At 42.8% G+C, this 133,829-nt stretch overlaps 1 protein-coding gene across 1 annotated transcript; it reads left to right on the forward strand.

The window, feature by feature from the left end:
- Nucleotides 1–32,853: 32,853 nt before the first annotated feature.
- Nucleotides 32,854–104,143, forward strand: LOC126154371 (circadian clock-controlled protein daywake-like). Its single transcript, XM_049916132.1, has 6 exons — nucleotides 32,854–33,025; nucleotides 41,184–41,276; nucleotides 53,784–53,931; nucleotides 75,915–76,048; nucleotides 84,205–84,354; nucleotides 103,842–104,143. Exons 1-6 carry the CDS (start codon nucleotides 32,854–32,856, stop codon nucleotides 103,991–103,993), a joined length of 849 nt encoding a protein of 282 aa, XP_049772089.1. The 3' UTR covers nucleotides 103,994–104,143.
- The last annotated feature ends 29,686 nt before the right edge of the window (nucleotides 104,144–133,829 follow it).

Consider the following 133,829-nt stretch of genomic DNA (forward strand, 5'->3'; position numbering starts at 1 on the left):
ATGAAAATTCACAACATTTTTTTGCAATTTTTTATTTATGTATTCAAAAATATACGGTTTTTTGGAAAAAGGCTGTGTTAAATTATGCAGAAGCTACTGTGTAACATTTACTGAAAGTTTGAAACAAATATGTTTGGAAGATCCTTAGAAAACATGTAATTAATATGAGAAAATAAAAGTTTTGGGAATCGAGCGACAAAGATTGGATTAACTTTTTAGTGCATTCCAGGTCCATAGGATGGATTATCTTCATCCTCTGCAAACTCCTCCTCCAGCTTCCTCTTGTTCCTCCTCCTGTTTACTCTTGCTTGTATTTCTAGACTCTTTACAGCCCTGTCTGCAGCCCGAAGGCGTTCCTTGTCTAAAGCAAGCATCGCTCGTACCATGTTAGAACCTATCTTCATTCCCATATTTCTAAATACCTTGCACCTTACAATGTTGCCATCATTGAAAGTCGCAACAGCAACTTTACCTTTACTCATTATTATACTTCAACAAGACAGAGACTCAACGAATATTTTCGAGATAACGACAGAGTAAATAAACATGAAACAATCGACAATCACACCAGCGATATATATTGAACCATCACAGGTTAGCCACAACACATACTTTATCTCACATCACTAAAATGTACCTGATGAACACGGACGTTAATAATAACACCATTTGACAGCAGTTTAACAGCGCCACAGTGGGTCACGCCCCTGTAGAACACATTTCAAAAAAAATTTAAAAATAGTTGTAGTGTTCGGAATTGAATAAATTATATATCTATTAAAAGGTAATAGTCTGCAGATTCAGAAAACGCAAAAAAGTAAAAATTGAACTTTTCATGATTTTGAGCCTTTCCGGAGCCCCTTAAGTAAATAAGACCAGACATATGACTACTTATCAGAAGATTCACAAAGAAATACGATCCTGGCCGGATGTCGCCAAGTGTAACCTCCCCACAATAATCATAATAAAAATGAAAATGAACCATGAACCAAGTGTAACCTCCCCACGGGAATACTAATTAAATGAATTTTTAATTATTGTAACCTCTGAACAAAATTGGCTTCCATTTATAATCTCTGTGCAGAAATGCATTCACATTTAATGTTCCCACAAAATTCTTTTCTCATTTAATGTTAATTCCGAAACAGAAAATTTCCTAAACCCAAAAATAATAAAAACAGGAAAATTCAGTAACCTGGTAAATTTACCTAAAAAATTTTCGGCGCAGCTCCGTGCAATGCTGGCCTATGCTTTGTGACTCGTGAAAGGAATTATTTATTCATAGGATAAAATCTTTAAATTGAAATGAATGCTTTTTTTTTTAAATAAATGGTTCAAATGGCTCTGAGCACTATGCGACTTAACTTCTGAGGTCATCAGTTGCCTAGAACTTAGAACTAATTAACCCTAACTAACCTAAGGACATCACACACATCCATGCCCGAGGCAGGACTCGAACCTGCGACCGTAGCGGACACGCGGTTCCAGACTGTAGCGCCTTTAACCGCACGGCCACATCGGCCGGCCAACTTTTTTTTTAAAAAAAAATTAGTTTATATTATAAAAATTATTATTGGGGCATTTTTTGAAAGAAATTGGATGACAGTTAACATACATTACTAGATATGCGCAAGGCTGCTTGTTTACCTTCTACAATAATACCCATCCTCCAGAGTCCCGACCAGAGCAGACTGCCGACACGCGCAGACTACTGCCAACTCACGCAGACTACTGTCGACTAATGCAGACTACTAACAACTAACTACATACTACTCTCTGGTCAGAGACTCTCCTAAGTCTTGCCTGTTGCAGGCAGCGCATACATCGCATACCTCTTAATCCTTTTAAAATTCCTCCAAAATCTTCTCCATCAATGAAGAACAAGAAAGTATTATAAATGTGTTTTCATCTCGACGATAAAGTATTCCAAATAATTTCTCCGAGATTCACAAATAATAAATATCTTTCACTGAAACTCAGGTTCTCGCTACTGTGGCCCAAATAAGAATGTTCCACCCTCGCATAGCTGACTTATTAACAAGTCAGCCACAGATCAAAGTAACTACAAAGTCAAGGATCTTATTCACTATTCCTACAGTGCGCTCATTCCTCTTTGTCCCGTTATATTTAAGGTGAATTATTTACAACAGCAGAAAATTTATGAGAACCTTACAGTATTCCTTAATAAATATATTTAAATTACAGATAAATCTATTCAATGATCTCACTGTTAACTGCAATATATTTGACATCAACGAAGACTAATATCATCAGAAAATTGATAGAGCTCAGATGGTGAGTACAGAAATGAGGTTCATTCGTAGGTTAGTTACAGAGAGTATTAAAGAAGCAAACTACGAGGTCTTCAATCAGTCATTCATGAAGCAGGTCAATGAAGAACGACGTTGCTGAAACCCGTCTAGGGGCGGAATCACGTAGTAAGTTCACCGCTTATTCATTTATGCAATGTGAGCAATGCAAAGCATCATCAACATACTGAACCCCAGATTTAATCCATGTCCGAACAGAATAACTCTCAATGATATAGAAAATGAAATTTTTATTTTTTGTTTGAATTATGTACCGATATTTTAAACTTTTTTGGCTTTCTACGTCGAAAATTTTCGAGTAATCTAGGACATAAAAGATTTTACTATGTTTCATTCTATGTTTCTCCTCAATCTGTCTCATGGCAGATGGTTTTCCTGCAGAAAAACTAGCTTTCATAAATTGTAGTTTTGCTTTCGACAGAGTTCAAGTTTTGAGGGTGTTATTTCGGATCACATTTTGCACTATATTTGACAGAAATATATGCCTGCATGCCTGAGGTTGCACTGAGTATTTCACATACCTAATGTAAACAGATAACAGCTGTATGCAATGATACGAATGTTTCGTTACCACTCAGACAGACATGTGCTGATGAGACGATATTACTTATTTACAGATATGTTTTTGAAACACTCAGTGATGTAAGCTAGAGAGATGAGCAACAACATGGCACGTATTTGACGACACATAGCCTATGGTTACCTTCAGAGACGATTTTGCACGTCAGCCTTTTGGGACAGGAAATGTGAAGGAGGCCGCTAGGTCCAAACTGTGCCGAGAAAAGAGAAATGGTGCCAGTCTCAGGTGTTCTGCAAAAATCCACTTTACCAGGCAGGATATCTAAGACAGAAGTTTTACTGTCTTTTCTGTGCTAAGGGCAGGAGAGTAGCGTACCTACAGTGACCAATTGGGTTGGCAAGATGAGAGAAGCCGAACAGGAGACAGTAGTCACTTAACGAAAAAAAAAAGATCAGACAAGCGGGGCTTCTACACCAGTAGTGTTGCGTGTACACATGTCATAGCGACACACTTTGTGAAAGATGAGCACTTACTGGAAACCTCATTCACGGTAATTGTAACACCAATTGTATAATAAACATCGATCAGAATTATTTACACGACGAGTCGTTAAAATGCCATACGCACTTGACAACATCCGCATTGCGCCTGACTCGAAGCCTGCGCAATCGAGTTATACTGCCGCTACTGCAGACCACGTCACAATATTCAGGTAAATACTATGTGCGTAGCAAAATCCTGGAGAAGTTGTTTCTCTGATTTCTTCCGCATTCAGCAGGATATAGTGCATTTCTTTTTGTCACACTTTGTTCGTACGAAATTCCTAAAGAAGATATTCAATTTTTACTAGGCTGCCCTTGTATTTTTACTAGGCTGCCCTTGTCGTCGTCCATAACACCAAATACAATGCTGGATCTCCCAGGAGGAATGGTTAATATTCAGGGATATAACAAGAACATAGTTCTAAGCAGCAGGAGTCTAGTAAACATGGAGTGTAAAATACATACCTTAAGAGCTATCAGCACCTTTTCATACCCGATATTATGAAACAAATCTCCTCTATCGCAAGCTTTCGCCTTACATATTTCGTGAAGTTCTACGTGAGGAGATGGTGGTGGAATTTGAACTTGCTAAATAACCGAAGGAAAACTGATTTGTAAAAAATTGTATTGCAAATACTGAACATATTGTCTGACTATTATAATCATCTTTACAAAATTTATCTTCGAAATTTTACTCTGCCAAGCGATTAGTTACTGAAATGATAAAAGAGAGGTAAAACCTGTAACCCTTGAGTGCAAGCCATGTGAACTGATAGCCCTACTCACTATCGTGTGAACAATCAGCTAACTAACCCAAACTAATGAAGCTTCCCGTACCAAACACATCACAATTACGCGCAAGCGAGCAATGCAGCAGTAACTTTACCTCACAAGCTGCACTTGTTCAGTTAATCTTTACCAAATCATATTTCACAGTTCATCCTTGTATGTACAGGGTGTTTCAAAAATGACCGGTATATTTGAAACGGCAATAAAAACTAAACGAGCAGCGATAGAAATACACCGTTTGTTGCAATATGCTTGGGACAACAGTACATTTTCAGGCAGACAAACTTTCGAAATTACAGTAGTTACAATTTTCAACAACAGATGGCGCTGCGGTCTGGGAAACTCTATAGTACGATATTTTCCACATATCCACCATGCGTGGCAATAATATGGCGTAGTCTCTGAATGAAATTACCCGAAACCTTTGACAACGTGTCTGGCTTCACATGCAGATCAGATGTACTGCTTCAGCTGTTCAATTGTTTCTGGATTCTGGCGGTACACCTGGTCTTTCAAGTGTCCCCACAGAAAGAAATCACAGGGGTTCATGTCTGGCGAATAGGGAGGCCAATACACGCCGCCTCCTGTATGTTTCGGATAGCCCAAAGCAATCACACGATCATAGAAATATTCATTCAGGAAATTAAAGACGTCGGCCGTGCGATGTGGCCGGGCACCATCTTGCATAAACCACGAGGTGTTCGCAGTGTCGTCTAAGGCAGTTTGTACCGCCACAAATTCACGAAGAATGTCCAGATAGCGTGATGCAGTAATCGTTTCGGATCTGAAAAATGGGCCAATGATTCCTTTGGAAGAAATGGCGGCTTTTTGAGGATGCAGGGACGATGGGACTGCAACATGGGGCTTTTCGGTTCCCCATATGCGCCAGTTCTGTTTATTGACGAAGCCGTCCAGGTAAAAATAAGCTTCGTCAGTAAACCAAATGCTGCCCACATGCATATCGCCGTCATCAATCCTGTGCACTATATCGTTAGCGAATGTCTCTCGTGCAGCAATGGTAGCGGCGCTGAGGGGTTGCCGCGTTTGAATTTTGTATGGGTAGAGGTGTAAACTCTGGCGCATGAGACGATACGTGGACGTTGGCGTCATTTGGACCGCAGCTGCAACACGGCGAACGGAAACCCGAGGCCGCTGTCGGATCACCTGCTGCACTAGCTGCGCGTTGCCCTGTGTGGTTGCCGTACGCAGTCGCCCTACCTTTCCAGCACGTTCATCCGTCACGTTCCCAGTCCGTTGAAATTTTTCAAACAGATCCTTTATTGTATCGCTTTTCGGTACTTTGGTTACATTAAACCTCCGTTGAAAACTTCGTCTTGTTGCAACAACACTGTGTTCTAGGCGGTGGAATTCCAACACCAGAAAAATCCTCTGTTCTAAGGAATAAACCATGTTGTCTACGGCACACTTGCACGTTGTGAACAGCACACGCTTACAGCAGAAAGACGACGTACAGAATGGCGCACCCACAGACTGCGTTGTCTTCTATATCTTTCACATCACTTGCAGCGCCATCTGTTGTTGAAAATTGTAACTACTGTAATTTCGAAAGTTTGTCCGCCTGAAAATGTACTGTTGTCCCAAGCATATTGCAACAAGCGGTGTTTTTTTATCGCTGCTCGTTTCGTTTTTATTGCCGTTTCAAATATACCGGTCATTTTTGAAACACCCTGTATCTTTATCTCTGTGCTCTGAAAGCTATTTTCAACCGGTCACTAGCACAGCCCACAACTGATTCTCTCACTAGCTTAGCTTGAAATGCCAACTGTACCGCAGCGGCAATACTACAGATAGCCAAAGATCACAGTGCTTGTGCCCAGAAGCTCTGTGCCGTCAGGTATCGACTATCGAAAACTACTGCTTGAAAAATATTTAGCGTACAAATATTAAACATGTCACATCCAACGCAAATATAAAGCTCACATCGCTTTCCTTGGATATCAAAAGTAAACTAGAAACATTACGCCGCTTAGCATCCATTTATGTCAATGAGGTAAACATGCGCTGTCGTATGAAGTATTCAATGACAGATTGGTGTATCAAGACAGGCAGTGAACTGTGTCGGAACTAACATCATACTTTAATGCTGGGCAGAGCAAAGTGTGTCTGAACGCACAGTGCACCGAACACTCCTAATCATTGGCCTTCGCAGCTGACGACACATACATGTGACAATGTTAACACCACGACTTCGGCAGCTATGCCTGATATAAGCACGTGACCATCGGCACTGGATGCTGTGACAGAACGTTGCATGACGGCCAAGGAGTATCGTACACTGGTTGCAGACCACGTATGTTCATGTCGATCGTGTTTCCCGACAGCAGTGGTATTTTTCAGCAAGATAATGCGCCATGTCACAAGGCCAGGAGTGTGATGGAGTGGTTTGAGGAACACAGCAGCGAGATCTAATTGATATACTGGTCCTCCATCTTGCAAGATATGACCCCGATCGAACACATATGCGATATGATTGAACGTGGCGTCAGATCTCATCGCCTCCTTTCCCGTAAATTACGTGAATTAGCTGACCTGTGTGTGTCAAGCGACCTACCAAGACGTAATTGCTTCCATGCCACGAAGCGTCGCCTCTGTTATCCGTGGTAGAGGTGGAGATACTGGCTGTTAGGTAGGTGGTCAGTTGTTCTGGCCTATCAGTGTATATCTATAACACATACATCTGCTCACCGGGAGCTCCAACGACAAAAAGGTGACAGAACAAGGAAATAAAATAACAGCGCCCCTTTCTTTTCTCAGAGGCTTTTCAGTCACCACTTTTACAGGTTCTGTAAGTTTCGGTGTGTTAAATGCTATCTTTGAACACATATCAGAATCATAGTTCATTTTATAACAACAGTACAATTTTCCTTTTTTACGCAATAGTATATACTGGAGAACAAACAATGTATTTACCTTAATAGTCATAATATATATAGCAGTTCATGACATCCATTCGTACAAATGTACTGTTTCTGATGGACACACTTCCAGATTATCCATTCTCAAAAATCCGCCATCTCACTTCCCCACATCCACCACTGCTGGCGGCCCGCCTCCAACTGCGCAACGCTACGCGCTGTTCACATCCAGCTGCCCAACACTGCAATTCTGCAATGGCAGACAACAATGCAAACTAGCCACAGACTGCACACAGCACAGCCAGTGATTTTCATACAGAGCGCTACGTAACGTTGCCAATAAGAAAGCATAAACAGCCTACTTACAACTACAAGCATTGAACAGCAGTTGGGGGTTGGGAGGGGGGGGGGGGGTGGGGGGTGGGGAGAGCATATCACTCTAGCAATTTTTTTCTTTTCTTTTTTAACTGAAATAGAAAAGGCAATATGTAATTATAAACAATAATGGACATTTTCAGACAATTTTGTCGTGCACTATAAGTTGGGAGTCTGATGAGGTGGCCCCTGCCCCCTCCCTCCCAGTCTTTAGATGAGAGCCAGATGAGGCAAAGGGGTGGCAAAAGTTTTGTAGTTTACTATTGGGTCAATTTAGGACATTAGAACTGCCACGATATGGAGTGAACCTTCATTGAGGATGGATAATTTTACTGAAAAGTGCACAATACAGTGCGTCGCAGGAAAATTCTCAGAACAGGAAGAATGTAAAAGCAAAGAGCTCTTTTCTTTTCTCAGTGGCTTAGAATTTACCACTTTTACAAGTTATGGAAGTTTTGGTATGCTAAATGCAATCTTTGAACTTACATCAAAATCGTAGTTCCTTTTATACACACATCAAAAAAAGTTTTGCCTCACCTCGGTTCCCAGAACTCCTCAAGACAGACGTTAACTATGATTATTGTATCACAAACACAGTCCCTTTGACTGTTCAGAGGTGTCACTAAACCCACCCAAAGATGTAAACAACCATGCATGAGCAGAGCCTATTAGACAGAGGGGGTCCGACAGCCGATCCGTTCCAGTCATTGAACCACGAAGGAGGTACACGGCTCGTGTTATCTGTAGTTCAACCACGCCTAAATGGTCAATACGGTGGTCCGTTCGCGTCCGCATTGTTACTTTGCGCCAGTAACGGCTCTCAACAAGGGAAGTGTTTAGGCGTCTCGGAGTGAACCAAAGCGATGTTGTTCGGACATGGAGGAGATAGACAGGAACTGTCGACGAAATGCCTCTCTCAGGCCGCCCAAGGGCTACTACTGCAGTGGATGACCGCTACCTACGGATTATGGCTGGAGAAACCATGAAAGCGACGTCACCATGTTGAATAATGCTTTTCGTGCAGCCACAGGACGTCGTGTTACTACTCAAACTGCGCGCAATAGGCTACATGATGCGCAACTTCACTCCCGACGTCCATGGCGAGGTCCGTCATTGCAACCACGACACCATGCAGCGCGATACAGTTGGGCTCAACAACAGGCCGAATCGACCGCTCAGGATTGGCATCACGTTCTCACGTTCTCTTCACCGATGAGTGTCGCATTTGTCTTCAACCAGACAACCGTCGGAGACGTTTTTGGAGGTAACACGCTCAGGCTGCCCAAGTAGTGCAGCAAGGTGGAGGTTCCCTGCTGTTTTGGTGTGGCATTATGTGGGGCCGACGTACACCGCTGGTGGTCATGGAGGGCGCCGTAATGGCTATACGATGCATGAACGCCATCCCCTGACCGATACTGCAATCATATCGGCAGCATATTGGCGAGGCACTCATCTTCATGGACAACAATTCGCGCCCCGATCGTGCACATCTTATGAATGACTTCCTTCAGGATAACGACATCGCTCGACTAGAGTGGTCAGCATGTTCTCCAGACATGAACCCTATCGACCAAGCCTGGGATAGAATGAAAAGTTTATGGACGACGTGACCCACCAACCACTCTGAGGGATCTACACCGAATTGTTGTTGAGGAATGGGTCGATCTGGACCAACAGTGCCTTGATGAACTTGTGGATAGTATGCCACGACGAATACAGGCATGCATCAATGCAAGAGGATGTGATACTGGGTATTAGAGGTACAGAAATCTGGACCACCACCTCTGAAGGTCTCACTGCATGGTGGTACAACATGCAATGTGTGGTTTTCATGAGCAATAAAAAGGCCGGAAATGATGTTTATGTTGATCTCTATTCCAATTTTCTGTACAGGTTCCGGAACTCTCGGAACCGGAGTGATTCAAAACTTTTTTTTGATGTGTGTAGTTACAGTATATTTTCCTTTTTTGCACATCCTTAAGTTAGCCATTATTATAATAAAAATTAGGGCAAAAATAATGAAAAGTTTTAGTTTGATCTCTCTGAACTTAAGATACTCTTTTTTCGAAATGAGCAGTGATTTAAGTTTGTAATTTTGGTACATTATTTCTAGAATTGCATCCATGCCCTACGTAAAGAGATTGTTAATTTGGTCAGCGCTCTAGACCCGTGAATCAATTCTTAAGTTCCTCTAATATTCCTTTCAGGAATTAATACACTACAGAAATGAAATATATTATACCATGAAGTATCAGCAGGATATGTATCAAATTTTATGGAGATGCTCCTCCCTCACAAAAGGGGAATTAAGTGATAAAATGAAACTCCTATGGGACAAGAGATCTTCTCAAGTCTCAAATGTCTGTGATGTATATATACAGGGTGTTAGAAAAAGGTACGGCCAAACTTTCAGGAAACATTCTTCACACACAAATAAAGAAAAGATGTTATGTGGACATGTGTCCGGAAACGCTTAATTTCCATGCCAGAGCTCATTTTAGTTTCGTTCTTCCACCTATGCTCAATGGAGCACGTTACCATGATTTCATACGGGATACTCTATCTGTGCTGCTAGAACATGTGCCTTTACAAGTACGACACAACATGTGGTTCATGCACGATGGAGCTCCTGCACATTTCAGTCGAAGTGTTCGTGCGCTTCTCAGCAACAGATTCCGTGACCGATGGGTTGGTAGAGGCGGACCAATTCCATGGCCTCCACGCTCTCCTGACCTCAACCCTCTTGACGTTCATTTATAGGGGCATTTGAAAACTCTTGTCTACGCAACCCCGGTACCAAATATAGAGACTCTTCGTGCTCGTATTGTGGACGGCTGTGATACAATACGCCATTCTGCCGGGCTTCATCAGCGCATCAGGGATTCCATGCGACGGAGGGTGGATGCATGTATCCTCGCTAACGGAGGACATTTTGAACATTCCCTGTAACAAAGTGTTTGAAGTCTCGCTGGTACGTTCTGTTGTTGTGTGTTTCCATTCCATGATTAATGTGATTTGAAGAGAAGTAATAAAATGAGCTCTAACATGGAAAGTAAGCGTTTCCGGACACATGTCCACATAACATATTTTCTTTCTTTATGTGTGAGGAATGTTTCCTGAAAGTTTGGCCGTACCTTTTTGGAACACCCTGTGTACGCAGACCAAAGCGACGAATGAAAATTTGTACCAAGGCCGTGAGACACGGGTCCGAATTCCGGCCTTAGTACAAATTTTCATTCATCGCTTCGCTCTGCGTCTACTTGAGGAGTTTATTGCTTTGACTGAAACACGCTCTGTGTCAATTCGTGCAGATTGCTAGCTGGTATGAAACTACGCACCTTCCCATACGATCATATACATTATCTGCTCCATGGGTGACAAATAAGGTGACTAGGTAGGCCAGTTAAGGATCCGTACAAGCCTCAAGACGTTTATGGTGTCAACTGCAACGTGGGGTCTTGCATTTTTCTGCCGGAATATTTGATACCTTGACCACGAAGGACACGCCAACAAGATTAACCATTCTCGCCGCGCACTAGCAAGCATAATCCTGCATTCAACAAATACCATATCTTTCCTGTTGTCATATCCAATAGGTTCCCACACCATAACTCCATGGGTTGAATAATCACTGTTTCTTGTGACCTTTCATCAGATCATCTGCGGGTATGTTGGTATCGATCTGACCACCAAAACCAGAAGGTAGAATCGTCGCTGAACACCCCACACGGTAAGTCGAGATCGAGATGTCATCGCAGCTTACAGCAATCAGCTTCCGACAGTTTGTGTAATACTCTGTCTATAACCTCTGCCCGTCTTTCAGCTGTTGTCATCCCTCTGTTCGTTAGAGCCGCTCGAACAATCCTAGAGTCTTCTAGCAGCATTGTAGTCCTTCTGGAACGACCCGTGCCTTCTCTTTCTTGTCACACTCGCCCAGTGTTCATTTCGTCACCACTCACTCGTTCACTTGCAGTAGCTGCAAGTGCACGAACTCTGGGCGTGGTGTGTTGCGATTTCCTTCTGAGAAGTTTGCGTAACGCTGTTCCACACATTCAATAGCCATCAGCTAGTTATATCATGTTTCGTTTAGAGGAATGGCTATTTTCTGTAATGAAAATAAGCTCGCAAAAAAAAAAAGACTCTGAGCACTATGGGACTTAACATCTGAGGAAATCAGTCCTCTAGAACTTAGAACTACTTAAACCTAACTAACCTATGGACATCACACACATCCATGCCCGAGGCTGAATTCGAACCTGCGACCGTAGAGGTCGTGCGGTTTCAGACTGAAGCGCCTAGAACCGCTCGGCCACACCGGCCGGCTAAATAAGCTCGCATGTGGATGGTATTTTAATTTACGCACCCCGCAAGCATGAAAATTCTGGAGGATCAGTATGATAGTGTTCGTTAATGTTTTCAAAATGTGTCATTTTGCATTTCCGTGAGAGTATTTATCTCTAGTTCTTCATGGTCACACTCTTCAAGTATGTTTCCATACCATGTAAATTCATTACAGTTACAAACATATTGAGTCTGAGAAATTATCAGTTCCTGGAATGAGGAATTTGTCATCGTATCTGAGTGAAGTTAAACTTGTTTGCCAAAATACGTTTGTCTCGATAACCGATTTCGGTAATCATTGTTACCTTCTTCAGATCTGGAAATCATTTATACGGTGTAACTACATACACAAAAATTGTAATATACAGTATCAGGTATAACATAAAAGAAAATACTAGACGACAGTATACCCCGACAGGTATCTTATTGCATATGTCTTAAAATAGCGGTAAAAGTACTTTTTCGTGAACTGGCGGGTACGTAACAGACTAGAAAACTGATGCATTGGCATATCAAAATTAAAACAACTATATACACTGTTATGTACCTCATATATCTGTCTATTGTCACTTACAACAGGGTATATCATTGCATCCAGAGCGCCGCTGGAATGTCAGGTGGTGACCAGTAAAGGATAGGCGTTGACAACATTCATTGAGATCATTTATGTGATTACATTCAGTGTGCTCGCTAAAACGTGGGTGAAAATGAACCTAAAAATGTGCTTACAAAATTGTTGCCAATTAATAATTAAGGCAGGTTCCAAAAAATATTCTTACAGTGTTAATTATGCAAAGTACATATGTAGAAGCTGAATTTATATTTGGTACAATCACAGCAAACTGATGCACAATAGATTACTTGATACAGGGTTTAACAATTTGGAAAAACCAATGACACACGTACAAAACCGTTAAACTGTTTGAAAAAGTCTTAAAAACTATATAAATCTTAAAATTTAACTGGTAAAAATTAAAATGTGGGCTTCCGTTACTTCATTAAGATAGTAGTGTAAGATGTAGTTAATTACAAAGTAACAACAGTGTACTCAAATAGTAACAAGCGCCAAAGAAACTGGCACAGGCATGCGTATTCAAATACCGAGATTAGTAAATAGGCAGAATACGGCGCTTTGGTCGGCAACGCCTATATAAGGCTGTAAGTGTCTGGCGCTGTTGTTACATTGGTTACAGCTGCAACAATGGCAGTTTATCAAGATTTAAGTGAGTCTGAACGTGATGTTATAGTCGGCGCACGATCGAAGGGACACAGCTGCTCCGAGGGAACGATGAAGTGGGGACTTTCCCTTACGATCATTTCACGAGCGTACCGTGAATTTCAGGAATCCGGTAAAACATTGAATTTCCGACATAGGTGCGGCCGGAAGAAATATCCTGCAAGAACGGGACCAACGTCGACTGCAGAGAGTCGCTCAACGTTTGTGATGTCCTTAGGTTAGTTAGATTTAAGTAGTTCTAAGTTCTAGGGGACTGATGACGTCAGATCTTAAGTCCCATAGTGTTCAGAGGCATTTGAACAAACAACATTCCATCAGAACTACTGATAGCCTTGGGAGAGCCAGCCCTGGCAAAACTCTACCATCTGGTGAGCAAGATGTATGAGACAGGCGAAGTACCCTCAGACTTCAAGAAGAATATAATAATTCCAATCCCAAGGAAAGCAGGTGTTGATAGTTGCGAAAATTACTGAACTATCAGTTTAATAAGTCACGGCTGCAAAATACTAACACTTATTCTTTACAGACGAACGGGAAAACTGGTAGAAGCCGACTTCGGGGAAGATAAGTTTGGATTCCGTAGAAATGTTGGAACACGCGAAGCAATACTGACCCTACGACTTATATTAGAAGATAGATCAAGGAAAAGCATACCTCCGTTTCTAGCATTTGTAGACTTGGAGAAAGCTTTTGACAATGTTGGCTGGAATATTCTCTAAAAATTCTGAAGGTGGCAGGGGTAGAACACAGTGAGTGAAAGGCTATTTACAATTTGTGGGACCTGGAGGAGTAGTTGAACGGAATGGACAGTGTCTTGGAATGGGGATATAAGATGAATATCAACAAAAGAAAAATGAGGACAATGGAAAGCAGTCGAATAAAAACTGGTGACAGTGAGAGAATGAGATGAGTTCTGCTATTTGTGGAGCGAAATAACTGATGATGGTCAAAGTAAAGAGGACACAAAATGTAGACTGGCAATGGAAAGGAAAGCGTTTCTCAAGAAGAGAAATCTGTTAACATCGAGTATAGATTTAAGTGTCAGGAAGTCTTTTCTGGAAGTATTTGCATGGAGTGTAGCCATGTATGGAAGTGAAACATGGACGATAAATAGTTTAGACAAGAAGAGAATGGAAGCTTTCGAAATGTGGTGCTACAGAAGAATGCTGAAGATTAGATGGGTGATCACATAACTAATGAGGAGGTATTGAATCGAATTGGGGAGAAGAGGAATTTGTGGCACAACTTGACTAGAAGAAGGGATCGGTTGGTAGTACAAGTTCTGCGGCACCAAGGGATCACCAGTCCAGTATTGGAGGGCAGCATGGAGGGTAAAAATCGTAGAGGGGAGACCAAGAGATGAACACACTAAGCAGATTCAGAAGTATTCAGTAGGTACTTCGAGATGAAGAAGCTTGCACAGGATAGGGTAGCATGGAGAGCTGCATCAAACCAGTCTCTGGACTGAATTCCACAATAACAACAACAACTATTTGAGTTCGTTATTATTACTTTGGGCACAACCACAGCTTACACTGCTACTTAAATACGTGGTAGAAGCACAGATTAAGAAATACATGTTACAGTAGCGGCATCTGTCGGTGCAGTTGTCAACATCTAACCTTTACTGCCGCCTGTAATGCTAGTGTAACAAATTGCGGTTTCTTAATTGCATTAAGTTTTATGAGAAAATTCACCTTTTTAAACCATATACCTGGTTCATTTGGGCTCTTTAACAACGATGCATTATTATTTCATTTAAGAGCTACTTTATTACATAAAATCGAAGTGATTTTAATTTCGTCCATACAAAAACCTCTCTCATCCACACACATTCTCTATAAAATTAACTTCATTTGTCTGTCTGACTGTCTGTCTGTGCATGGAATGCAGACAAACGTGTTGTTGCTTTCTTTTCAGTCGACGTTTTGGTAGTGTAAATCGCCACAGAACTTGTTTCTCTTCTAAAGTCTTGTTAAGAGTCCGTAATTTGGCATCAGCAACCATCTTCAATTGAAAGGTTGCATATGCAGGGTGACATTTCAGTGTCCATGGAAATTCGGACGATGTACACGGAATGCTGAAACGACACGCAAGTTTCCCTACCATTTTTCACTCGAAGTAATATTGTGGGAGATGTCGCCCCTTTTTGTGGCTCATCAACGATAAATTGGAAGCACGTGAAAATAACTAATTCATACATAAAACGACCACATTTGTAGACTTTTCAGTTACTTCGTTCAAGCGAAGCACGTCGGTCGCAAAATTCATGTAAAGTTTTAGTGATGAAGCAAGCGGCATTGGTTAGTAGTGTTCGAAATACCGTACTTAGTTCGAGTCTGATAGGCACCGCTACGTGGTTAATGAAGCCGACCGTATGGGTGTACATGTACGTGAGCTTCGCGTGCGCCTTTCTGTAATGATGTCGTGTGGTGAGCATAACAAACTGTTTTCTTGGAAACGCGAAACGGGTTCATTATGCAGGAATTTTCTAGCGTGAAGTACACGCACATACGCCTCATGTATTGTCTGCCCGACATCAAAGGCGAACTACAGCGTGATCTGTACAGACAGAGGATCCCAAATAGGACCCTCACATAGGCAAAAATCATTTTCACTCTCGAGTTTCAATAACGCCGGATCCATTTTACCACGAAATACAAACGAGCAGCAACTCAGATAATCTGAAAAAAGAAGAGTGTGTGCTAAACGAGGTAGATCCACAAACATATAAAAAAATGATTCGAAAGTTGCCGTTTTCGTTTGTTGGACTCTTAAGGAAACGACTTAATATTAGTGTCGAGCGCAGTGTCTTTAAAAAGCATGTGGTCCATCAAATGCGTGTGAAAATTGGTCGACAGATACAGAAAGCATACATGGAAAACGTCCCGTTTACTGATGAAGCGAATTTCACGCGTGATGGCGTTTTCAATACACGTAGTGCTCTAGAAAAAATCTGCGTGTTTTAGCGGAAGGAAACCATCGAGTACAATTTTCAGTGCATAATTGATACAGCATTATTGATAAAATTACGGAAACATACACAAACTGATCAAAAGTAACAGGACACCTACACTGTATTAGTGAACATTAATGTGGGTTGCGGCCAACGGCCTTGCCGCAGTGGTAACACCGGTTCCCGTTAGATCAATAAAGTTAAACGCTGTCGGGCTGGGCTAGCTCTTGGATGGGAGACCATCTGGTCTGCCAAGCGCTGTTGGCAAGCGGCGTGCTCTCAGCCCTTGTGAGGCAAACTGAGGAGCTACTTGATTGAGAAGTAGCGGCTCCGGTCTCGGAAACTGACATACGGACGGGAGTGCGGTGTGCTGACCACATGCCGTTCCATTTCCGTATCCGGTGACGCCTGTGGGCTGAGGAGGACGCGGCGGCCGGTCGGTACCGCTGGGTCCGCCTGGGCCTGAGATCGAAATTTACCTTTACGTTTAATGTGGGTTGCGACCATCTTTCGCCTTTATGACAGCTTGAAGTCAGCTGGGGACACTTTCAATGACGTGCCTGAATGTCTGTGGAGGACGCCTCATTCTTCCTCAAGAGTCGATAGCAGAGAAGATAGTGATACTGGACTCTGGGTTCTGGAGGGAAGTCGACATTCTCACTCTTCCCAAACGTGTCCCATGAAGTTCAGGTTGAGACTCTGCGCAGGCCAGTCCACTTCAGTAACATTATTGTCCACAAACAAATACCTCACAGTTGCTGTTTTAGGCAGAGTGCACTGTCATGCTGGTACAGTCATCGTCTCTGAACTGTTACTCAGCTGCAGGCAGTACACAATGCTGTAAAATAAGTTTATTACCTTCCTCCACACCGTAACCACAAAGGACACCTCCATACCGTAACGCCACTTCCCCTGTACTTCTGTACTTCACTGTTGACACAACACTTGATGGCAGATAACACTCTCCAAATATTTGCCAAACCCAAACTCTTCCATCAGACTGCGTGATTCATCTCTGCAAACCACTCGTTTCCAGTCATCTACCGTGTGGTGGCGCTCTTCTTTACATCACCTGAAGCGTCTCTTAGCTGTGACTGCAGAAATGTGTGGCTTATGATGAACTACTCAGTCCCTGTACCACATCCGCCTGCTTCACTGGGTGTCCGCCCTCGGTAGCTGAGTGGTCAGCGCTACAGACTGTCAATCCTAAGGGCCTGGGTTCGATTCCCGGCTGGGTCGGAGATTTTCTCCGCTCAGGGACTGGGTGTTGTGTTGTCCTAATGATCAGCCGGCACGGTAGCTCAGCGTGTTCGGTCAGAGGGTTTAGCTACTCTCTGTAATAAAAAAAACCTGAGTAAACGGATCAACGAACAACCTGAACGAGTGTCATCGGAAGTCCGCCACGAACAAATTCAACGAACAATACAGAACAAAATGGGATTAAAAAAAACCTGGGTGTTAATGTGCTTGCCTCCCATGCAAACGGACCCGGGTTCGATTCCCGGCCGGGTTGGACATATTCTCTGCTCAGGGACTGGGTGTTGTGTTGTCCTCATCATCATTTCATCCTCCTCACTGCCGCGCAAGTCGCCCAATGTGGCGTCGACTGAAATAAGACTTGCACTTGACGGCCGATCTTCCCCGGATGGGGCGTTCCGGCCAACGATGCCATACGCTCATTTCATTTCACTGTACCCCAATTCTTTTTAACTCCATGCACACAGTAATTGTATTACCTGGACTACTGGTAGCAGTTTGTAACTTGCGAATGATTTCTTCCGCTGATTTCAAGCGAGTTTTCACAACCACCCTATGCAATGGTCTATGGCTCCTGTCCGTCAGTACGAGATGCCTAGCTTGTCTTAGTTTAGCTGTGGCTGTTTCTTCACGTTTCAACTTCACATCGCCAGCAGTCGACTTGGGCAGCATCAGAAGGGTTGAAATGTTCCTGTTGGATATGTTACTCAGTTGACATCTTGTGACTACGCCACATTCGAAGTCGCTGAGCTCTTCTGACTCGCCCGTTCTGCTGTTCTGCTTCCCTGCTGATAACACAATACTGTCCGCCTCCTTTTACACTGACGGCTCCACCTCCCATGACAGCTCCGCGCTACACAGTGGTGTTCCAATACTTTTCATCAGGAAGTGTACGTTCTACGACAGACTAACATTCTTACTGAAGAAGTTTCCGGAATTGTTGGAATTCGTCGAGCAGGCCAAATAACTGAATATGTGACTTTCCTGGCAGATTAAAACTGTGTGTCGGACCGAGACTCGAACTCGGGACCTTTGCCTTTCGCGAGCAAGTGCTCCACCAACTGAGCTACTCAAGCACGACTCACAGCCCGTCCTCACAGTTTTACTTCCGCCAGGAACTCCTCTCCTACGTCATTCTGGAAACATCCCCCGGGCGTTGGCTAAGCCATGTCTTCGCAATATCCTTTCTTCCAGAAGTGCTAGTTCTGCAAGGTTCGCTGGAGAGCTTCTGTGAAGTTTGGAAGGTCGTGAGGATGGGGCGTGAGTCGTAATTGGGTAGCTCAGATGTTAGAGCACTTGCCCGCGAAAGGCAAAGGTCCCGAGTTCGAGTCTCGGTCCGGCACACAGTTTTAATCTGCCAGGAAAGTTTCATGACTGCGCACGCTCCGCTGCAGAGTGAAAATCTCATTTTGGGAACTGAACATGTGGTTCATGTAGGAGAGATCTGTTATAATTGTTAGCAGGTAAATAAGATTCTGTATTAGTAATAAACTACTTTTGTCCATAACTGAGCCGCGTGGAGTGCCCGCGCGGTTTAAGGCGCAATATCACGGACTGCGTGGCCCCTCCCGCCAAAGGTTCGAATCTTCCCTCGGTCATGGGTGTGTGTGTTGTTCTTAGCATAAGTCAGTTTAAGTAGTGTGTAAGTCTAGGGATCAATGACCTCAGCAGTTCGGTCCCTTAGTAATTTCCACACATTTCATTTCATTTCTATAATTGAACTTACAGGAGTTTATCCGTGGTATGGCCTCAATGATCTACAGTCCTGTATCAATTGGACTACTTTTTACGGGTTGTCTTGAAAAGCGTGGTGTACGAGACAGCAACAGCAGATATCGCTGAATTGCAGAGATAAAATACACCATACATCCCCCTGTGTCACTTCGCGAACTTTTGGAAATGTTCCAGCGCGATGTGCATCCTTCGTGAGCGGAAGACTGTTTTAAAGCTGCAAGGAAAGAATTCGAGCACTTCTTATTAAAGTTTACTTTGTCAGAAGATTATGGTAATTTACGTTTCTGAGTGTTGTTTTGTTTCTTATCGTAGAAAATGGCTGTTACTCATGTTCGTCTGTACTGTGTCTCTGGCTTGTGACATCACGAGAAAATGAACGAACTGGGTTTCCCTGATCTAGTTTCATTTCCTACAATCGATTTCAAGTAAGATTACACGAATGCGCTATTCATTACAACCAACAGACAACAGTATTTGCGTTGTTTTTGTTTCATTTTTCTCCCCGAGTTAGACATCGCACTTATCGTCAGCGCGCGCAGAGCTGTGCTACGGGTGACTCACTTGTTGCGCGTTGTGAACACGCACCAGCAAGCATCGGCTCCAGCTGCCTGTTACGGCCACTGGTTGTTCCGAAAATTGTTGTCATAAACAAAAAATTTTGACGCCAACCGATATGTGAGGGGATTTTCATCGGAAAATTGCCTAGGTAACATTTCCGTGAGCATCACCTTGCATAATGTTTTTGTTAGCGTAACTATTTAAGCACAAATTTTTCGATGAACCTGTAGCACGTAATGCATCGCCTGGTGGTTTCCTGAGCATAGTTATAAATTATTCGTCCACCTATTAATCTAAGTGGTCAGCATGACTGATTGCCATCTGTAAGATCAGGCATTAATAGCCGGTACTACCAAAGATGTTCACCACTGGGACGTGATGCATTAAGACTTCCAAAGGCATCTGAAAAGTTACTTGTGTGAGAAGTAGCGCCGCCGGTTTGGAAAAGCAGACGTTTACGGATATGAGAGCAGTGTGCTACCGCTTGCGCCTTCATACAGGTGTTAAGTGACGCCATAGCTAGAGGATCACAACGGTCGATCACACCTTCTGCGCTTGGGCTTCGAATTATATTTTAGTATTTGTTTTGTTCCTGCATATTCAGTTCTTATGTTATCTCATTTGGTTAATTTTCCACTCTTTTAATTAGTGCAACACAGTACCTATGAACTGCTAGTCATGAGATAAAATTACGATCGGAATTTGGTAGGAATGGTATTCGTGTAGAAATTAATTAGACTCACTGAATACCCTCTTTGACATACTACTTGGAAAAAAAAAAGAAAGAAGCACGCATTACAATACATGCAGAGACACATTCTATTATCAAACTCGTGGTGTGGCTACTTACGGCACTAACCATAAATGTGATGTTACAGTTATATGCCAAGTCATTCGGATCACAATGGAACGTTACGTTCGTCACCACTGCGCTGATAATTGTGACTAAAATTTCCCCTCACATAATTCTGAATAACGATCAACCCAGCATTAACGCACCGGTAATTTTAACGGTAATATTGAGATGACACCCAAGACATGCAAGACAAATAATAATACGACGCTGTCACGCATGGAACCCGCAATAGAGATAAAATGGCGCATAATACACGCTCCCAGACGTCTGAGTGCAGTCATTCACTCAATTATTCAGTAACACCATTTAACACAGAATAAGTAAATTAGTACGTATCACTGCTTCTGACAGCAAGCTACTATCTTCTGCAGTGTGGAAATCCTTTCGGTTAAGCTGGGTTATTTAATGATAGATACAAGGAAATTAAATTAACGACTAAATTATTTAAGCTTTCAGTAATTTTAATGAATGATATGTAATCTTTAAGAGCTAATTTTATTGCAAGAGGTTGTTTAGCATACTATTAAAAAAACTTTTACATCTAGCATGTTTGGGAATGAGAAACTGATTATAGGATAATTATGAACTGGATACACGTCATTCTGCTCCACAGAATTTATTATTGTGCTCTTAGCAGAAATGTTATTTCTCATTTGTTCTATTTACCTGGCATTCTAATGGTTACTGTTGCCGAGACACATTAAGGTGGATATTTTTGAGAAATAAAATATCAATACCGGATTAATACGCACAATTCTATTGACTAGAGATAACTATTGCGGTTCGTAAATGTCATTTATAGAGAAGATTTGTGTTGCAGATCACATTCAAATATGAACGTGTTGCATACGAAGCTGTCACAACAACTGTAAACGTTGGTGTAAATACATACTACTTGCTTTCCTGCGTTCTGTTTCGCGTCTTCGTATAATTATTCAGTTCGATGGTATCCTTAGAAATTATCTGATGTTCCTTTGCGTATTTCTGTCTGCTGAAGATAGAGCAATAGTGCCTGGCCTGTGCGATTTGTTTATTTACTTCTGTAGCTGCCATTTGAACTGGTGAGCTAGTGAAGATGCAGCCAAGAAGCTAGTGTTTGGCTTGGTTTCCCTTCGCTTTCATTCAAAACTCTGTTTAGCTTTCTGCTCATTGTAAGATACTTCTATTGTTGTGTATGACATTAATATTTTTTGCCCGGCCGGAGTGGCCGGGCAGTTCCAGGCGCTACAGTCTGGAACCGCGCGGCCGCTACGGTCGCAGGTTCGAATCCTGCCTCGGGCATGGATGTGTGTGATGTCCTTAGGTTAGTTAGGTTCAAGTAGTTCTAAGTTCTAGGCGACTGATGACCTCAGAAGTTAAGTCCCATAGTGCTCAGAGCCATTTGAACCATTTAATATTTTTTGACGCGGATACTTTCGCACCAGCCGTTTTCTCAGACATTAACAGGAAAACTTTTTAATATTTTCATTGCTTTTGGAAGTCTCCGGCTGTTGGTATCTTCTTTCTTTTTGCTTTCGGAAGTTTCCTTTGAGATTTATGCAGGGCTGCGTGCTTGGCTCCCCAGGAACGAGTTAGCTACTACTTTGTACTGCAACTTTCTGCTTCTTAGTCACAAACCATTTTTCGTACTAACAGGAAATCGTTGCTTTCAGCCAGCTGATTTCGTCGACGAAGGTTGATGAGAGCGTCCTCTGACCACGCTGTAGTTACTACTCGTCTTTCTGCTGACGCCAGTTCTGTTCCCACCGCCGCTGATGACGGAGGCATACAACTTCGCCTTCTCGCAGCCTTTACCCTAGATATCAGCTGTCAGGTGCATCCTGTATCCTTTTCTGATATAAGCACAACGTTGGTGTTCTGTCGACACAGTGCTGGAGTTCCATACTGTACAGATTTACAATTGTAACTATTGCTTCTACATGACTGCATACAATACAATAAGTTTAATCCTCTGCACCAATGCTTTCGAGGTGTGAGAAAAACCGCAACCGCCTTTATGTTATTTAAGACAATTATAAATAGAATTTAGATGACATCGGGGAAAATCCTATATTGCGACAATACAAATCGACAAGTTTCCACTTAATTGCTCACACTTACTCCTGAGCTCAGAGCACAACCTGGAGCATTACCTACTACCACTGATGTAGCTGTTGATCAGCTGGCTTCAAGGGATGCCACCAAGAAAGAATAACAATCGACCTCAAGAACCGACTGCGGATCTGTGTGCTTCGAAGAAACTCATCCAATGCTGTCCATATAGCTATGTCATTTTCAGAACGAGCGACGTAGTCCAGTGGTTAGGATACTTCCGTAACTTTGGGAATACGACGGTTTCAGACGCCGGACCAGTATGCCTGAGTTAGGTTTCTTGAGGTATGCCTAAATCGATTAAGGTGAAGGCCGGGATGTTTGCCTTGAACATAACACGGTCGAGTTCCTTACTGATCCTTGTCATATCTCAGCTTTTTTGGCATGGCAGTTCTCCAGACGATCGGTAAAGACTTTGTACTGCCTAGTTGTGGTTTCATAAAAGTATTCTTTTACATCACTGAACACATACGACTGTCTGTTCTTCGAGAAACAAAATTTGGCCATTTCATGATCTCACCTACAAGTAAGAGGGGACGAATGTTCTGACAGTCAGAAGGTGCTTGCAATAAAGGGTTAGATTCTTTGCTTCGAGTGACAGAATAAATAGGTAGGCAAGTTATTTCGAATGACGTAAACCTGCAGAGAAAGTCGTAGAAATCTTTTTCAAAAATAAGGTTAATAGGGTGTACTCTAACCTGAAATTGCAAGTCTCCCACGCCTCCATAATTTAACAGGATGCGATTCAGTGACCATCTTTTTACCTGTAAATAGAGTGTTCTCCTCGTGTGCCAATAGTTCAGTAGGAGATTTAAAACATATGTTCTATGTGTCCTAAGACTTAACCTTACAGAAATCGTTTTTAACTTATTAAAATTGAACACTACTCGACTTATCAGTACAAAATGTATGATAATAGACTCCAGATACGAAGCATTTATCTGAAGGTAGCACGAGTGTCTAGCGGAAGTTCAATATTATTTTCCTTGTTTTATAATACTATTTATATAATCGTTGATAAGTCATAATTTATCTTGAACATTGATATTATATCGTTACTGTATAAAAGTTTTTTAGTTACTCCTAATCTGAAATTTGAACTCACTCAAGCTATTTTTGTAATATAAGAGCAGACATGGATGTTTGTGTTATTGACGGCGTAGTTACCAGACGTGATAAAGTTTACATCTCAGAGAAATAATCCTATCAAAAATAAATGGATTTCCTATTCAAGAGTAGCTTCACTTATCACTGCAATATTTTAAGTCGCTAAATAATGAACCATAGACCTTGCCGTTGGTGGGGAGGCTTGCGTGCCTCAGCGATACAGATAGCCGTACCGTGGGTACAACCACAACGGAGGGGAATCTGTTGACAGGCCAGATAAACGTGTGGTTCCTGAAGAGGGGCAGCAGCCTTTTCAGTAGTTGCAAGGGCAAAAGTCTGGATGATTGACTGATCTAGCCTTGTAACAATAACCAAAACGGCCTTGCTGTGCTGGTACTGCGAACGGCTGAAAGCAAGGGGAAACTACGGCCGTAATTTTTCCCGAGGGCATGCAGCTTTACTGTATGATTAAATGATGATGGCGTCCTCTTGGGTAAAATATTCTAGAGGTAAAATAGTCCCCCATTCGGATCTCCGGGCGGGACTACTCAAGAGGATGTCGTTATCAGGAGAAAGAAAACTGGCGTTCTACGGATCGGAGCGTGGAATGTCAGATCCCTTAATCGGGCAGGTAGGTTAGAAAATTTAAAAAGGGAAATGGATACGTTAACGTTAGATATAGTGGGAATTAGTGAAGTTCGGTGGCAGGAGGAACAAGACTTCTGGTCAGGTGACTACAGGGTTATAAACACAAAGTCAAATAGGGGTAATGCAGGAGTAGGTTTAATAATGAATAGGAAAATAGGAATGCGGGTAAGCTACTACAAACAGCATAGTGAACGCATTATTGTGGCCAAGATAGATACGAAGCCCACACCTACTACAGTAGTACAAGTTTATATGCCAACTAGCTCTGCAGACGACGAAGAAATTGAAAAAATGTATGATGAAATAAAAGAAATTATTCAGATAGTGAAGGGAGAGGAAAATTTAATAGTCATGGGTGACTGGAATTCGAGTGTAGGAAAAGGGAGAGAAGGAAACGTAGAAGGTGAATATGGATTGGGGGTAAGAAATGAAAGAGGAAGCCGCCTGGTAGAATTTTGCACAGAGCACAACTTAATCATAGCTAACACTTGGTTTAAGAATCTTTATGGAAGGTTGTATACATGGAAGAACCCTGGAGATACTAAAAGGTATCAGGTAGATTATATAATGGTAAGACAGAGATTTAGGAACCAGGTTTTAAATTGTAAGACATTTCCAGGGGCAGATGTGGACTCTGACCACAATCTATTGGTTATGACCTGTAGATTAAAACTGAAGAAACTGCAAAAAGGTGGGAATTTAAGGAGATGGGACCTGGATAAACTGAAAGAACCAGAGGTTGTACAGAGTTTCAGGGAGAGCATAAGGGAACAATTGACAGGAATGGGGGAAAGAAATACAGTAGAAGAAGAATGGGTAGCTTTGAGGGATGAAGTAGTGGAGGCAGCAGAGGACCAAGTAGGTAAAAAGACGAGGGCTAGTAGAAATGCTTGGGTAACAGAAGAAATATTGAATTTAATTGATGAAAGGAGAAAATATAAAAATGCAGTAACTGAAGCAGGCAAAAAAGCAACAAACGTCTCAAAAATGAGATCGACAGGAAGTGCAAAATGGCTAAGCAGGGATGGCTAGAGGACAAATGTAAGGATGTAGAGGCTTATCTCACTAGGGATAAGATAGATACTGCCTACAGGAAAATTAAAGAGACCTTTGGAGATAAGAGAACCACTTGTATGAACATCAAGAGCTCAGATGGAAACCCAGTTCTAAGCAAGGAAGGGAAAGCAGAAAGGTGGAAGGAGTATATAGAGGGTCTATACAAGGGCGATGTACTTGAGGACAATATTATGGAAATGGAAGAGGATGTAGATGAAGATGAAATGGGAGATACGATACTGCGTGAAGAGTTTGACAGAGCACTGAAAGACCTAAGCCGAAACAAAGCCCCCGGAGTAGACAACATTCCATTAGAACTACTGACGGCCTTGGGAGAGCCAGACCTGACAAAACTCTACCATCTGGTGAGCAAGATGTATGAAACAGGCGAAATACCCTCAGACTTCAAGAAGAACATAATAATACAAATCCCAAAGAAAGCAGGTGTTGACAGATGTGAAAATTACCGAACAATCAGTTTAATAAGCCACAGCTGCAAAATACTAACACGTATTCTTTACAGACGAATGGAAAAACTAGTAGAAGCCGACCTCGGGGAAGATCAGTTTGGATTCCGTAGAAATACTGGAACACGTGAGGCAATACTGACCTTACGACTTATCTTAGAAGAAAGATTAAGAAAAGGCAAACCTACGTTTCTAGCATTTGTAGACTTAGAGAAAGCTTTTGACAATGTTGACTGGAATACTCTCTTTCAAATTCTAAAGGTGGCAGGGGTAAAATACAGGGAGCGAAAAGCTATTTACAATTTGTACAGAAACCAGATGGCAGTTATAAGAGTCGAGGGACATGAAAGGGAAGCAGTGGTTGGGAAGGGAGTAAGACAGGGTTGTAGCCCCTCCCAGATGTTATTCAATCTGTATATTGAGCAAGCAGTAAAGGAAACAAAAGAAAAATTCGGAGTTGGTATTAAAATCCATGGAGAAGAAATAAAAACTTTGAGGTTCGCCGATGACATTGTAATTCTGTCAGAGACAGCAAAGGACTTGGAAGAGCAGTTGAACGGAATGGATGGTGTCTTGAAGGGAGGATATAAGATGAACATCAACAAAAGCAAAACGAGGATAATGGAATGTAGTCGAATTAAGTCGGGTGATGATGAGGGAATTAGATTAGGAAATGGGACACTTAACGTAGTAAAGGAATTTTGCTATTTGGGGAGCAAAATAACTGATGATGGTCGAAGTACAGAGGATATAAAATGTAGACTGGCAATGGGAAGGAAAGCATTTCTGAAGAAGAGAAATTTGTTAACATCGAGTATAGATTTAAGTGTCAGGAAAACGTTTCTGAAAGTATTTGTATGGAGTGTAGCCATGTACGGAAGTGATACATAGACGATAAATTGTTTAGACAAGTAGAGAATAGAATCTTTCGAAATGTGGTGCTACAGATGAATGCTGAAGATTAGATGGGTATATCACATAACTAATGAGGAAGTATTGAATAGGATTGGGGAGAAGAGAAGTTTGCGGCACAACTTGACCAGAAGAAGGGATCGGCTGGTAGGACATGTTCTGAGGCATCAAGGGATCACCAATTTAGTATTGGAGGGCAGCGTGGAGGGTAAAAATTGTAGGGGTAGACCAAGAGATGAATACACTAAGCAGATTCAGAAGGATGTAGGCTGCAGTAGGTACTGGGAGATGAAGAAGCTTGCACAGGATAGAGTAGCATGGAGAGCTGCATCAAACCAGTCTCAGGACTGAAGACCACAACAACAACAACAACAGAGAATCAAGAGCGTAAAAGAGAAATAAATAAACGTTCGATAAAAGAATCATAAATGTTCCGGAGAGAGAGACTAGTATGTGGACATAGGCAACAAGATAAAGTATATAATGCAGTTACATCGCGATTAGATTAGAAATAGAATTTCAGACTGAAGACTGGAGTTTAATGCTTCACGACAGTGCTATGATAGGGTCAGATCAATAGCTTTACTGGAGCATGACGAGTTAGCTTACCGACCACGCCTCTTAGAAGAAAACTTTCTTTCACGTAAAGTGTTTGGTTCAAATGGCTCTGAGCACTATGGGACTTAACTACTGAGGTCATCAGTCCCCTACAACTTAAAACTACCTAAACCTAACTAACCTAAGGACATCACACACATCCATGCCCTAGGCAGGATTCCAACCTGCGACCCTAGCGGTCACGCGGTTCCAAACTGACGCGCTTAGAACCGCACGGCCACCCCGGCCGGCGTAAAGTGTTTCAGGAATACGTAAAACTGACACCTGTTCTCTGATAAGAGTCCTACCCCTTCCCAGTAAGTAAGACTATAGACACATAAGCGTCTAATGCTGATGTGAAGTACCATCTTACGTGCTCTGATACAACTCAGTTGCGGAGGGTGTATGTTGCTGTAAAAGAGTGTTGAAGTGATTAGTTACGTTTAAGTTTTGGTGCATATATCCTTCGGATAGTAACTGATAAGGTCTCCAGAATGAGATTTTCACTCTGCAGCGGAATGTGCGCTGATATGAAACTTCCTGGCAGATTAAAACTGTGTGCCCGACCGAGACTCGAACTCGGGACCTTTGCCTTTCGCGGGCAAGTGCTCTACCAACTGAGCTACCGAAGCACGACTCACGCCCGGTACTTACAGCTTTGCTTCTGCCAGTACCTCGTCTCCTAGCTTCCAAACTTTACAGAAGCTCTCCTGCGAACCATGCAGAACTAGCACTCCTGAAAGAAAGGATATTGCGGAGACATGGCTTAGCCACAGCCTGGGGGATGTTTCCAGAATGAGATTTTCACTCTGCAGCGGAGTGTGCGCTGATATGAAACTTCCTGGCAGATTAAAACTGTGTGGCCGACCGAGACTCGAACTCGGGACCTTTGCCTTTCGCGAGCAAGTGCTCTACCAACTGAGCTACCGAAGCACGACTCACGCCCGGTACTCTCAGCTTTACTTCTGCCAGTACCTCGTCTCCTACCTTCCAAACTTTACAGAAGCTCTCCTGCGAACCATGCAGAAGTAGCACTCCTGAAAGAAAGTATATTGCGAAGACATGGTTTAGCCACAGCCTGGGGGATGTTTCCAGAATGAGATTTTCACTCTGCAGCGGAGTGTGCGCTGATATGAAACTTCTTGGCAGATTAAAACTGTGTGCCCGACCGAGACTCGAACTCGGGACCTTTGCCTTTCGCGAGCAAGTGCTCTACCAACTGAGCTACCGAAGCACGACTCACGCCCGGTACTCACAGCTTTACTTCTGCCAGTACCTAGTCTCCTACCTTCCAAACTTTACAGAAGCTCTCCTGCGAACCATGCAGAAGTAGCACTCCTGAAAGAAAGTATATTGCGAAGACATGGCTTAGCCACAGCCTGGGGGATGTTTCCAGAATGAGATTTTCACTCTGCAGCGGAGTGTGCGCTGATATGAAACTTCCTGGCAGATTAAAACTGTGTGCCCGACCGAGACTCAAACGTGGGACCTTTGCCTTTCGCGGGCAGAAGTAAAGCTGTGAGTACTGGGCGTGAGTCGTGCTTCGGTAGCTCAGTTGGTAGAGCACTTGCCCGCGAAAGGCAAAGGTCCCGAGTTCGAGTCTCGGTCGGACACACAGTTTTAATCTGCCAGGAAGTTCAAACTGATAAGGTATTTATCGTATTATTTCTCTCCGCAGGTTTTGAAACAGGTGCTAAACATGGGCGCGACTTCAAAAAATAAGTTACACGTTAACGTGTCAAGCTAAGTAACTTTCATTGCATGCGGCACTACACGTTGAAGTGACAGACATACATGGTCTTATTTTTCAAAACAGTCGTCAAGCCTCTGGAAACAAAGGTCAGGACGTTTTATACCACTCGTTCAGTTTATCGAAGATAGAAAAATACTCCTCGGCCACCGAGCCATTCGAGAACCGCTATGTGAACGTACCCAACGTCGGAAAATCTGCAGTTTCTGGAAATCAGTTTGTCGACTGCCTGGACATTGTTGTCTGCTGTGGTTGATGTTGATGGCCTTCCTTCCCGACCACCTTCGCCCTCGTTTATGCGGTCTGGGTCAAATTGCTGTCTCCCTCGTCGGAGGTTAGAGTCCTCTCTCAGGCAAGGATGTGTGTGTTGTCCTTAGCGTAAGTTAGATTTAAGTTAGATTAAGTAATGTGTAAGCCTAGGGACCGATGACCTCAGCAGTTTGGTCTTATAGGAACTTTCCACAAATTTCCAAAATTTTTCAAATGGTTTATACAATTTCACGACTGGTGGATGTAAAATTGCATTTGATCCATATGTCATGAAAATTTCACTGTGAATCTACGTGCAATTAGGCGTTGCCCAGAAGAATCGTACTGCCCTACGTACTTCATCTTTGGACTACGTTTCTGTTGCCAATTGCCGTTCTCACTGTGACGCATCTGTTATCCGTATAGCAACAGAACTGTGTCAGCAGAGAACCCTCAACATGTTCTCTCTTCTGACAATACACCACTCTTTTACCGCAAGCGTGGGACTATATGTGTAACTGACTTCCTAAAGTCCTACATATGTAAAATAACTTATTTATAAACACTTGGTAATCGGTCTAGCTTTCCCCCAACCTGATTCTATTACACTTTTTAGAGCTATGGCCCTTTTCCCGATTTCAACCATTAAGTTGATTATATTTGTAAACGTGTTGATCATGTCGATAAATGGGAGGTAGATGTTTTAAACTAAAAAAGAAATTTCGGATACAAATTAATAAAATGGAAGAACGAAAAATCTTGTGATTCCCTGTACGCTTGGGGACAAATAAATTCATAGCTAAAACGTATTATGTTGCAAGTGGAATAGTCAAACAAAAGTATATTTTCATAAGTTATGCGGTGACAGATATCCTTTTACCTTCCGTTCTTTGTCTCGTGGTGTACATTCAAAAAGCATGAAATTCACGGCACTAGATAGTTACTCGTGTAAAAACAGTTTACGTGAAGCGGTAGTAAACACTATAGTTGCAATATTTACCTGTAGAATTTCTAAGACAGTGTGTTCCAGGAGACACACTGAACTCAACTGATTTAGAAGCCATACCCCAAAACAACATTGTGGCTATAAAAGATCAAATAACTGCTTACGCTGTTTCTTATGTTTACAAGTACTGTAATCTTGACATAATATAATGTAACTCTACAATAACTTGGGTTACAGCCAGTTTCTTTTACAATGTTAGTATTGATGAAGATCGATAACAGGCGAGTTTCTGCCCCAGACGTTTTAGGGATAAACTTGAGTATGAGCGTAACGAGAAAAGGCAAATGAAAGAATGCTCTAATATGAAGAAGAATACGCGTATGTAGTCTACATGGTATCCACTGCCATATGTAGATAACGAAAAAAGCTAACAAAATGGTCACGTCTTTCATAATTATAGTTTTGAGCGTTAATGTAAGTTGACATAAAAAACCTTTTATGCTAAAGTAATGAAATTCGTGGATCGAGCACGATAATCTAAACTTTTCGGAAGAAAAGCAATGAGTAAAACAAAGAAATTACAGAGTGAAATACCAACAAGTATATTTATTTCCATTTGGCATATTTTACACGAAAAGTGAAAATTAGGGGATGGAGATACTAAAATTCTGTTCCGCAGACTTGATTATTTATAGTCAAAGAAACTATGTAGAAACATTTATGTTTGGGCAGGGTAGATTTTTTTGATAAAAATACACATTCGTTTTCAGTATCGATTTTCACTCTACAGTGGAGTGTGAAGAAATGAGGTACTAGCGGAAGTAAAGTTGTGAACGAGAGTCGTTAAGTCGTGCCTAGATAGTGCAGTCGGTGAAGCGTTTGTCAAAGGCAAAAGTTCTGGATTCGAATCCTTATCAGGCGCACACCCTTAACGTGCCAGAAAGTTACTATGAATTTACTGTTTAAAAATCGCTGTTAGTAAGGAAAGAAGAAAAATAACAACAGCTTCGCAACTTGCCGTGTATGAGTGCAAATTACTTCTTAATGGATGTATTGAACACATTGTCATTAAGAACTGTAGGCTGTTATGCGATCACGGGTGCATCTCTGTTTCGTGATTCTATAATAAAAACCGGACAAGTGAGAGCAGGACTAACAGCTATTACAGAGAATAGATAGATTTGTGACCGAACACGTTGAGGTACCATGCCGACTTTTTTAGTGGACGAAATCGCTATGTCACCAGGACCTTGCGAGTATCAAAGCATGTGATCCATATGCCCATATTTGACTGCATTGACGTAGAAGCTTCAATTATTTATACCTCGAAGGGAAAGTAAAACTAAGTATTTGACATAAATTTGAACTTGATATCTCTATCCGTTCTTAAGAAACGGAGGTCTTAACAGACAAACGGTAAAAAGAAAAAAAGTGATATAATTACAAATTAATAATTTTTGGATTTTTTCCTTTACTTGTACAGTGAAAACTTGTTTCTTGTCAAATTTCAGCATTTTAGGTTAGCAGGAAGTACTCTCTATGTTTTTATGAGTGAGTTTGCGATCATCGAAATATTAGATTAGATGTACCTTTGGTTCCAACTGATCCATTGTGAGGAGATCCTCCAGAATGTAGGACATATCAGGAGAACAAGAATACACAAATATTTAGAATGAAAAATAAATATGAGTATGGTAATGTACCTTCCACAGATCCCTAGTGGAATGATCGTCATGAATGTGGAATGAGTAAAAAAAAAATTTCAAATATATTTTCATTTATACAGTGATAAACATTGAATACAAGAATCATTTTACAACACTTGCTTACAATGATCTCATTACTACACTGAATTTGTGCGAAAGTCACATTATGCTAATATTAGCATTGTTTTGCATTATTGGTTACACACACACACACACACACACACACACACACACACACACACACACACACACCGAGTGTTTCTCTTAAGCAATACATCAATAGACTAGAAGGAATTGCCCACCAATAAATCTTTAGGCTCTTCTTAAATTGAACTTTACTGGTAGTTAAACGTTTTTTGGGTGCTGGCACATTACAGAAAATGTGTATTTCTGAATAATGGACATGGACAAAAATTAGTTACTTTAAATCTTTGTGAAGATTAGTCTTATATGTAGTACTGATTGCATGAACTGAGCTACTGGTTTGAAAAAGAGGAAGCCTATAGTTTCAATGATAAATTTCTTTAAGAAATAAATATATTTATGCACCATAAATAGCCGTAACTTTTGATTGCACTGCCTCAAAAGCTAAAATTTTTCACACCGCCAAGGGACTGTAGACCTTAGTATGTGACAAATTTCATCAGGATACCTCCACCTATTCCTCGGAAAAAGGTGCTTAAACTTCGGACAGACAACAGACGAAGGGCCAACAAAGTGATCCTACAAGAATTCCGTTTTGACCTGTTGAGGCACTGAACCCTCAGAACGAGCCACGGACATTGCAGAATTACGATTGCCAGGGACTGCCTGGCGAAGTGGAGCAACGCGAAGCAGCGGCACGGCGGGGCCAGTGTGTATGGCGCGGCTGCGGCTGGTATGTGTGTCGGTCCTGAGCCAGCAGCGGCGGGGGCGATAAGAGGGCCGGCAGGGGGCGGCGCCGCCCACACGCCATGGTGCAGCCCCGACCGCGACTCCAGCTGCTGCGGCACGGCCGCCTCGCCGCCGCCCTGGCGGTCGCGTTTGCCGCTCTGACCGCTGCCCATCACCTGCCGCCCACCATACGTAAGTCGTCGTCTGCACAGGCACGACACGGCACGCTGCAGCTGCTATCAACGAAGCTTAGTCAGTGGTCCTGGTATCTTAGTATTTTCGCACAGTGTGTTAAAAAACTCAGTCAATAATTTCAGACTTATGTAGTGGTTGTATCAATAGCATTGTTTCGTTTAGACATCATACGCTGGGCTAGAAAAAGCGCATAGATCTATTTCAATAAACAAAGTTGATGTTTCCAGTTCGTTGGTTAAGAAGGTTGGGGAAACATGTCAATCATTCTAATTGCCGTTAGGAAGCAGTTCGTCTAATATCATAACCGTCTACATATCTACATATATTCTCCGCTAGCCACCAAGCGGTGTGTGGCGGATGGCACAATTCGCGCCAAAGTCATATTCCCCCCCCCCCCCCCCCCCTCGCCTCCTCTGTTCCCCTCGCGGATTGCGCGAGGAAAAAACCACTGTCTGAACGCCTCAGTACGAGCTCTTATTTCCCTTATCTTTGAATGATGATCATTACGCGATTTGAAAGTTGGTGGTATTAATATACGCTCTACATCCTCAGTGAAGATTGGATTTCGGAATTTAGTGAGCAGCTCGTTCTGTTTAGCGCGTCGTCTATCTGCAAGTGTCTCCCACTTTAAACTTTCTATGAGATTTGTAACGCTCTCGCGATGGCTAAAGTACCAGCCACGAATCTTGCCGCTCTTCTTTGGACCTTCTCAATCTCTTGAATCAGACTCAACTGGTAAAGGTCCCATACAGACGAACAATACTCTTAAACAACATTGGTGAGGGGTAAGTGTGCTATATACAATTCTGATCCAACTAGTTTCGCGGCGTTAGTACCACATCTTTAGGGCTACAGCTGTCTGCAAATAAGAGTAAAAGAGAATAATGACCCTGTTTCGGTTAAAATTTAGTTGTACTTTACAAAAAACTATATAGGAAAAATTATATACTCACATTTATAATTTATTCCAAATGATAAGCAGTAGATGATCCATCATTCTTTGTCCAACTGTGTTAAAACTGTTTGACCGTCAAAAGATCCGTAGTCCAATTTAAAACAGAGAACGATGCAGGGAACACCGTCCAGATACAGGAAAACTAGAATAAGAATAAAGTGGTCAACCAACCGGATGTCGAAGATAAAACAGATGATATGTGTAGGTGGTGAAAGCTACATCCACAGGGGCAAAGTAAAATAAATCTCAAACCAGTGTTTATATGATTGTGCGATATGTTAAGTTTAGATAAAATACTGCGTACAAAATAGACCGTCATCTAAATAAACGAACTGGAGAAAGGCAAAGATATTGTGTAGACATACCTAAGGCTTAACATCGTCTCACAATACTTAACAATTATAGAGGTCAAACACCGAACAGCGGGTTAAAGAAATGCCATTTCGGGGGCGACTGTCAAATAACTGCTTGTAAAAATGGTTTGGATTAGGGAATAGACCGCTGTAGTAGGTTATTCTATCTATGCAGTCGAAGTTTGCTAAAATCTTGCGACGGTGCAACTCTAGTTGCCCCAATAAGCATGTTTTTAATAAATAAAATAACAATTGTATTTCAGGCTCTTCTGCCTTTCACATGTAAAATTACTTGTAAAGATGGTACCCAACTTTCTCTGCCACTGTTTACGATTTTATTTCCACCTTCCGCGGCATACGTTCTAACGCGCATGCTCCCGATTTCCTTATCGGCTTATTAGTTCGTCTAGGTGATCACTGCGGACTTCATGTTGTCAGGACACTTTCTGCATTTTAATGTCTCGATCTCTTCGAGAATGTTGAGATTATGTCCTTTTCTGTCCCGATGACGAATTTTTTAATTATTTTGCAAATTTGTAATGGTGTGTCCCTCCTCACGCAGATGATTACTTAAAGCTGCCTTCGAGATAGCAAGATTGATCTGTTCTTCAAATCTCGTGCAGAAGCTTCTGCCTGTTTATCCATTGTATTTCATAGGACAATTGTCGCACGAAATGCAATATATCCCAGTAGTATTATCTACTGGTTGAGTTTTCTTTGTGCCTATAGTTCATCCCAACGTTCTGTGATATAAAAACGGCAGTTACATGTTGCTCTGTCGTAATTGTGACCGAACTTTCTTTTCAACAAGCAGGAAAACAAATGAGGTGGAAAATGGGATTTTACTCTCATATATAGCGTCATAATATGAGCTCTATCTACAAATCAAAGCAGGTCATTCAGTGGTGTCTGTTAATGATTGAAGGTTAGGAACCTACGGTCTCTAATTATGCGTTATGGAGTAGTTTGCAGCACATGTGTTAAAATGTTACGTATTACCACTAAGGGATATGGATTTTGATAACATAATACATCAATAACAGACTGTTATTCTCTGACGAATGCAGAAAGAAGTTACAAGATCCACACTGTATGTGCAATGCAACAACCGCCAGGTAAAGCAATTTCACTTTCGTTACAGATTTCTTGTACACAGCTCTTGAAAATTATCTACATCGTAATCACGTCAGACCGTGCAGCGATACTACACGAAATATCTCACATTTTCTAAATATCCAAAGACACTGGCGTAAAAAATCAGCAGCTGCGACGATGCACAGACCAGGTGCATGAAAGTGTCGATTTGAATCTCTGTTAAGAAGCTTTTTCAGTAATAGAGAAGACATTGGGCAACATTCCTGGAACTGGGGTGTAACGTTATTTATGTAATTTTATTTGAACTCTTTGGCCGTTAGATACTTCTTAAACTATACTAAATTTATAAGTTGACAGGTTTATTTTTGATATCAATATGTAGCTGTTATGATTCCAGAGACACGTCTAATATGCAAACATTCAATTATACGGCAGTTAGACTTTAGATATCGCGCTTCCACATAATAGCATCAGACAAATTTCCCTGAACAACACAGTAAACTTTCCTGGTAAGGCATTTACCTATCCCGTAAATTACAGCAATAAATACTGTCGCATGTCGTTCCCGCTACTCTCCGATGGAGGAGCAGATAAAAAAATAGAACCTATGATATCTTGCTTGCCACAGTTTTTCTGATTGTTTCCATTATCTTTGTTCGTTGCATGGATTGTTATGAAGCATCAGAAGATAACCGAAAGAGGTTACATATTACATAAGCTCAGTAGAAAGTATAACGAGAGACTTTAAGAGGAGGCTGTCTCCGACAGTAAAAGTAACAAAACGATAATATCGATTTACGTAGTAAATGTATTTTTTGTGGCTTACGTAAGATATGTGTATAAGTAAAATAATTGACAAGCCACGGTCGCTTCAATCGTTTATTAGATGACCGGTTTCAGCACTCTGAAGGTGCCATCATCAGATCTGTGAAGGTATAACATAACAGGTTTGAGGGAGGGCTTACATGAGTTAACTATATACATTGCAATTATTACAGACCCACAGACCCGAAACGTGGATTAACATTTATAAAACTATATGGACATCATGGCATATGAGGCAGACTATCTGATAAAATCATTGTCACAACCAATAAAAAATAATAAAAGACTGCTCTCATGGTCGTTCTTTCCATAAAACGTAAAACTGAAGCCACCAGATAAAACTACTACTGCTCGCCTAACACCGGTCGGCATCATCACTGCCCTATTCCGCGCAGGCTCACCTGCTATGATTCTAGCGGTTCACAACCGGCCACCAGATAGCGCCGTCCAAGCAGCGCATACACAGTCCCACGGTATAACCACTCATTACTACTAAAACACAACTTTACTATAACTGCTTGTCGCATACCCATGCAAAGCCCCCATTTGCGCATACATTTCCCGTACATACTACAATCACTATAAAGTACGTCAAGTACAAAGTAAAAGCATCTGAGGCACGGGAATTATCCATTAGCGCCTTACAAAACTACATATTATAATTTACCTTTATTCACATCAGGACGTCAGGAATATGCACATAGAAAGCTGTTCATAACACGACTTAGGTACAATGTGACGAGCGATAAAAACCTGTATACTGTGCTTTACATGTCTAGGCACTATGATCTTAGGTATTATAAGCGCTAAAAAAGAACATATTCACTTGCTATAAAGCCCAGCATACAAGTTTTTATGGAGTACACTCGTTCATTTGTGATGTCTATATATCACTTGTCTGAAGTACATTCATTTTGTGAGATCATTTTATCATATCATATCATATAATGGAATTAATCTATAGTTTCAAAAAAATGTGCAAATGTGTGTGAAATCTTATGGGACTTAACTGCTAAGGTCATCAGTCCCTAAGCTTACACACTACTTAACCTACATTATCCTAAAGACAAACACACACACCCATGCCCGAGGGAAGACTCGAACCTCCGCCGTGACCAGCCGCACAGTCCATGACTGCAGCGCATAAGACCGCCCGGCTAATCACGCGCGCGAAATCGATGTTGTCTTTGTTCGTCACTTTGTGGGGCATTTCTTCTTCTGTGGTTCGTTGCACGTTCCAGTACTATGGAATGCCCTTTGGATGGAGGTCTGCTCGGCGTAGTGGAAACCTGACATACAGAAGAAAGTTAGGAGTCATTTAACAGTTTTATTTTTTTGTCATTATTCATTTCTTAAGAAAAATTAATAAGAAATAAATATTTAGGGCAGTAAATATTTATTTGTAAATATGCCGATTAATGGTAGTGAGATTAGAAGGATTGTAACGCAATGTTGTAATACTGTAATGACGAATTCAAAGTTAGATGAATTAACTTATAAAAGCAAATGGTGCTTACGAGAACATTGATGTAATTTGGTTTCTTGGGCAGTATATAACACTTGCTTAAAGAAAGTAAACAACTCCAACTGCTACTGTGCATAACAGTAAAATTAAATTCTCAGTTGATGGTTCCTTCTAAATTCTTTATACCGACGTGTATGACCGAGAACACAATCTAAAGTGTAACAGCTGTCGTCCATGGTTAAACGTATCGTCACTAGATGGCACTTTCTACATTGTTTTTTATATTTTTTTAATGAAGACAATAACTCCAAACTCTGTGTGTAATTTTTGTCGTTATTGGTGAACGAAATCTTCAAAATGTCTCTATCATCAATTTTGATTGAGCACTGAGAGAGATAAAGCGCACCGACAAAGAAACACCTTTGATAAATAATATGGATGATGATAATGGTTAGAACAATACAGTTGCAACTTTCGCCATGTTGGATAATTACAAAACTTACCACACCTCATTCCTGCTGAGCCCTTGCGGGCGTTCGTGGAATAATTTTTTGTGACTCATCTCAGAATTGCGTCCAGGTAGAAACACTGTTCTTAGCAGTACCACAGTGCTGCTGTCCCCATGCCATTCAACAGGATGTTAGCATTGTTACGCAGGTTTCACTGATGTGGATAACAACTGGGGTTACCGCCCCACTTTTAAAAAATCGGTATGTTTGTATACAATAAATAGCAAAAACCGAAATGCTACATTTTTTAAACAAAAAACAGTCACCTAGATTCATGGATTTTACTCCATTCGGTATTTCTATATATAACTTACCGAAATTTTAGATATTTTAAACAAAGAAATACGTGTATCTTGGTGCACGCAATAAGAAAACACGAGATCGCGAGAAAAATGGCGGTAACTAACTAAAGAAAAAATTCGATATCGTGAAATTCATTATCATTAGTTTTAAGTCTCTTCATTCCTTTATATCTTAGTTTAATATTACCTTCTTGAAAACCTTAAACGGTCGCGTTCAACGTTTTCGTTCAATGTTTAAGTTCGCAGAAATTTAAATGTTTAAAAAAGTAACTGAAACTGGGTAGCTGAAAACATTGTTGTTGTTGTTGTGGTGGTCTTCAGTCCTGAGACTGGCTTGATGCAGCTCTCCATGCTGCTCTATCCTGTGCAAGCTTCTTCATCTCCCAGTACCTACTGCAGCCTACATCCTTCTGAATCTGCTTAGTGTATTCATCTCTTGGTCTCCCTCTACGATTTTTATCCTCCACACTGCCCTCCAGTACTAAATTGGTGATCCCTTGATGCCTCAGAACATGTCCTACCAACCGATCCCTTCTTCTAGTCAAGTTGTGCCACAAATTCCTCTTCTCCCCAATTCTATTCAATACCTCCTCATTAGTTATGTGATCTACCCATCTAATCTTCAGCATTCTTCTGTAGCACCACATTTCGAAAGCTTCTATTCTCTTCTTGTCTAAACTATTTATCGTCCATATTTCACATCCATACATGGCCACACTCCATACAAATACTTTCAGAAACGACTTCCTGACACTTAAATCAATACTCGATGTTAACAATTGTCTCTTCTTCAGAAACGCTTTCCTTGCCATTGCCAGTCTACATTTGATATCCTCTCTACTTCGACCATCATCAGTTATTTTGCTCCCTAAATAGGAAAACTCCTTTACTACTTTAAGTGTCTGATTTCCTAATCTAATTCCCTCGGCATCACCCCACTTAATTCGCCTACATTCCATTATCCTCGTTTTGCTTTTGTTGATGTTCATCTTATATCCTCCTTTCAAGACACTGTCCATTCCGTTCAACTGCACTTCCAGGTCGTTTGCTGTCTCCGACAGAATTACAATGTCATCGGCGAACCTCAAAGTTTTTATTTCTTCTCCATGGATTTTAATACCTACTCCGAATTTTCCTTTTGTTTCCTTTACTGCTTGCTCAATATACAGATTTATTAGCATTGGGGAGAGGCTACAACCCTGTCTCACTTCCTTTGCAACCACTGCTTCCCTTTCATGTCCCTCGACTCTTATAACAGCCATAGTGGTGTTATTTTCTTACCTATATGAAGACGAGATATGGAGAATTTTTTTTTTTTTTTGAGAAGCGGTGCGGTAACCGCGTTTGTCATCTACTCGCTGATCTATTGTGTGTGTTTTCGGCTGTGGGACATGAGGACTAAAGAGCAATTGTACGGCTCTGCGTAAGGCACTGGGCAGTCAGTCAGCTTTGGCTATCTGTGCACACTCTGAAACGCAACGTCCGAGTCTGCAAGTGAGAACATAATTAACAAGCATTGTACGTAACAGAAACATTGTTTATTATAGATGAAAACAGACGCTTGTATCCATAGTAATCTGAAGTAAAAATTATGAATATGTACGGGATGTTTTATGCAGACAACTGAGAAATTTTTAGTGCCAGTGGACAGAACGTTTTATTGTATTCGGTGGATCAGCTAGCGAGGTAGCTGTCAACATGCCGTTTCTTAAGCTCAGTCTGGAAGAAGGATGAAACTGTAATGTATAGACGACAGTTTTGTTGCGAACGTACAAAGTTTTTTTAATTGCTAATTTTGTTATTATCTTGTAAGAGATACAAAGTAGATAATCAACAAAAGGAAATATATCGTTGACATCAGTTTATGAGTTGGTTGACCAGAATTTGGCCACTTCAGCTGCATTCGGTGTCGGCCTCATCTGGATGCGTGTGGCTGGAGACACTGTAGTAGACGGTTGTTAGTCTGCACAGCTCCTACCTTGCAAAAACCGACTCCACCGGAGGGCCCATTTTTTCAGGCTCGTATTGCATATGCTGATGTTTCCACCGCCACTGAGTCGATATACATCTGGGGCTGACAGTGGTCTTTTGTGAGCTGATGGATGCCATAAACGAGAAGAGTAACGCTCGAAAGTAAAGTGTGTAAGATAGGCAAGACTTCACTCGTTTTCTCCATTTCTGCCGCCCCCCCCCCCCCCAGTCTCTCTCTCTCTCTCTCTCTCTCTTTTTCTCTCTCTCTCTCTCTCTCTCTCTCTCTCTCTCTCTCTGTGTGTGTGTGTGTGTGTGTGTGTGTGTGTGTGTGTGTGTGTGCGAGCGCATGCGGGTGTGTGTTTCTATGTAATAGCTCTGGTAATGGCCGGTTAGGATTCAGAGACTTTTCCAGTCAAGTACCAGGAAAGTTGGTAGAGGGGTGCAGGGAATATTTGGGGTGGGGTTACCAGTTCTAGCACTTGCTGCAGAACCAAGGGAAATCTCCCGAAAACCTTGGTCAGAACTGGTGGATTAGAAATCTTTTCAATTTAATTTTGGGTCTGTATGTCCTAGCCAAGAAATATGAAAGATTAATGTACTAGTATGTGTAAGGAGTATATATTTATGTGTAGACAGAGTAAAGTCGATGACTTGCTCGGCACGTCTGGTACCCCGCCAGTTGCACGCATATGAATACTTAACAGACGCCAAAGTTGAACTATTACCCCATTGTGTTCCAGCTGCGTTCCTGAAAGTGTGTCATCGCAACGATCCTCGACTCAACGACTGCGTGAGGAATTCGGTCGACGCTCTCAAACCGTACCTTAAAACAGGTGAGTGCTCGGCGTGCAGCTTTAATATCCTTCTGCACTCTGAAAGTATAACTACAATAGAGAGTAGATGATACCTTTCGAGATAAACTTAATTTCTCTGTACGACAAATAAATAATTTAGGGTAGCTCCTTCCTTGTCTAAAACTTACGAGTGGTCAAGAACTGAGCCGATATTTTCTATAGGACAAAGTGAAGTTTAATCACAAGACATTTTGCATATAAAAAGATCCTAAATTTGCAGATAAAACAAGTATGAAAGTTAATGGAATTTGGTCACCGTGAGCTAATAAATATGCTTAGCAACAACGTGCCGTACTCTCAGTGAAGTTACCCATCAGATCCATTGATAGTCGATGCTGTTATACCTGAGCAGAATTACAGGAGTTTATGGTGGGAGAAGAGGAGCACCAGTTCGTTTCCTCAGTGCGTCACAGTCTTGCTTTAAGGGATGCAGCCTTCGATGACCAGTATGAGGTGTGACTGTCTTTATTAGAAGAAGTTCTTTCAATGAAGCTGCTCGGCATTATGATACACGAATGGGGTGTTGACACAATTGCAGCTCTGAAATTTAACACCTACGATTGCAATACCTCTGCGTCTTCAGACTTTAACGGTATTCCTCCCACCAATGAAGCTACTTATGAGCAACTAATATGAAGTCTTCTCACATCAGGACCCACACTATGAATTTCCTTAAGGACTCAAACCCCGGAAATAGTTCCTGTCTATTCAGAGAAAGAGAAATGCTAGCTTCACTACTGGGCTTTCACCACGACTAGCTAGTTGCAGCCCTTTGGCTACCATCAGGTGAAGTGTGTATTACAGCATCCGCCGTCTGTGCATCAATCTATGTAGCTTTCTAACTTTCAAATAATTTCGTTGAACATTAGTGCTGTCTTGTATTCAAATCATTTTTGCTTTATTTTCATGGGTTTCATTTTCCAATCTATAGACTTGCAATCCATTACAGATCTACTCAATTCCAGACTTTTTAAAAATTTTAGTACTCTTTATCGCATAAAAATATGAAAGTTTCATTTTGTTGATTACTGATTTCGGTTGACTAACAACGACCTTCGGATCACTCTTACTAAGGAATCAGTACCTAATTAAAGTGTTGGCCATAGCACCATCGTTAGTGAGTATACATCAAATCATCCTTACTGAGGAATCGGTAATACGCACGATCTGAGGAAACCGATAATCAGCAAACTGTAATTTTTATATTTTTTTAGTGCAGTCAAGACTATTAATTAAAAAATATTGCATATCGCTGAGTGTTCTTCACCCGACGATGTCAGGTCTTACAAATCCTAGATCAGCCTAGTTTACTACATTCCTTCATATTTCAGAAATCTCATTTCTGCTGCCTGAATTTTAATAAATCTTTTGCATAAAGAAAGTGATTGATATTTACCCACCTTAGTCATTACCTAAAAGAAGAAGCCAGGGAATTCATTTAACGAATTAGGGACATGATTTTATAATGCAACACTTGGCTGAGAATGAAAGAGCTTAGCGTATTTTACTTGGCTTCAGTACTTCTATTTGAGACGAATAACATACAGAAATTTACCAGTAATGTATGACCGTCAGTACTGGTGTAGTTCTCAGTTATGCTGATTCAGTTTGGAGTTAGCGAGGGAAATGATGGAGAGGTGACACACTGGAATCGTCTTCGGCAGAACAGCTGTTCAAATCTCCGTCTGTCATTCCAGATATAGCTTTTCCACGACTCTCCGGAAGCGGTTGAGGGTAATCATTGAATGCAAACTTTGAAAGAACACAACCGATTTCCTTCCCAATCTTTCCAGAAATCGAACTGGTGTTCCATCTCTTATCACTTCGACGATGACGTTAAACACTGATGTACCTTCCTCCTTGAAGGAAATCGTAAACTTTATAAAGCATCTTCAGTATCGAAGTAGATCTTTCGAAATTTGTTGGGTTAAGGAATGCGAAAGATACGGATCACCTGTCACCTAAGCTCCTGTGTAACTTTTTTTCGTCATACTCGTGGCGTGCGTGCATTAAGAATTGCCGTGTTTCAGTGGCGGTTAATGCAGGTACCAAGGTTCCCTCTGAACAGTTACGGCAGTACTAGTCTCACTCATTGGTAGTACATGTTTGATACGTAGACTCGGTTAAATTATCGGTAAAATATTGGTAGTACATGACGCTTTCTTCATCGTACAAGATGGATGACATGTGTTCTTGCGGATTTACGGAATCTTCTGTGCTCTCCTTCTTCATGTTGGCATCAGGGCGCTTAATCAGATGGTCGACACTAATCTTCATACTTAATTCGTTCAGAACGTTTTTATCAAACTCTATCGGTCTTACTGGGCTAAGAGACGTAAAAGTGACAGAATTTGAAATAACAGCAAATAGCACAAATTATTTCTGTTGTCTCCACTATCGTTACTCGCTTATCCACTAAAAAAAGAAGAGTAATTGCGATATTACTTTTTCAATTGACATTACATTTAATCAACTAGATAAATTTCATGCTGTAATTAAGGAAAAACGCAGCAGTTGATGGATGTGAGACATGACATCCCAAACAATATCCTAGCAACGCGGAAGTGTGCTACATAATTATATTGTCCACTGCCAGAACACTTCAACATCGCCATCGATGGTAATTCTTGAAGAAATTTCAGACAATTACTTTTATGCCTGTAACGCCTGTTTCATATTAGATGGTTTACAGGTCTGAACAGCGTTATCACGGTCGGTATTTACAGGAATTATGGCAAAACATCACAGAGATATTTAAGAAACTCAGAAACTAGAATGATCCAGATATTTGGAAATTATTGCAAATATATTATTTGTAGCATGTGATTAGGTTATAGGACCACAGAAATTGGGACACCAGCTGAGTAAAACAGAATTTGATGATACGTTCATTGAATTATAGGAACTTCCTGAACGGATAAATAAAAAGAGCGAAAAATCATTACAGAATTTACGGGATCCAATGAAACCACTGGTATTTACAAATGAGAAAACATTATAGCCAACAGTAGAATCGAAAATCTCTCAAAGGAATATTGTAGTGCAACGTTGCACTGACACTCAAATAATTAAGGATGGAGCGGAAGCTCGGATTGCTCAACGGTATGGAAGATGATCACGGCGTATTCAACGAAACCATCTCAGCGTTCGCCTGAAGCTACGAAGAATCCGGACAAGACTTTCAAAAACTCACCACCCAAAACACATACATGCTCTCTTAACCACAGCTTAGACTGCTTTTGTAATGTTTAGAGGACGAGCACTGTTTTATGGCCACCTCCATCTCTAAGACAGCACAGATCAATACAAAAAGCAAAATCGTAATTGATATATAAGCACAAAAGAAGACATCCAAACATTAAGCATCAAATTTTAAAATATCTTCCTCGCAGATTACGTTCACAAAGAACTTGAACTGTTATCGAGAACCAACAATAAGACGATGTGCTCGTTGGACAGAAAAGCATGCAGAACGACGGGAACTCAGGATGCAAAGGGGGACGAGGTTCATTATGAAATGCAGGAAGTCAAACGTAACCCAACGGACTACGAAATGATGGCGATAATAACACACACAGTAACAATAAAAATATCAACATTTAAAGCATGGGGAGCACCCTAGATTAGTGCTTCTTCAAGATTTTTTTTTTTTGAAAAGCTCTACTAACTCATGTTATTGTTTTTGTCGTTGTTGTGGTCTTCAGCCGAAGACTGTTTTGATGCAACTCTTCATGCTACTCTATACTGTGCAAGCATCTTCATCGCCGAATAGCTACTGCAACCTACATACTTCTGAAACTGCTTACTGTATTTATCTCTCGGTATCTCTCTCTGTTTTTTAAGCCCCACACTTCCCTCCTGTACTAAATTGGTGATTCCTTGATGTCTCAGAATGTGCCCTATCAACCGATCGCTTCTTCTAGTCAGTTTGTGTCACAAATTTCTTTTTTTCCCTATTCTGTTTAGTACCTCCTCATTAGTTATGCGATCTGCCCATCTAATCTTCAGCATTCTTCTGTGGCATCATATTTCTATTCTCTTATCTAAACTATTCATCGTCCATGTTTTACTTCCATATGTGACTACATCTACACTATTACTTTCAGAAACGACGTCCTGACAAACATATGTTTGATGTTAACATATTTCTCTTCTTCAGAAACGCTTTCCTTGGCATTGCCAGTTTGCATTTTATATCCTCTCTACCTCAGCCATCATCATTTATTTTGCTGCCCAAACAGCAAAACTCATCTACTACTTTAAGAGTCTCATTTTCTAATCTAATTCCCTCTGCATCACTCTATTCCATTATTTTTGTTGATGTTGATCTTATATTCTCTTTTCAAGATACTGTCAATTCCGTTCAGTTGCTCTGGCATGTGATTTGCTATATCTGACAGAATTACAATGTCATCGGTAGACCGCAAAGTTTTTGTTTCTTCTTCCTGGACATTAATTTTCATCCCCAAACTTTTTTTGGGTTATCACCACTGCTTGCTCGATGTGTAAGTTGCTTTTTATATTAGTTCCAATAAGTAATGAAGCCCAAATTTACATAATCTAATATGAACTGAACTGTAACTCATTTGAATGCAGCGTGACTGTATTAAATACGCAACGGAAGTAAAATAGTTATCTGCCCATATCAAAATTTGCATTTACCTAGCGTCTTGACAACATTGTTGCAGATTTCTCGAAAGCATAACAGTAAAAAGCAAGTAGGCACCGGCTAAGCTAGATTTTTGTGTATAAATGCATATTCAAACTGATGCATGTGGTAATGCGTGATGATAAACAATGGGACGTGGAGAGTGCTGTTCCTATGAAATGATATTCCAAGACAAAGATCTTAGAAATAAATATATATTCAAAAGACAAACCGAACAATGATTTATAAAAGGGTTCAAAGTTAACCGAGAATTTTTATAAAAATCAAACAGCTTAATCAATTAATATGTTAATCCATGACTCAGGGAAGTGGGTGGTCTTTTTCTCAGGTCTGAGAACGTTAATTAGTTTACGACAATCATTCCAAAAAATTAGGTGCGCAGTGCTGCAGTCTTAAGTCTTCAAAAATAACAACATTATTCAAAATCCATATTCCTTTGACCTTTCAATGTACACATCTTACTAATCCTTGCTGTCCTTTCTTCCTCTAACAGATACAATCACAAGTCCACACAACACTACTAAATACGTCCATCACCTACCACACTTCAACTAAGAATGTATAAAACTGCACAAAGACGAAGGCTGTGCCATGACAAGACCAAAGATTGTTTAACAGTAAACAGTAACGTAACTTGCTCTCTCTCTCTGAGCTGCACATCGATGGCAAACAGATATCAAACTGACGTTTACAAATGTACAGATTCAATAACATCGGGAATAAGCTAGAACTATGTCCCACTGCATTCTTAACCACTGCGTCCCTTTCATGCCCTTCAACTCTTATAATGGCCATCTTGTTTCTGTACACGTTGCAAATAGCCTTTAGATTCCTGTGTTTTACCCTGCTACCTTCAGAATTTTCTAGTCAACAGTGTCGAAAGCTCGAAGTCTACAAATGCTATAAAGGTAGGTTGTGCCTTTCCTTAACCTATCTCCTTGGAGAAGTCGTAGAATCTGTATTGCCTCACGTGTTCGTACATTTCTCCGGAATCCGTATTTATCTGATGTGACTTTTCATGCTTTCGCGAGAGATCCTGATGTCGAGCAATTGCATCGATGAAATATTGTACGAGTTACACAATACGATCCGGCGGCAAACTGGAGAAGCGTATTTGCACACTTATCTCTTCCGAGGTCGGCTTCTACCAGTTTTCCCATGCTTGTCTAAAGAATTAATGATAGTATTTAGCAAACATGACTTACTAAATTGATAGTTCTGTAATATTCACACCTATAAGCACAAGCTTTGTTCTGGAACTGTTATATGCTTCTTGAAATCTGAGGGTATATCGCCTGTCCGATACGTCTTGCACACCAGATGAATAGCTTTGCCATGGCTGGCCCTTACAAGGCTGTCAGTAGTTCCCGTGGAATGTCGTCTACTCCCTCATATATTAAAATATTATGTCGCGAAATCACTGTCATTAATAGACGAACGCATTGCGCCATTGGACATCTTACGTCAGAACGAAGAAGAGCGAAGAATGCCTCGAGTATAGCGTAGGTGAATGCACCCGCATCGGAGCCTCGGCTGTTTCGTCCAGTATGCGCGGGACACGGGCTCGGCAGCTTTGGGAAGCAGGGCAGAGATGCCGCAATGCGCTGGCCACGGACGCGTCTGCTTCGTCGGCAGTCAGAGCCCGCAGCGGACAATGGCTCTTACGACAACGCTGACTATTCGCGACGGTATTTCGTAACGCCACACTTTCGACCACAGCTTAAACTGCACTTCTGTTTCGGTCACACGTGCGCGGGCGTGAGTGTTGTCTGATTGTCAACATGCTGCATGCATTTAAGACGTTACACAATCATCACTTTTCCATACAGGGCCCGTAATTACTTCGCTTTCTATACCAAGCGACAGTTAGTAGAATACGATAGCGGCGCCCATCTAAGGGAAGACTATGTGGCCAGCAACGCACATCAGCTGTCTGATAAATTTCCATTACAGGTTCACGGGATTCATTTACAGAGAGAGCATTCTTATTGGTAAAGGCAGAACCGAGTTAGTATTTCCCTCCGACTAGCTTGGCTGAGGATTTTGGTGGTTTTCTTAAGTCTCTTCAGTCAAATGTCAGGGTAAAGTAATTTCACACCTGAATCTATATTCTGCAAACAATTGCAAAGTGCTAGGGATTATTTCTTGGGGCACACTTTAAGGTTTCCTTTCCTCCCATTCACAGACATAATGTGTGTAGAATGATTGCTTATATGTACTAAGGCATGCTTCACGAGAATGACATACAAGAGGGCTCGAGAACATTCCTAGTTTCCATTAAAAACTGCTAAGCTGGTTTTCTCAATTTTCACAAAATGTTGTCAACACGTCTAAATGTGTGTGAAATGTTATGGGACTTAACTGCTAAGGTCAACAGTCCCAGAGCTTACACACTACTTAACCTAAATTATTCTAAGGACAGACACACACACCCATGCCCGAGGAAGGACTCGAACCTCCGCCGGGACCAGCCGCACAGTCCATGACTGCAGCGCAATAGACCGCTCGGCTAATCCCGCGCGGCTGTCAACACGTCGTCTATCATGGATAAGATACTTAACTATCTGTCTTCACTAATTTTCCTTCCCTACTCCTCTTCCTCTTTAATCTGATGCTCTGTCTTCTGTGACCTCTACGGGACGTTAAACACCATCTTTCCTTCCTTATAGGCCATTTAGTATGAAAAGTAATCGATTTAGTAGGCTCTTCGGAAGATTAACAATGAACAGAAATAATTGTGATGCTTAGCAATGAAAACAAGATATAATCTGTGACTCTTGAAGTTTTCCCGGCGTATCGAATATTCCACAAGATTTCGGGATTGCAGCCGGATCTCGTCGACTTCTTTCCACGATATTTCGGCTGACAACCTTACAGCCATCTTCAGGCGAGTGTTTGACTCTGGAGATTGCTAGTGCAAGTCGCTCTATTTATACGTAAAAGTGCCGCAAGACGCGCATGTGCAAGTTACCGTTGCATGCGCGCCACCTGTCGATTCCAAGGCCCTCTACAATATTACTGCATCTATGGAGCGCAAACGAATGCGTGATACAAGTAAAACATGCACGCAGACGTGTCCAAAACACTAAAATGCAAAATTTCGATATTAAAATTAAAATTACTTGTCGCTCGACATGTCAGAAGCCATAAAAAGTTTTCTTTTGGTTGATATTAAAGAAATCAACGGGTCCCAGGCCTTATTCAATTGAAAGCCGCCATCACGATTAATGAGATTTTCCGCTAAACGTATTTCCACGGATTCCTTAACAGCTGAATCCCAGAAGGATCTCGATGGGGCCAAGATTTTCGTGGCTGAATAATCCATAGTATGTCCTGTGGAAATACAATGTTCGGCTATGGCCGACTTACTGGGCTGTAAAAGGCGAGTGTGGTGCTAATGTTCAACGCAGCGGTCGTGTACTGTTCGCACACTCGCAAGGTATTTTATAAATTCCAGCCTTTCGTAATCCCAGATCATCCTTGGCTGAGCCCAGAAGAGCACGAGTCTATGTAGGTGGCCAAAAGATTGCTTTCACACGATGTTTCTTTAAAATTCTGCCTACTTTCGATGAAATGTTACCTCTATCGAACCTCCGGCGGGTGGGGCCGCGCAGTCCGTGACGTGACGCCTCAAACAGCGTGGCCACTCCGCGCGGCCAGCGTTCGTACAGAACGATGGTCTATCAACATTTAGCATTAATGTGTGCGCGGGAGTGGAGGTGCAAACAGTTGGTTCAATGTGCATTATATATGTTCTTTTTATGTGTTTGACAAGCGAAACTGATGTTTTCTATGAGTGGAAAGTGTTCTCATTGTAGTGGTGGCATGTATGCATGTTAGAAAGAATTATCTGAAGATCCGATGACGACAGCAAAATTCTGTTAAGCCGGCCATTGTTAAGCAAAATAAAATGCTAACTGATCTAGGCTGCAGAAGATTTTCCTCTCCACCAGTGAAACATCGCTCTCTACGAACATGTACAACCTATATTTAGCACTAAAATCATTCTTTTGTTTGTTGCCACAACAATACCGACATCTTATGTTCTTCTGTAGTTATATGGAAATGCCGTCTGGCCAGGGCTTCCCGTCGGGTAGACCGTTCGCCTGGTCAAGTCCTTCGAGTTGACGCCACTTCAGTGACTTGCGTGTCGATGGGGATGAAGGGATGAAATGATGATGATAAGGACAACCCAACACCCAGTCCCTGAGCGGAGAAAGTCTCCGACCCAGCCGGGAATCGAACCCGGGCCGTTAGGTATGACATTCCGTCGCGCTGACCACTCAGCTACCAGAGGCGGGCTGTAGTAAGATAACATTGTGTCAGACATGGATATGACGCTGTCATCTGATTTTTCTACACAACATTTGCCATTTAATTTTAGTGTAGCACATTTACGGACAGATTCCTCTTAAATCCTCTAAACTGCTTAGTTCGAATAATAGCTCCAGTGAAAAACATCGTACGTGTTCGAGACCAACCAATTACACCTCTTTAGAAATTATTCGCCAACGTTTATTTTAAGTACGAGTAAAAGTTTTCGTCCCAAGCTAAGATTATTTGGAATATATTATCTTATTAAAATATGTAGAATTTATTAAAAACAAGAAAGAATAGTAACAAGTGAAATGGGACTTCTACTTTTGACTGATACTCCTCAACATTTTAAAAAATTTCTAAGGTCGAAACAATCATCATGGTTAAGATATCATACAGAAATTTCTGTTTAATTGTTTTCCCAAAATATTCCAGAATGGTCCGATAGCAATGAAAATCGACAACTGTGGAGGAAGATTTTTATTGCATCAAGTCACGGGACCGTTTACAGATACTTCCAGCCTTGAGAATCGGGGCACTGTAATGCTGGAGGACGCACTCCCCCACTGGGAATAATAGTTAGTTCCATCAGTGATCAGTCACCATAGCTGATCTTACCACTTAGCTTTCAGGTTAAAATAGCACCCACTGAAAACTACCGTATTACAAAAACCATTAAGGGATCTCAACACCGTTTCAAAACTGGAAGAAAACAATGTGTCCTTGTGTCTCCTTGTGTTTTTCGTAGGCAATCGCATACTGCGATAAGCATCATTGTAAAAGTTAACTCACTCGATGATGTTATATTGGTAGATTAAAACTAACTGCATTGGTAGTCCGGGATACTTCGACCACCGAATCCGTTGCTTCCACCTGCTTCATAAAAGTTTCACAGAGGCATTTCTACCATGTACTTTTTTGTTTTTTTTTCCGTTTCACTGGATTCATTGATAGATGTCCAAAGTCAAAACACAAAAATGAATACATCTAATAAGTAAAAATGAATGAAACATACCATAAGAAAGTCGAGGCATTACAGTAACATGCCTGATGTTTAACCATAATGTATGTACAACTTAGAATTTGTGTGACATGAACAAAACAGTTAAATGCCGCATATTGTCGTCTCACAGTTGACAAACGTTGCAGCTTGAGTGTTTTGACCTAGACCTTGAGCTACATTGTAACAATACACTGAGTCAAGGTTATTAAAACCACAGTTCCACTACCATCCTTATCACAACATCTATGCGCGATTCTCGCTAACCAATAGATTATGAACGGAAGTGATGATACCATAGGCTGCATATACAGTGTGTTGTGCACTTTAGTTACGTAGTTTAAGTCTACACTGTTTCAGGTATGGTAACGACGTACGATTGATTCTTTAGGTATGAAATCAATGCTCACCATTTTTCATGGATTTTCATCTTTACTGTTAGTATTCTTTTGGGATTTGATTTAGGATGTAGACCTCGAACTAAAGAGCATTACTCCGAATTCGTCAAATCGTTAGCAAGCCACAGGATGTACCTTAGTATTAATAAAATATTCTCACTGTGCATATGTCGCAAGTTTTATGAGAATAGCAGTAACACAATACTTGCAATGCATGTTTGATAAGTGCTATATATGTAACTCAAAAACCCAAGAGTACATGACAGATAACGCTATGAATACCGAATAAAAATTTTTTTTCCTCATCATGCCAAATTATTCAGGACGTGAAAATAGGGTATCGCTGCAGGAGTGCAACTTCTGGTAACTTCTCTCATATAACTAGTAATACTATGTGTTTTCAGGAATTGTATCTAATGGTTGTAAACCAATTACAGTTTTACTCATACAGTGTTAGCACATTGATTAAAGATGTAAGTTTAATAAATAAATATATATTTTATATATATTTTGAGACTGATGCATGTTTTTTAAAACCCTTTCATGTATGAAATTTATTTTATATTGCTATCCTATATTGCATGGAGGCTTGGTTTACAGTTTCCGTTTATAAAATAGTTAACTTTTGTCATCGTTCGTTTGCAGTGAAACCTATCATAAGGTCAAACCCTATTTGGATTCTCTGTAAATGATGACTGCGTAGCTTTCCTTTTGAGGAACTGTTGTATATCTTGCGTGACGTAATTCGTCTATATTGAATGTATTGTACTAAATAGTCACTACGCAACTTTATAACAATGAATTATTCGTATGTCGTGGGCTGCAGCCCTTTGCAGTACGCTTTGGCCCTTTACGTACAAGCTGTGTAATTTTGCCGTTATGATTACTTGGTACACAGTACTTTTGATGTTAAATTACCTTTTGCTAATTCTAACGTTACCCAAACGTGGTACTTATTACATTATTTCTAAATGACGTCATGCAGAGCAGACTGTCATCTGGTAGTACCTCTCAGCACTTAGCGTTTCCGTTGTGTTCTAGGTATCGTCAATAACTCTGTAATAGCCAACATGGCCTTAAACCATGAAACGATAATCTGCGGCATGTATCTGTTCTGTTCATGCCATACAAATTCTAAGTTGTGCAGACATTACGGTTAAACATCTGGCATGTTATCGTAAGGTCTCAACTTTCTTATGGTATGTTTTATTTCATTTTACTTATTAGATGTTTTCATTAATGTATTTTGACTCTGGATAGCATCAGTCCGTATGAACAAAATTTTATGACATTTATTATCTTACAGCACATGGTACGTTCTTCTTGTGACAGTGGTTTAAATCATTGTGTGAGGTAGCTGCCACTGCCTTGTTTTATGGGTACATAATTTTTTTTGTCATTCACTTTTTGTGTTTGCCCTACTGTGTTTTCATAGTTCTTGAAGGCTATAACATCGGAAGACGGCAATTTATATTCCCGAAACAGTCCACTAATTTGTTAACATAGCGATCTTGGCAAATAAATAAGTCTTCAAAAGGAGACTACAGTATAAACTGAATAGGTCGTATGTTAGCGAAGGAATTCCCTTTACATAGTTGTTCCTCTAAGATTCAAAATTCCAAAGAGTGTATTCCTGTCAACACAGTCAAATATTCCGTTTGTCCTTTTTTTTTTAAAAAAAATGGTATTGGGATTAGTATTAAATGAAGCGTCTTGAGTAATGTAGTACTGTGAGGTAGCAACATTTCAAATGTTATAGAGCCACGAGCAGTACTGGGTGCCTGGGCCACTATGACTTGCTTCATTGACATCGCACAGAACGAGGTGGCGCAGTGGTTAGCACATTGGACTCGCATTCGGCAGGACACGGTTCAAAGCCGCATCTGGCCATCCTAATTTAGGTTTCCATGATTTCTCTAAATTACGTCTGGCAAATGCCGGGATGGTTCCTTTGAAAGGGAACAGCCGATTTCCTTCCCCATCCTTCTCTAATCTGAGCTTGTGCGCTGTCTGTAATGACCTAATCTCCTCCTCTTCCTCTTCGCCATCGCCGACGTGCAGTGGAGGGGCTGCAGGTGAGAGTGTGACGTGACGTGTTGCAGGCATCCCGGAGCTGAGCATCCCGGCGTGCGAGCCGCTGCAGATCCAGCAGCTGGTGATCAACCAGGGCCGCGGGCCCGTCAGCGTGCGCTCCACCTACAGCGGCATCCGCGTGCGCGGGCCCGCCTCCTTCAACCTCAAGAGCGTCAAGTGAGTACCTACTACTCCGAAACTCTATGTCGACCTGATCCTAAACTTTGTTCTCTCTTTTCTCGTGGCAGAACGATCTGCAGCGATGAGCAGTTATGAGAAACACCTGATGTGTTGTTGTGGTCCTCAGTCCTGAGACTGGTTTGATGCAGCTCTCCATGCTACTCTATCCTGTGCAAGCTTCTTCATCTCCCAGTACCTACTGCAACCTACATCCTTCTGAATCTGCTTAGTGTATTCATCTCTTGGTCTCTCTCTACGATTTTTACCCTCCACGCTGCCCTCCAATACTAAATTGATGATCCCTTGATGCCTCAGAACATGTCCTACTAACCGATCTCTTCTTCTGGTCAAGTTGTGCCACAAACTTCTCTTCTCCCCAATCCTATTCAATACCTCCTCATTAGTTATGTGATCTACCCATCTAATATTCAGCATTCTTCTGTAACACCACATTTCGAAAGCTTCTATTCTCTTTTTGTCCAAACTATTTACCGTCCATGTTTCACTTCCATACAAATACTTCCATACAAATACTTTCAGAAATGACTTCCTGACACTTAAATCTATACTCGATGTTAACAAATTTCTCTTCTTCATAAACGCTTTCCTTGCCATTGCCAGTCTACATTTTATATCCTCTCTACTTCGACCATCATCAGTTGTTTTGCTCCCCAAATAGCTTAACTTCTTTACTACTTTAAGTGTCTGATTTCCTAATCTAATTCCCTCAGCATCACCCGACTTAATTCGACTTCAGTCCATTATACTCGTTTTGCTTTTGTTGATGTTCATCTTATATCCTCCTTTCAAGACACTGTCCATTCCGTTCAACTGCACTTCCAGGTCGTTTGCTGTCTCTGACAGAATTACAATGTCATCGGCAAACCTCAACGTTTTTATTTCTTCTCCATGGATTTTAATACCTACTCCGAATTTTTCTTTTGTTTCCTTTACTGCTTGCTCGATATACAGATTGAATAACATCGGGGAGAGGCTACAACCCTGTCTTACTCCCTTCCCAACCACTGCTTCCCTTTCATATCCCTCGACTCTTATAACTGCCATCTGGTTTCTGTACAAATTGTAAATAGCCTTTCGCTCCCTGTATTTTACCCCTGCCACCTTTAGAATTTGAAAGAGAGTATTCCATTCAACATTGTCAAAAGCTTTCTCTAAGTCTACAAGTGCTAGAAATGTAGGTTTGCCTTTCCTTAATCTTTCTTCTAAGATAAGTCGTAAAGTCAGTATTGCCTCACGTGTTCCAGTATTTCTACGGAATCCAAACTGATCTTCCCCGAGGTGGGCTTCTACTAGTTTTTCCATTCGTCTGTAAAGAATTCGTGTTAGTATTTTGCAGCTGTGACTTACTAAACTGATTGTTCGGTAATTTTCACATCTGTCAACACCTGCTTTCTTTGGGATTGGAATTATTATATTCTGCTTGAAGTCTGAGGGTATTTCGCCTGTTTCATACATCTTGCTCACCAGATGGTAGAGTTTTGTCAGGACTGGCTCTCCCAAGGCCGTCAGTAGTTCCAATGGAATGTTGTCTACTCCGGGGGCCTTGTTTCGACTCAGGTCTTTCAGTGCTCTGTCAAACTCTTCACGCAGTATCGTATCTCCCATGTGTTAATGTGTTAACCTAATGTGTTAACAAGTTGTTTGCACATTTCCGGTAAAAAAAATAGTGAGCCAGATCGCTCGTCGATCATCAGCGATCGGCTTGTTATCTTTGGCGCGTCCCCGGGCGTGAGCATCTTTGCGTTTTCGGCTGGGCCGCGCGGGACGGCGAGAGGCAGTCGGTTTGGGGCGGCCGGTGAGACTGGCGGAGTTGTGGCTCGGGCGTAAGCACATGTGTGATGTCTGTTACGCTGGGGCTGTCAGGTAATCGTGAAACTCCTGCGGCGGTTACTGGTAGCCTAGAAGGCATTTCATATAGACTGTGCCAAGCCTCGCAGTGAGAGGGGAATCCGGAGTTGGTGTTGGCCTAGATGTTTGTACAAATTGAGGTGCCTGTGTGAGAAGCACGGCGTGGGCCTGTTGGTTGCTTCGTCCTTCTGGCAGCCACCGCAAGCGGATGTTCGGCCGGAATGTCTACAGTTTGTGATGAGTATAGTGAGAACAAGTTCTCGTAGGATGTGCTCCCAGACTGACTCTTAGCCTGTGTTATTTGTGGGTGCCGACCCCTTGTCTGTAACTGCTTCCGGGTGTCCTGTAAGATTTCACAGCAAACTGTGTTTTTGTGGCATTCTGTGTTTCTGGCTCAGCCTCCGTCTAGAAAGGGGAAAGATCTTTTGCAATTCCTTAATGCTGTAATTTAAACATATAAACAAAATTGTTCTTTCAGAATAAGCACCTGTTTCTTTAGGACACTGCAATTCAAACAGGAGTGGCGTAATGTTAATGAGTATTTGTTATTCGTCAAATGAAGTGTATTTAATGTCTTCTACATCTACATCTACATCTACATTTATACTCCGCAAGCCACCCAACGGTGTGTGGCGGAGGGCACTTTACGTGCCACTGTCATTACCTCCCTTTCCTGTTCCAGTCGCGTATGGTTCGCGGGAAGAACGACTGTCTGAAAGCCTCCTTGCGCGCTCTAATCTCTCTAATTTTTCATTCGTGATCTCCTCGGGAGGTATAAGTAGGGGGAAGCAATATATTCGATACCTCATCCAGAAACGCACCCTCTCGAAACCTGGCGAGCAAGCTACACTGCGATGCAGAGCGCTTCTCTTGCAGAGTCTGCCACTTGAGTTTGCTAAACATCTCCGTAACGCTATCACGGTTACCAAATAACCCTGTGACGAAACGCGCCGCTCTTCTTTGGATCTTCTCTATCTCCTCCGTCAACCCGATCTGGTACGGATCCCACACTGATGAGCAATACTCAAGTATAGGTCGAACGAGTGTTTTGTAAGCCACCTCCTTTGTTGATGGACTACATTTTCTAAGGACTCTCCCAATGAATCTCAACCTGGTACCCGCCTTACCAACAATTAATTTTATATGATCATTCCACTTCAAATCGTTCCGCACGCATACTCCCAGATATTTTACAGAAGTAACTGCTTCCAGTGTTTGTTCCGCTATCATATAATCATACAATAAAGGATCCTTCTTTCTATGTATTCGCAATACATTACATTTGTCTATGTTAAGGGTCAGTTGCCACTCCCTGCACCAAGTGCCTCTCCGCTGCAGATCCTCCTGCATTTCGCTACAATTTTTTAATGCTGCAACTTCTCTGTATACTACAGCATCATCCGCGAAAAGCCGCATGGAACTTCCGACTCTATCTACTAGGTCATTTATATATATTGTGAAAAGCAATGGTCCCATAACACTCCCCTGTGGCACACCAGAGGTTACTTTAACGTCTGTAGACGTCTCTCCGTTGATAACAACATGCTGTGTTCTCTTTGCAACAAACTCTTCAATCCAGCCACACAGCTGGTCTGATATTCCGTAGGCTCTTACTTTGTTTATCAGGCGACAGAGTGGAACTGTATCGAACGCCTTCCGGAAGTCAAGAAAAATAGCATCTACCTGGGAACCTGTATCTAATACACTCCTGGAAATGGAAAAAAGAACACATTGACACCGGTGTGTCAGACCCACCATACTTGCTCCGGACACTGCGAGAGGGCTGTACAAGCAATGATCACACGCACGGCACAGCGGACACACCGGGAACCGCGGTGTTGGCCGACGAATGGCGCTAGCTGCGCAGCATTTGTGCACCGCCGCCGTCAGTGTTATCCAGTTTGCCGTGGCATACGGAGCTCCATCGCAGTCTTTAACACTGGTAGCATGCCGCGACAGCGTGGAAGTGAACCGTATGTGCAGTTGACGGACTTTGAGCGAGGGCGTATAGTGGGCATGCGGGAGGCCGGGTGGACGTACCGCCGAATTGCTCAACACGTGGGGCGTGAGGTCTCCACAGTACATCGATGTTGTCGCCAGTGGTCGGCGGAAGGTGCACGTGCCCGTCGACCTGGGACCGGACCGCAGCGACGCACGGATGCACGCCAAGACCGTAGGATCCTACGCAGTGCCGTAGGGGACCGCACCGCCACTTCCCAGCAAATTAGGGACACTGTTGCTCCTGGGGTATCGGCGAGGACCATTCGCAACCGTCTCCATGAAGCTGGGCTACGGTCCCGCACACCGTTAGGCCGTCTTCCGCTCACGCCCCAACATCGTGCAGCCCGCCTCCAGTGGTGTCGCGACAGGCGTGAATGGAGGGACGAATGGAGACGTGTCGTCTTCAGCGATGAGAGTCGCTTCTGCCTTGGTGCCAATGATGGTCGTATGCGTGTTTGGCGCCGTGCAGGTGAGCGCCACAATCAGGACTGCATACGACCGAGGCACACAGGGCCAACACCCGGCATCATGGTGTGGGGAGCGATCTCCTACACTGGCCGTACACCACTGGTGATCGTCGAGGGGACACTGAATAGTGCACGGTACATCCAAACCGTCATCGAACCCATCGTTCTACCATTCCTAGACCGGCAAGGGAACTTGCTGTTCCAACAGGACAATGCACGTCCGCATGTATCCCGTGCCACCCAACGTGCTCTAGAAGGTGTAAGTCAACTACCCTGGCCAGCAAGATCTCCGGATCTGTCCCCCATTGAGCATGTTTGGGACTGGATGAAGCGTCGCCTCACGCGGTCTGCACGTCCAGCACGAACGCTGGTCCAACTGAGGCGCCAGGTGGAAATGACATGGCAAGCCGTTCCACAGGACTACATCCAGCATCTCTACGATCGTCTCCATGGGAGAATAGCAGCCTGCATTGCTGCGAAAGGTGGATATACACTGTACTAGTGCTGACATTGTGCATGCTGTGTTGCCTGTGTCTATGTGCCTGTGGTTCTGTCAGTGTGATCATGTGATGTATCTGACCCCAGGAATGTGTCAATAAAGTTTCCCCTTCCTGGGACAATGAATTCACGGTGTTCTTATTTCAATTTCCAGGAGTGTATTTTCTGGGTCTCATGAACAAATAAAGCGAGTTGGGGGCTCACACGATCGCTGTTTCCGGAATCCATGTTGATTCCTACATAGTAGATTCTGAGTTTCCAAAAACGACATGATACTCGAGCAAAAAACATGTTCTAAAATTCTACAACAGATCGACGTCAGAGATTTAGGTCTATAGTTTTGCGCATCTGCTCGACGACCCTTCTTGAAGACTGGGACTACCTGTGCTCTTTTCCAATCATTTGGAACCTTCCGTTCCTCTAGAGACTTGCGGTACATAGTTTAATTCTTAATTTCTTTGCGTGTTTTCGGTACTTGCATTGTTTAATTCATAAATTTCGGGCGTATTATAGTATTTGAGAGTTGTAGCATCGCGTTTTAGTACCTGAATAGTGTAAATTCGCGTAGTCGTCTGTCATCTGTTTTTGTTTTGAACGGCCAGTGTCGTTTGGTCACAGTCAGTGTGCTCCCTGCCGCCGTTGGATAAGCAGCTACTGCAGCAAGTCGTATACTCCTAGTTCACTCATTTGTTACATAGTTTAATTCTTAATTTCTTTGCGTGTTTTTGGTACTTGCATTGTTTAATTCATAAATTTCGGGCGTATTATAGTATTTGAGAGTTGTAGCATCGCGTTTTAGTACCTGAATAGTGTAAATTCGCGTAGTCGTCTGTCATCTGTTTTTGTTTTGAACGGCCAGTGTCGTTTGGTCACAGTCAGTGTGCTCCCTGCCGCCGTTGGATAAGCAGCTGCAGCAGCAAGTCGTATACTCCTAGCTCACTCATTTGTTACATAGTTTAATTCTTAATTTCTTTGCGTGTTTTTGGTACTTGCATTGCTTAATTCATAAATTTCGGGCGTATTATAGTATTTGAGAGTTGTAACATCGCGTTTTAGTACTCGAATAGTGTTAAATCGCGTAGTCTCCTTCCGCCGCCGAGCAGTGTGTCAGCAGTGCACAAGTGGCAGCATTACTGCATTTACTAGGCAATCTTGTATTTTAATACCCGTTTCAATTTTGTGTCGTTTTGTTTGCGCTCTCTGTAGATTAGTTCAGACGTTCTTTGCACAACAGTTTTTAGCATGGATAGGGACTGCAACTGCTGTGTTCGGATGCAGGCTGAGTTGGCATCCCTTCGCTCCCAGCTTCAGGCAGTGTTGGCTTCGGTCACACAGCTTGAGGCTGTTGCCAATGGGCATCACTGTGGGGGTCCGGATGGTGGTTTGTCGGGGACGGCCAGCTCGTCCCACGCATCCCCCGATCGGACTACGACTGTGGTTGCCCGGGATACTGCCCGCATTGAGGCTGATCCCTCACCTGTGGTAGAGTGGGAGGTCGTCTCAAGGTGTGGCAGGGGGCGAAAGACATTCCGGAGGGCTGAACGGAAGGCCTCTCCAGTTTGTCTGACGAACCGGTTTCAGGCTCTGTCTCAGGCTGATACTGATCTTCGGCCTGACATGGCTGCTTGTCCTGTTCCAGAGGTTGCCCCTCAGTCTGCAAGATCCGGGCAGTCGCAGAGGGTGGGCTTACTGGTAGTTGGGAGCTCCAACGTCAGGCGCGTAATGGGGCCCCTTAGGGATATGGCATCAAGGGAGGGGAAGAAAACCAAAGTGCACTCCGTGTGCATACCGGGGGGAGTCATTCCGGATGTGGAAAGGGTCCTTCCGGATGCCATGAAGGGTACAGGGTGCACCCATCTGCAGGTGGTCGCTCATGTCGGCACCAATGATGTGTGTCGCTATGGATCGGAGGAAATCCTCTCTGGCTTCCAGCGGCTATCTGATTTGGCGAAGACTGCCAGTCTCGCTAGCGGGATGAAAGCAGAGCTCACCATCTGCAGCATCGTCGACAGGACTGACTGCGGACCTTTGGTACAGAGCTGAGTGGGGGGTCTGAATCAGAGGCTGAGACGGTTCTGCGACCGTGTGGGCTGCAGATTCCTCGACTTGCACCATAGGGTGGTGGGGTTTCGGGTTCCGCTGGATAGGTCAGGAGTCCACTACACGCAACAAGCGGCTACACGGGTAGCAGGGGTTGTGTGGCGTGGGCTGGGCGGTTTTTTAGGTTAGAAGGCCTCGGGCAAGTGCAGAAAGGGCAACAGCCTCAACGGGTGCGGGGCAAAGTCAGGACATGCGGGGACCAAGCAGCAATCGGTATTGTAATTGTAGACTGTCGAAGCTGCGTTGGTAAAGTACCGGAACTTCAAGCGCTGATAGAAAGCACCGAAGCTGAAATCGTTATAGGTACAGAAAGCTGGCTGAAGCCAGAGATAAATTCTGCCGAAATTTTTACAGAGGCACAGACGGTGTTTAGAAAGGATAGATTGCATGCAACCGGTGGTGGAGTGTTCGTCGCTGTTAGTAGTAGTTTATCCTGTAGTGAAGTAGAAGTGGATAGTTCCTGTGAATTATTATGGGTGGAGGTTACACTCAACAACCGAGCTAGGTTAATAATTGGCTCCTTTTACCGACCCCCCGACTCAGCAGCATTAGTGGCAGAACAACTGAGAGAAAATTTGGAATACATTTCACATAAATTTTCTCAGCATTTTATGGTCTTAGGTGGAGATTTCAATTTACCAGATATAGACTGGGACACTCAGATGTTTAGGACGGGTGGTAGGGACAGAGCATCGAGTGACATTATACTGAGTGCACTATCCGAAAATTACCTCGAGTAATTAAACAGAGAACCGACTCGTGGAGATAACATCTTGGACCTACTGATAACAAACAGACCCCAACTTTTCGACTCTGTAAGTGCAGAACAGGGAATCAGTGATCATAAGGCCGTTGCAGCATCCCTGAATATAGAAGTTAATAGGAATATAAAAAAAGGGAGGAAGGTTTATCTGTTTAGCAAGAGTAATAGAAGGCAGATTTCAGACTACCTAACAGATCAAAACGAAAATTTCTGTTCCGACACTGACAATGTTGAGTGTTTATGGAAAAAGTTCAAGGCAATAGTAAAATGCGTTTTAGACAGGTACGTGCCGAGTAAAACTGTGAGGGACGGGAAAAACCCACCGTGGTTTAACAACAAAGTTAGGAAACTACTGCTAAAGCAAAGAGAGCTTCACTCCAAGTTTAAACGCAGCCAAAACCTCTCAGACAAACAGAAGCTAAACGATGTCAAAGTTAGCGTAAGGAGGGCTATGCGTGAAGCGTTCAGTGAATTCGAAAGTAAAATACTAGGTACCGACTTGATAGAAAATCCTAAGAAGTTCTGGTCTTACGTTAAATCAGTAAGTGGCTCGAAACATCATGTCCAGACACTCCGGGATGATGATGGCATTGAAACAGAGGATGACAAGCGTAAAGCTGAAATACTAAACACCTTTTTCCAAAGCTGTTTCACAGAGGAAGACCGCACTGCAGTTCCTTCTCTAAATCCTCGCACCAACGAAAAAATGGCTGACATCGAAATAAGTGTCCAAGGAATAGTAAAGCAACTGGAATCACTCAACAGAGGAAAGTCCACTGGACCTGACGGGATACCAATTCGATTCTACACAGAGTACGCGAAAGAACTTGCCCCCCTTCTAACAGCCGTGTACCGCAAGTCTCTAGAGGAACGGAAGGTTCCAAATGATTGGAAAAGAGCACAGGTAGTCCCAGTCTTCAAGAAGGGTCGTCGAGCAGATGCGCAAAACTATAGGTCTATATCTCTGACATCGATCTGTTGTAGAATTTCAGAACATGTTTCTTTCTTGCGTATCACGTCATTTCTGGAAACCCAGAATCTACTGTGTAGGAATCAACATGGATTGCGGAAACAGCGATCGTGTGAGATCCAACTCGCTTTATTTGTTAATGAGACCCAGGAAATATTAGATACAGGCTCCCAGGTAGATGCTATTTTTCTTGACTTCCGGAAGGCGTTCGATACAGTTCCGCACTGTCGCCTGATAAACAAAGTAAGAGCCTACGGAATATCAGACCAGCTGTGTGGCTGGATTGAAGAGTTTTTAGCAAACAGAACACAGCTTGTTGTTATCAACGTAGAGACGTCTACAGACATTAAAGTAACCTCTGGCGTGCCACAGGGGAGTGTTATGGGACCGTTGCTTTTCACAATATATATAAATGACCTAGTAGATAGTGTCGGAAGTTCCATGCGGCTTTTCGCGGATGATGCTGTAGTATACAGAGAAGTTGCAGCATTAGAAAATTGTAGCGAAATGCAGGAGGATCTGCAGCGGAGAGGCACTTGGTGCAGGGAGTGGCAACTGACCCTTAACATAGACAAATGTAATGTATTGCGAATACATAGAAAGAAGGATCCTTTATTGTATGATTATATGATAGCGGAACAAACACTGGTAGCAGTTACTTCTGTAAAATATCTGGGAGTATGCGTGCGGAACGATTTGAAGTGGAATGATCATATAAAATTAATTGTTGGTAAGGCGGGTACCAGGTTGAGATTCATTGGGAGAGTCCTTAGAAAATGTAGTCCATCAACAAAGGAGGTGGCTTACAAAACACTCGTTCGACCTATACTTGAGTATTGCTCATCAGTGTGGGATCCGTACCAGATCGGGTTGACGGAGGAGATAGAGAAGATCCAAAGAAGAGCGGCGCGTTTCGTCACAGGGTTATTTGGTAACCGTGATAGCGTTACGGAGATGTTTAACAAACTCAAGTGGCAGACTCTGCAAGAGAGGCGCTCTGCATCGCGGTGTAGCTTGCTCGCCAGGTTTCGAGAGGGTGCGTTTCTGGATGAGGTATCGAATATATTGCTTCCCCCTACTTATACCTCCCGAGGAGATCACGAATGTAAAATTAGAGAGATTAGAGCGCGCACAGAGGCTTTCAGACAGTCGTTCTTCCCGCGAACCATACGCGACTGGAACAGGAAAGGGAGATAGTGACAGTGGCACGTAAAGTGCCCTCCGCCACACACCGTTGGGTGGCTTGCGGAGTATAAATGTAGAAATGTAGATTTAGATGTACACGGCTGTTAGAAGGGGGGCAAGTGCTTTCGCGTACTCTGTGTAGAATCGAATTGGTATCCCGTCAGGTCCAGTGGACTTTCCTCTGTTGAGTGATTCCAGTTGCTTTTCTATTCCTTGGACACTTATTTCGATGCCAGCCATTTTTTCGTTTGTGCGAGGATTTAGGGAAGGAACTGCAGTGCGGTCTTCCTCTTTGAAACAGCTTTGGAAAAAGATGTTTAGTATTTCAGCTTTACGCTTGTCATCCTCTGTTTCAATGCCATCATCATCCCGGAGTGTCTGGACATGCTGTTTCGAGCCACTTACTGATTCAACGTAAGACCAGAACTTCCTAGGATTTTCTGTCAAGTCGGAACCTAGTATTTTACTTTCGAATTCACTGAACGCTTCACGCATAGCCCTCCTTACGCTAACTTTGACATCGTTTGGCTGCGTTTACACTTGGAGTGAAGCTCTCTTTGCTTTCGCAGTAGTTTCCTAACTTTGTTGTTGTACCACGGTGGGTTTTTCCCGTCCCTCACAGTTTTACTCGGCACGTACCTGTCTGAAACGCATTTTACGATTGCCTTGAACTTTTTCCATAAACACTCAACATTGTCAGTGTCGGAACAGAAATTTTCGTTTTGATCTGTTAGGTAGTCTGAAATCTGCCTTCTATTACTCTTGTTAAACAGATAAACCTTCCTCCCTTTTTTTATATTCCTATTAACTTCTATATTCAGGGATGCTGCAACGACCTTATGATCACTGATTCCCTGTTCTGCACTTACAGTTGCAGTTTTCTGGGGCACGCAGCTCATTTTGAAGTGTTCTGTCGGGTGAATGACTGTTCCCCACTTCAGTGTATTCTTTTGAGTAATATTGTAAAGTTTTTTGGATATTAGTCAGTGGGGTGTATTGATTCAATTGTGTTTTTCTCTTTCTTTGAATTACGGTGAATTGTTTAGTTTATCTGGTTATTGGCTTAACTCGCGCTTCATGCACTAAATCAGCTGATATTGAAATTGTTTTTTTTTTATTCCTGTTTAATGTCAGACAGATTCAAATGTAACTTCATTTATGTTAATTGAAATAAATGTGTTGGTTTGACCTTCATGAATTATGTGCAATCGAAGTAAGGGACCCAGTCCTTCATTAATACTTAACAGTGGCGTGTGATTCGGGTTGTGAGCCCCGTGCTCGTACCAAATAGTACGCCCCATTAGAGACTTCCAATGCACTCAAGATTTGTTGCTGTAACAGTGTGTATGGAGCACATGAAATGATTACATTTGCAGATAAATAGCACAAGCGCCTCTCAGGTACTAGGTGTCAACCGGTGCTGAAACACCCATATTAATACGTGGTGTAGCCTGCACAGGTGGCAGTGAAGGCGCTGAGTCTGGCATCCAGTCGACCGTGCAGATGGCGAATACTGTCCTGGGATACGTTGTACCACGCCTGCTCGACCTGTTCACGTACTTCTAAAAGAATTGTTGGCTGAGGGGTCGCAAGAGTCACTTCTCGTCGCATCATATCCTACATGTGCTCGATTGGAAGCAAGTCTGGACGTTGTGCTAGCCAGGAAAGTTGCTGCACATCTTGCAGAGCACGTTGAGTTTCTCGGACTGTGTGTGGGCGAGCACTGTTCTATTGAAATAACACATCATCTTCCCGTTACGACAACGGCAAACGAACGAGTCTAACAACTTCCTGCAAGCACCGAGCGCTGGATAGTGTCGCCTCCACGAACGAGACTTGTAGCTTATCGCACCCCAGGTCAAAAGGCTCTGCTAGACAGTGCTCTCCAGATCTACGTCGTACTCGCAAAAGACCATCACTTGCGTACGGGCAGGATCTGCTTTATCACTGAAGGCCAAGGCGCGCCGTTCCGTCTTCCAAGAGATCCTTTAATGGCACCAGTTGACCCGTGCACGTCGATGCTGTGACGTGAGTGGTAGACGGGCTAGAGATGTGTTGCCAATAGTCCCACTGCTAACAGTTCGTGTTGGAACGTCTGTGCTCACAAGCTCTCTTACCTATGCTGTCGTAGCTACATGATCCGCCACTGCTGGCCTCCCACTAAGACGGTCCTGGGGTGCGTCTGCAGAGGTCGTCTACAGGTGTGAGAATGATCGCGTGACCACTGATACCAGCGTCGTTGCACAACTGACGCAGCCCTCCAACTTGTGTGGCAATTCTCCTAAAGGACCATCTCGCCACTCGGACGGCCACAATTTGCCACTTTTAAAATTCGCTCAGTTGGCGTAGGAAGCACGAGTGCATCTCCATAGAGTGGATGGCTACTTGATTCACAAGTTTGCAACACACTGAGCCTTCTGGCTCCACTGACTTCCGGTCGTCCAGCTAAAGCCTGCTTATAAACTTACGGTCTCAGATTTTTAGCGCTCGCTGTGCCTGGTAGAACTAGAGGTACCGCGCCTCGCGCGGAAAACTAGTCCGCTCTCTTAATGTAAGCAAATCCCTCGTCACAGGACAAAACATGTCAGCTGCCCTTAAGGTAGCCAAACGCCTAGCGCATAACAATCCGCTAACAGCGTAAATAAGTGAATGCTTTCTCTACTTTTTTTTTGAGGAGAGATAAGGAATTAGGAAAGGAGATAAGGAATTTATATTTATTGTCTATCATAGAACATACAGATTCCAACAATCTTTATTTTACAATAGTTATTGCCTACTTTGGCCCAAATAAACAGGTACTCGTCAACATTGAGCTTCTTCTTTCCTCTTGTTGACAAAACAAAGGACTTAACGGGAACCAAAGTACCATATGGGACCTTAGCTGGTAATCGTGTACTCTCTGCTATAATCCATTTCTTCTATGCAAAAATATTTGCATCAGGGAAAGCTTCAAGGCCACCTTAGGCTGCATGGTTCCCCAACAACAGCCAAGATCAACAATGTACTGTCTCCAAAGACAGTACTGACATTACATGTGAACTGCATTTCACAGTCCACGACATTTGGACCACCAATAAGCTGCTGCTTATTGAATTGGCCACAAGATCAATATCTATTGCTTTGAAAGAGTTGTATACAAGAACAATGCGCCACCAACGCCAACGATAACCCAGGCATTGCAGAGGTACGTTAACACAAGCAAGCCAACACCCACTGACACTCAAGAGCAAAGCATCCGCACGCGTGGACATCCGCAGAGTGAACGACGCCGTGTGTTGTGGCGCATTACCATTCTCCCTCCTCCAAGGACTGGAAGTTGCGGTCGGCACGCAGGCAGTACCTCTGCAATGCCTGGGCGACGTAGTTATCGTCGGCGTTGGCGGCGCATTGTTCCTGTGTACAAGTCTTACAAAGTAATAGACATTGACCTTGCTGGCCAATTCAATAAGCAGCGGGTTATTGGTGATCCAAATGTCTTTCGTGAACTGAGAATGCAGTTGACATGTGATGTCAGTGCTGTCTTTGGATGATCTGCCACTGCTGCCCTCACACTAAGATGGTCCTGGAGTGCGTCTGCAGAGGTCGTCTACAGGTGTGAGAATGATCATATGATCACTGATACCAGCGTCGTTGCACAACTTGTGTCGCAATTCTCTAAAAGGACCGCCTCGCCACTCGGAAGGCCACAATTTGCCTCTTTTCAAATTCCATGGCTTAGGAAGCACGAATGCATCTCCATAGCGTGGATTCCTGCTTGCTTCACACGTTTGCAACACTCTGAGCCTTCTGGCTGTGAGCGTTTCCTATTAAAGTGTTAACACAGATGGCGCTTTGGTACCTATGCCACTACGCTATCTGCTGGGAGACGATGTTGAAGCCTTTACCAGTACATCTACTATCCCTCAGGTGGCATATGCCGTAATCATATCGAAATCGACGTCGTATTTCCAGGTGTACTAATTGTTTCTTTCCTGCGTTGAATTCCATTGAACTCGAAAATTATTTATTTCTTTTTGATTTGTCATTTAATAAAACGTTTCCTAGTGTTCTATAGGACGCCAAAAGATAACTATGCATTCATGTTTTCATCACTGTCATGCGTGGTAAACGATTTATTACCTGTGAAACTTGAGCGTACTGTGGTTCACCACTTGTTGTAACCAGTGGCTGCTCATGGTCAATCCTTCCAAAACCTAGGCGATAATGGTAGGCAAAACCACCTCTTCCTTCCGTCTCCTAGATTTTTATCTCACTGTCTACGGCCGTCCTATCAACATCACCCCCACCCTAAAGTACCTTGGCGTCACCCTTGACCGTCGCCTCTCCTGCACCCCCCCCCCCCCCCCCACATCTCCAGACGATCCAAGCCAAGGCATGCTCCTGACTCAGCGTCCTCAAGCTCCTTTCTGGCCGCACATGGGCTCTGGACCCCTCCACAATCCTCCACACCTGTAAATCCTTCATCTGTCCCACCCTCTGTTATGCGCATCTTGCCTGGATCTCTGCCCCTCCTACCATCTACAAGTTCCTTCAAATCCTGGAACGCTATGCGCTCCGCCTCCCATCCCCCATGTGGATCCTCTATGACTTAATTCCTTTCCCACACCTCCTTCTCTTCCTTGAATGGATATGGATCCTTTACACCTCCTGTAAACTTGATCCCCCTCACCCACTTGTCTCTCCCATCCTTTCCTACCGCTGTCCACTGCCACACCTGTACACCTGCATCCCAGCCGCTCTTAATCTTACCACACACCATACCTTTGCGCAAGGTGGCTTCCGCCAACTTCTCCTCCCAGATGATGCCCTTGTCCCCTCCATCTACCCTTCCTACCAGATTTAATCCTCCCCTACCTCCTCCTGTGTTTTTCCTCCAGGGCACCCCTTTTCCCTTCTCTTCCTCCTCACTTCCTCCTCTCTCTCCTCCCCCCTCCCCGGGCTTCCACACCCCCCACATGCCCTCTCCCCTCTCCCTCCTATCTTCTCTCCACCTGGCATCCTCCCCCCATCCCCCCTACCCTCCTGTATTTCCCTGTGGCAGGCCCCCATTTTTTTCGTGCAACGGTGAGTTTATAGTGCGCCGAAGATCGCCGTCATTTTATTAGTGTTTCTCTTTGTCTTAGTGCAACGGTGTTTCTTCGTCAGTGCTCCCATGTTCACATCATCAACCGTCTGTCTACGTTTGTGCACTGAGCTGAGCTTCCCTGTGCCACCAGTGCCTTCTGTGAACGACTTCATTTCTTTTTCATTTGTCTGTCTCCCGTTTTTATCCTACATGTACATCTGTTTTTATGTGTCTCAAAAATGGCTCTGAGCACTATGGGACTTAACGTCGGAGGTCATCAGTCCCCTAGAACTTAGAACGACTTAAACCTAACTAACCTAAGAACATCACACACATCCATGCCCGAGGCAGGATTCGAATCTGCAACCGTAACAGTCGCACGCTTCCAGACTGAAGCGCCTAGAACCGCATGGCCACTCTGGCCGACTGTTTTTATGTCTTCATGTTTCTTGTATGTTTTCTTCTGTGGCCGAAGATTGGAGTGGATAGGCTGCTGCCAGCCTACCTTTTGTAAAGGTTTAAAATAACAATGAAAAAAGCTTAGTGCGACCTGTCCCTCTCAAAGACCCTATATGACCTCATCCACTTCCTTTTCCTCGAATACATGCGAACCCTATACATCGTCTGCAGACTTGATCTTTCTCTCTCCCCCCCGGTGTCTCCTATCTTCTCCATTCCATCCCTCACCTGTTGCTGAACCTTCACCACCGTATCCCACTCCCTCTCCACAACCATACCCTCTACTTCCTTTACCAATGCAACTTCCAGCACCTACCCCTCCCAGAGGATGAGCTTCATACTGATATCTACCCATCTACCCCCCCCCCCACCATCTCTAACTCCACCTTCACCCATCACCCCTCTCCAGGGCTTCCCCTAAGCGGTTTTTCCTCACTCCTACGCCCCCAACCTTTCTGGCGAACCCCTCCTGGCTTGCTTTCCCTCTCCCACCCCACCCGTCTCCTACTCTTTGGTGCGCCTCCTTACCCCATTTACTCATCCCACCCTCTGTCCCTCCCTCCGCTGCTGCCCCCTCCTGTCTCTTCTCTTCCCTCCTCTCAGGCCGCCCTCCTCCCTCAGAAGGTCCCTCCCATTTCCTTTTTCACAGTTTAAATCTTTGTTGTGTGTGCTACTCCTAGTGCACTGTTTTTGAAGTGCTGTCGTTTTGGTGCTGATTTTAATACTGTGGCATACTTTCATCATATGCTTGTGACTCCAATGTGTTCTATGTGCGATGTGCATCTTCAAATGTGCTTTTTATCTTCATGTGGGCCTATTTTACATTATATCCCACAATGAACGTCTCTTTCGGATTCCGATATTTCGGCAGATGAACACCCCATCTTTTTCAAGGTAACAAATGAAACGAGAGGTCGATGTAGTTGGCAACTTAAACCATCGGTGGAGAAGGCTACGTCAAACCTGAAACAAAAGACAGTGTTTGCCGAAAGACAACACACATCAAAAGCAACAATCGCCACCACACAACAAAACAAAACCAATACTAAATATCACCGTTTGGCAGTTGTCGATGACGTTGCCTGACTGCATTCCCATAAGTTATTTGAATGACTCCACCGTACTTAACGAAAGTACGACTAACCAGTAGCTGATCTCGACGCTGATATTTAGCCTAACAGTATCTACATGCCACATGAACAGGGCAGTAACCGATACGATACTACTTTCATGAGGAATACCAAAACTTCTTTGCAATTTATACTTATGGTGCAAAATCCCAGCAGACAAACAATGTAGGTTGTGTTATTTTCTGCCGAAACACTGGGTACCACCCACAATTTTTGTTCCTCAAAGAAACGTGTCTGTCTTCCCAGTAAAAAATTTTGCCATTCGCAGAACAGATATTTATTCTGGAACACTCTCACGGAACAAGTTTCTAATAGTATTAGATAGAGTATGCTTCAATTATGCAACATAATGCAGCACCTTATGTACTTCTGCATATCAATTAAGAAGTGGAAGAAAACAAGATAGTTGGCTAGCAGGCAAAATTTGTTGTAAGAGCCCCACATGAGAAAAATGTCCAATGAAAATATGATCAGATTAGGAAAAGAGCCAAGTATCCTGTCACAAAAGGTATAGACGAATTGAAATTAAAAGTTTCGTTAAAAAATTTGACCTTCAAGATTGGGAAAGTGGGTGGAAGCAATCTAAAATTGGAAGTGTACAGGCAGATATTCCTCGAAAACGTAAAGGAAACAGAAAACAGAACAACTTTGCCAATAAGGATGAGATTCAGCTGCGGTACTTTTCTTAGTCATTTACATCGAATATGTTTAACTGAGATTCCTCGATGTGAATATGATTCTACATTAATGGAGATTTAAATTATGTACTTTTCTACTGGCGTTAAGACAATCACCAAAAAGATCTACTGATCCTTTTTGTGAAACATGGCCATCAACTACCTACTGCTGTCGACTATTTGTTTTCCATGGGCGTTACGAGTGTGTATAGACTATTAGCTTTACTTTTGCGGTAAAGTAAGACATTTATTTAAACAAAACTATAGAAAAGTATGAATAGAATATCTTGTAATGTGTTAGTTTTTAAGAAACCCTGTAATACGTAGACGATTGTGTGGTAGTATGACGAAATGCTGATGTAAATAAATAACTACAGGGAGGGCTATTCGGAAAGTAAGATCCGATCGGTTGCGAAATGGAAACCACTATGAAAATTAAAAATGTTGTATTTGCAACGGCTCGTTGTCTGTGCCAAAATATTGTCTTCATAGCCGACAGATCATGTGAGCAGAGATGAAACTCCGGAGGAGCCAATTACCGGCTGCATAATGGGTTATCAAACACTTCCTATCGAAAATGCTGCAGGAGCATCTTCATTGCCTCTGCAGAGAGCGGCGTAGAACTATCATGACAGTTACGATGCGTGTCGTGTACATGACATCAGGAGATATCTCTCATCAGGCCCTCAAAATTGGCGGGAGGCGCTACTTATCTAGGCATCTTTACGTGCCCACAGTGTTCTCAGAACTGAAAAGTGTGGCGTGACGCGATCGACTATAGACACCGCCCAACACATTTGTGCAAAGATTTCACTGTTGTTTCCATTTCGCACCCAATCGGACCTTAGCTTCCGAATAGCTCTCATACAGGCTTTGATTTTAGAGCTGTTGCCGCTTCATCATGAACAAAGCATGGTAAACTGTAAGGTTTTCCAAGTATGTCTAATACTCATAATTTCTTGAGTACGAGGAAATACACTGGTACGTATAAGCTAGTGTAACTTTTACTTTTTGAGAGGTAATTGAACCAAATTTTGTACATGTTTTCATTATGGTATTGGCAATAATCCCGATTTTGAGAAATAATTTGAACAGGACGTTGCTGGATTCAAGAACGCGTACTATCAGATAAGGAACATTTTCTCAAAGTTTACTTTACTTATCTCCTTCAAAATATTGTTAGTAATATTCTTAGTAATTGATAAACAAATCTGTGGACCAGTTTAAAAAATCAGTCTTGGAACACTCGCAAAATTTTTTAAAATTTATATGTATGATACTAAGCAATTTTTATTTCGCAAAAAATTTAAATAAATTTGACAGTAATGGACTTTGAAAAATTTTGTACCACAGGATTATGCAGAAAGTCAGAAGCAAATTTCACCTCTGCAATGGTCCAATAGAAAATGTTCCTTAGACATTTAAAAATGAATGTTTTGGGAAATGGAGGAAAAAGATTTTTGTTAGTATCGTGCCAGAAACGAGTACACAAAGGTTTATTTAACGGGAATCCACATCTAAAAGCTTCATTTTGAATATAACTACCGCTGCATCTGTTTACTTTATTTCGATAACACTACCGATTTCGTAACCTTAGTGACATCATCAGGTGAAGTCAATTATAATGTGATGTAGGAGTGCTTTTGATATTAAACCTTTCACCCAATTTCTAGAATTTTATTCCAATCTACAAATCATGTCGCACCCCATGATAAACTAATGTAGAATGGAGGCCAGTAGTCGGAACCATGTTCTAGTGGATCCGACGCGCGGCGCCGCATCGTGTTGTAATTGACTTGACTTGATGATGTAACTAACGTTACGAAACCGGTCGTGCTTTTGAAATAAAGCACCTACACAGATTACACAGATACAGCGGTGGTTTTATTCAAGAGAAACAAGTACCTTAATGTCGGTCATAACCATACATATGGTCTTTTTGGACTTTATGTAGCTCTTTTCTTCTGTCGTGCAATTTTGGTAATATCTTGCATCGACCGTCAGACTAACAATACGCACATCATCAAGCTACTTCAATAGGTTTTCAGGGGGGGGGGGGGACCTGTATCAAATACTAGTCTCATAATGGTCCTGATTCTTATACTCTTACTATCACTGAACACCAAAGATCATATGAGGAAATTTTAACAACAGTAGATGAGCAAAATTTTGTTTTTGGGCGTCTTTTCTAAATGATGTTACTAAAGGTTTCTTTTGGGCTTTGTGTTCCACCTGAGGTGCATATCTTCAGTAAGTCGTAATTAGTCACGTCGTAAATAGGCTGAAAGCATTCTATACTCTACGTATGTCTTCTCTCTTGGCAGGAAATGATAAAACATCGCAAACAAGGACAGAGTCGTGTAGAAAAGAGGGGCGTGGTACTGCGCGATGGTAGAAACAAGATGGCTTCTACATCATTCTAGCAGAATGAAATTCTGAGAATTAGAGACAATATTTTCATCATGCTACCGATCAACGTTTTAGACCAATTTTACATACAACCCCCCTTACGGTGAGATTCCGATTGAAGTTCACGAATCTTGTCGAGGGTGGACTTGTGCACATTGCATTACGTAACCTGGGGAAGGATCTCCATTTTTATTTGCATGAAGAAGTTATACGAACGCTTACCGTCAGTCGTTCATGCAACGTGCCGTTCCCGAATGGAAGGGGCGACAGTGAGACCTGAAGTACCCTCCGTCACACTGACATCAAAGAGAATTACGTAGCACAGCTGTAGATTTAATGTGAATATTAACTTCCTAGATCATTTCAATGATCATTTAGAGTTTGTAGATGTTCTTTCTTTTTGGCTTATCTTTTCGGGAGCCCTGTGTGTCCAGTAGTCCTAGTTCTTCTCCTTTATTTGTTTAAGAGAGTTACGGGTCTTTTTACTTTGATCAAAACACCAAAAATTACCAGGTCCGTAGCAGTTTAAGAAGAGTGTGAAAAAATTATAATCAGGAAATGAAGTAATTAATTGGAGGGTTATACATTAGCCAGAAACTGAGAGTTAACACCTCGTCTTGCAATTCTCTACATGCACATATAAAAGGTGACGTTAGCAGGCTCTACACAGACGGCCGTAGCGTAAGCAACACTCTTTCACTGTACACTCTGGGATGATAATGGCATATAAACAGAGGATGACACGCGTAAAACTGAAATACTAAACACCTTTTTCCAAAGCTGTTTCACAGAGGAAGACCGCACTGCAGTTCCTTCTCTAAATCCTCGCACGAACGAAAAAATGGCTGACATCGAAATAAGTGTCCAAGGAACAGAAAAGCAACTGAAATCACTCAACAGAGGAAAGTCCACTGGACGTGACGGGATACTAATTCAATTCTACACAGATTACGCAAAAGAACTTGCCCCCATTCTAACAGCCGTGTACCGCAAGTCTGCAGAGGAATGGAAGGTTCCAAATGATTGGAAAAGAGCACAGGTAGTCCCAGTTTTCAAGAAGGGTCGTCGAGCAGATGCGCTGTTATAGGATTTTAGAACATGTTTTTTGCTCGCGTATCATGTCATTTCTGGAAACCCAGAATCTACTCTGTAGGAATCAACATGGATTCCGGAAACAGAGATAGTGTGAGATCCAACTCGCTTTATTTGTTCATGAGACCCAGAAAATATTAGATACAGGCTCCCAGGTAGATGCCATTTTCCTTGACTTCCGGAAGGCGTTCGATACAGTTCCGCACTGTAGCCTGATAAAGTAAGAGCCTATGGAATATCAGACCATCCGTGTGGCTGGATTGAAGAGTTTGTAGCAAACAGAACACAGCATGTTGTTCTCAATGGAGAGACGTCTACAGACGTTAAAGTAACCGCTGGCGATCCACAGGGGAGTGTTACGGGACTATTGCTTTTCACAATATATATAAATGACCTAGTAGATAGTGTCGGAAGTTCCATGCGGCTTTTCGCGGATGATGCTGTAGTGTACAGAGAAGTTGCAGCATTAGAAAATTGCAGCGAAATGCAGGAAGATCTGCAGCGGATAGGCACTTGGTGCAAGGAGTGGCAACTGACACTTAACATAGACAAATGTAATGTATTGCGAATACATGAAAAGAAGGATCCTTTATTGTATGATTATATGATAGCGGAACAAAAACTGGTAGCAGTTACTTCTGTAAAATATCTGGGAGTATGCGTAGGGAACGATTTGAAATGGAATGATCATATAAAATTGTTGGTAAGGTGGGTGCCAGGTTGAGATTCATTGGGAGAGTTCTTAGAAAATGAAGTCCATCAACAAAGGAGGTGGCTTACAAAACACTCGTTCGGCCTATACTTGAGTATTTCTCATCAGTGTGGGATCCGTACCAGGGTCGGGTTGAAAGAGGAGATAGAGAAGATCCAAAGAAGGCCGGCGCGTTTCATCACAGGGTTGTTTGGTAAGCGTGATAGCGTTACGGAAATGTTTAGCAAACTCAAGTGGCAGACTCTGCAAGAGAGGCGGTCTGCAGCACGTTGTAGCTTGCTGTCCAGGTTTCGAGAGGGTGCGTTTCTGGATGAGGTATCGAATATATTGATTCCCCCTACTTATACCTCCCGAGGAGATTGCGAGTGTAAAATTAGAGAGATTCGAGCGCTCACGGAGGCTTTCCGGCAGTCGTTCTTCCCGCGAACCATACGCGAATGGAACAGGAAAGGGAGGTAATGACAGTGACACCTAAAGTGCCCTCCGCCACAGACCGTTGGGTGGCTTGCGGAGTATAAATGTAGATGTACACTTCTTTACCGCTGGCGGACCGAACCTGACCGGCAGCACCTTGTCGTTACAGGGTGGACCTGAACAAGGACCGGGCGAGGTTCAAGCTGCGCCTGCCGAGGCTCGAGATGACCAGCGACTACAAGATCGACGGCCGCATCCTGCTGATGCCCATCACCGGCAAAGGGCACTGCGAGGGGAACTTCAGTAAGTACACTCACCCGTCCGACAGTTGTACTTTCTGCGTCTTGGAAAAGCTGCAGGGACAGTTTATTCAACTTCATTAAAAGCCTACTGGGCGTATTGCCACATCGTCTCGTAGTGTCTTAAACGGTTAAAGTACTAAAATGTTCGACGCTCCAGCCGTGTTGCAGCGCCATTCAAAAGGCCATAGAATCAGTTATTTTATAATATGATGTCACAGGACATCGAGAGGGATTCAAATGAAACGCCGCTGAAGTCTACGTTTGTTATTCGTTCAACCTCCAGTCTCTCTGATAGAGACCCGATGATCGGCATAATAACTAATTTCTTCTTACCAAGATGTGAGCACGTGGTCAGATTGCAAAATCTTGTTCGCGTGCGTAGGCTATGCATGTGGAAACTAAAGCTCCAAGAGACACAAACCTGGCTTTGAACTATCTGCGATCATGCAGAGGATAAAACAATGCTCAACCGTCACTTTTTCTGGCGTTTATTTGACATTAAGGACCTTCCTAGTGTAGAGAATGTCGTTTTTTCATCGGCATTAATTACTGTTTAGTTTATAAACGATGTTTGATCTAAAGGTAACAGAAATTAATAAAATTTAGAATAACAAACTAGAAATTTTCCAATATATGTTTACAACCTAAAACAGAGTAATGACGAAAACTAATCAGATGTACGTTTCAAATTTACTAGCTATAGATTAAGAGAGTCAAGAGACTAAGATGCGTGATAGGGAGAGGTAATCACGTGCAACTGCCCAAAATGATTTATCCGAAAATTATCTTGAGCAGCAAAGCAGAGAACTTACTCGCGACTCGTAGTCATCAATAGGCCTAAACGTTTTGACTCAGTTATCATAGAAGAAGCAATCAGTGATCAAAAAGCCATTACAGCTTCACTTAACAGGGTTGTAAATACGAACGTAAAGAAAGGTAGGAAGAGATCTCTACTTACTAACTGGAAAGAAGAATAGATTTCAGATTACCTAAATGGTCAATATGAAAATTTCATCTCCAGCGCTGAGAATGTTGAGCATCAATGGGTAAAATTCGAGAGTATTGTGCAAGACGCTATAGACAAGCTGTAAGTGAATGGATAGACAAAGAGTGGTTCGACAGCCGTGCTACAATGCTGCTACGAAATCAGAGATTCACTGCAGATTTAAACGCATCAGATCTCAGCGTCCAGCAAAAACTGAACGAAGTCAATATTTGAGTAAAGGGAGCGACACATGAAGCGTTCAGCGAATTCGAAAGTAAAATTCCGTCTAACGACTTGACAAGAAGTTCTAAGAAGTTCTGAACTTACATTAAATCAGTAAACGGATGAAACCTATTTATTCATACACTCTGTGACCATACTTTCATCGAAACGAAGGATGACAGACAGAGGGTCGAAATACTGAACATCTTTTTCCAATGGCCGCGCGGTTAAAGGCGCTACAGTCTGGAACCGCATGACCGCTACGGTCGCAGGTTCGAATCCTGCCTCGGGTATGGATGTGTCTGATGTCCTTAGGTTAGTTAGGTTTAAGTAGTTCTAAGTTCTAGGGGACTTATGACCACAGCAGTTGAGTCCCATAGTGCTCAGAGCCATTTGAACCATCTTTTTCCAAATCGGTTTCACTAAGGAAGACAGTGCTGTGGTTTCCGCTTTACGTGGTCGCACCGGCGTCAAATAACAGATATCACGAAGAGTGACCACGAGTTAGAAAAACAACTGAAACAGCTCAACAGAGAAAAGGCCAAGTATTCTACATTGTGTATGGGAAGGAACATGCTTCTCTTTTAGGGGCAGTGTACCGCAGGTCGCTGGAGGAGCAAAGCGTTCCTAATTATTGGAAAAAACCTCAGCTCATTGCCGTTTTCAAGAAGCGTCGTCAAAATCTCCCCTGTAGGGATCAACGTGGGCCCCAAAAAGAACGATTGTGTGAAACATTGTTCGTCTACGAGACCCAGAAAGCAGTAGATGCCAGCGTCGTCGTTGATGCCGTGTTTTTGACTTCCGCAAGCGGTTCGATTCTGTTTCGCACTGCCGGCTAATGAACAAAATTCTAACGTACGGAATATCAGAACATCTGTGTGACTGAATTGAATCTATAGCAAAGAGAACACAGCATTTTGTTCTCAACGGAGGGAAATCTACAGACGTGAAAATGACTTAGAGATACTCCATGGGAGTGCTATAGTTCTATTACTTTTAAACGATATACAAGTAAACGACCTAGCGGATAACGTCGGAAGTCGCATGAGGCTTGTAGTGGATCATGATGTTGTATACAGACAAGTCTCAACGCTAGAAAATTGTAGCGAAATGCAGGAAGACCTGCAGAGAATCGACGTTTGGTGGAGGGAGTGGCAGCTGACTCTCAACATAAAAAAGTGTAACGCACTGCACACAAACAGGCAGAAAGACGCACGATTGGAGAACAATTACTTCAATGTCACATCCATACAATATCTAAGAGTAAGCGATTTAAAGTGGAGCGACCACATAAAACTGATAGCAGGTAAGGTATATGCCAGACTAAGATTCATCTACCCCTGTATCAATACTCCGCAAGCCACATGACGGTGTGTGGCATTCGGTACTTCTGGTACCACTTTCACATCCCTCCTCCCCTGTTCCATTCGCGAATGGCGCGTGGGAAGACTGATTGTCGGTATACTTCGTTATTAGCTCTAATTTCTCGAATTTTCTTGTGGTTATCTCACGAGATGTGTGTGGGAGGGAGTAGTAGGTTGTCCTAATCTTCCCGGAGCGTATTCTCTCGGGATACCAATAGTTAACCTCTCTGTGGTGCACAACGCCTCTGTTGTAACGTCTGCCAATTTAGTTTGTCGAGCGTCTCCACAACCTTCTTGCGCCGCCTAAACAATCCTGTGACGAAACGCGCAGCCCTTCGTTGGACCTTCTCTGTCTCTTGTAGTAGTCCAGCATGGTAAGGGTCTCAGAGTGATATGTCATACCCAGAATTCATTGATAGAATCCTCAGGAATTTTACTTCAACAATTAAGGAAGTTCGATCAGTACCTGAATCTTACTCGTCTGATATCCGTACCAAATAGGATTGATAGAGGAGACAGAGAAGAGCACAGTGTTTTGGTACAGCTTCATTTAGCAGGAGCGAAAGCGTCACGGAGATATTCAGTCAACTGTAGTGGCAAACGGTGAGTGCCAAACTGGAAAGATTCGAGCTCACACGAAGGCTTACCACCGACCGTTTTTACCTCCGACCATTTGTACCTGGAACAGGAAGAGGGAGACGTGTCAGTAGCGCACAAAATATCTCCCGCCGCACATCATAAGGCGCCTTGCGAAGTGTAGATGTGGATGTAGATGTAGAAAATAGCTTCACATAATCTCTTTGTGGATGTTCATTCCAGTTGTAAGTAGGCAATTTAGGTTTTTTCATTGGTAACGCCACGTAGCGCTCTGTATGAAAATCACTGGCTATGCTGTGTGTAGTCTGTGGCTGGTTTGCATTGTTGTTGGCTATTGTAGTGTTGGGGAGCTGGATGTTAACAGCGCGTAGCGCTGCGCAGTTGGAGGTGAGCCGGCAGCAGTGGTGGATGTGGGGAGAGAGGTGGCGGAGTTTTGAGAGCGGATGATCTGGACGCGTGTCCATCAGAGACAGTAAATTTGTAAGACTGGATGTCATGATCTGCTATATATATTATGACTTTTGAACACTATTAAGGTAAATACATTGTTTGTTCTCTATGAAAATCTTTCATTTGTTTAGTATGCCTATCAGTAGTTAGTGCCTTCAGTAGTTTGAATCTTTTATTTAGCTGGCAGTAGTGGCGCCCGCTGTATTGCAGTAGTTCAAGTAAAGAAGATTTTTGTGAGGTAAGAGATTTGTGAAAGGTATAGGTTAATGTTAGTCAGGGCCATTCTTTTGTAGGGATTATTGAAAGTCAGATTGCGTTGCGCTAAAAATATTGTGTGTCAGTTTAGTGTTGATCAGAATAGGTAAAGAGCGAAATTTCTTAGTACGTTCAGTTATGCTCAGCTGTTTGAAAACCAAATAATGTAAGAGGTTTATCAGCACAGTAATTCAATAATTTTTCTAAGGGGACGTTACATACAGTCACGTTTTACTCCTTCTTCAGGATATTTCAAGAATAAGTACCATGCAAGGAGTCTGGCTAATCATTGAGCGTTTTTTATTCAGTCGCAAAAGAGAATCTTGCAAGTCAAGGAAATCACAATGTGATAAAATTACCCTTTAAGAAATGAAATGATAGATGATTGTGTTTGACAACTTAACGTACCACTGTTACTGTAGGGAAACGTCATTTAGTTGGAATTTTAGTGGCACAGTTGTGTATATTATAGACAGAAGTGCGAAAATTTTCGAGGAGGGCATAAATTTGAATAAAATTTAGTCCAAACACCCGATAGGAGACTGCTGAGAAAGAGTCGAAACCTCGGCTAGTATTTTATATCAGCTTCTGAAACACAATGTTTGTTTGCACGGGTCTCTGCCGCAGCAGCTGTTTTAATCTATTATTATTGCTTTTTCCGTCTTAATTTTACTGAAAGTGTATTTTTCAGTTTTTATATAAGGCCGAAAATTGCAGAAAGTGAATGTCTAACCACATTTTTTCTTTTTTTTTTTTAATTTTAAGTTCCGTTAACAACGAAGGAAAAAGTATAGATATCAGAACATGTAACAAGAGGCAGAAAGGCCGTAAGTAGCTCGCGCGGAAATTTTATAAAGAAATACTGTAAATATCGAAATGTAGACTTTTATTTATACGGTACTACATTTCCAGAATGACCACAGAAGATCCTTTATAATAAAAGCTAAACGCATCTGGTGAAAAGTGCGCTTTAGCTGTAGTAAGAATAAGACGGAAAAATCAATAATAATTGCTAAAGAATAGTGTTGCACTACCTGCTTATCTGTGGGCGTGCGTGGGCTTAGATTCAAGAAGAAAAGTACGGACACTTCCATTAGAGGTGATCAACGGATCACAGTCAAACACCTCGCTGCACAAGTGGAAGTCTCTGTTGGTAGTGGTGACACACTAGTCCACCAGTCGGGGTACGCAGTGGTGTGCGTCCGCTGGTTTCCTCGCCGCCTAACGGAAGACCATAAAGAGCATGAAGGACCATCTGCGCGAAATGCCTTGTACGCTCGAGGTTGATCGTACAACGTTTTGTCAAACATCGTCACAGGCGATGAAACATTCGTTCATTACGTCAAATCAAGAATAAAAAGATGAATGAAATAACTTTATTTTGGAACAGAAACAAAACAAAAACCAAAATAAAGTCAATCTATTCGAAAATGCACATCTTCGGCATCTGTGAAATCAAAACCTGGTGCTGGGTTACTCTACTGTGTGCATAGTATCATGCTTAGATCCTCCTTCACAGGCTGTCCACAACATGGGCGAGACGATGTTGTCCAAGCCTGTCCTCTCTTCAGACAGCGCCCCCTCTGAGGTCACACGTCGTGTTAGAAGGCTTCCAACGGCCGGACGATAAGATAGATGATCCTTTCTGGATACTACACAGACCTCAAACTGCTCGACATCACGTAACAAACCCTCATCGTGGGACTGCATTCCGGAGTCGAGCAGTGATATCTGAATGCCTACACATCCTTCTATAACGATCATCAGGCGTCAGGAAAATCCTGTAATTTTCGGTGCAGAGAACCCGACACCAGTGATCGAGATTCCATTCCAGGTTTTTCCGTGCCAATCTTCTTCGTGCACCACGGCGTTGAGGAGAGTGGGATTATGGAAAAGGGTTCTACAGTTGTTTTTGACGGACGCCTTGAAGCGAAATTGATCGTGTAAAACTGACTGCGTACTTATTCGTTGAGACGATCTTCTCAGTTGTCTCAAAAAGACAACAGGTAGTTACTGCTTTCTCGTTAGGATATCGAAGAGGCATTATCTGCACTGAGTGGTCAGCTGCTGGTGTTGGTGGCAACAAGCGAGTAGCAGCCTGGGGGATCACAAGCAGATAGTCGGAATGAGTCCTACTTTCAGGTAGGAGAAATCCTTCGACGGTGCACTGAATCACACACGTGAGTTGTAAACACTTCCAACGGCAAACAAATGTTCAATATTTTAATTCTCACGATAGCATTTGAATGTTTGAATTACTTCGTATGATGTTCACCATTTCTCTGGCAGTTACCTTTTAAACTGTAAAGTGACAATGGTCACACTCTATAAACTGAAATGACTCTTAGAGGTAAACTATGAGCTCCTCGTCCAGGCCTTGAAAGTCCAAGAGATGTCGCCCGGTCGCTGTGCCATCCCCTGCCGTGCGGCGTCTTGCGGAAGCGGAATGAAGTGGCAGGTGGTCACCACACCACTCTTCCGGTCGTTTTTCCGACTTCCCGGATCTCGAGCCGCTACTTCTCAATCAAGTAGCTCCTCAATTGGCATCGCGAGGCTGTGTGCACTCCGCAAAGTCTTCTCACCAAGGAAAATCGTTGCCTATTCCGGGAATCGAAGCCATGTCCTCCACATGGGAGCCATTTGCGCTGACCACCTAACTACAGAAACGAACTTCATTTCGTTTCTTCCTCCATTTATGGGTGCTCCAGGCATTGTATCTTCGTTTCTTCCTCCTCTTCTGCCTGAAACACCCAGAAGAGGAGGATGAAATGGATTGAAATTTCACATGTTGGGAGGGTATGTGATGTTATTTCAATGATTACAAAAATGAGTCGAATTTACAAACTTGGCAGTGTAAGTCCTTATGTCAGTATGACAAGTCACTCACTCTAGCGTGGATGTATGTACTGATTCGGTTTTATGCTCTCCTGAGGCAGACCGGCGCACAGCTATTGTATCCCGACTTTGATATCCGGGATACTGTCAGTGCGACAGAATTGACGTCCGCGCTGGTCTCACATATGTTCTATCGGGGACAAGTTTGGGAATACCTCAGAATCACACAGCCAGTTCATATAGACAGGTGCCTTGCATGGACCAACATTGTCCTGTTGAAAAATAGCACCACGTTTGTGACATAAGAGGTAACACACGAAGACGCAGGATGAGCGATGTGCCGTCGTGCCTTCAGAGTTCCCTCAGTCACTACTGGCGATGGCCTAAAGTCACACATGATGGCTTCCCAGCCCACGACGTCAGGAGTAACACCTGCGCCTCTCCAAACAACTAGATGAAAAGAACCTGTCCCTAGGTGCCCGACATTCTCGCCAATGATGGTCATCCATGGCAATACAGAACCGCGATTCTTTGCTGAACACAGTGCGACTACATTGATCAGGCAGGCGACCACCCTTTCTAGTCACGGCAGCACTCCAAATGCAGCCGTTCGTACTGTGATGGTAACGGCAGCCCAGGCATGGGTCAGCAGTTCCTTAGTCCAACTGCTGCTAGTCTCCGACAAATGGCACCGAACTACAGAGAATGTTTCAGGTAGCTGGTTATCGAGTGACAGGCGCAGTTGTCAAGGAGTTACAAGGACATTGTTGCACAATCCGGCCGAATCTGTCGTCAAACGTAGTCGACCGGAACCTTGACGACGAATGCGCTGTCCGCAGGTTCCCATGAAAGACATCTGCGTATTACAGGAGGCGACCTGCTGGCCAAAAAGACACGCACCATAAGGTCACTTCCAAACTCTGTAAGATGCTGATAATGCTGTCTCACACGAGTGCGTGGCACCTCCGTGTCCTTCACAGTGATCACTCAACATCTGACGCTTACAGACCCTATCATTCCTCGTAATAACAGTAAACACGAACGACATTAACGCACTCGGGTAGCCGTTACACTTATCACAACTGCAACTCTAACCAATTGCGTAGCCCCAATGGTATGTACGTGTACGGAGTTGTACTGACATCCGCCCATGTCTTGGGAGTGCTTCACTTTTTTGTCCGGCAGTGTATGTTGTCAGACAGTGCGAACAAGCAGCACTGCCCAGCACACCGCGCGCTAGTGAACTGCACTGAGAACGCAGATTTAGGTTTGTCTCCATCACAGGGAAGACACGAGGAAGATGCGAGAAAAGGGTTTCCGATCGAGATAACTTGTTAACTGTCGAAGTATGGGAGCGGCAAAGCTTATTTATGTTACAGTAAGACGAAGCACTGCACACAGGTTGCATTATTACTCGGCGACATTCTGAGTGACTTTCCCTCGTTGCAGCTGACGTGGACGCGACCTGCACGATGCAAGGGGAGCGGGTGCAGCGCGACGGCGCCACCTACCTGCACGTCAAGACGTTCAGCACTACCTTCAGCATCGGCCACGCAAAGGTCAAGCTCAACAACCTGTTCGGCGGCGACAAGGAGCTGGGTGAGTCCACACAGCACAACTGCCTTGTAACGGCCTGGGGGTTCGTTGCTTAAGTGTGTATCTCTGAGATGCAGAATTATAGTTGCGGAATATTAGCTGTTTCAAGTTAATTATACGGTTCGAAATCACGCACCATTCAACAGAACAAGCACTTACGATGTGAAGTTAATTTTAAAACGTAACTGAGCAGTGCGGTACCAACGGAAAAAACACCTCGCTTCATAATAAAGCACTCAATGTCAAAGCAGTAACTTTCAAAATTCGAATACAAAAAAATGTTCTGTTTAAGTAACAAGTTTTAATGAAGTAACCCTGGCCTGAAAGACAATCAAAATACCGTAGAACGTAACACAATTTGGTACTGCCGTTTCTGCAGCACTTTAATATGGGTACGTATACTGTGTACCTGTTTAATGCTACAATAGAATACTTCCTTTTCAAAACTGTAGTGCCGTTACTTATAATTGAGGCAGGGACGAGTTACACTCGGTTTTGTAAATTTCATATGTAAATGTGCTATGTTTGATAACGGCTGCCAGTCCCATTAAAGCAATTACACATTTCGTTCTTTAACCAAATGTTTACCTCGGTATATTTGTTTAGTGCACATTTTCTGTTTTCTATTAAGATAAAATGGAATGTTATGTGTTGAAACTCGGAAATTATGCCTGGCAAAACCTCTTACGAATTAAAAAACATTTTCACGTAACCCACCTCGGATGTGTTTTCAGAAGTTTTTAATTTATTATATCTTGCACTACTGCCAGTTTTCGCCTTACAGGCCATTTTCAAGCGCAGTAGGTGTGTATATGTTGTACATTTTTTATTTACTTTGATTTCATCCCCCACACGCTCCATACAGGCGGTGAGTAGGTGGGGAGGCGGGGGCAGGGCAATCAGCGGTAAAGGCAACCCGCCAATTGACGTAAAAATTTAATTAGTTGAAACAGGGACGAGAAACAAGTAGGGGAGGTATTTACATTGAATTTAAAACTGTTTTAGGGGAAAAATAAAATGGAAGTTTTTAGATATACGAGACAAGTGACCTCTGGTACTTAAAAGCAGTAATAATGAAAGGTAAAACGAAACACAATCAGAGCACATTTAAAAATATTTATAACCTGATGTCGAAACACTGATATTTAAAAGAATCACTTTTATGTCACTAAGAACAGGAAAGACCTGTCCTACGATAGGGTGGCTCTTGCTGAAGGGTGAAATGTTGGCCAGTGATGAAGGTAGGAATGTGGTGGTATAGAGGACTGGTGCATAGCAGAGATGGGGTAGGAGTATTGGAGTACAGGGGGGAGTTAGTGATGCTAATAGTTATTGGGATAAGGAGGCGCGCTGAAAGAAAGGCAGATGGGGAAAAAAGCGGGTAAGAAAATGTGAGGAGAGAAATGAGAGGTAGCCCCGGTGAGGTGGAACGGTAGGAATGGGTGGGGCAGATTTATACCTGGCAAGATCTACATCTACATACATACTATGCAATCCACCGTACGCTGCGTGGCGGAGAGTACCGTGTACCAATACTTCTCCTTTCCTTTTCCACTCACAAATAAAGCGAGGCAAAAATGACTGTCTATGTGTCTCCGTATGACCCCTAATTTCTCGTATCTTATCTTCGTAGTCTTTATGTGCAGTGTATACCGGCGGCGGTAGAATCGTTCGGCTGTAAGCTTCAGATGTCGGTTCTCTAAATTTTCTCAAAAGCGTTTTTGAAAAGAACGTCGTGTTCCCTGCAGGGATTCCCATTTGAATTCTCGTAGCATCTCCGTAACACTTACGCGTTGTTCGAACCTACTGGTAACAAATCTAGCAGCCCGCTCTGAATTGTTTCGATGTCTTCCGTCGATCCGACCTGGTACGGATCCCAAACACTCGAGCAGCACTCAAGAATTGATCGCACCAGCGTCCTATATGCGGTCTCGTATACAGGTGGTCCACTCTCCCCTAAAATTCTCCCAATAAACCGAAGTCGATATTCGTCTTCCCTGCCACTTCTCGCTTTTCAGCGTTACGCCCAGATATGTAAACGACTTGAATGTGTCAAGGAGGACACTAGTAATACTGTATCCGAACATTACAGGGTTTATCTTCCTACTCAAGCGCATTAACTTACATTTTTTTGACATTTAGGGCTAGCTGCTAGCTGCCTACTGGAAATTTTACCTACACCACGGCATCGTCAGCAAACAACCGCAGATTGCTGCCCATCCTGTCCGCCAAATCATTTATGTATACAGAGAACAACAGTGGTCCTATCACAGTTTCCTGGGGCACTCCCGACGATACCCTTGTCTCTTACGAACACTCGCCGTCGAGGACAACATACTGGGTTCTATTATCTAAGAACTCTTCCAGCCACTCACATATCTGTGATCTTATCCCATATGTTCGTGCCTTCGTTAACAGCCTGCAATGGGGCATCGTGTCAAATGCTTTCCGGAAATCTAGAAATATGGAATCTCCCTGTTGCTCTTCATTGACAGTCCTCAGTACGACATGTGAGAAAGGGGCAATCTGAGTTCTGCACGGACGATGCTATCTGAAACCATGCTGTTTCGTGCACATGAGCTTCTCAGTATCAAGAAAGTTCGTTATGTTCGGACTGCGAATATGTTCAAGGATTCTGCAACAAACCGAAGTAAGGGATATTGGTCTGTAATTTTGCGGGTCCGTTTTTTTTACCCTTCTTATGTACTGGAGTCAACTGCGCTTTTTGCCAGTCGCTTGGGACTTTGTGCTGGGCGAGAGATTCATGATAAATGCAAGCTAGGTAAGGGGTCAATGCTGTAGAGGAGTACTGTTCGTAAAATCGAACTGGGATTCCATCCGGATCTTGTGATCTATTTGCTTTCAAATCTTTCAGTTGTTTCTCTACGCAAGGTTTGCTTATTACTATGTCGTCCATACGAGAGTCTGTCCGATGGTCAAATGACGATATGTTTGTACGATTCTCCTGTGTGGACGATTTCTTGAACGAGAAATTTCAGCTTTCTCTTTGCTATCTTCAACCACCACACCAGGCTCGTCACCAAGGGACTGTATGGAAGTCTTAGACCCACTTAACGGTTTTACGTAGGACCAGAATTTTCTCGGGTTCCCTTGCCAGATTTTTTGCTAAGGTGTGACGGTGGCAGTTGTTGAATGCATCACGCATAGATCTTTTTACAGACGCACGAATCTCTACTAATCTTCGCTTGTCGTCATTTATGCGTTTCCTTTGGTGGGTCTATCCCCTCCTTTATCCACTTACTAGGCACTTAACTCTCCAGACCATGATTTACAGCCTCTTTGAACTCTGTCAGTAATTCCTCTACATCCAACTTACTGGGTAGGCCGTTCGCCGGGTGCCGGTCTTTCAATTTGACGCCACTTTGGCGACCTGCAGTCGATGAGGAGGATGATGATGATGACAGCACAACACCCAGTCCCTGGGCGGAAAAAATTCCCCGACCCAGCCGGGAATCGAACCCGGGCCCAGAGGATTGGCAATCCATCACACTGACCATTCAGCTACCGGGGGCGGACAACTGGAACTAAGTGATGCCATTTCACTGTCTAAGTGAGATGTTAATAACTGATTATCTGCTCCATCTAACGGAAACACTCTCCTAGCCTTCTTCACTGATTTATCAACTTCCGTAATCATAGTTGCTATTATGACATTATGATCGCTAAATTCCATTTTCTATGAATAAACTGTCGATAAGGTCTGGTTTCGCTTGACTCTCTGTCTATACACCCCGCAATGAATCCATAGACATCTCAGTCTATACTCGGCAGGTTAAAGTCGCCTCCAGCTGGAATTGCATGATCTGGGTATATACACGCCACTGATCGTAGACATTCTGTGAATGATTGTAGAACTGTCACAACAGACTCGGGTCGCCGGTAAAAACGTCCAACAACTAACTTGATTTCACCTACACCTGTTACAAGCGGCCAGATGACTTCACTGCCACACTCAACTTCGACCTCAATACAGACAGTACTTCTGTCAACTGCAATCAACACTTCCCCTCCTGTGGCCTCTAATCTGTCTTTACTATATACGTTCCACATAAATGACGGGGCGGATTTCATGATCCGAGAGGGGGAGATGTCTGAAGTTTCTTTGGGAGTGTAGGTGGAGGGTGCGTAGGTGTAGGGTTAGTGAAATGTGTTGGTAGAGGCGCGGCAGCATGTGAGGATTGCAAAGTAAAGGGCAAACGATATGATTGTTGGAGTCCAGTTTTCGGATAGTTTAGATTGTTCGGTGATGTTCAGTGTGAGTGAGAAGAGGCGGGAATTTGATAAGTTAGCGAAGGATCATTGTGGGGGAGAGTGAACGGATACAGAGAGCGGAGCGGAATGCATGGTGTTCGAGGACTTGGAAGGAATTATAGAACTCTGGAGGGGCGGATATCCATGCAACATTTGCATAGCAAAGGATGGGACAAATCAGGGATTGACAGTGGAGCGTTGTACAATTATTATCCTGTTAATAAACGGCGATGTAGCCGGTCTGAAAGCCAGAACATAACGTAAAAACGTCGGAATTAAAACTAGAAAGCTTACTATGTGCAGTAATAGTCATGTTTATAACTAATAACCCATTATAGGGCATTACACGCGCTTGCTTCGTTGTTGAACGCGTACTGTCACTTCTGTCCACTGTTTCCCGCGTTTCACTCATGCTCTGAAGTGACAGTCGGTGCTCGACAGCGAAAGCGAGCGCATGTGGTGTGCTATAACGTGATATTATTTACAAACATGACTATTACTGCACAAAGTAAGCTTTCTAGTTTTAATTCCGACGTCTGCACTTTATGTGCCCTCTTTCAGATCGGCTCTATTCCCGTTTATTAACAGGATAATATCTGTACAATACATCGACATTGAAACTGGCCAATTGTGCTTGGTATAATGAAGAGACTACTTGTGAAAAACAGCCGAGGTGGAAAACTTCAAAATGGCCTTTAAGAAATGTCCGGCTGTGGTGCGCCACATGAAGAAAATTCCCCTAAGAATGTTTCCATTACTGTATGGTTTGCACACTTTAGCGGTAGTATGAACTTTTGTTTTTGTGGCTCTGCAAGTATACAGTGTCTCAGTATACTGCTAACTATGTGAAAGCAAGTGTTCTAATTCCTATTAGAGCGTTGCCCATTTGTACTCTGATCTAGCATAGCCTTTGCAACCCTACATTTGATTACAGACATTGACTGTGCTAATTACTTTTCATTTGTGTGGTACCAATTACTCTAAGCTGAATCAGACTATTTGTGAATGAAATGAAATGTAAGGAATAGCTCTCAGCAGTACACAGAATGGCTTCCCCATCAGTCACAACAAAATGGCTAACTGGCGCATAATGAAACTATGCCCTGTTGAAAAATGCGTGTACTGGATTATATCAAAATTTTACAAATCAACATACTTCCCTAATTTCATTTCAGAATGTTCGTTTAGACCTAACGATTATTTCTTACGTGTTTAAAAGGCAAATCAGCTCTACTCTGTCTGCTTAAAAGCATAATATTAATTGATAAACGACACATTCCTGAAATAAATCACTGCGCGGCAAATTGTCTTATTTACCTTAAACTGCTTTGCCAAATGAGAATTTTGTTACATTTCCAAAAATGCAGCTAGCTGTCCACGACATAGTGCAAGACGTGACAGTACAGTATTGATACGTTCGCATTCAGACAGTGAGGATAAACTTAGTAAAATATTTGCCAACTAATGGAAAACTTGTTTTACATTAAAATGGTATTACGGTTATTTAACAGCACAGAAATGGATCACATTAACTTGAAGACTGTGTTCTTCTTTGGCGTTATTATGGGAAATGAAAACTGATTCAGACAAGCGTTACACAAGTTATGAAACTTACTCTTTACTTTTCTTACAATATTTTTTCAACTAGAATGGGTGAGGGTGAAGAATAATCACAATTCTGAACACATGGCCGATAATTTGCCTTGGATACAAAACGTAGATATTGTTGAACAAAATGGAATCTTTACACTGCAATAATTACACCACTACCGCTTCCAGCAAATAAGAACTCTTTGCATCTCACATTTTTCTGCATGTGACGTCACTTTATGAAATCGTCTCATACGTCATGCGACACACGAGGGATCATCTCAAACAAAATTCATTCTCTATTCATCACGTCCGCCATAACCTACCATTCGACAAACTCTCAGCAGACTCTGTCTCTCTTCCTCTCTCTCTCTCTCTCTCTCTCTCTCTCTCTTCCTCTCCCTCCCTCTCTCTCTCTCTCTCTCTCTCTCTCTCTGGCTGCCTCTCTACTCCCAATACAACCTCTGGTAGCCAAAGAGTAACGTAACAGTTATGTGTTCAGGTCATTTCTTATGGCATAAAAATCCTTAAAGGATAGCAGACATATCATTATTAGAACATACGTTGTTAAGCTATAATGTGCTGTTTGAATAATAAGATCATTTTACGCTTCCTAGACAAATCCTCTGTGAACTGTTTTAAAAGATAAAAATTCCATTCACTGAAGCATTCAAGAAATTTATTCTGAAGTTTGTGATGTTATTATTCTAACATTAACTGCGCATGAAGTAGATGACAATAGTCCATACTTTAGTTATTATGTGAAATTTTGTAAGTTAAACCATTACTGCCACATGCACACACAGCTAAAAATATTGCAGATGGGAGTCGCAAACGAAGTTTTTTTGTTAAACAGCACACTAGTGAACATTAAGCGTGCAAAGGAAAGGATTGCATTAATATTACAGTTTTTAATGATGACAAATACACTTTTAAGATTGTAACTGGCACTTACATTGTCGCGAGTCATCTGTTACTCAATTTGTTTGTGAAGAGTATCACCGAAGGCTCTCTTTTTCTAGTGACTTGGCCGCCTACATAGTAAAGTTGTCGCTTATTAAACCTACAGGAGAAAAAAATAGTTCCTGGGTGTGAGTCATCTGCTAATGGATAAACTCTGTGTCTTAATGCTCGTGTTAGCTACAAACAAAAAGGGAGTGTAGCAAATTACGTAAGGAATGACAAGCGAGAAGTAGCAGGAGGAAATCCATTATGGCTGAGTCATGCCTGTACTTCGTTATGTGGGTGAGAGTGTCTTCCTTGTTACGACATGTCCTGCTAATGATTTCTGGCTAAAGATTACAATTCAGGAGCGAGAAGCTTAATTTATTTCCTGTAAGGAACAAGAAGGATAAGTAAAGTCCTATCGTCTACGAGGCACCACAGAAGACCTAGCAGACAGCGATGGGCGAGGAATTCAAAGGTGCCTTTTTCAAAGGAACCGTATCAAAATTCTCGACAAATGATTTGGATAAACCAAGGAAAACATAAATGTGCATGTCTGGGAGGCTACCTGAATGCCACACAGCCCGAAAACTAGTCCTTTCTCTCAACCACCGCGCCTCCTCGCCCTATCGTTTCCTTCGCTGAGCTCCGTAATTTAAACCGTTCACCACACAACGATCTCTCGATAGAATAATCTTCTGGTTTAACAGACTTAGCCGGCCATTGTGGCCGAGCGGTTCTAGGCGCTTCAGTCCGGAACCGCGCTGCTGCTACGGTCGCAGGTTCCAATCCTGCCTCGGGCATGGATGTGTGTGTTGTCCTTACGTTAGTTAGGTTTAAGTAGTTCTAAGTCTAGGGGACTGGTGACCTCAGATGTTAAGTCCCATAGTGCTTAGAGCCATTTGAATCATTTTGAACAAAGCTTATCACCACCTACTTAGCCGTGATTTGGCTCATATAGTCTAAACACCAGCTATACAAGCGATACTATCGCCAGAACAGTCTAGAAAACGTCTTTTATCGTAACCGTGTCGTAACCATCGGATGAGTCAATTAGATGACGGAAACAGATGGTTTCGATATTTTGTTATTTCTAGTACATCCACGTCAGTAGAACTCTGTTGTTTTTGCACTGACAAATTCGGTAAATCCGAAACTTCATGGTACTCACGGAAAAGAGATCGCAGAACTTTAATAGCAACACACAGTAGAGTTTCGATTAGAAAAAAAGCGCAAGGATCACGTTCAGATTTCGTGAAATGGTTTTTAACGGTCCCTAGTGGTTCCAACTTGTACACGAGGGAAAAATTGCCTTCGCGCTGCGGTCCAAAGGGATACTATCACGTTCAAAGGAGATGCAGTCCCACAGTGTCCTTAGAGAAGGGTTGAAATGTCCGGCATGTCAATATCGTCAAATGTTGTCAAGATCGTCGTCCTGCTGCTCAGTGCTCCGCGAATTGTCGTTTTCGATCGCGAAATGTGTGGGAAGCAACACCCTGCGGAAAGAGCTGGCTCCATTGATGCCATTTATGCCACCACCTGACGCCTTTTCGGTGTGTCTGAAATGTCTTCCTCGGCCATCCGTAAGGAAACCACCCGATTTACATGGTGGGCTGGGGGGGGGGGGGGGGGGGGCGAGTGTAGCGTTCTGACCTCCATCGCAGAGGCGTCAAAAGAAGGGTTGAAATGTCCATAAGAGTGGGTTGACGACCTTCTCATCGTGTGGCACGTCCACAGTGGCGTTGGGGCAGAATTGTGTGAAATTTAGTGCCATTATTAACCCACGTTACATGTCACGAGAGCTCCTGACCTCTGGAGTATTTTCACATGGGTCGACTTTCAGTATTTGAGGCATCGTCGAGACCGAAGATGAAGTTGCAGGGTGCCACTATTTTGCACCATTATGGTGGAAGGTTGAAGGCTCGTCTGAGACCAATTTAAAAGTTCAGCGTCACAATCAGAGACAATTAGAGGGTTTCGAGAAAGTATAGTTGTGTTACGCAGCGAATGTTCTACAAAATCCAGATCCAGAGACCTCGTTGGTCGATCCATGCTGGAAATCCTCCTAGAAAAGCTCGATGCAGACTGTCAAGTTGAACCTTTGGAAATTCACACACAGAACAGGAGGGATTTTTCGCCGAATCCTTGAGCGCCAACAGCATTCCCCCGATATCCAGTGCTGTGACACTGCGTGCGCTCGTCGACCATGATGTTTGGCAACTCAAGGTCGCACAACCATCACTAAACTGACCTGTTTCCATGGTATCCTTTGACTGTTGCAGTTTTCCTCCACATGAATGAGCCATGAGATCCATTCTGAGTAATGAGACGGTAATCATCTGTGAAGAGCTCATTTCTCCATTCGTTTAGTGCTATAGTGTATGACACCAGCTTCACATCAGCAGAACTGTCTCTGTGCTTCTATGAACAGCATAAACAGTACCTTTAATGCGATTCTGTCTGTTTTAATTATTCGGGAGTTGACCGTCTGGTTTGAGACTTTCTTTGATTTTTGTGTTTAATTTGATTGGGAAACCGTTGAGATTGAACTTAACACAATCATGATTGGACATGAGAAATGAAAGGTCGCAATAAATTTTTCATCTGTGATTATTACTTTACGTATGAAATATTCTGATACAGATTAAGAAAAATGAATTTCTTTGAATATTCCAAAATAATGATAAAAGTTTTACTTTTATTCAAGTACTAAAGCTATTTGTGCAAGAATGAAAATATTATTGTCCATCGAACTTAGCAAACATTTTCACGTTGCAGTGGATTTTTGTTTAACTGGGTATACCCCAACTAGCTTTGAAGCATAAGACTATCTTTACTATATGAAAATGTTTTCGTTTTTATATTGCTAAGCTGTCCTGAAAAATTATCCACTTTTAGATACACTTTACGATATGTTCAGAATTTCACTTTTTTGAATGAAAATTTACAAAAGCTGCAGCTTGTATCCACCTGTGAATGCACAAGATAAAATCTACTATCTACTTTTATTCTGCGTCTGGAATGCTGTGAAAAGAAACAGGGTATTATTTTCGTTCACCTCTACCTGTACCCTTTTTAGAATGTGGTCGTTATTGCGATCGTATATTTAAATCTGCCGCTGCAGCAGACTGCTCGCTCGCGGCGCAGCTCCGCACCGCCAGCGATATCCAATAAAATGCTGAAATTTCTTAAATAAAATGGGTAATGTCCGGTGCGAACTTTGCAATAATTGTTACAAACAGATTTTACTAGATAAATGTATTTTGACAGAAACAATTAAAATCTTTACACACTTTTTACAATTCCAGCTACAAATGGCGTCGATCATCGATTTATGACAAATGAAGACTACGAAAGAGCCTAATGCAACGTCACGGGTTCCTCTCCCATTCAGTCCGTGCAGAAGACAAGCGATTCTATTACAATATATTGCCTATTTATATCTTAACTAATTCTTCTACAGTCTTTGTCATTTCGCATTACATATCGTTTCTTCTGAGGCGGTTTTCACATACTCCGCCACAGATAGGCTACTATTTCACACTCTTTGAATAATCATTTATAACAGCAAAATTCGTAATTATACTTTTCCTCACAAAATTAAGTGTCCTTTTGAAATTCAATTAACATAAATACATATAAACTGTTTGTTGTGAGCATTATACATCGAAATGTTCCTTTAACTTTCACTTTGGATGCTTGCTGCCAGAGAACGTTACATACCCTACCCTGAGACACACCAGTTACCCTGATCCTTCGATATGGGATTTGTCGAGAAACTGCCACTCCTGTGACAACATATGTAGGCAGTTACCTTTCAGACATCGGTAGATTTGACTTAGAGGTGCACTGAAAGCCAGGTATCGGTCCTTTCGTGATCACTTTTAGGCGTCCTGCACTTGTCTCAGCAGTGACGGTTCTGAGACTACGGGCGTCAGAGAGTTTTTCCCTGCTTTATGTTGTAAACGCACTGTTCGAAACAAGAGGAAGCACCCATGAGAAATTAGAGATTGAGTGATCTTACATTTGTTAGCTTTGAATCAAATGCTTATTGGAAGCTAGTTGTAGTACTTTCGTAGAGAGACAGTTTTATTGCTGCCTGCGGCGAAATCTTGCCAGATAGTTACAATATTTTTTTCTCTTTCCCGTTTTTGTATTTTGGCCATTATATTTAACTTTGGACATCAGTATATGATTCATAAACAGAGGGTGCACAAGTACAGATTTGCCGAAGAACTTTAACAAACTTAAATTCCTGAATACTGAAAGACGGTGAGCCATGATTACTGCTGCCATAGGGGCTTGTGAATGCTGTTGTAGACACGAATACACGAAGTACTAAGAAACCGGACCGGGGCATTATGCCATGTAGCGGGAAACCCTCACGGCGTCACTGCCTGAAGGGTAGACGACATGTGAACCGCCGTCAGCACAGGCTGCGATAAACAAACAACCGCTCTCTGCCACTCCCCCCACTCATCAGGGGATTTGCATCCGTCCGATATCTCCCGGAACTAATTCCGGAGCTCCAGAAAAAGTAGCGAGCTCAGGATAGTTGAACATTTCTTACAACTGTAAAGATTTTTACTCACGAATTACGACTTAGCGACGAACACTGTGACTCATTCCTCGTTACTGACTGCCAGTTGTTTTTCCTAAAAAGAGCCAACTGCTTATTTCCGTTTGGATGAGTTCCACTGAAATTTTTCTCCGTCATTTAAGAAGACTGTAATCTCTGTAATTTCGTTAAAGCAGCGGGTAATTTGTAATGAGTCCCTGAAAGTGCGCTGCATTGCCTCACAAGCGACTTGCAGCGCGTACAGTCTTGTTGACTCGAAATGGAAATGCCGTGTAGGTAGGGCCTCCCGTCAGGTGCAAGGCTTTCGAGTTGACGCCACTTCGGCAACTTGCGTGTCGATGGTGATGAAATGATGATAAGGACAACACAACACCCAATCCCTGAGCGGAGAAAATCTCCGACCCAGCTGGGAATCGAATCCAGGCGGTTAGGTATGACATTCCGTCGCGCTGACCACTTAGCTACCAGGGGCGGACGTTGGCTCAAAATGAATTGCAGCTATCGAAACAGTATTCTTAACCTTGTACTTCTTCTGTGCAAAATTAGTCTGTTTATGTTACGAAAGTCTGTTTTTTTTTCCTTTTCTTTGTAATTATAGTACCTATACAGGATGTCCGTTCATGAAACTTGAGACACTGCAAGCTTTCTATATAATTCTCTATATTTTAAACTACTGACTATCCCTTTGAAAAAAATTCTCCTCACGTAACGGGTCCTTTAGATATAGTATTCCACTGCTGAGCAAGACCGACTGTTGGTTGATAATGTTTTGTGCTTGTGAACAGTGTCGTGAAGCAAAATATAAATCTCAGTGAAATGCTGAGTTTCAAATAATGCAAATGAATCTAATTAAACCCCTAAGAAACTAATTGTGTACCTAGTGAAAACTTTTTAACTGGAACTCAGTACTAAAATAGGTTATTAAAGTTGCATGGTACGAACTGCAATGTCTGATTTGAAATATTCACAAAATAAAATAGTGTTCAACTAGGAATAAAATAACTGTTTTAAGATTACTGTTCACTGTAAATTAATCTGCTTACTTAGCGCAACAGCTGGTAACCCTGACTACGTACTGTTTGCTCACAAGAATGCAAAGTGAAATCTGCCCTGAAAGAAAAGTAACTTGCATCATGTTCAGCTTGCTATTTTGGGTCTGTTGTGTAACGAAAAATAATCCACTGACTACTAAACTTCTCTTTGCTTGTCAGAAACAATCTGTGGCTGCGTATGGCGTAAGGTACAATGCACACGACAAAATATTAAAACTTTATTAACAAGAGAAACTCCCCATCGCACCCCCCTCCCCCGCCCCTCCCGCGTTAGATTCAGTGGTAAGACGGCCCATTGGTTAGACCGTTAAAAACAGAATACAGACCAAGCATGAAAACAGGAATAAGGTGTATTAAACTGTGGAAAAAGAAACAAAACAGAAAAAGTAAACGATCAAAGATTGTCATGTGCAACATCGAGCAATAGTGAACTGCCGTGGCGTCGTGGTCATGTGGTCACGGTCGTGGAGTGCGATGGGAACGGTCCGAGTTGCCGGCACGGTAGCTCAGGGTGTTCGGTCAGCGAGCTGGTTGGCCTTTGTAATAAAAATCTGAGTGAAAGGATCAACAACGAACTTGAATGGATGTCATGTGATGTCAACAACGACCAAACACGATCAACAACGAACAAAATGAAAAAAAGTTCAAATCTCCCTCATGCACAACCCATTTCTTTTTTCCACAAAATTATCAATTATCCGTCCGGTCATTGACATGTCTGTTCGCTGTATTCAGATTTGCGCCTGTATCTTGGTGTAAGGTCTGTTTGCGACAGCGACGTGTAACGAAGGGCTCTGAACGTATGTATCTCCTGTTTGTTCTACACAACTGCCACATGTTATGCTTCTTGCGTTCCGTTTTTTTTGGAAGTTTTAATTCTTGAATTCCTACACTAAAACGTGGTTCACTGTCGTTTATTTGTTTTTTTTTTTTCATTTTTGTGAGAGCTCTATGAGGCATTTCGCCTGCTTTCACTCTTCATCACATTTACTTGCGACCGTAATATATTCTTACTATATGACTCATATTCTGTAACCAAAGTATAGCATGACAATTGTCAGAACTACAGGAGGAGACCATCCATGCCGACGACCGGAGAAAAAATGGAACACGAGAAAGATTTGAACACGGATCATACAGTCACGATGCCGTGGTTCTACGGAGTCGCTCGATGTTGCACATGAGCTTGGACCGTTCACTGTTCTCCATCTTGCTTCTTTTTTCACAGTTCAGTAAACTTTCATCCTGTTTCCATGCTCGATATGTGTTCAGTTTTTGGCGGGGTATCCACGGGAATTTCACCACTAAATCTGAAGACGATGCGATGGATGTAAGAATTACGGAGGGTGGTTTTACATAAAGAAAAGAGTTCTTGAAAAATAGAACTCTGATTATTGTCAAAAAAGATTGTAAAATATAAGAGGACTCTAAAAATTACGAAATTCCCTCATTACAAAAACTGCGGCATTTAAGACAATTGCGTTATTTGTTATATAATGAAAACATAGAGATCAAATTAACACTAATTGTGAATATTACTAGTTATCTAAGAGACAAAGATTTTCTTCAATTAACATTTCTGACCTAGTTGCCTTGAAATATTCCTCCAAAAATCTTCTCCATCCACACAGTCAAGAAAACATTTTTACAAACAAGTTTTCATGATAAAGTATTCCATATAATTTCTCCCAGAATAACAGATCTCCTTCTCTAAAACTCATCTGCCACCCCCCCTCCCTACCTTTAATAAGAATGCCCTAGCTCTGCCCAAATGACTGGTGACAGAGGGCTCCGCAGATCATAATATTAACAGGTGAGCAAGAAAACTGAAGTCTGATTTTTAATATTAGTATTACAATGAAACATATTTAATTTCAAATGTACTTTGCCAGACATGTGCAGAAAGAAAAAAAACCATACGTTTATGTAGTATTTAAGGCTGGTAATAGGAAGTAGATGCTTTAATGTTCTTAACTCTGATGATGCCTTCTCTATCACGCATTAAAATCCCCAATACGTGAACATAGAAAATAAGTTGTGATGATCAGTAAGAAATTAATTACTATCCAGTAGCATTTTTGAATTCCCTGTTTGTAAGTGGTTTACCGCCACACAAATTACAATTGAAAATTAACTGCATTGTTCTTATAATTAGGAACATAAGAAGGATTAGTTAATGGAAACATAATGTGTGTCAAATTTTTATGTAATAATGCATTTGACTGCCAAGTTTAAATAAGCGAATTTTGAGTCTAGATGTACATATGACTCATTTAGGTACTACTTTACCTTTTTAGTTTCAAAGATGACAATTTCCAATTATTCCTGGATTTTCCACACCGAAGAGCCAAAGAAACTGGTATAGGCATGCGTATTCAAATACAGAGATATGTAAACAGGCAGAATACAGCGCTGTGGTCGGCTACGCCTCTTTAAGACAGCAAGTGTCTGGCGTAGTTTTTACATCGGCTACTGCTCCTACAATGGCAGGTTATCAAGATTTAAGTTAGTTTGAATGTGGTGTTAGAGTCGACGCACGAGCGATGGGACACAGCATCTCCGAGGTAGCGATGAAGTGAGGATATTCCCGTGAATATCAGGAATCCGGTAAAACATCAAATCTCCAACATCGGTGCGGCAGGAAAAAAATCCTGCAAGAACGGGAGCAACGAGGACTGAAGAGAATCGTTCAATGTGACAGAAGTGCAACCCATCCGCGAATTGCTGCAGATTTCAATTCTGGACCATCAACGCCTGCGAACCATTCAACGAAACGTCATCGATATGGGCTTTTGGAGCCGATGGCCACTCGTATACCCTTGATGACTGCACGATATAAAGCTTTACGCCTCGCCTGGGCCCGTCAACACCAACATTGGACTATTGATGAATGGAAACATGTTGCCTGGTCGGACGAGTCTCGTTTCAAATTGGGACGTCAAATGGACGGGGTCGGGGACGGGTACGGGTATGGAGATAACCTCATGAATCCATGAACCCTGCATACCAGCAGGGGACTCTTCAAGCTGGCGGAAGCTCTGTAATGGTGCGGGTCATGTGCAGTTGGAGTTATATGGACAATGCGTCATCCCGCACGTCCATAATTGCTACAGAGTGGCACCAGGAACACTCTACTGAGTTTAAACACTTCCGCTGGCCACCAGCCTCCCCAGACAGGAACATTATTGAGCATATCTGGAATGCCTTGCAACGTGCAGTTCAGAAGACATCTCTACCCCTCGTAAGCTTACGGATTTATGGACAGCTCTGCAGGATTCATGGTGTCAATGCCCTCTAGCGCTACTTCAGACATTAGTCGAGTCCATGCCACGTCGTGTTGCGGAACTTCTGCGGGCTCGCGTGGGCTCCACACGATATTAGGTAGGTCTACCAGTTCCTTTGGCTCTTCAGTATATTTTCATTACTAAGTGACAAGGAGAAACATTCGAAATAGTTAGGAGAGAACCAATTTACACACAAGGTTAGTTACATGTTGCTACAAATAATGTTAGATCTTTTGATGATTTGAAAGTTTATAATTTTGAACATAGCGTTTAAGGACATTTAGCGAATGTTGAAAGAATAATTACATAAAATATTTTCTATACTGAGGTTTTGTACCGTTAAATAATAGACTACAGCAATCATTTTCCTCATTTGTATCTTTCATTCTCTATTACTTCCTTATCGCCCTATCTTATTCCTTTCCTCATAGCGTTCAGATAAGAGCTGAATCTCTACATAGTTCAGACAGAAATTAAGTATCTGCACACGAATTGATTGCAATTACTTATATTAAAATTGAGTTTGATTACTTTATAAACACAACTACTCAAATTTCGACCACAGACGATACTAGTTACATTCAACACAGAGTCAAGGGTCTTAGCCACTACTCGTGCAGCGCGCTCATGCATCTTTGTCCCTTTGCAGCAAAGGTGAAATATTTACAGTGGCAGAAAACATACAAAAACCTTACAATAGGTACTGCTGGAGTGATGAGTCGCTGAACTGTTAAAAAAAGGTTACGGCTGTCCGAACAGACCATGTCTGTTTTGTTATACTGACGATTATCTGCCATAAAACATTATCTCAATGCAACAGCACAAAAAAATATGAACTTTCCATGAATGAACCAGTGGGAGAACCTGCCTCCGTGTATGCACACTTCATTAAAAAAAAGTATTGACTCAAAGGTTAAAACCGTTCTCCGTGAGAGAACTAAGCTTTGCTTAGCTTAATGGTGTGCTTTTTCGTGTACAATCCAGCTGATTTGCTGATTCAATTTTGTGCACAATATTTGGACGACTAACCCAGTAAACTTCTTCAGGTGTTGTGAGCTGTACTGCTATGAACACTCGCTGCCCAGATTCCAACTCCTGCTTGAAGTCCAGGCAGAGAGTACGCATAACATAACTGCCGGAACCGGCGGTAGACCCGAAGAATGTACTGAGATTTACTATGCCGGGAAAGCCTACTGTCACACACTGAACATAAGTTATATACACAAAAATGCAACAATCTTTTTATCCTCATGGATACTAATGTTAAATGTCGGATTAGATGATCATCTACTAGTGTTACTAGTAGATTATCATCTAATCCGGCATTTAATTTTGAATGTGAACAAGTTCAGTGTCTTATCACTGAGTCATCTTACTAGATCCCTGCAAAGGAAATTCAAAAATAAGAGAGTAATTATCACAAGAGGATGTAGCTCCAATAAGAATGTTATTCAGAAAAACTTTAATCATGCTGTAAATACTGTGACGATGTTCTATTTTCGTGACGTGTCTCGACTTGCGGAATGGGGAAACTGAACATGGGGTTCTACAGAGTGAATTTGGCGACCTTGGCAGTCATACACAACGAAAATTTTTCGTCTATAAGCGTGTCGTGCTTTGCGGTGACAGCTGTGTGTTAGATGCTAGAGTTAATAGGAAATGTTAGAAGTTTTTGCTTGATGCGACAATTTGGCTAGTGATAGTTGTTTATTTAGAAAGTAACTCGTTGACAGTATTGAGGTTGCAATCTTCCTTTTCTTGTATTACTATCTAGAGACTTTAACCTCCACGTATTTGAGGAACCAGACTGAAACCATTAAAGGATTGAATGAAAACGCCAGGCAACGTATTACGTCTGATCCAATCGCCGGCTAATTTGTTTTGGGGACAGATGTATACCTGAGGGCTCAAAGTGCCACTGCATGAACAGAGGCAAGTTAGCCCTGCGTCGCCGGCCAAATGGAGGCTAGTGAGTCTCATCAAAACTATTTGATTGACATAAGAGTGGCGGAGGTTGAGTAGGGTCTGTCAACAAGACAAGATTCATTCACGTACTATGACTTGATCAGCACTATCCGAACGCAGTAGACGTACTAAATTATAGATTTAGTGCGACGAAAATAATTGTAAGCAAGAATTCTGTTACTATTGTTAAAGTGATTATTATTGATAAAAAGTCAACTACTATCTGTTAAGTGTCAAAACACTGAAATATTCAAGCTCTTAATTGTTCAATTACTTGTTCATCTATAACAATTCTGATTCTCATGAATTCCAATCCTTGAAATACCATCACTATTGTTTTATCAGTCGTTATTCACATTCCGTATTTATCGGCAATTAGAGTGAACTTACGTACTGCAATTTCACTATTTTCTTTAGATTCACCTGTTATAAGCAGTTCTACAGCAAAGAGCGTTGTCATGAAATTAAAATAATCACTACTTAATTTGACAATTAATATAATCAGTGAGTGATATCGTCAATACAAACATTGAAAAGGTTAGGGGACATTGGCCAGCCTTGTCTGACTGTTCCATTGAAATCGGCAGGTTCTATTTCATTACTTATTTTATTATTTTTGTATAATGAGTGATTCCCAGAGCATTTTCAGCTTTATCTTGTCTAACGCTATTTCATAAGCAAAAAAAAAAAAAAAAACATAAGAAGTTGGTAATCTAAATTATTCTTTTTTTGTCTCAGTTACTCGTGCTAAAGTGGAAAGACAATCAGAACATGATCTACCTTTTCTATGCCATATTACACCTCTGATATAGTGCTCCCACTATTGTTGTTAATGTTTTTCTTATAATTTTAGCATACTCTTTATAACAGGAATTTAGCAGACTCATTCCCCGGTAATTTGCTCTTGCGCATTGTGATTTATCGACGTTTTTGAAAAAAAAAAAAAGAAAACAAGCCATACCAAAGTTTCATTTCATTCGTCTGACACATATGCGATCAACCAAGAAACATTTATAAAATCTAAAAGTCAATGCTTCAGTTGATCATGTTTATATTATAAGCGCTCTTGGACTGAGAGGACAGCACGTCTGGGATGCGTTTGGAAGACGTATTGCAAAACTTTTATCTGCACCAATGATCATCCAGAAATTGTCAACAGCGCTGGTGGAGTTATGGAACGCCTTATCACAAGAATCCTTTACCAACGCTGTGGCCAGCATAGCGTGTGCATTGCCGTCCCTGGTGGTCAAACACCATATTAAGAACCATGTTCAGCCTTTTGTAATGTCTAGAGCACCATCATGAATCTCAGTGACTTCACCGTAATGATTGTCTTTGAATAAAAGTGTCATTTCTGTTGGTCTCATTGCATATTTCTTTCAGTTACTTACTGTACGATACTCTAGCAGTTCTTCCTACGTATGGACGAAACTGGCAGTAAGAGATCACGTGAAATTTACTTTCGTAGTTAAGTTTTGCGCATCGCTGTAACATTTAAACTGACTCGTTGTACGTCATTCTGATATATCGTACAAAAGACCTGAGCAACTCTAATTCTAAATTAAAATGTTGTGCCCGAAAATATAAAGTGACCTTAAGACCAGAGAAGCGAGACTTTGCTATGACTGAGAGAAGCTAAGTTCTTGGGTGAAGGGTCACTATTTGGGTCACTATTTGGAGAGAATCTCTTGCGAATTGGTTTAAGGCAAAATAGAATCACCGTTAGTTACCTTGTTAGCATCTGGAGCAGCAGAAGTATCTCTGTGCGTTTATTGTGATTTGACTTGTTTGCGTGGTTCACAGGTGACGCCATGAACCAGTTCCTAAATGAGAATTGGCGCAACGTGGCAACAGAGATCAAGCCCGTGCTCGAGGAGACCATCAGTGACCTGTTCAAGAAGTTCTCCAACAAGATCTTCAGCAAGTTCCCCATGGAGCAGCTGCTACCACCCTAGGCAACACCACACCGTTTTCCATTCGCACTGCACGACACGATCGAACGTATGATGTCGAGCAGCGTATCGCACTTGTCAGATATCATCATTTCATAAACAACTTGTACATAGTAGTTTTTTTGCTTTGAGTAATGGCAAGCAACAGTAGTGTAAGAGTAGAGTCAGCATATTGCCAAGTATGTTGTTGTAATTGCTTTTGTACATTTATCAATAAAGTGAAAATTTTCGCTACTTAGTATAGTCGTGTTTGATTTCAAAACTCATTCGTTCTTTGTTATAAAGAACCATTTGACTTAATTCGGAAAGATTTTTTCTCGTGTGCCTTTCTGCTATTTTCTGCCGTGAACGACGGTTTTCTTTCCTGTTAAATTTCGAAAAAATAAATCTTTTGACGTACATAATATCCTCCACTTCCTCTTCCTTTCTTCTTCTTCTTCTCCTTCTCCTTTTTCACTTCTATGATATGTAACGTATTGGCTATCATGGGCCTTAAGTTTTCCTTGACCCTCCACAGTCTTTTTTCCTTTTGTTTTAAATGTTTTCAGCTTGAGTCTAAATCTTTTTGGATCTGTACGGTTTCTGTTCATTTTTTTCGTTACAATTTGCCTTGCACGTTGTACATAGAAAGTACTTTTCTGCTGTCTGCATTTACAATTCTGTCGTTCCTTACACTAGTGAAGAAATGAGTGTCCAATAGAAGGACGTTTCTCTAAGCGTGATGAAGTCAACCTTCTACGAGGAGTGAAACCTAGTGGTAAATGCTAGGGACTGGGGAAGTGGTTAACAGCAAATGTCTGTAGTGAATGCTCTATTGTCTTTCAGTAACTTGAATACAATGATAAATGATTTTTCGGTATCCATTTCAATTGTCCTATATTTGCCATAAATGAAAAAGAATTTTTGATATTGAGATAATGCACTACACAAACTGTTATTAAAGGTAATTATATTAAATTCCAGCCTCCAGTTGCATAAACAAAGAAACTTTACCAAGGTTTCGGCTATAATAATGTAGCCTTCTTCAGAAATGTCACAATATAAAATTAAATTACAACATGCCAGATATGGGCCTTGTCAAAGTTAAAATGTTAGCACTACAGTACATAGTCATAAGACCGCTTCATATCAACTAATGTTTTGCCGATAGGTCACACCCAGTTACGACTCAGCGCCCGCGGCCCACCAGTCTGGCCTGCTGGAGTGACCTATCGGCAAAACATTGGTAGAAGTGACGCAGTCTTATGACTATGTACTGTAGTACTAACATTATAGGCTTGACAAGGCCAATATGTGGAATGTTTTAATTTAATTTTATGTTGTGATATTTCTGAAGAAGGCTACATTATTATAGGCGAAAGCTAGGTAAAGTTTCTTTGCTTATGCAACTGGAGGCTGAAATTTAATATAATTACATTTTACAGTTGCTGATCCAGCTACCCCATGCTAAAAAAATGTTATCAATGGGATAGGACGCAGTAGCACATGACTTCGATACGTCGAAGAAAACAAAGGAAGACCTTTTCTGGCGCCTGGCTAAGAGAATAATTAAACAGTTACTACAAGCATTCATTCAGTCGCCTTCATTTACCGCAAAGCTTTTGATTTCTTCTAGTTCATGAAATTTCAGATCCATAATTCTGTGATGTAGTGAGTTGCAAAGTGAGACGCCCGCTAAACACGCTAGGCAGAACAGGTAATAGGACTGTGGAAAGGGTCACAGGTTGAGGTCAGTTTCTCTTTCTAATTGTAATTTATTGTGACTTAATAACCTTTACAACTAAAGCGGCACATAGTCGAACCTTTACCGAATGCAACTCTTTCACGGCTGAGGGCCTCCAAACAAGAAATCTTAACAAATCAACAAGATAAAATCCTATTAAGATAGCAATAAAATAATTTAAAAAAGCAAACATATGCAAAGTGTAATACAAATGGCTGAAGTCACAATTGAATTTCAAAATTTTAGAATATATCACCTTAGACCTTTAAAGGCGGAAGGCCGGAATGTTTAACAATGAGAAATCTTAAAAATCAACAAGATTAAAATGCAATTAAAGAGGCAAATCAAATAAAATAAAATAAACATATCATGGCTACGTAGAAAGCCTTAAGGCTAAGCAGATAGAACATACATATGCAAGGTGCAATACCAATGGCTGAAGGCCACAATTAAGCTTAAAAGTTTTAAAAAGTATTACCATAATGTTTTAAGGGCAGAAGGCCGCAATGTTTAAACTTGAAAGATAAATTTAAAGATTAATTTTGCAGAATTTTTAAGAAAATAACAAATGACCATAAGCCTTAAATTTAAAGTAGCTTACAACAGATAATTAAACACCGGTGGCACTCAGAAGCCTCCAGGGAAGTCGGTCTGCCCTCAGTCACTTAGGCGACACGGGTGGTGCGCCCAACTATACCTGGTCCGTCAGAACCCAAAAAGGGGACAGCCACGGACCGACCGACACAACGACTTGCTTGCCACCAATCCGTACATGAGAATTCAAACACAAAATCTCCCCAACAGAGAACCACCGAAACGAACCACAACATGAGGGTGGGCGTGGCTTGGGTACTTGAAACCACTACTCAACTCCGACGTCCTGGGTCGGTGAACCATGAAGCTCGTAGCGATCGGACAGCTCCACACACGCTCTGACACTGCGCTGGGACCGGCAGCGGACCCAACGGACTGTACCGCGCGGAGATATCTTCCCTGGTTCGCAACAACCGACCGACTGCGCACTGGTCCGTCCGCGACTGCTGCTCCGTTGCGACAGCACTGCTGGTGCGTTTCCCACTCACTTCCTGACACACGACGGCGGAAATACTGGCTCGGACCCAACCATGCAGAGGAAACACGCCCTCTGGCTAAACTACATCCCTGTCCCAGAAGCGCTGAGAATCAGTTACACGTCGCCGGATGAGACGACCGACCTCTCAGAGCCAATACGCCGACGACATTTAAAATAACTTGCCAATCAGAATGAGACAAACTACACACACAATCTGACAAATACTTGCACAAAGACCCGAACAATACCCAACAGTAACTAAGCACGCACGAAAACGAAATGGGGAGTCGATGCACACACACGACGACTGACCGACGATCCACCAAGACCGTGACCCGGCTCACGTGATGCGAGGAGGCAATGGTCGGGCGAGCCATGCCGACCCAGACCTCCCTGCTGCTCCAACCCGACTGCCCTAGTGCCACATTGCCACTCCCCGACTGGCAGATCCGGACTGCGCTCCAGACGCTTTCCATCCGATTGGCAGACCCGAACTCGCAACCCGAACTGGTGTAAGTCGGCTGTTTATGTTTTCTTATTGGCAACGTTACGTAGCGCTCTATGTGAAAATCACTGGCTGTGCTGTGTGCAGTCTGTGGCTAGTTTGCATTGTTGTCTGTCATTGTAGTGTTGGGCAGCGGCAGCTGGATGTGAACAGCGCGTAGCGTTGCGCAGTTGGAGGTGAGCCGCCAGCAGTGGTGGATGTGGGGACAGTGGGTCTGCATCTCTGATGACCCACCAATACCATTATTTCTACAAGGACTACAGTGGGTCTGCACCTCTGGTAGCCCACCAATACCATAATCTCTACCAGGACCACAGTGGGCCTACTCTGTGATGAACTACCTACCAATCTTCTTCAAAACGTCGAATGACTCTGCTGTGGGTTTGCTCTGTTGTAGCCCATTACCTGTCAGCATGTCAAGAGTCAGCATTGTCTTTCTGTTGGAAGGACAACGCTACTTCTTCAAGACTGCATGGAAATCCACTACTTCCGTGTGCATTTTCTTTTACTGCTCAGACTTTGGGAAAAACACTGCAATTTTACTGTGATGACCAATCTGGACTGTCTTTATGGACTGTGACAAAATTTTAGCTTTTGACCAACATTTTATCAATAAGTGTGTGCATTGGATATCTTTGTTATTGTAATTATGAAAAATTTTATCAAATCATTATTGGCCACTGCCCAAAACAATTTGTAAAATTTTTTGTGGGGAGCATGGGGGCTATGTAAGTCGGCTGTTTATGTTTTCTTATTGGCAACGTTACGTAGCGCTCTATATGAAAATCACTGGCTGTGCTGTGTGCAGTCTGTGGCTAGTTTGCATTGTTGTCTGCCATTGTAGTGTTGGGCAGCGGCAGCTGGATGTGAATAGCGCGTAGCGTTGCGCAGTTGGAGGTGAGCCGCCAGCAGTGGTGGATTTGGGGAGAGAGATGGCGGAGTTTTGAAATTTGTTATACTGGATATTATGAACTGCTATATATATTATGACTATTAAGGTAAATACATTGTTTGTTCTCTATTAAAATCTTTCATTTGCTAACTATCCCTATCAGTAGTTAGTGACTTCCGTAGTTTGCATCTTTTATTTAGCTGGTGGTAGTGGCGCTCGCTGTATTGCAGTAGTTCGAGTAACGAAGATTTTTAGTGAGGTAAGTGATTTGTGAAAGGTACAGGTTAATGTTAGTTAGGGCCATTCCTTTGTAGGGATTTCTGAAAGTCAGATTGCGTTGCGCTAAAAAAAAAAAAAAAAAATATTGTGTGTCAGTTTAAGAACAGTCCTGTATATAATTTTTCAAAGGGGACGTTTCACTGGCAACGCGAACTGCCGACGAACTCGTTTCCGACAGACAACGACCGGGAAGTCATAGCAGTCAAGCAAAGATACTACGAGAGGGGATATATTGATACGCGCTGCTAACGCCGCTCACGGCCAGGCAAAGCAGCCACTTAGTGACAATAGTAATTTAAATTAACGTAATGAGGTGGAAGCACGTTAAAAAAACAGGGTGTAAAATAGATGATGGCGGGAACATGAGCCACGCACGGCTCACAAAGCTTTGGTGAACTTCTTTCGTAATATCAGTCCAAGGCATGTGACCAAGTCGTAACGTTAATCGTCGGGTCTCAAACCTGGGCTTGCGATGGAAAACTGATATTTCTTTTTGATTACTTTACAGAGCCTATAGGAACCACTCGTGAATGGTACACAAGTCTTTTGGTCTAATTCGCGATAAGAAGTCGTCGTATTTCATCAGAGCAATACACCTGACCAGAAAAATTATTTGGTTATGGGAATAAAAGGATTTAAGTGACGAAATGTGGTAAAGCCACCCTATTCACCACATTATAGACACACTTAGATCCTTCCGCTCTTGCAAAGAAAGTTTTAGCAGGAAAAGCTTTGGAGTCAATGAACACATGAAGAGGTTACGCCAAAGGCAGGTGGACAAATTGCAGGCTTCGCGGAATCTCACTTCAAAGATGCAATCGACTCAATAAAAAGTCATGGGACCCATTCCACTGACTTAAAGCGGAGTACGTATAAAGGTAAGTGATTTTTGACCTGAAAATTGCAGTGTTAAACTGCAGACAGCAAAACTTTCACTTTATCCTCACAGTAGAGATGCAAACATGAACAGATTGAGGAAAGCAGAAAGGGACATTGATAGGAATGTACGCTATCTGATCAAAAGTATGTGGACACGTATTAGTGGATGTTAGTATTGAATGTGTCCACCCTTCCCCTGTGCGGTGGTTTGAAGTCTACTGCGGACATGAACAGATTGAGGAATATGCTTCAATGTCCGTGGAGGAAAGATAGCCCATTTTTCCTCAGAAGTCAAAACCAAAGAAGGTAGTGATACTGGACGCTACGGCCAGGAGCGAACCCGACGGTGTAACTCATCTCAGAAGTGTTCCATTGGTCAGGTCGGGAGTGTGAATAGGCCAGTCAATTTCAGGAATGTTATTGTGAACAAACTAAAGTCTCATGGTTTCTCCATTGTGAAAAGAGGAACTGTCATGCTGGTACAAACAATGATTGTCCCCAAACTGTTCCCCTACTGTGCGCAAAACAGAATGGTTCCGAATTTAGGGTTTTCTTCTAAGCGCAATAACATGACCACACCCTAACCATGAGAACACCGCCATACCGTAACACCAACTCCTCTGTACTTCACTGCTGACACTACACATGATAGCAGGTAACGTTTTTCAGGCATCCGCCAAACCCAAACCCTTCTAATGGATTGCCACACTGTGTTTAATCACTCCTAATTAATCGTGTCCCCTCGTCCAATGTCCTGTGGCGCCACTCTTTATACAACATCAAGTGTCACATAGCACTGACTACAGAAATGTGTGGCTTATGAGCAGCTGCTCGACCATTGTACCACATAATTTTTAACTCCTTATGCACAGACATTATGACTGCTTGCAGCACTTAGGAACTCACGAGTGATTCCTTCCGCTGATTTCATGCCGTTTTCTATCTCCACAATGCTCTACAGTCTCTCTCCGTACGTCTGGTATTGGCTTGGCTGTGACTGTTCCTTCGAATTTCCACTACACGATCACATAACCAACGACAGAAACGAGAATAGATGGTAGGGATCACGAGGTGTATTCGCAGTAGCAAGCAACGTCGCTGACGTCAGAGTGAACCCAACCAGCACTCAGTTGCCCGTAGATGCCATAGCGTGCTGTAATTGCGTTTACGAACGAAAACAACGTTGTTTACGGCAGTGTGAATTTACATTAGTGACTAGCGATTGAGTAAAGAATTACACAATGATTACCAGTGTACTGAGGGACATTTTAGAGTAAGTTTTAAACTGAAGAATAATGGTCTGCTGCGCTATCTCCAATTGTACTAACTATAGCAGACAAGTGCGTCGTGATGTCAAGATGGATTCAAGATATTCTTGAGAGCTACTTTTCCACCGTCAGAGGACTGAGGAGATTCCATGATCACCCTTTGTCCATCACCGTCTCCCAAACACTTAAGTCACTGATTTTGAGCCCCGAAGCGACTGAAATCCTATCAGGTACTACATACAAGAAAGAGAGAGAGTTTAAGTGCTACTAGACTGACGGAAACTCGAGATACGACTGTAGGCCCGTCATCTTCTGAGAAGTAAGACACTTATCGTATAATTGAAGAGATTGTTTCAGATCTGGCAGAAGTTTTTGAGAATTGCACCAAATAGGAGGGGGAAAATGTGTCGATTTGAAGGAAAATGTTGAGCTGTTAGAGACGATTACGCGATTTGTTGCTTATATTGTCAAACGTAAACACCTCGAATTAGCACATTGTACTGAGTCTATACGTCAGATGAGCGATGATTGCCGAGAAACATTTTTTTTCGTTGCTCACCAGACATATTTTCGTAAATAAATTATAATACGTAATGTACACCTCTGAATGTAAAGGAGGTATATTCTGTGAGAAAACAACTAAAGACTGTAACTTTCATTTATCTGAAATATCTTCCCTACTTTTGGATCGGCAGCGTACAGACGTGTTTACAGCGAGTCGAGAAAATATTGAAATATGGTGGTTTTGATCAATTAATGGATATTTATTTTATCTTGTTTCACCACTTGGACGTATTGTAATCTCTGGAGACAAAGTCTGATATCATTGAGAAAACAAGTGCAAATAAAATGAGGTTATTACGTAATGGTAATTATAGGTGTTCATAAGAAGTTTGGGTGGTAAAACACACTGGTGTTCAAAATTAAACCAATAAACCGATATCTGGTAAGGTTTCGTTTATTTTTCCTTTAAACAGTATAATCAGGAAACAGTAAAGTAGAGAAAATACAAAGAATACAGAACGTAAACAACTGCAACACGCATAACTGTAGATCAAAATGTTCTTCGTTTTTTTTGCAACTTAACGGATTTACACGCTCATTACAACAACTGGTTCGGCAGCAACACAGGTCTGACAAACGACGGGGCATGCTATGAATGATGTCATCAGTCTCGATTGAGGCAACAACGGCCATTCTTCCTGCAGCGCTGCTCGCAAGTCCTGGAGAGTGGTTGGTGGATGCTGCCGTAACGTGTCCCGTGTCCTCAGTGCATCCCAGACATGCTCTTTGGGATTCGAATCGAGGGAGCGAGTAGGCCACACCATACGTGCAATATCTTCCGTTTCTAAGATAACATTAACCACGTCTGCTCTATGTGGTCGATCATTATCATCCGGCAATACGGAGTCTGTACCCAAAGCATCTCTCAACAATCACACATGAGGCCCCAAGATCTCGTCACGGTACCTAACAGCAGTTAAATCTTGCCGATTTAACCGTACAATTTCATGAAGAGGTGTTCGAGCGGTCAATATAATCCCTGCCCACACCATTAGGGACCATCTCGATATCAATCTCTTTTCACAATGGTTCGGTCCCGAAATCGTGTTGCACGTTTCAGCCACTTGCTGATCCGTTGAGAATCACCATCCAGACCAAATCTGGACTCATCTGTGAAAATAACATTGGCCCACTGTATGACCGTCCAGGTGGTATGTTGACGACTCTACTCTAGACATTCCGTTCTGTGAAGACGCGCCAGGGACATACAGCAGGTCTCCGACATAAAAGGCCATTCTGCCGAAGCCTTCTGTACACCGTTTGCCTCGTTAGTAGACGTCCAGTGGATGCTGCGAGGTCAGATGCCAGCTTCCGTGCAGTACTAAGGCGGTACCGTCTTGCCAAATAACCGTTCTCTCTTTCTGATGTTACACGCGGTCGGTCCCGCCCTGGTCTTCGGAATACAGTTTCGATCTATACAAACTGTCGCCACATCCGAAAAACAACAGAAAGATTCACGTTAAGCCATCGAGCCACATCAGTTTGCGTCTGTCCCGATTCCATTACCCCATGGCCCTCCACCTCAAAGAGCCTGGTAGGCGTCTTCTCTCTACCATACTACACTGTCTGTTACTGTTTGCACAGCGATCGTCGATGTGGGACTACCTCGCAAACACTATCCCGTCTGACAGGTGCTCTGACGTCATCGCTGGCGTGGTTGTCCGTTGTCCAGAATGCCGTGTTCCGTGCAGAAAACGATCGTACGGACATGTGTTGAAAGTTAGTATGATTATATCGGGAATTAGACACAGGACGGAGAAATAATGGTTTGTTGCTTAAATTTTGGGCACCAGTGTATAATAAAATTGTCGATAGGCCTGCTCTGTCTTGGAAACGAATAAGTATATTTCAGAAAAGAAAACAAAATATACATTACGAATACCTAGGGAACCAACAGCAGTCAATTGTTGTGTTCTCCGGAAGCGAAAATCATCACAAAAATTAACTTCCCTCTTTCCACGCTATTATTCCCGAATAAAACACTACACCATCTGTATGGTAAACTAACTGGTCACGAAATTGTTTCAGGAAACAACTGGCTTCAAACAGTATCAAGAGGATCTTTAATGAAGCCAACAAAGTTTTATGGAAATCGCTTTAAACATGGAAAGAAAATTTCAACAAACCCACTGCAGTTTCGCTGATCGTAACACAAGAGTTAGGTTAAATGACATTATAAATGAGAAGTATCGTGAGAACAGCCACTATCAACCAGAAAAACAGTGTTAAGGTAGACAGTGGGTTGAAAGTGGACAAAGACAGAAACTGAAAAAAGTAAAAAGAAATTCACGTAACTTTCCAGAACAGGAAAAGAGAACCTTTTAATAAAGTTAAAGAGTTTAAAACGACGATGTAGGAGATTTCTTCGCACTACAGGTCTATGTGGTTTAAGCCTGTGTGAGCCTCTTCCCTCAGAAAAAAAGCTGTGCCCACCGAGATGGTGGAAGAGGTTAAGGTCCTTGCATTTCACCGACAATAGAAAAAAATAAACTAATATAAAGCTTCATAATAACAATAATAATAATAATACACTGAAGTATGGAAAATCGCGGTTACATTCATATCTGCGTTAAAACAGGTGTGCATCGTGTGCCTATAAGCTTCAGTGCAGTGCGGTGTGGCGAGAGGGTTCACGGTGACGTCAAGGGCCAACGAGATACACTGATCAGCCCAAACATTATGACCAGCGACCGCCGTGGCGTTGAATGCCTTATTGTGGCTTTCCGAGCACGTGACGAGGTAACAAAAATATGTAAGTGGAGCAGACAGGGAGGTGGTATCACTGTAGCCAAGACATAGGCTGCAAAAGGGGAAATCCACTCAGATAAACAACTTTGACAAAGGACGGATTATTATTACGCAGAGCCTGTAAATTGTTATTTCGAAAGCGGCGAAGTCGGTCGAATGTGTACGTGCTACTGTCGTTAGCATCTACAGAAAGAGGTAGAAGGACAGTGAAGCTACCAATAAGTGTTAAATGGTTGGACGTCAGTTATTCTTTACAGAAGTGGGCTTCGGAAGCCTGTCTTGTCTGTGAAGTAGGTTAGATTGCTATTTGTAGTATCTCTGCCGAAAGAGCACAATGCTGATGCAGACACAAGTGTTTCGGAGAACACCGTTCGTCGTACATTGTTGAACATGGAGCTCCACAGCAGATCATCCACAATTTCGGTTGCAGTGGGCATGGGACTATCGGGATTCGTTCATCGATCAATGGAACCATGTCGGTTCTTCGGACGAATCACATTATTGCCATCTCCACAAACGCCGTCATCGAGATGAACGGCGGCTCGACACGTGCAGTGCGCCACGGGCACATGATTTTGGGAGCAGTATTGTTCTATGAGAGACATTCTCCTGCGCTTGCGTGGAACCTGTGTAGTAATCGAAGACACGCTGACAGTTGCGAACCGTCTGCATCCCTTCATGGTTGATGTATTCCCCGACGGAGATGACATCTTTCAACAGCGTAATTGGTCGTGTCTTGGAGCCAGAACTATGCTACAATGGTTTGGGGAGCGTTGCAGTGAAGTCACGTTGATGTTTCGGCTAGTAAATTCGCTTGATGTAAATCCTTCAGAACCCATCTGGGTCGCTATCGGGCACCGTCGTCCGGCACGCAAATCAGTGGCACGTTATTTACGTGAACTGTGCGTAGACATCTAATGCCACATGCCTTCACAAACCTACCAACAAGCTGCCCCTGATGCGCAGAATCAGTGATGCGTTTCGTTCCAAAGACGGACAAACAAACTATTAAGCGGGTGGTCATAATGTTTTGGCTTATCGGTGTATGTGGGCCCTCCAAAGGAAGTTGTGACTCCACACTAGTCGGCTTGTCCGCCACATTTCGCGAAAGGTCGACTCCGTGCAGGGCCCACGGAAAATCAAAATTCAACTGAAAAGGTGCCCACAAAAGGTCTTAATTTTGTCGTGTGATACTGAGAACTTGCATGCATTTAAACACGCAAACAAGAAATCAAGAATTATTAAACTCGTCTGAAATACACTCCTGGAAATTGAAATAAGAACACCGTGAGTTCATTGTCCCAGGAAGGGGAAACTTTATTGACACATTCCTGGGGTCAGATACATCACATGATCACACTGACAGAACCACAGGCACATAGACACAGGCAACAGAGCATGCACAATGTCGGCACTAGTACAGTGTATATCCACCTTTCGCAGCAATGCAGGCTGCTATTCTCCCATGGAGACGATCGTAGAGATGCTGGATGCAGTCCTGTGGAACGGCTTGCCATGCCATTTCCACCTGGCGCCTCAGTTGGACCAGCGTTCGTGCTGGACGTGCAGACCGCGTGAGACGACGCTTCATCCAGTCCCAAACATGCTCAATGGGGGACAGATCCGGAGATCTTGCTGGCCAGGGTAGTTGACTTACACCTTCTAGAGCACGTTGGGTGGCGCGGGATACATGCGGACGTGCATTGTCCTGTTGGAACAGCAAGTTCCCTTGCCGGTCTAGGAATGGTAGAACGATGGGTTCGATGACGGTTTGGATGTACCGTGCATTATTCAGTGTCCCCTCGACGATCACCAGTGGTGTACGGCCAGTGTAGGAGATCGCTCCCCACACCATGATGCCGGGTGTTGGCCCTGTGTGCCTTGGTCGTATGTAGTCCTGATTCTGGCGCTCACCTGCACGGCGCCAAACACGCATACGACAATCATTGGCACCAAGGCAGAAGCGACTCTCATCGCTGAAGACGACACGTCTCCATTCGTCCCTCCATTCACGCCTGTCGCGACACCACTGGAGGCGGGCTGCACGATGTTGGGGCGTGAGCGGAAGACGGCCTAACGGTGTGCGGGACCGTAGCCCAGCTTCATGGAGACGGTTGCGAATGGTCCTCGCCGATACCCCAGGAGCAACAGTGTCCCTAATTTGCTGGGAAGTGGCGGTGCGGTCCCCTACGGCACTGCGTAGGATCCTACGGTCTTGGCGTGCATCCGTGCGTCGCTGCGGTCCGGTCCCAGGTCGACGGGCACGTGCACCTTCCGCCGACCACTGGCGACAACATCGATGTACTGTGGAGACCTCACGCCCCACGTGTTGAGCAATTCGGCGGTACGTCCACCCGGCCTCCCGCATGCCCACTATACGCCCTCGCTCAAAGTCCGTCAACTGCACATACGGTTCACGTCCACGCTGTCGCGGCATGCTACCAGTGTTAAAGACTGCGATGGAGCTCCGTATGCCACGGCAAACTGGCTGACACTGACGGCGGCGGTGCACAAATGCTGCGCAGCTAGCGCCATTCGACGGCCAACACCGCGGTTCCTGGTGTGTCCGCTGTGCCGTGCGTGTGATCATTGCTTGTACAGCCCTCTCGCAGTGTCCGGAGCAAGTATGGTGGGTCTGACACACCGGTGTCAATGTGTTCTTTTTTCCATTTCCAGGAGTGTAGTTATTCGGTCCCCCCCCCCCCCTCCCAGAAACGGCTGCTAGCAGTCGTAAGACCGCCAATGTCAATTCCTGTGACGTACGGGCCACGGCCTGTCTTTTCTCGTGGGCCTCGTCACAGGCAGACTGCGCGTGACCCATACCGTCTATTCTACGGTGAAGCGCCTAAGAAACTCGTATAGTTATGCGTATTAAATACAGAGATATGTAAATAGGCAGAATACCGCGCTGAGAGCGGCAACGCTTACATAAGACAAGTTTCTGGTGTAGTTGTTAGATCGGTTACTGCTACGACAATGACAGGTTATCAAGATTTAAGTGAGTTTGAACGTGGTGTTAGAGTCGACGCACGAGTGATGGGACACAGCATCTCCGAGGTAGCGATGAAGTGGGGATTTTCCCGTACAACCATTTCACGATTGTACCGTGAATATCAGGAAACCGGTAAAACATCAAATGTCCAACATCGCTGCGGCTGGAAAAAAAATCCTGCAAGAACGGGACCAACGACGACTGAAGGGAATCGTTCAACGTGACAGCAGTGCAACCCTCCCGAAAACTGCTGCAGATTTCAACGTTGGGCCAACAAGAAGTGTCAACGTGCGAACTATTCAACGAAAAACATTATCGATATGGGCTTTCGGAGCCGAAGGCCCACTCGTGTACCCTTGATGACTGCACGACACAAAGCTTTACGTCTCACCTGGGCCCCTTAACACCGACATTGGTCTGTTGATGTCTGGAAACCTGTTGCCTGGTCGGACGAAACTCGTTTCAAATTGTATTGAGCGGATGGTCGTGTACGGGTATGGGGACAATCTCATGAACCCATGGACCCTGTATGTTAGCTGGGGATTGTTCAAGCTGGTGTACGCTCTGTAATGGTGTGAGGCGTATACAGTTGGAGTGATATGGAACCCCTGACACATCTAGATACGACTCTGACAAGTGACACGTACTTAAGCATAGTGTCTGATCACCTGCATCCATTCATGTCCACTGTGTATTCCGACGGACTTGGGCAATTCCAGCAGGACAATGCGACACCCCATACGTCCAGAATTGCTACATAGTGGATCCAGGAACACTCATCTGTGTTCAAACACTTCCGCTGGCCACCAAACTCCCCAGAAATGAACGTTATTGAAAATATTTGGAATGCCTTGCAACGTGCTGTTCAGAAGAGATCTCCACCCCCTCGTAATCTTACGGATTTATGGACAGCCCTGCAGGATTCATGGTGTCAATTCTCTCTCCAGCACTACTTTAGACATTAGTCGACTCCATGTCACGTCGTGTTGCAGCATTTCTGCGTGCTCGCAGGGCCCTACGCGATATTAGGCAGCTGTACCAGTATTTTTGGCTCTTCAGTGTAGTATCCGCGTCACCAACAGCCACCGCCGACCGGGGAAGCTTTAGTATTGAAAATTTTGTTACTCAGGTGACATCCAGTACTAGGACACGTTCGAAGTCGCTGAGGTCTCCTGACCGACGCATTCTGCTGTCACTGCCTCTGTAATGACAACACTTCCATATTGATGGGTTCTTCTCCCGTGACATCTTGTGGACAATTCCGCGTTACTTAGGAAGGCTGGATACTTTTCAGGAGATAGTGAATGAGTAGGTGCGCTGTTGTGAAGGCGTCGCGCTCACGTTGACCAAATGGTTGGTCTTCGCCGCAGCTGGAGCGTGCAGGAGCAGACGGCGTGAAGGGCGCGGAGGCGACCCGCCGTGCCGCGACGCCCACGCGGTCAAGGCCGGCGACAGTTCGTAGTTTCCTGATAACGACTCCAGCAGTGGCGCCGGTTTCCCAAGATATACTTTCACCTGCTGTTCACCTACTTATGACGTAGTTGCAAAATTTCATTAATATGGGCGAATTTTATTTGTTACCTTTGGTTTTCCGTTCCCTCAATCCCTTCAGTTCCTAATGCCTTTTGTTAGATACTAGATCTTTTCGACTAATCGTCTCATCTTGTCTTGCAAGCCGAGTACTTGACTGCTCTTTCCTAACAAAATGTTAGGTGTAACACTGAGATACCACAAATAGTACTTAACCACCGTATTTTCAGGTTCTTACCTGTAAGTAATGGGGATAGTAACAAACAGAGATGGCAAATTAATAGAGTGACGGGTGTAAACGTAGCGTTTTTCGTCAACAAGCATGGGTTCCCAACAGCAACCACGCCGTAAAATGCTCCAAATGGCTCTAAGCACTATGGGACTTAACATCTGAGGTCATCAGTCCCATAGACTTAGAACTACTTAAACCTAACTGACCTAAGGACATCACACGCATCTATGCCCGAGGCAGGATTCGAACCTGCGACCGTAGCAGCAGCGTGGTTCCGGACTGAAGCGCCTAAAGCCGCTCGGCCACAGCGGCCGGCACCACGCAGTAACATACTGATTTTTACCTTTTCGATTTATACAGGAGGCGGACAAAAATATGGAAACATCAGAAATGGGGCAGATTACGATGCTTAATGTGGTATAGGAAACCCGTTGACACTCAACAGCTTCCAGTCCTCTCGGAATCGATAATGCCTTCATGATGTTCAAGGGAATCTCATACCATTTTTCATGCAAAATAGTGCCAAGTTCAGGTAACGGAGGTGGACGTGGATAGCGATCACACACCCTTCTCTCCAAAGTAGACCACAAAGACCCAGTAATACTGAAATATGATCAGAGTGGCGGCCAATGGAGAAGCGAGAATCATCCTTGTGTTCAGAAAACCAGTCCTGGACTATGGGAGATGTGTGAACAGGGGCTCTGCCGTCTTGTAGCACAGCGTCTCCACTGGGGAACAGACACCGTACCATGGGACGGATCTGGTCAGCCCAAATAGTCACATAACCGTTGCCACCAACACGACGTTGTTGAGTTACCATGGCGCTCATGGAGTAACACGACGTGACTGCCCGAATTATCACTGTTTGACTCTTGGGACGTGAACTAGACAAGAAATTGGAAACACTGTGAAACAAGAATCACTCGACCGAATGGCTCTCTTCCACTGCTCAGTAGTCCAGGTTTTATGACTTCGGCACCACGCTTTCCTGTAACGGGCGTTTACGTCACTGATGGGTGGTTTTGGAATTCCAGTTCGCGCTGCAAATCCCTACTTATGGAGATCGCTTCGTGTTGATGCTGACTGGCTTCACGAGTGCGACATTTAGTTCTGCAGTTCATTTTTCATCTGTCGTCCTCTTATTTTTTTGTCACAATCTTCTTCAACAGCCGCACATCACAAGCTCTCAACATACAATTCCGTCCGTGGTGTGACTTAGCTAACAGTGGTTTCCCGATTTCTCTTTACGTGGTATAAATCCTCGATAAGGTACCTGTTCAAACGTACTACCCTTCGGCAACCGTGGTTACGAAAGCACTTATCATCCGACCATGAACAATTTGCCCACGTTCAAATTCACTTAGCTCCCACAAAATGCACTTGCAGCCACACAGAACACTGTCCTGACCACTATTGATACTTGAAACGTACTGCACAGGTCTTTTTCGTAGTCAAATACAGCAGCGGTATCTGAAGACTTGGGTAAGATATGCATTTATGTTTGCGCTTGCATTTCTCTATATTTTTGTCCAGCCCGTCTACATTAGACACTCTACAAGATTTCTTACCGAGATTCATAATGAAAGTAAAAGGATAAATTAAAGATAATCCCCAGAGTTTTAAGTTTGCAGTGGAGTTGAAGTTGACATTACTCTAGATATTTTTTATAACTTCACTTATCTTACGTCTCCAAGGGTCTCTATTACGGAACTTGCTTGCTGGACACGTCTGAGCAAGGTAGATAGGGAACCCATAGACATGCGATGTGACATGACAATCTTAAGTATACCGCAGTCTCGAAAACCTTGGGATTATCTACGAAATTTTATTCAGAATAAGTGAAATTGTTTTCTTTTTTTTGGATATTTTGTCCCACATGCTTTTAAACTAGACTGTGTGATCAAAAGTATCCGGACACCCCCAAAAACATACGTTTTTCATGTTAGATGTATTGTGCTGCCACCTACTGCCAGGTACTCCATATCAGCGACCTCAGTAGTTATTAGACATCGTGAGAGAGCAGAATGGGGCGCTCCGCGGAACTCACGAACTTCGAACGTTGTCAGATGATTGGGTGTCACTTGTGTCACACGTCTGTAAGCGAGATTTCCACACTCCTAAACATCCCTAGGTCCACTGTTTCCGATGTGGTAGTGAAGTGGAAACGTGAAGGGACACGTACAGCACAAAAGCGTACAGGCCAACCTCATCTGTTAACTGACAGAGACCGTCGACAATTGAAGATGACCGTAATGTGTAATAAGCAGACATCTATCCAGACCATCACACAGGAATTCCAAACTGCATCACGATCCATTGCAATTACTATGACAGTTAGGCGGGATGTGAGAAAACTTGGATTTCTAGGTCGAGAGGCTGCTCGTAAGCCACACATCACGCCGGTAAATGCCAAACGTCGCCTCACTTGGTATAAGGAGCGTAAACATTGGACGATTGAACAGTAGAAAAACGTTGTGTGAAGTGACGAATCACGGTACACAATGTGAGGATCCGATGGAGGGTGTGTGTATGACGAATGCCCTGTGAGCGTCATCTGACAGCGTGTGTAGTGCCAAAAGTAAAATTCGGAGGCGGTGTTGTTTTGGTGTGGTCGTGTTTTTCATGGAGGGGGCTTGCACCCATTGTTGTTTTGCATGGCACTATCACAGCAGAGGCCTACATTGATGTTTTAAGCACCCTCTTGCTTCCCACTGTTGAAGAGCAATTCGGGGATGGCGACTGCATCTTTCAACACGATCAAGCACCTGTTCATAATGCACGGCCTGTGGTGGAGTGGTTACACGACAGTAACATTCATGTAATGGTCTGGCCTGCACAGAGTCCTGACCTGAATCCTATAGAATACCTCTGGGACGCTTTGGAACGCCGACTTCGTGCCAGGCCTCACCGATCGACAACACTGGAGCAGAATCTAGACAACGATGGATTTAGAGTTCTAGACGTAGATAATCGGACAATTCTACCCATAACGATACCTCTCCTCAGTGCAGCACTCCGTGAAGAATGGGCTGTCATTTCCCAAGTAACCTTCCAGCATCTGATTGAACGTATGTCTGCGAGAGTGGAAGCTGTAATTAAGGCTAAGGGTGGGCCAACACCATATTGAAGTCCAGCATTACCGATGGAGGGCGCCACGAACTTGTAAGTCATTTGCAGCCACGTGTCCGGATGCTTTTTGTCACATAGTGCATTTCAGGTGATTTTACCTAGCTTTCATTTAGCACTCATAAAATTAATGTTTTCGTTATGTCAGTATTTGACAGTGAAAAATTTATTGAACTAACAGTAATCTGGAAGTTGTTGCGTCTGTTTAGTATGTATAGTAGACGCAAGTGTTGAGTCTGCTGCAGGTATGTTGGCACTTGTGGTCGCTATGCGTCAGCATTCTTGTTTATTTTCCTCCGATACGAATACATCTACTTGATTCACTCCACTACCTGCTACCTTTTTTCAGCCCAGAAGTTCCTCTGTCTTTTTACACCTTCCATGAAATAGAACATCTTGTCATCTTTGAAAAGAATACATGTTCTTAAATCACAATTGATTCAATGGATTTGTCTGGGCGTGATGTCATGACACCATAGTTATTTGGTATTCCCTCTCACGTTTTGCTTCGCTAGTCAGCATCTTCTGATAACAAGCCCCGCAGTGGCCGAAGACTCCCGGTATAAGAAGTCACTCTCGTTCTGCCAACAGCGTTGTCAGAGAGGACGGAAGAGCGGACAGAGATTCAGGGCATTCTTTCGTTCCCCATGGTGTCGGAAACTGCATCTAAAAGACGTAAGAGTCAACAATTATCAACGGCATGAGAATGCAGAAGTCAATGGAAACCACTGCATTAAAGACACGTACGGAATATGCAAACGACATATAGCCCGTAATTGAAAAAGTATCATGATGATCTCCATTGGCAAAAGATTCCGAACTAGTCGCCCATTCGGATCTCCGGGGAGGTACTGCCAAAGAGGGGGTGACCATGAGAAAGAGATTCAATAACCAACGAAAGGACAACATTCTACGAGTCGAGCATGGAATGTCAAAGGTTTGAACGTGGTAGGGAAGCTAGAAAATCTGAAAAAGGAAATACAAAGGCTCAGTCTTGACACAGTGGAGTCAGTGACATTAAGTACAAAGAACGTAAGAATTTCTGGTCCGACGACTATAAGGTGATATCAGGAGCAACAGAAAATGATGTAACAGAAGTAGGATTCGTTATGAATAAGAACGTAGGACTAAGAGTGAGTTACTGCGAACAGTTCAGTGATAGCGCCGTTCTCATTATATTCGACAAGCAAGCCAACACCGACAACAATAGTTGAGATGTACACGCCAACGTGACAAGCACCAAGTGAGGAGATGGAGAAAGTGTGAAGGTATTGAACTGGTAATTCAGTATGTAAAGGGAGATGAACTTAAATAATTAAGTAGGGTTGGAATGCGGTTTTAGGTGTAGGAGTAGAAGACTGAAGGACTAATCTGGAATCTTTTGCGAATGGAGAAACTTCATGTCACTTTTTCTATTCCTTCACGTTACATTTCAGGTGATAAGGAGAGCACGTTTCTGAAAAGAGTGTCACACAAACATAGGTGTAAGGGAAGGCATCTGCGAATAAACATTGGGTAACAGATCGACGAAAGTAGGAAGTTCAGGGAAATACAGGAATACAGGAATACAGCAGTATAAGTAACTTAGTACTGAAATAAGTAGGAGGTTCACGGAAGCCAAGGAGAAATGACTACAAGGAAAATGTGAAGAAATCGAAAAAGGAATGATCGTCGGATGGACTGATTCAGCGTATCGAAAAGTTAGAACAATTTTTGGTGGATTGAAAAAGTAGGGTGGCAACGTTAGGAGTGCAATGGGAGTGCCACCAGTAAGCGCAGAGAAGAGTGCCAATAGGCGCAAAGAGTACATTGATGGCCTCTGAGAGGGAGAGGTGACGGGGGAATTGGCTGGTGGCGTGGCAAAAGAAGAAATTTTAGTTCAAGTATTTGAAGAAGTACTTCAGAGCCGAGATCGCATTTACGTAATTATTTTGAATTGGTGACCGATGTCAACAATAATTTGCTGTCATTTTCGGATCTCATGGCAGCAAAGTGCTGTTGAAACCGGTCATTAATTCAAAATAAATATTTAAATGATGTCTTGACTCTTAAGTAGTTCTTAAATATTTTCAACATTGTCAAAATATATGGCACAATTTTGAAAAATATGAGATCCGAAGATGACGGTTTGACCGGTTATGAGCTCAAAATAAATATTTAAATGCAATCTTGACTCTGAAATATTTCTTGAAGTATTACAATCTGAAATCACCCACTGATCAGAATGTCTGTAGCATATAGTTTTAGTTCATTTTAGTCGATATGGAAGAGGTAGGGAAACCCGTATTAGAGTCAGAATTTATAATAGCTATGGAAGACTTGAGATCAAGTAAGGCAGAAAGGATAGAGAACATACCATCATAATTTCTAAAATCATTGGGGAGTGGCAACCAAACGACTATTCAAGTAGGTTTGTAGATAGCATGAGACTGGCGACGTACCATCAGACATTCAGAAAAACATCATCCGCATAATTCCGAAGACAACAAGAGCCGACAAGTGCACAACTGTCTTATAACCAGCTTAACAGTTCATGCATCAAAGTTGCTGACAAAAATAATGTACAGAAGAATGGAAAAGATAACTGAGGATCCATTAGATGACGATCAGGTTTTCTTTAAGAAATTGTATCAGGGAGGCAGTCCTGATGTTGCACTTAATAATGGAAGAAAGACGAGAAAGAAACACATTCACTGGATTTGTCAACTGGGAAGTAGCTTTCAGTATTATAAAATCGTGCAAGATGTTCGAAATTCTGAGAAGAATAGGAGTAATCCATAGGGAAAGATGGATAACGTACAGCATGTACAAGAAACAAAAGGGGGAAAGGATACCAATGATAAGATTCTTAATGGCTCTGAGCACTATGGGACTCAACTGCTGTGGTCATAAGTCCCCTAGAACTTAGAACTACTTAAACCTAACTAACCTAAGGACATCACACACATCCATGCCCGAGGCAGGATTCAAACCTGCGACCGTAGCGGTCGTGCGGTTCCAGACTGTAGCGCCTTTAACCGCTCGGCCACTCCGGCCGGCGATAAGATTCGCTCATGACATTGCTATCCTCTGTAAAGGTAAAGAAGACTTACAGGATTTGCTGAATTGATTGAACAGTCTACTGCGTGAAGAATATGGATTAACAGTGAACCGACGAAAGCAATGAGAGGTAACAGAAATGAGAATAGCGAGATACTTAACGGCAAAACTGGAGATCACGAAGCAGACGAATTTAAGGAATACTGCTACCTAGGAAACAAACAAGGAGGACATGAAAAATAGACTTGCAAAATCGCAGAGGGTACACCTAGCCAAAAATGTGTGCTTTGTGGCAAACATAGGCCTTAACTCGAAAAAGGAATGTCTGAGATTTTTACGTTTACTCGTAGATTTGCGTATCGTTCCATACTGCGTGAAGAGAATACATGGTGGTCACCAAGATATTTGTTTCCTCTGTCAGCTATGCACATTTTCGTGGCCCTTGAAGTCGTGATTTATTGTGGTTTCCGCTGCTTTTGTATTTCAGCTGCTAGTCATGGCACTGACATTTGGAGGAAAGGAGGCAAGTCGTACATCTTGGATATGCGACAACTGTGAGTATGCAACTTCCCTCTACCTCGTTTGCAAACTTTACGAGCTTCGAATTCACCAAGGTGCTTCTCGATGCTGTGTGTTGTAGCAGCTTAATCATCGATGCCTGCTGGGTGTGGTCAAAGTGCGCTTTTCCTTGAGCTTGCACAAGGTTCTTGCCCGATTTGTCAACGCTGAGACCTTCTGGCTACTGTATGTATGCTTTTCTAGGTACATCGCCGAGCTCTCAGGGCTTTGAAATCATGTTTTCGTCTGCAGAATATCTGTTTCGCAGTAGGATAGCAGGCTGGGTCTTAAATTATTCACGAGTCACTTAGCAGTTTTGGTAACGTCTTTACTTTAGTGTTTGTAAAACACAGATTGATTTTCAAAGCTACTGTGTTGTACCTTATTACAGATAACAGGTGGTGCTATTACGTGTGTTTTTAGAATTTCGATGTTCTTTGCAAAGTTTTCAGCGCCGCAAGTGACGCGTATCCTCTGCTGTTGCTTGAAGGTGCATTTAGATTTTTTGAATTCTGCTGGTGTTTTAGATTCTGATGATGACTGATGCGCGGGTACGGTACTATAGATCGGTGGATTTGATTTTGCGCCCGCATCTCGTGGTCGTGCGGTAGCGTTCTCGCTTCCCACGCCCGGGTTCCCGGGTTCGATTCCCGGCGGGGTCAGGGATTTTCTCTGCCTCGTGATGGTTGGGTGTTGTGTGCTGTCCTTAGGTTAGTTAGGTTTAAGTAGTTCTAAGTTCTAGGGGACTTACGACCACAGCAGTCGAGTCCCATAGTGCTCAGAGCCATTTGAACCATTTGATTTTGCCTTCAGTTGTTCTGTCTTGCGCCTGTCGTAAAACCTGTTACACTTGTATTATTGCTAACCACTTTCTCTTCTATTGACAGCAGTAAACTTGACTAAAGCGCCATCCAGTGAAACAGTTCTTGAAACTTCCTGTCAGATAAACCTGTGTGCCGGACCGGCAGTCGAACCTGGGACTTTCTCCTTTCGCGAGCACTGCCCAACCGACTGAGCTATCCAAGCATCGTGTGACAGGCCCTCATTGCTCCATTTCACTCAGTACCTAATGTCCTACCTTACACACTACTGGAAACTTATAATGTAGGTTTACACGACTGGAATTAGCTTCCGGTAGGTCATGCGGGCTTGTAATGAAAGTGAAGAAGAATTACAGGATCTGCTGAATGGAGTGAACAATCTAATGAGTGCAGAATATGGACTGAGGGCAAATCGAAGAAAGATGAAAGCAACGACAAGTGTAAGAAATGAGAACAGCGAGAAACTTAACATCAGGATTGATGGTCACGAAGTAGATGAAGTTCAGGAATTCTGCTACCTAGGCAGAAAAATAATCAATGACGGACGGAGCAAGAAGGATATCAAAACCAGACTAGCACTGGCAAATATGGCATTCCTGACCAAAAGAACTCTATTATTATCAAACATAGGCCTTGATTTGAGGAAGAAATTTCTGAGAATGTACGTTTGGAGCACAGTATTGTACTGTTGGAAAACCGGAACAGAAAGAGAATCGAAGCATTTGAGATGTGGTGCTACAAACGAACGTTGAAAATTAGGTGGACCGGTAAGGTAAGGAATGAGGAGGTTCTGCGCAGAAGCGGAGAGGAAAGGATATGTGGAAAACAATGACAAGGAGAAGGGACAGGATGATTGAATATCTGCTAACACATGAGGGAATGACTTCCATGGTACTAGAGGGAGCTGTAGAGGGTAAAAACTATAGAAGAAGACAGAGATTAGAGTACGTCCCGCAGATAGTTGAGGACGTAGATTGCAAGTGCTACTCTGAGATGAAGAGGTTGGTACAGTACAGGAATTCGTGGCCGGCCGCATCAAACCAGTCAGAAGACCGATGATTCAAAAAAATAAAAATTAACTTCCGTTGTTATTTGATGTTGTGGTGACAGACGATCTATTCTGTTAAAACGTGTGGATAAAAAACCTAAGTCAAGACCGTAAAAATATCTTTGTTGATTAGTTTCAGCCCATTGGCGAGCCATCTTCTGATCAATAAAATCTATTCTTTAATTCAGCGTGTATGAGCCTCCATACATTACACATCGTCAGGATCTGTTGAGCTCAGTCGCTCTTATTATCCTGTAAATACTCGTTGTTATTTGGCATTGTTGGTACTTCACCTCCGAGGATGTCTCCCGCAGCCACAGACGAAACGTTATGGGTCAGCCTTAAATATCGACCGCGCCCTGTCAGCCTGTCAGCGCAAGAAACAATTCATGTTTGATGTATCCGCTTACTGTATTGACGATACCTCATTGAAGCGTCATCTTTCTAGCCGGTGGTGTCTACCAGGTCCTCATTTACACGCAGAATATCAAGGTTGCAGATAGTGACACGCCACACAAAGAGATTCGCGCCACAAAAATTTAAAATAAAAAAGTGTTTGTTTTAATGCTGTGGTGCGAGCCCTGTCATAATAGTGGCAGACATAAACGTAATTATTTTGTATGGGTTTATTCGGCAGATTTTTTTCGGTGGTCATCCGACATGAATTATATCAGTATTCCCCTCTAAAGCCCAAAGCACCGTCACGACAAATCCCAAGTGCCGGCCGGTCAAATGCACAGCACTTCAGTTTACGAAAGTCGTAGAGACTTTTAAAAGAATGGCAACTTCAAATGTGTTAGATTTCACGATAGTCCATTTTTTTCCAAATCTTACTTTATGCAGACGAGAACTCATAAAACGTAAAAGATTGTTTTCTTAAGATTGAGAGCGCTGCAGGAATGTACACTAAATGACAAATAAAGTGAAGCAACTTGAAGGGGAGGGGGAAACGAAATGAAACATCATGGGGTCAGAGGGTACGAGACGTTATTGCAGTGATTACAAAATCGAGTCAGACTGAAAGATAACCAAGAGGTATGAGCCAACTTATCAATACGAAGGTTGCATTCTCACTGGCCTAGATGCATGAACTGATTCAGTTGGGAAGAGTGCCAGAAAGCCGCGTATTCATCCTTGATTGGTGGTGATGGGACTGACTGACGTCCGAGCTGGGTCCCGTAAATGTTGCATCGGAGTCAGATCTGGCGATCGTGCTGGCCTCGGAGTACCTGAACGTCTCGCAATATCATAGAGACACGTGCCACGTGTGGGCGAGCATTGCCTCGCTAAAAAATGGCGCATCATTACGGTTGCAGCAGGGGTAACGCACGAGGGCGCAGGATATCTGTGATGTACCGTTGTGCCGTTGGAGATTTTCAATTATTTTAAGCCGTGACCTGAGTTCGTGCTCACACAATGAGGCATTCATTACTGAACCAATGCGACGCTTTGAAAAAATACATTTTAGCCACCATCTGCACGAATTATTCTATGTTTTTTTATCTCTTTCGATGTAGCGACCATCATCGACGGAAGAAAGAGCAGTACCTGACACGGAGAAGCAATTCCTCTTTTCTTTAGATTAATTCAAAGTCCTCAGAGATACTTACACATACATAATAAACATGACTCTAAACAGCATGAAATTGGCTTAACAATAACTCACAACCAATTATGAGAGACATAATGTGAGGCCAGTGTTATGCTGTTTAGGGTCATGGCGTATTACGTATGATTAAGTACATATCTTGTAACTTCGAGGACTTTCAAATCATCTAAAGGAAAGATAAATGGCTTATGATGTGATGTTATGCCTTTTCTTCCTGTGATGACAGTCGATAGGACCAAAACCGGTAGAGAATAACAAATAATTCGTACAGCTAGAATGAGATTTTCGCTCGGCAGCGGAGTGTGCTCTGATATTAAACTTCGAGGAAGATTCAAACTGTGTGCCGGACCGAGACTCGACTCGAGTCGTGGGTCGTTCTTGGGTAGCCCAGTTGGTAGAGCATTTTCCTTAAACCTGCCAGGAAATTTCATATCAGCGACACACTCCACTGCAGAGCGAAAATCTGATTCTGGGAACATCCCCCAGGCTGTTGCTAAGCCATGTCTCCGCAATATTCTTTCTTCCGGAGTGCCAAATGGCTCTGAGCACTACGGGACTCAACATCTTAGGTCATAAGTCCCCTAGAACTTAGAACTACTTAAACCTAACTAACCTAAGGACATCACACACACCCATGCCCGAGGCAGGATTCGAACCTGCGACCGTAGCAGTCCCGCGGTTCCGGACTGCAGCGCCAGAACCGCTAGACCACCGCGGCCGGCTTCCGGAGTGCCAGTCTTGCAAGTTCCAAGGAAGAGCTTTTGTGAAGTTTGGAGAGTGGAAGATGAGGTACTGGCGGAAGAAAAGCTGTCGGGACGATTCGTGAGTCGTGCGTGGGTAGCACAGTTGGCGGAGGACTTGTCATAGGAAGGAAAAGTGCCCGAGTTCGAGATTCTGTCTGGCACGTTGTTTTAATCTGCCAGAAGTTTTATCTAGTACAGCTAATTGCTAAAATGCAGTTCTTCAACTTCCTGACAACTGTAACAAGTCATTTCACTAAAATATTACAATGCGACGCATTCATAAGGTGTTCACGCTTCCCGTCCACGACACTACTCCAAACGCAGCCGTTCGTGGTGTTAACGGTAGCGGCCAGTAATTACCTGGTACGGCTGCTGCTAGTCTCTGACCAATGGTCCAATGTGACAGTTTCGGAGTCCATTAAATTATAGATTGTATAATAAAACACCGTACAATTATATAACTGCTGTTTTATAGCCTTTAATTAGGAAATAACTGTAAAACGCTATTTTATAAGGCTGGTCATCACAAAATTACCCTTGGTTGGATTCGAAGCATAGACTCAGCCTAGGAGGCTATCATTCCTGAGTACTTCCCTGCTGCTCAGGCAGCTGCTCTGTCCAGCATTGGGAATGGTTTCTGTCATGACTGCATATCCTAGGAGCAAGTTCAGCTCCCGACTGATATAGATTCACGATGACAACCATGCGCGTTAGTGCTTAGTGATTTTAGCTTTCGTTTTGGTAGTAATAGCTCGTCTGCATCGTTTCCCTAGTAGTTTCGGTGCCAGCAAAATTTTCTTCTGTTTCTGTTCAACATAAGCATTTGTAGTCTGTGTATAGAATCTGTGTGTCACAGAAGTGTCTATATGCTGCACACTCAGTGCTATATAGCTCCCTTGTTGTTCATGCTTCTTTGGGGTTTAGACGAGACATAGCGTAGTTTATTTTCATTTTCTTTACACTATATTATTTCGTGACCCTGTTCACCACATTTCACACGGACTGCTTCCTTTTTTCTTACGTATCTTTGACGTGTGATGCACGCCACACCTGCTCTAATAGCGTTGAACTACAGCAGTGTTCTTAAGTTTAGCGGCCCATTCTCCTCTGTCAACCAATAACAAAACAGATTTTTATGATTTTTTTGGAAAACTAGTGAAAAATCAATGTAAATCTTTTTGCACATTATTTCTTGATTCTTGGACAGCATTTTCTGATTTTTAAATAAATTCGGTCATCAGAAAGCGCCCACATCCTAGGAGTTAAAGCTGCTCTGACCAAAATGAGGAGGCTGGCCGGAGTGGCCGTGCGGTTCTAGGCGCTACAGTCTGGAGCCGAGCGACCGTTACGTCGCAGGTTCGAATCCTGCTTCGGGCATGGATGTGTGTGATGTCCTTAGGTTAGTTAGGTTTAATTAGTTCTAAGTTCTAGGCGACTGATGATCTCAGAAGTTAAGTCGCATAGTACTCAGAGCTATTTGAACCATTTGAACCAAAATGAGGTGTATCCATCTCCTGAAGTCTGCAAATCATACCTGAAATCAAAACACAAACAATTTTCTTCATCTACAGGATACTGCGCACCGAGTAATAGCGCAGTGTTTTGAAATTTGAGAAAATAATAAAATGACGGAAGTTTGAAATAAAGATGTAATTCTGTCGTGTGTCTTTCGTCACGTTCTTTGCGATAAATAGTTAAAAAATAAAAATAAAAATATTGCCTATTATTTCTCGCGGACAAGCACAAGGAGTGATTCAGAAAGATATATTTATTAGTGAGCCTGCAATCCATTCCGTCAGCCTGAGATTGCGTTACTCCTTGCGTACATGTCCGAGGAGTAATTCAGCCAAATTTCAGAAAGATGTCCTTAATAATTGTCCACGATCTATTCCGTCAGCTTGGAATACACACACCAAAAAAAGTTTTGCATCACCTTATTTCCCAGAGCTCCTGAAGATAGAAGTTGACTGTTCAGAGATGTCACTAATCCCACGTAAAGATGTAAACAACCATGCATGAGCAGCGCCTATGGGACGGAGGGGGTCCGACAGCCGATCAGTTCCAGTCATTCCACCAGGAAGGAGGTACACGGCTCGTGTTGTCTGTAGTTCAGCCATGCCTAGACGGCCAATACCGCCGTTCTATCTCGTCGGCATTGTTACTTTGCAAGAGAAAGGGCTGTCAACAACGGAAGTGTCCAGGTGTCTCGGAGTGAACCAAAGCGATGTTATTCGGACTTGGGGGAGATGCAGAGAGACAGTAACTGTCAATGACATGCTCCGCTCAGGTCGCCTAAGGGCTACTACTGCAGTGGATGACTTCTACCTACGGACTATGACTCGGGGAAACCCTGACAGCAAAGACACCATGTTGAATAATGCTTTTCGTGCAGCCACAGTACGTCGTGTTACGACTCAAATTGCGCGCAATAGGCTGCATGATGCGCAACTTCATCCCGCGACGTCCATGGCGAGGTCCATCTTTGCAACCACGAGAAGATGCAACGCGGTACAGATTGGCCCAACTACATGCCAAATGGACCGCTCAGGATTGCCATTACGCTCTCTTCACCGATGAGTGTCGCATATGCCTTCAACCAGACAATCGTCGGAAACGTGTTTGGAGGCAACACGGTCAGGCTGAACGCCTCAGACACACTGTCCAGCGAGTTCATCTAGGTGGAGGTTCCCTGCTGTTTTGGGGTGGCATTATGTGGGGCCGACGTACGCTGGTGGTGGTCATGGAAGGTGCCGTAACGCTTGTACGATATGTGAATGCCGCCCTCCGACCGATAGTGCAACATTATCGGCAGCATATTGGCGAGGTATTCGTCTTCATAGATGACAATTCGCGCCCCCGACATGCACATCTTGTAAATAACTTCCTTCAGGATAACGACATCGCTCGACTAAAGTGGCCAGTATGTTCTCCAGACATGAACCCTATCGAACATGCCTTGGATAGACTGAAAAGGGCTGGTTATGGAACTACCCTGAGGGATCTACGACGAATCGCCGTTGAGGAATGGGACAATCTGGACCAACAGTGCCATGATGAAGTTGTGGATAGTATGCGACAACGAATACAGGCATGCATCAAAGCACTGGGTATTAGAGGTACCGATGTGTACAGCAGTCTGGACCACCGCCTCTGAAGATCTCGATGTATGGTGGAACAACATGCAATGTGTGGTTTTCATGAGCAATAAAAAGGGCGGAAATGATGTTTATATTGATCTCTCTTCCAATTTTCTGTACAGGTCCCGGAAGTCTTGGAACCGTGGTGATGCAAAACTTTTTTTTGATGTGTGTACATTGTATCTCAAGCTGATAGAATGGACAGCGGGTGTACTAATAAATATATATTTCTGAAATTTGGCTGGTTTACTCCTCGGACATGTCACCAAAGAACAGTAGGCTAGTATTTATTTTAATTTATTCATCATTTATTGCAAAAAAGTCACCAAAAACGCACAGTAAAACTACGTATTGGTTTCAAATAGCCGCTATTTTATTATTTAGTCAAATTTCAAAGAACTGTGATATTACTCTGTGCGCAATATCCTATATATTAAGAACATCATTTGTCTTTTGATTTCAGAGAAGATCTGCTGACTGCACAACTTGCGCAATGGACACGCCACATTTTGCACAGAGCAATTTTAACTGCTCGGATGGGGGACTTAATGATGATTGAATTTCTTTTTAAAAATCAGAGAATTTTGTCTAAATATAGAGTTCAATAAGATTTATGTTAATTTCTTCATTATTTTTCTCAAAAAATAGTAAAAATCGCCTATTTTATGGGCTAACTGAAGAGAACGGTCTCGTAAGTGCGTGTATGAAAATGTGTGTTCTTCCACTGCTCAGGGGCATTCTATGAACCCTTGAGACAGTTTCTGTTACGTTATGTGCAACATCTTTGCCTCTTGCCATGTTTTATATTTTAGCATCTCCTTCTCGCGAGCTATTTCTGTGGGATTTATACGTTCTTAAAAAAACAAGTTTTTATTGTAGTCAGTACCTGAAAGATAACAAGGGACAACGGCTGCAGATGTCTTTTATCTCTGATCAGTTTATGAGTTTTCTTGTGAATGTTTCAACTTTGACTACATTTTAGGATGTTCTTTTAGGCGTGATAACTTTTTTCAGTGTTTCCTTGACGGCTTTTTGTTTCGTAGCTGTTGTATTTCTCACCTCGGTCTGTTCGAT

The sequence above is a fragment of the Schistocerca cancellata genome, chromosome 2 (assembly GCF_023864275.1).
Source record: "Schistocerca cancellata isolate TAMUIC-IGC-003103 chromosome 2, iqSchCanc2.1, whole genome shotgun sequence".
Taxonomy (NCBI): Eukaryota; Metazoa; Arthropoda; class Insecta; order Orthoptera; family Acrididae; genus Schistocerca; species Schistocerca cancellata.

Bases quoted from the DNA above. Each gene is read 5' to 3' on its own strand.
- LOC126154371 (XM_049916132.1), top strand. From the start codon at position 32,854: ATGGTGCAGCCCCGACCGCGACTCCAGCTGCTGCGGCACGGCCGCCTC. The intron at 53,932-75,914 runs GTGAGTACCTAC...TTGTCGTTACAG, and splicing joins TTCAACCTCAAGAGCGTCAA to GGTGGACCTGAACAAGGACC. The intron at 76,049-84,204 runs GTAAGTACACTC...CCCTCGTTGCAG, and splicing joins GCACTGCGAGGGGAACTTCA to CTGACGTGGACGCGACCTGC.